Source organism: Notechis scutatus, unplaced genomic scaffold (genome assembly GCF_049901735.1).
Source record: "Notechis scutatus isolate UNSWTSFEM ecotype Mainland unplaced genomic scaffold, rNotScu1.2 NSCUSCF27, whole genome shotgun sequence".
Taxonomy (NCBI): domain Eukaryota; kingdom Metazoa; phylum Chordata; class Lepidosauria; order Squamata; family Elapidae; genus Notechis; species Notechis scutatus.
In genome coordinates, this window is record NW_028263151.1 from 11,387 (window position 1) to 155,565 (window position 144,179).

Below are 144,179 nucleotides of genomic sequence, written 5' to 3' on the forward strand. Positions count from 1 at the left end.
AAAACAACAGAATACTAGTAAACACCAGAAGGCCAAGAAGAATGTTAGTTTAGCTATGTCTAGCAATTCAACTGAAAAACATGATTTGTGGGTAGTTGATAGTGGAGCATCGCAGTACATTACTAAAGATAGAGAGAGGTTTGTAAGTATGTCTACGTAAGTAAAGCAACATGTATCATTGGCAAATGGATGGAAGATTAAAGCATCAGGTGAAGGTACTGCATATTGTTCTTGTATAAACGAACATTTAACTATGTTATATGTACCTAAACTGAAATTTAATTTGTTATCAGTAAGGGCTTTAGTTAATATTGGTTATGTAGTAACCTTTAGGGGAGATAACTGTACAATAGAGAAAGAGGGTAAAAGTGTTACTGCTATATTAGAGAATGGTTTATATGTAATACATGATGACCAGTTGAAGATGGCTAACTCAGTTTATAACAATGTTAAGCCACATGATGAATGTATACATTTACTACATAGACGTCTAGGGCACATTAATTTCAAAATGCTCAAACTGTCAAATTGTCAGAAGGAGTAAAATTGAAACCCTGTAGTAAGTACTTAAACTGTAATGCCTGCAGCCAGGAGAAAAGTAAGGTTACTCCAGCAAACAGACTAAATGGATTTAAGACCATAGAAACTTTAGAGGTTGTGTTTGCTGACATAATTGATCTTAAGAAACCAAGTTTAGGAGGTGACTGCTATATTTTGAGTATTATGGACCATTACTCACGATACGGTTTCTCCTATCTTGTGAAAAACAAAACAGAAACATTCCAACATTTCTTTAACTGGCTAAAGTTTACTGAGAGAAAAATGAAAAGTAAAGTAATTACTTTAGTTACTGATAATGGGACTGAGTTTGTTAACAAAAGATTCCAAACAATGTTGAAATTGGCTGGTGTTGAACATAAATGTTATGCACCTTAAAGACCACAACATAACTTGTTTGTAGAACGAAGAGGGCAAACATTACAAGCCATGGCTCGTACTATGTTATCTGATTCAGGTTTACCTGAAACACTGTGGGGTGAAGCCATAATGTGTAGTAATCATGTTTTAAACAATGTAGTTAATACAACAACTGGTGAATTGCCATTCACTCGTTGGCATGGCAGAAAACCAAATTTAAGTTACCTACACACATTTGGAGGTCCGGCATGGGTGCATATTCCCTCAAAAGTAAGACTGAAAGGGCGACATAGAGCTAAGAAATTAGTTTTTGTTGGTTATGAGACCAACCATAGATCGTTTAGATTTTGGGATCAACGCACAGCTCATGTATATTGTAGTGCTAGTGCAAAATTTCTCAAGCACGTTGGGTGGGATAAACTGGAACAGGAATCCAACAATGATATCATTATTGATACCCAAATAGTCCCTAAAGATAAAATCAATAAACCATGAATAGCCATTAAAGAGGAAGCACAGGAGGAAGTAGTAGAACAGGCACAGGAGGAGGTAGAAGAACAGGAGCAGGTGCCACAGGAAAGTCCACCAGTAAGCCCTGTATTACTAAGACGTTCAACCCGAGTAACACGACCACCTGATAGATATCAGGCTAGTGTTGTATGCCAAGTGAATACAGTTCCAAGTAATTATAGTGAACTAAAACTGTATCCTGCTAAGGATCAGGCTGCTTGGCAGAAAGCAATGGATAAGGAACTGGAATCATTAAAAAAAACTGGAGGTATACGAAAATGTTAAGTTACCACCAGGTAAACATGCCATAGGATGTAAATGGATTTATAAATTGAAGACAGGTGTGGATGGGACTGTTACCCATAAAGCCAGGTTAGTAGCACAAGGGTTTAATCAGACAGCAAATGACTACGATGAGGTGTTTGCACGTAGTCTGAAGGCTACTACATTAAGGGCAGCATTACTGTGGGCAGCTAAGGAGAAATACATTGTAAATCATTTGTTATGTAGGGACGGCATATCTGCATGCACCGTTGCAACACACTATATATTTAAAGAAACCTTTAGGTATCAAAACTGATAATACAACTGATTGCTGGGGATTGAAAAAGAGTCTTTATGGCTTAAAGCAATCAGGATATGAGTGGAACCAATGTATAGTTAAAGAATTAACTAAGATTTGGAGCTGGCATGGCTGATCCATGTTTGTTTAAAAGAAAAAGTAATGGTATGATTTCATTGTTGTTATTGTTTACTGATGACATAGCATTAATCACCAAAACTGAAAAAGAAGCTACTAAAATAATTTCACTATTAGAAAAGAAATTTAATATAAAACAATTAGGAGAAATCAAACAATATCTTGGTTTAAAGATAGATAGAACTAGGAGAGGATACAAGACCTCACAGGCAGATAAAATTAACCAATTACTAAAAAGTTTCAAAATGGAACTTTGTAAGCCGGCTAAAACACCGATGAGCCAGGAGTTTAGCCATAGTGATGTTCAAAGTCCTATTTTTGATAAGAACATTTATCAGTCCTTGATTGGTAGTTTATCTCAGTAATTGGTCAAGGCCAGATATTGCATACAGTGTTAATCAATTAGCGAGATTGTAATACTGAGCCTACTGAAAGGCACTTTTAAGCTGCTCAAAGTGTGTTAAGATATCTGAAACAAACAATGTTCTATTCATTTTATTTGGAGCCTAAAGATGAACTGAGTTTAACTACATAAGCTGATGCAAGTTTTGCTACAAACATAAATACACGAAAATCTACATCGGGTACTGTAATATTATTGGGAAAAGCATTGATTGGATGGAGGTCTATTAGACAGAAACATCTAAGTTTGTCAACAATGGAGGCTGAATTCTCATGTTTATCTTTAATATGGACAGTTTTAGTTTTGTATAAGCAATTATTAATTGATATGGGAATTGATGTAACAGATTCTATTGTTGTTTATGAAGTTAACCAATCAGCAATACAGATGGCTTCAAATATTGCTGTTAAGACAAGAACGAAACACAGAGATTTAAGATATTTAAATGTGAGATAATGTGTGCAAAGTAAAATGATTAAGCTAGAATAATGTATGTCAGAAAACAATATAGCAGATCATTTTACAAAGACCCAAGGCTCTATAAAGCATAAGGCTAGCTGTGAAGATTATGGACTTAGAATGTAAGGTTGTAATGGTGCCAAAAACCTGGGTTGTTTAGTCTTAGAAGTCTCAGAAGAGAGTGTGAGTGAATCTCTGTTTTCTTCTGTTGGAGAATATTGCCGTTCTTCCTAATTGATTGATATTCCTGGATTTGATGGAAGTCTGATACTGAACTGTTTTTGATACTGGACTTTGTTATTGGATTATCCCTGGAGTAAAAACTGACTGATCTTATCTGTGAATGATTTTGGACTGCTTATTTTGAACTTTGCTTAAAACCTTTATTGGAAGTAAAAACCAACATTTACTGTAGAGTGTATCTGTGTGCGGTGTGTGTATTATTCAAACACTACTCTTAAATACATCTCCCTGTATGCACTCATTCCCCTAACGGGAATTACCTCAACACTATAAATTAAATCCAAAATTCAGCTCAATATAAGTACATGGTGGTAATATTGGGCTTTTGTACTTTAATATTTCAGGCTAAGGAGGCTGCATAGATATGCTTTTTAAAAATTCTTATAACAGTGTGTTCACTTGTACATTTGGTCTAAATGACCTCTTTTAATGTTGAAGGAAGAAAAGATCTAGTCACTGAGAGAAATACACCCAGGTAAGGAAAGGTGTGAACTTGCTCTATCAGTTCATCAGACTTCAGAGGATAATTAGGACTGCAGAAAAAAACAATTACTACCAACCTGCCTTCCATGGAGGATCTGTATACTGCACGAGTCAAAAAGAGGGCTGTGAAAATATTTACAGACCCCGCACATCCTGGACAAAACTGTTTTAACTCCTTCCCTCAAAATGACTCTATAGAGCACTGCACTCCAGAACAACCAGAAACAATAATAGTTCTTTCCCGAAAGCCATCACTTTACTAACCGAATAATTCCCTCAACACTGTCCAACTATTTACAAAATCTACAGTACTATTACTGTTAGTCTTCTCGTCACTCCTTATCACCGATCTCATCCTATGTGTGACTGTATGACTGTAACTTTGTTGCTTGTGTCCTTACGATTTATATTGACTGTTTCCTAGTATGATTTGATTGCTTATTGTACCCTTTGACTTTCATTAAGTGTTCTACCTGATGATTCTTGGCTCTTGACGAATGTATCTTTTCTTTTATGTACACTGAGAGCATTTGCAACAAGAAAATTCCTTGTGTGTCCAATCAGACTTGGCCAATAAAAGAATTCTATTTTGTTCTGTTCTGTTCTATTCTATTCTATTCTATTCTGTTCTGTTCTGTTCTGTTCTGTTCTGTTCTATTCCTATTCCTATTCCTCTTCCTCTTCCTCTTCCTCTTCCTCTTCCTCTACTCTACTCTACTCTACTCTACTCTACTCTACTCTACTCTACTCTACTCTATTCTATTCTACTCTACTCTATTCTATTCTATTCTATTCTATTCTATTCTATTCTATTCTATTCTATTCTATTCTATTCTATTCTATTCTATTCATCATTGAATAGCCCTATATGGCAATATGTCATTTCCCAAAGACCAGAAATTTTGACATTGACTTATCAGTAATCAGATAATTCTTATGAGAATAAGAGCCAAGTTTTCGTAACAATACATGAAACTCAAATGTACATGGGCAGCATACTTTTCTTACCATTTGGTAACGATCAGTCCTACCTCTCATGGCTCCATTCATCCTAAAAGAGGGGTCCCCAACCTATGGGCCACGACCCACTAGTGGGCCATGAGGGGTTTGCAATTCGGTCATGAAAATGGCCAGCAAGTGCATATGTGCACACACTCATCCTCACATGTGTGAGTAAAGGGAAAGCACATTCACACATGCTGTATCCTATCTATCTATGAACCATCTCCTCTGCCCTCCCAATCTTGAAAGCTGAAAACATTGGGGAACTCAATGTTCCCCTAAACACACTCTCAATCAAATGAATGAAGAACATGGAATAATTGAGATAGAAGGGATTTTTGAGGTCTTCTAGTCCAACTCTCTGCTCAAAGAGCAGATCATATACCATTCCAGACAAAATGAATATACAGCTATTTTTGAAAGCCTCCAGCAATGGAGCATGCACAGCTTCATAACACAAGCTGTTCCACGGATTAATTTTTCTCACAGTGCTTCTAGAAAGGGCTGTGAGCAGGATCAGCATTCTGAGTTCCATTTTAAGAGCAATCAGTTTCTTCCATGATATTAATATGTTTACTGTGTCAAATGCTATGAAAGTAGCAAACCATCATTTCCTCTGACTGATATTTTTATTCTGAGATGTTTCAAGGCAAGGCAACCACCAATAGTGGACCAAATCCGCTTAAAATCTGTTGGTGCTTCTACAAGGAACTTTTCATCTACCACTCACAATTCTATTCAGAATAGAATAGAATAGAATAGAATAGAATAGAATAGAATAGAATAGAATAGAATAGAATAGAATAGAATAGAATGGAATGGAATGGAATGGAATGGAATGGAATGGAATGGAATGGAAGGGAAGGGAAGGGAAGGGAAGGGAAGGGAAGGGAGGGGAAAGGAGGAGAAGAGAAGAGAATTGAAGAGAAGAGAAGAGAAGAGTTGGAAGGGACCTAAAAGGTCTTCCAGTCCAACCCCCTGCTGAGGTAGGAAACCCTATATCATTTCAGACAAATGGTTGTCTACTATTTTCTTTAAAAAAAATACCGGTGTTGGAGCATTTACAACTTCTGGAGGCCAGTTATGGGAGAATTCAAGTCAATACAATTGTCAATAGTGTATTGCATCTGCCTAAAGACTGCTGGTTCTTCTACAGGGAATGCACTTTTCATCTACCATTCTCAACTCTCTTCAATGGGAAGCTGGCATGTATTTAAGCCTAGATAGATAGATAGATAGATAGATAGATAGATAGATAGATAGATAGATAGATAGATAGAGAAATGATATAGAGATAGATAGATAAATATATAGATATGATATATAGAGATAGATAGATAGAAAGGTAGATAGGTAAATAGAGATAGATATGGATATAAACTCAAATAGGCATGGAAGAACCTGCAAATAGAGGGTCCCACCTGTTGGGATATTGTTATATCAATCCCCATCCATGAAACCTACAATGGATATAGTGAAAAGCAGCTTTTGAATTCTATAATGAAGATATGGTTTAATCTATCATCAAACACTACACCCCATTCACTTTGCTAGATAGAGGAAGACAAAAACAAACCTGTGGAAATTTGTAGGCACCTGCTAAAGTTGACATCTGGATGGAGATGTCTCTGTGAGCTCTATCAACAAGTGCCAAAAGGTTGTCCTTCCTTCCACAGCTGTAGTTGGGAACATTGGTTTCTCCGGTAGACAGCATGTCCAGCAAGGCATCTGAAGTGCCGAGGGTGTTATCATAGTTGTCATGGATGTTGCAGCCAAGTGTGAGATTGTGCGTGGGCTGATAATTTTTATTAAAAGCTTCAATATTGAAAATCACATGTAGTATGTATTTCTTTCGATGAGATAAACTAGTGTAAAACCATGCTCGTATTAGTATTAATAGTAACAGCAGCAACAATAAAATACTTTTTCTCTATTTAATCCATTTTTTCTCCACAAGCTAACTAAATCTTAAGCTATTATTGATCCAAAACCAGAGGCAAATGATAATCACTCATCATCCTTTAACGTTGTGAGTGTGGAGAAGATAGAATGGATATAGTTTTCCAAAAGGGTTAAAATCAGAAATACACCATTATTTGTAGAAGTACTAATTTTCATCAGTGCAGTAAACAGTTTGAAGAATAATTCAGTCATTAAAGTAGAACAATCCTAAAAGATACAGGCTTTTGATAAGTGACCCAGAAAAGCTGTTCTGAAAAGAGGCATCCTCTATTCTTATAAAAATCAAGCATTGAATATCAATGAGAGGTTATGAAAATATGAAAAGGACCTCGGCAGGGGAATCTACAACAATCACTACTTTCAATAAAACTCACTACTCAAGTCATGAATTGAGGATTGAACAGGGAAACATAAATAATGTGGGCTTTTTTCAGGTTTTATTTGCCTCATGTTTTGATTTGAACCTCTCCCAGAAAATAAGACAAAAGAGATAGAGACTGTGGAAATCAAAAGGGTTCAAGAAATTAGTCAAGTCCTGCAATATAAAAATGAGTAAAATAAGATGAAGGAGAAAGAAGAGTGTTAGAGCTGCAAATGGAGGGAATGAAACTCCATCACATTGAATGACTTACAACTGAATCTGCCTAGAAGGAGCCCTGTTGAAAGGTAATGTTGCATGTGCTATTGTTGATGGAGAGATGACTACACCAATGAGAAGATCGCCTGGCCTATAATAGCTCCATGGCTTTTCTCCATCCTGGTTGTCCAAACTCAGTGGGCACTTCATTCTCAGCTTCCCGGAGACCGGCTGGAACATCAGTAGAAGCAAAAGCAGAAGCAGGAGATCCATAATTCCTGGGGCTGAATCAATCTCCTTCGTATTTTTAAAGAAGAATTAGCAGAATTCAAAGCACTCTCCCAGGATAGAATATCCTCTGGCTTTTCTGATTCAAACAGACAAGATTCGTCTGAAAGAGATAAAACGTACATTCAAGAGCACAGCTCCCGCCTGTCCTGTTATTTGAGCCACAAAGGGCATAACCTGTAATATTTATCCTTCTATAATGCAAGGTCGCTTCCATGTTGCTTCAGTCTCATGTTTACATCAAAAGCAGACACTGGAGAAGTAGAAGAAGAGGTCTCAAGGCATGTAAGGTGACAATTACAGTGAGAAGAAACTTGTCCTCTTGGGACCCTGAACTTCTTCCATCTAATGAAGAGTAGGCAGAAAAAAGGACTTTGGTGAAAAACCACAGATACACCCATTGGGGCACTGTCCTGTAGTGGTCATAGTCTTTCCTGTTAGGATATGTGCATAAAGTCATGCTTGGAGCAAGATACTTCAAGAGCCAGGAAAGTGACTTATGCTGTCCTTCAATGGAATCTGTCAGCTTCCAGAAAGGGACAATATCCAGAGCAGATCATTTTACAAAGACCCTAGTGCTGTCTGTGCTCTATGCCATGGAAGCATAAGGCTAGCTTGAAGATCTATGGACTTAGAATAAGGTTGTAATGGTGCCAAAAACCTGGGTTGTTTAGTCTTAGAAGTCTCAGAAGAGAGTGTGAGTGAATCTCTGTTTTCTTCTGTTGGAGAATATTGCCGTTCTTCCTAATTGATTGATATTCCTGGATTTGATGGAAGTCTGATACTGAACTGTTTTTGATACTGGACTTTGTTATTGGATTATCCCTGGACTAAAAACTGACTGATCTTATCTGTGAATGATTTTGGACTGCTTATTTTGAACTTTGCTTAAAACCTTTATTGGAAGTAAAAACCAACATTTACTGTAGAGTGTATCTGTGTGCGGTGTGTGTATTATTCAAACACTACTCTTAAATACATCTCCCTGTATGCACTCATTCCCCTAACGGGGAATTACCTCAACACTATAAATTAAATCCAAAAATTCAGCTCAATATAAGTACATGGTGGTAATATTGGGCTTTTGTACTTTAATATTTCAGGCTAAGGAGGCTGCATAGATATGCTTTTTAAAAAATTCTTATAACAGTGTGTTCACTTGTACATTTGGTCTAAATGACCTCTTTTAATGTTGAAGGAAGAAAAGATCTAGTCACTGAGAGAAATACACCCAGGTAAGGAAAGGTGTGAACCTGCTCTATCAGTTCATCAGACTTCAGAGGATAATTAGGACTGCAGAAAAAACAATTACTACCAACCTGCCTTCCATGGAGGACCTGTATACTGCACGAGTCAAAAAGAGGGCTGTGAAAATATTTACAGACCCCGCACATCCTGGACATAAACTGTTTTAACTCCTTCCCTCAAAATGACTCTATAGAGCACTGCACTCCAGAACAACCAGAAACAATAATAGTTCTTTCCCGAAAGCCATCACTTTACTAACCGAATAATTCCCTCAACACTGTCCAACTATTTACAAAATCTACAGTACTATTACTGTTAGTCTTCTCGTCACTCCTTATCACCGATCTCATCCTATGTGTGACTGTATGACTGTAACTTTGTTGCTTGTGTCCTTACGATTTATATTGACTGTTTCCTAGTATGATTTGATTGCTTATTGTACCCTTTGACTATCATTAAGTGTTCTACCTGATGATTCTTGGCTCTTGACGAATGTATCTTTTCTTTTATGTACACTGAGAGCATTTGCAACAAGAAAATTCCTTGTGTGTCCAATCAGACTTGGCCAATAAAAGAATTCTATTTTATTCTGTTCTGTTCTATTCTATTCTATTCTATTCTGTTCTGTTCTGTTCTGTTCTGTTCTGTTCTATTCCTATTCCTATTCTTTTCCTCTTCCTCTTCCTCTTCCTCTTCCTCTTCCTCTCCTCCTCTACTCTACTCTTCTCTACTCTACTCTACTCTACTCTACTCTATTCTATCTTCCTACTCCTATTCTATTCTATTCTATTCTATTCTATTCTATTCTACTCTACTCTATTCTATTCTATTCTATTCTATTCATCATTGAATAGCCCTATATGGCAATATGTCATTTCCCAAAGACCAGAAATTTTGACATTGACTTATCAGTGATCAAATAATTCTTATGAGAATAAGAGCCAAGTTTTCTTAACAATACATGAAACTCAAATGTACATGGGCAGCATACTTTTCTTACCATTTGGTAACGATCAATCCTACCTCTCATGGCTCCATTCATCCTAAAAGAGGGGTCCCCAACCTATGGGCCACGACCCACTAGTGGGCCATGAGGGGTTTGCAATTGGGTCATGAAAATGGCCGGCAAGTGCATATGTGCACACACTCATCCTCACATGTGTGAGTAAAGGGAAAGCACATTCACACATGCTGTATCCTATCTATCTATGAACCATCTCCTCTGCCCTCCCAATCTTGAAAGCTGAAAACATTGGGGAACTCAATGTTCCCCTAAACACACTCTCAATCAAATGAATGAAGAACATGGAATAATTGAGATAGAAGGGATTTTTGAGGTCTTCTAGTCCAACTCTCTGCTCAAAGAGCAGATCATATACCATTCCAGACAAAATGAATATACAGCTATTTTTGAAAGCCTCCAGCAATGGAGCATGCACAGCTTCATAACACAAGCTGTTCCACGGATTAATTTTTCTCACAGTGCTTCTAGAAAGGGCTGTGAGCAGGATCAGCATTCTGAGTTCCATTTTAAGAGCAATCAGTTTCTTCCATGATATTAATATGTTTACTGTGTCAAATGCTATGAAAGTAGCAAACCATCATTTCCTCTGACTGATATTTTTATTCTGAGATGTTTCAAGGCAAGGCAACCACCAATAGTGGACCAAATCCGCTTAAAATCTGTTGGTGCTTCTACAAGGAACTTTTCATCTACCACTCACAATTCTATTCAGAATAGAATAGAATAGAATAGAATAGAATAGAATAGAATAGAATAGAATAGAATAGAATAGAATAGAATAGAATGGAATGGAATGGAATGGAATGGAATGGAATGGAATGGAATGGAAGGAAGGAAGGGAAGGGAAGGGAAGGGAAGGGAAGGAAGGGAGGAAAGGAGGAGAAGAGAAGAGAATTGAAGAGAAGAGAAGAGTTGGAAGGGACCTAAAAGGTCTTCCAGTCCAACCCCCTGCTGAGGTAGGAAACCCTATATCATTTCAGACAAATGGTTGTCCACTATTTTCTTTAAAAAAAATACCGGTGTTGGAGCATTTACAACTTCTGGAGGCCAGTTATGGGAGAATTCAAGTCAATACAATTGTCAATAGTGTATTGCATCTGCCTAAAGACTGCTGGTTCTTCTACAGGGAATGCACTTTTCATCTACCATTCTCAACTCTCTTCAATGGGAAGCTGGCATGTATTTAAGCCTAGATAGAGATAGATAGATAGATAGAGATAGATAGATAGATAGATAGATAGATAGATAGATAGATAGAGAGAAATGATATAGAGATAGATAGATAAATATATAGATATGATATATAGAGATAGATAGATAGAAAGGTAGATAGGTAGATAGAGATAGAGATAGATATGGATATAAACTCAAATAGGCATGGAAGAACCTGCAAATAGAGGGTCCCACCTGTTGGGATATTGTTATATCAATCCCCATCCATGAAACCTACAATGGATATAGTGAAAAGCAGCTTTTGAATTCTATAATGAAGATATGGTTTAATCTATCATCAAACACTACACCCCATTCACTTTGCTAGATAGAGGAAGACAAAAACAAACCTGTGGAAATTTGTAGGCACCTGCTAAAGTTGACATCTGGATGGAGATGTCTCTGTGAGCTCTATCAACAAGTGCCAAAAGGTTGTCCTTCCTTCCACAGCTGTAGTTGGGAACATTGGTTTCTCCGGTAGACAGCATGTCCAGCAAGGCATCTGAAGTGCCGAGGGTGTTATCATAGTTGTCATGGATGTTGCAGCCAAGTGTGAGATTGTGCGTGGGCTGATAATTTTTATTAAAAGCTTCAATATTGAAAATCACATGTAGTATGTATTTCTTTCGATGAGATAAACTAGTGTAAAACCATGCTCGTATTAGTATTAATAGTAACAGCAGCAACAATAAAATACTTTTTCTCTATTTAATCCATTTTTTTCTCCACAAGCTAACTAAATCTTAAGCTATTATTGATCCAAAACCAGAGGCAAATGATAATCACTCATCATCCTTTAATGTTGTGAGTGTGGAGAAGATAGAATGGATATAGTTTTCCAAAAGGGTTAAAATCAGAAATACACCATTATTTGTAGAAGTACTAATTTTCATCAGTGCAGTAAACAGTTTGAAGAATAATTCAGTCATTAAAGTAGAACAATCCTAAAAGATACAGGCTTTTTGATAAGTGACCCAGAAAAGCTGTTCTGAAAAGAGGCATCCTCTATTCTTATAAAAATCAAGCATTGAATATCAATGAGAGGTTATGAAAATATGAAAAGGACCTCGGCAGGGGAATCTACAACAATCACTACTTTCAATAAAACTCACTACTCAAGTCATGAATTGAGGATTGAACAGGGAAACATAAATAATGTGGGCTTTTTCAGGTTTTATTTGCCTCATGTTTTGATTTGAACCTCTCCCAGAAAATAAGACAAAAGAGATAGAGACTGTGGAAATCAAAAGGGTTCAAGAAATTAGTCAAGTCCTGCAATATAAAAATGAGTAAAATAAGATGAAGGAGAAAGAAGAGTGTTAGAGCTGCAAATGGAGGGAATGAAACTCCATCACATTGAATGACTTACAACTGAATCTGCCTAGAAGGAGCCCTGTTGAAAGGTAATGTTGCATGTGCTATTGTTGATGGAGAGATGACTACACCAATGAGAAGATCGCCTGGCCTATAATAGCTCCATGGCTTTTCTCCATCCTGGTTGTCCAAACTCAGTGGGCACTTCATTCTCAGCTTCCCGGAGACCGGCTGGAACATCAGTAGAAGCAAAAGCAGAAGCAGGAGATCCATAATTCCTGGGGCTGAATCAATCTCCTTCCTATTTTTAAAGAAGAATTAGCAGAATTCAAAGCACTCTCCCAGGATAGAATATCCTCTGGCTTTTCTGATTCAAACAGACAAGATTCGTCTGGAAGAGATAAAACGTACATTCAAGAGCACAGCTCCCGCCTGTCCTGTTATTTGAGCCACAAAGGGCATAACCTGAAGTATTTATCCTTCTATAATGCAAGGTCGCTTCCATGTTGCTTCAGTCTCATGTTTACATCAAAAGCAGACACTGGAGAAGTAGAAGAAGAGGTCTCAAGGCATGTAAGGTGACAATTACAGTGAGAAGAAACTTGTCCTCTTGGGACCCTGAACTTCTTCCATCTAATGAAGAGTAGGCAGAAAAAAGGACTTTGGTGAAAAACCACAGATACACCCATTGGGGCACTGTCCTGTAGTGGTCATAGTCTTTCCTGTTAGGATATGTGCATAAAGTCATGCTTGGAGCAAGATACTTCAAGAGCCAGGAAAGTGACTTATGCTGTCCTTCAATGGAATCTCTTGCTTCCAGAGATTGCTAGGGAAGGTCATCCAGAGCTGTGGAGTTTGGTGCCACTCTCGGTTGGTGACAATTAACTCTAGTGCTGTCTGTGCTCTAATGCCATGGAAGCAATCAGTATCCTTGAACCCAGTCTAATGTTAGAATAACAGTTTAACAGATTTGGAAGAAACTTTATAGGTTTTCTAGTCCAACCTCTTGCTCAAGCAGGAGACCCTATACCATTTCAAGCAAATAGCTGTCCAGTCCATCTGTTGGTGATGCTGTCTATCCCACATTTTTCTAGTTTACCAAGAAGCAGGTTGTGGTGTATTTTTTCAGATACCTTACTGAAATCCCAGAATACCACGTCCACAGCTGATCCACTAATTTAATCACGTTGTCTTTACAACAACGAGTGGGGCTGTATGAGAAAATATCTTTTGCAAGGCTATTATATCTGCTCTGGTAGGACAAGCAGATATCCTCAAGTCCAGGAAGCCCTGCAGATATCCTAGTTCTTCCTCATGTAGGGTTTGAAAGATGAATGTAATTGCACTTGGGAAGAAACTGGGAACCTGTGCAACTTGCACAATAGGGGGTAATATAGAAGAACATAGAGAAACCCAACATAACTTTGCATTCTGGACCATCTGAAAATTCAAGGTGTTTTTCAAGAATAACCCTGTGAGTATGGGATAGAAACAGAAAAGTGACAGCAGAAAAAGGGCTAGTGCTTCATTTAGTCAATCCTTCAAGTTTTTTCTTTCTTTCTCTCCTTTCTTTCTTTCTTTCTTTCTTTCTTTCTTTCTTTCTTTCTTTCTTTCTTTCTTTCTTTCTTTCTTTCTTTTTGTATTTGTTTATTCATTTATTTATATTTTTATTTATTTATTTATTTCTAAAATTGTCAGATAATGAACATATGTTTATCCTAAGAATGTTCAACTCATTTACTGGTGATTGACCCACCAGCCATGCTCTCGATAAACTACTCTAAAAATATTGGACATAGGATAAAAGTTGTCTAACATGGTTGGATTCATGGGGAGCCTTTTTAGAAGGAAGGGTACCAATGCTTACTTCAGGACAGGTGGTACAATGTCCTCTAGGGGGGAAAAAAATCACAAGAGTAGTGAATTGATCCAATCTCCAAACTATGAGGTCTTTTGGAAATCCCTTCAAATGTGATTCCTTCAACAGCCCCGGGGATCACCTAGCGAAAAGGCCCTTTATGCTGGTTGCATGGTAGATAACTTTCTTAGTCCTTATATCTCATTGTTTTAATTATTTATTTAATTGTCTGCCAGTAAAAGTCACTCTGTGTGAAATAGACAGTCATATAAATTTGATAAATTTGAAAACAAAATGATATGAAGGTAGATTAATTCATGAAGGAATTCAAGAAGAGGAACTGAGTCTATTATCAGGAAAAACTTTTTACCCTATAGAAACGAGAAGATGAAGCAATATATTTCCATACTCTTAAGATCTGGCAACAATTTTAAAGAGAGAATGAATTCAACATTGGTATCAATGGATATTTAGTAGATTGGTCTTTTATTAGTTTTATTAGTATCAACACTGTACATGGTCCTTTCAGAACCATGGCTTTATTCCTTTTTTGTTGGTGTTATAACTCTTCATATTGAACCACAAAGAAAGCTGGAAAGATAAGAAATGTTGGGAAGGAAATATGTAATTGATGATTTTATACTGAATCCTCTCTTTGGAAGGGGTCAAGCTATTTTATTGAAGAGGTCAAGCTATTTTCTAAAGTGCCTGTAGGCCAGACAAGGAATAACGGATGGAAACTGAACAAAGAGAGATTCAACCTGAAATTAAGTGAAACTTTCTGACAGCGAGAACAATCCACCAATGGAACAGAAGTTTCTCTCAGAAGTTGAGGGAGCGTCATCACTTGAGACTTTCAAGAAGAGATTGGACTGCCATTTGTCAGAAATGGTGTAGAGTCTCCTGCTTGGGTGGGGGGGTTGGACTAGATGAACTACAAGGTCCCTTCCAACTCTGATTATCTGTTATCTGGTTTTCATTAGTTCCTTAAACCCAACATCACTCCCTCCATTGTTCCTTCCAATTGGATATTTCATCTTATGAGGATTTATGATCTTCATAAAGATTGACTGATTAACTGAAGGGTTGATTGATGTTTCTTTTGGCCTGTTTGTACAGTAAAGTTGGTCTGGGTGAGCAAAACCCAGATGTTCCTAAGAAAGGTAAACAGAGAAGAACACATCCAAACTGGCAATTCAAAGAGACATTTCTTATCCAATCCACATCATTCACCCTCACATTATGAAAGAAATTGGACACCATTAAAATTAAGAACTGAACAATCAAACTTACACGTGTCTTTAAAATGCATATTGATCAAAGTTTCCCTATGTGTCACCCACTTTCCTGAGTGGAGATGGTCCCATCTGGACAAGGAATGCAGTCGTAACAGCAAACTGATTCTCCTTCTCAAGCCTTCTCGACTCTTGATGAATGTATCTTTTCTTTTATGTATACTGAGAGTATTTACACCAAGACAAATTCATTGTGTGTCCAACCACATTTGGCCAATAAAGAATTCTATTCTATTCTATTCTATTCTATTCTATTCTATTCTATTCTATTCTATTCTATTCTATTCTATTCTATTCTATTCTATTCTATTCTATTCTTCCTTCCTTCCTTCCTTCCTTCCTTCCTTCCTTCCTTCCTTCCATCCATCCATCCATCCATCCATCCATCCATCCATCCATCCATCTATCTATCTATCTATCTATCTATCTATCTATCTATCTATCTATCTATCTATCTATCTATCTGATTTGATTGCTTATTGTACCCTCTGACTATCATTAAGTGTTGTACCTGATGATTCTTGACGAATGTATCTTTTCTTTTATGAATACTGAGAATATTTACACCAAGACAAATTCCTTGTGTGTCCAATCACACTTGGCCAATAAAGTATTCTATAAAGTATTCTATCTATGGCATTTCCCCACACATTTGGACTGAGACAGAGACTAAACAGAAAACAAGAAATGCCAAAGATAATATGAGACTCGCCATCTATGTAAGATGGAGGTAGATTTGAACATTAGCCAAATAGTCTCTGGGTTTCACGTAAGCAAATATGAAATATCTGACTACTTCTATCTGTAGACCAGACATACAATCTAGGAAGGTATGTTGTCTCCCTGGAGCAAAAATTAAAGTGGCTGAGAAACTAACCAAACGAATTAGGTCCACAGCTTACTACCCTTTCCTCCTCTTTCACATTGGGACAAAGGACAATATTGAGAGATTATAACCAACTTGGTGATAAAATTAAGGAAATAGGAGCATAAGTAGTGTTCTCATCAGTACTCCCAATGAAAGGCCAACACCCATTAAGAGAAAAAAGAATTCTAGAAACAAACCACTGGCTAAAGGGTTGGTGGCGCCAAGAAAACTTTGGTTTCCTGGACCATGGACTGCATTACCTACAAGAAGGACTCTTGGCATGGGCTGCACATCATGAAAACAGGGGTAAATGTTCTATGAAAAAGACTGGCCCAATTCATCAAAAGGGCTTTAAACTAAAATTGAGGTGGGGAGAGTGACCAATCTTTAGAATTGTAGAACATAAATCCCAAGAAAACAAATCAAATAGACAGGTAGGGAGTGATAAGAAAAAGAAAAACTCAAACAACAATTAGGATATGCAGGAATCATACCCATGGACAGGCATAAAAGTCTTAAATGCTTATATATAAATGCTCAAAGTTTGGGTAAAAACAGGGTGAACTAGAAGCAATAGTACACGAGGATATGTATGACATAGTTTCAGCATTTGACAAAGTAGACCACAATCTACTTCTTGGTAGAAAAACAAGAACCACATTCTGAACCACAGTATTCAGAATGATGCTTTTTTTCCCTTCATGTTATCAAAATCACAGTGGTTGGCATGTTCCCTCATGTCACAACCCTAGGGATTTTCTCCAAAGAGTTATAGACATAAACATCAGCGTTCAGAAAAAAAAACACTGTGTGAAGTGATGTCATGCATAAGAACTTCTCAAGTGCTCAACATCTCCTATTTCATCAAAAGTCTGGAACGACATCAAGTCTGGAACAACTTGTCTCCTTTCAATGTAATGCACTTCAAGGGAAGCTTTGGTTCCTCCCTCTGACTTTATCTGATAAAAAGAGAAGAAGCTACAAGGCAGAGGATTGACACTCAGGCAGATAAATGGTCTTCCTGCTTTTCATTCTCATGCTGCTTCCTCAAGCAGCTGATGGGAAGCTCACTTTGAAATGCCCTCTGAACCTGAAGAGGAATGAAGCCGACCCACTAAATTTTTACAAGCTGGGAGACCTTAATCTGGGTGGGGTCATTGGTGCAATCAAGGCTTCCTTCCTCCCTTATGATTTCAGCAGGAGCCCCTCTATAAAGGTCTATGGGTGAGTCACTGCAGACATAATGAAATTGCTTCTTTGCTGATCGTTGCTAATTTCCAGACTTCTGCACTATTTCATTGTCAACTTTCATCCATTGCTGTCTTCTGGTGCTGGAGAAAGATGGAGGAAAGGGGCAATTCTTGCAAGCCTCCTTCATACAGAATTGTGCTAAATATACAACCAAGTGTTTTTTTTCTTGACAACAGTTTAAGAGATTAAAAACAAGATGCAAAAGATGTACATCTCTTGTGTCCATTGTCAGGGTTTCTCCTCGGATCAGATTTTCCATTCATTGCTTCTTGTCTTGCCATCAGGTATTTTGGAGAATAGCTTGACTCCCTCTTCTTTGTTGCAACCTCTGAGATATCGGAGCACTGCTATCGTGTCACCCCTAGTCCTTCTTTTCAATAAACTAGACATACCTGATTCCAGTAAGTGTTTTTAATATGTTTTAGCTTCCAGTCCCCTAATAAACTTTGTTGCTCTTCTCTGCACTCTTTCTGGAGTCTCAATATCTTTTTTACATTGTGGTGAACAAAACTGGATGCAGTATTCCAAGTGTGGTTTTACTAAGGCATTATAAAGTAGTATTAAGATTTCCAGTGATAATTCCACTTTATAATGCCTCAGTAAGACCACACTTGAAATACTGCATGCAAGGATGCATACAAATTTCATGCCATTTGTATGCTTGCTGTTTTTTAAAGATTCTCCGATCTGTATTAATAGAAGGAGAGTCCAAAAACTTTAACCTTAGATTGTCTACTATTGACCTCACCCCTTTCCTAAGAGGTCTGTAGGGAGCTAAGCACACCAACGTGCCTACCGTCCCTGTCCTATTGTTTCTTTCTTTTTTTTCCTTATATGTATTCATGTATTCATAACTATTTTTTTACTTATACCTATTATCTTGTAAGCAATTGACAAAAATAAATAAATCAATAAATAAAATAAATAGATTGCCTTAATTAAATCATGAGCCTTGAGCTAAGATCACTTGAAGTTCCAGTACTGCTTTCCAAAGCTTTAATAAGTCCACACTTGATAAGTTCTGATCACCACAACACAAAAAAGATGTTATGACTCTGAAAAGAATGCAGAGAAGAGCAACAAGAATAATGAAGGGGTTAGAAGCTAAAACATATGAATAAGGGTTACAGGAATTGGTTATGTCTGGTCTAATGAAAAGAAGGACTAGGGAGACATGCTAGCAGTATTCCAATATTTGAGAGACTCCTATAAAGACAAAGGGGTCAAACTATTTTCTAAAGCATCAAAAGTCAAGATGAGAAACAATGAAAGAAAACTAACCAAGGAGAAAAGCAACCTAGAACTAAGGATAAATTTCTGAATAGTGAGAGCAATCATCCAATGGAACAACTTGCCTTCAAAAGTTGTAGGTACTCCATCACTGGAGGCTTTAATTTGTCTAAAATGGTATGGGGTCCTCTGCCCAAACAGGGGGCTGGACTAGAAGAACTCCAAAATCCCTTCCATTATTCTGTGACTTCCTTATCTTCTGAGGAAGAGAAGATGGATGAAACCTTGAATATCATTTTTCAACATGAAACAGCCATCCTTGCAGAATTTGGAGAGGTGGACATTTCAATAAGGCAGAAGGGGTAACACTAGGACATCTTTGGAAGCACAGGAGCTATTTCTCAGCTGAGGAAGTGGTGACATTTCTTCCTGTAAGTATCTCAACAAAGCCTGGATGGTCACCAATCAAAATTTGTTTATTCAGTTTGGCTTGGGCATCCTGAAACATTAAGGACTGTAAAGGTTAGATTTAATGCGACCATACTTGTTATAGTCCTGGGTTAGCTCTGTATAAACATCATTGGTAACATGGGTCCTTTTCATCTCATATTCATTATATAATTAACCATTCCCTAATTTATATAATGATAACATAACAGAAGATGTATAAACTATTGCTACACCTAATAAATTTATGTTTTTTATTCTTGTTTTCATTATTTTGCTTAATTTCATATTTCCTATTCCAAAATGATTTCATGGAGGTTATTGAGGAAATGATGATCATAAGAATGTTAAAATGGGATACAACAAAAGCTTACATGAGAGGTTTAACTATTGGCTATAGTACTAAAAAAATAAAGGAAAAAGGCAACAACAAAATGTGTGGAGAGAGAAACTTAAAGATTTAGAAGTAGACAAATTGATCCAAATAATCAAAATATTAGTAAAGAAATAGATTTGGTAAAACATAAAATAAATTTAATTATGCAGGAAGACCTGGCCTGAAAAGTTAAATTAGTAAAACAAAATTATTTTGAAAATGCAAATATGCCAGGGAGATGGTTAGCCCATAAAATAAAAAAAGAACAAGGAAAAAGAATGATTGTAGCTCTCCAAGACCAAGAAGGGAAAGTATGTACTCAGGCTAAGGGAAAGAAAGATATTGCCAAGGACTTTTTTTTACAAATCTATACAATCAAAAAGAAGTACCAGAAGAACTTATGAATCAATATCTGAAGAAAAAATTTACCGGAAATTATGGATGAAGAGAAATGTATTTTAAATAATAAAATATCTACAGAAGAAATTAGAAAGGCAATTGGAGCCCAAAAAACAAATAAAACCCCAGGCCCAGATGGAATTCTGTTTGAATTCTATAAGGAGTTTCAAGAGTTATTGGAGGATTTAATGACAGAATTATATAATGAAGCCTTGGATAGTGCTAATATACCAAAGTCATAGACCAAAGCATATATAACTCTTATTCACAAAGAGCAATCAGACCCACAAAAAAATTAAAATTACAGGCCAATATCACTTTTAAACATAGATTACAAGATTTTGGCCACAATATTGGCGGAAAGATTAAAGAAAATATTAAGTAGGATTATTCATACTGACCAGAATGGGTTTCTGCCATATAGACAAATGAAGACAAATACAAGAATAATTATGGATGTTTTAGAATTCTATGAAGTACACACAACTAAAACAATGGCACTGATGTTTTTAGACACTCAGAAGGCTTTTGACAATTTGAATTGGAATTTTCTTATTAAACAATTGACAGGCATGAAATTTGGTGAATTTTTTTTAGGATTCATTAAAACAACATACAATACCCAAACTGCAAAAATATTAATAAATGGGGAATGTACAGATAATTATAAGGATAAATAAGGGTGTAAGACAAGGATGCCCCTTGGCTCCCCTACTTATATTAGTAGAAGACACTACTGGTACAAATCTGACAAAATCAAGAGATCAGGGGGTTAAAAGTTAAAAAAGAGGAGTACAAACTTCAAGCATTTGCTGACAATATGTCATTTATAGTGGAAGATCCCCTGAAAATGGTGCCCATTTTGATGAAAGAAATAGAACAATATGGAAAGGTGGCAGGGTTAAAAATTAATAAAGAAAAAACAAAAGTGATAACAAAAAACGGTACAAATGAACAAAAGGAAGAACTAACAAAGAGATTAGGGATACAGGTGGTAAATAAAGTAAAATATTTGGGGATATGGCTGACAGCTAGGTGCTCATCAATTAAAAAAGATAATTACAATAAATTAACAATTCAAATTTTCAAACACTTAAATAATTGGGCTAAATTAAAAATATCTCTATTAGGCCGTATTGCAATAGTAAAAATGAATATTTTGCCAAAATTGTTGTCCTTATTTCAGATGGTGCCAGTCAAGTTGGAAAAAAGCTTTTTGAAGAACTAAATAAACATATATCCAAATTTATATGGCAGGGGGAAAAAAACAAAATAAAATATAAACTATTACAGGATGATAGAAAGAAAGGAGGCTTTGGTCTCCCAGATTTCGATAGTAACCTGTCTCAAAGACTGGGTTAATTTGATAAATAAAAGGATCTTAACATTGGAGGGCTTTGATCTCCAGCTTGGATGGCACACATTTATGTGGGATGGAAAGAGTAAACACCACTTGTACTTTCAAAGGCATTATATAAGGAGTGTGTTATTAACTATTTGGGAAAAAATAAAAAAGTACATTACTGTAAGGTCCCACTGTGGTTATCTACAATGGAGGCAGTTACACATCCAAACGTTTTAGATTTTGATAATATTGTAAGATATAAAGATCTGTTACATCAAACTGGAGAGTTAAAGGGTAGGAATCAAATAGAAATTCAAGGAAAAGAGATAGCATGGTGGCCCTATGCACAGATACAAATGCATTACAAAAAAGATAAAGAACAATTTGGTTTTAATATGACCTACCAAGAATTGGATAAGATTTGGCATGGAGGGGAAAGGAAATTGATTAGTAAAATATATAAATATCTATTGGATTATAAATTAAAAGAAGAAACAGTCAAGGAGTGTATGATAATTTGGGCAAAAAATGTGGGCCACAGTATTGAATTAGACAAGTGGGAACACATTTGGGAAATAAATTACAAACTATGTCAGCCTCGTACAAAGAGAATCTCTATAAAATGGTGTATCGTTGGCACTTGCCACCCGCGAGACTGACTAAGATGTTCCCAAACCACCCGCCAAACTTTTGGAAGTGTAACTGTGTTCCGGGAACATACTTTCATATGTGGTGGACATGTCCATATGCCCAGAAGTTTTGGAAAAATATCAAACATTGGATTCTAAATATAACCAAACAAGATGTAAAACTTGAACCCGAAACCTTTTTGCTGGGTATGATAGACTCAAAAATAGAAAAATATATATCAATATTTAATCTTGCACATTATAATGGCAGCCAGAATAAGATATGCTCAAAATTGGAAATTGTCTATTGTCCCTTCAGAGGAGATGGTCATTAAAAAAATTCAAAAGTGTGCAGAGATGGACAGCCTAACCAAATTACTAAAAAACAACAAAGATAGTGAATACTACATAGTTTGGAACTGTTGGTATGAATGGTTAAAGAAAAAGCAAAAATTGACAACTGAATAAGTTATGAAACTATGAAGGACATGCATTTAATCATAAAATATTCTGCGAAATTAAAACATTAAAAGAACGAGGAAGGTATTGTAACAAGGTAGATCACGTCAATGTTATGGGGTAAAAGAAAAAAAAGAAAAGAAAAGTGTAACCAATGCTCAATACCTGCTGCAAAATTTATATATGTATATATATTTGTTTATATGTTTGTTTCTTTTTAAATGTTTTAAATATATGAAACTTAAATAAAATTTATTTTAATTTAAAAATTAAAAAAAAATGAACTGTTGTAAAAAAAAGAATGTTAAAATGTGTGCCTTATTATTTACAACATTCAGACATTGTTTTTATAGGTTGACCAATGATTTTGGTTACATTTAGACATCCTTGTGGACTTATATAAAAATTAGTTTATTTTCATTAATGATGCTGTGTATATATTTTCAGGAAGGGATCCATGTTTTCCTGGAAAATTCTCTCCTTCCGATTTGCCATCCAGGAGATCAACCAGGATCTCCAGTTCTTCCCCAATATCTCCCTGGGCTACAACCTCCATGAAAACCATTTCAACTCCATCATGACTTTGGATGCCTTGCTGGATTTGCTTTCCACCGTGGAGACAAATATTCCAAACTACAGATGTGGAAGCCATAATAGACCTGTGGTAGTTTTTGATGGGTCCAATGCTGATATCTCCATTCAGATTTCAAATATGTTGGACATTTATAAAATCCCACAGATGTGTGCAAGTGTTGGGGGACCCTACTCCTCCTTTGAATTTTCCATGAAATTAACGGGCAACTTTTCATCATTGAAACTATTGGCCTAATGAAATTAGAGTGGTTCTAAATTCACAAAGAACAGTAAATGATAAACCAGCCAGATCTGAAATACTTTAGTCCAACCCAAGTTATATTCTTCCTATTTGTGGAAGAAACATTGCATACACAAGGCTTAGTGGAAGGGGGTGTAACCTATGAACAGACCAACCAGAAAAACCATGTATATAGTCTTGTTGAGGTGTTTTCTTAGACTTCAAGTGCTAGTATCTTGGCTTGGATTTGACTCAACAAATATGTCATGCCCCTGTCAGAGTCTGAATCCGAGGTGGAAGCTGAACAGTTGATAGGGAGTGGGAGCGTGTCTCCGTTGGCTGTGGAGGAGGCTGGGGAAGGGCAAAGTCCAGCTGGGCAGAGCAGGGTTGAGATAAAACAAGAGAGAGGGAGTTCAGAGGAAGACCCAGGCCCGCCCTCTCTTCATCCTAGGGAATGCAGGGAAGAACGGAGAAATGTGGGTTGCGTGGCTTATGGGGGAGGAAAGGGCTCTGATTCCCTTCATTAGCCACACCTAGGAATGGAAGCTGTCATTGATACTGGGTGTTCTAGATGTCTTATTGGACTCCCCATCATTGAACAATTGGGCATAAAGACTAACCGACTAACCTGCTAAAAAGCCCAATCAGATTTGAGCAAGTGGATGGAACATTAATTGGGGGTCCCCAGCCACACAAATGATAGAATTGATCAAGATGGAATTAGGACCCCATCGCGAACTCATATGCTTCATAGTGGCCCCCAAGATGTCAGAATCAATCATACTGGGAGTTGCTTGATTAGACAAATGGGCCACAATGATCAAATGGAAGGATGGATTCAGAAAAATCCTCATTGGACCGAGCCCATTGCCACCTCTTCCACCCACTACAAAGCCCCTGGTCAACTTGAACCCAGAGCCTGAGCCAGCATCCATGGCATCCCACCTTCTCCCAGATAACCCCCAGGTACCCGACCAATACAAAGACTTGGCTGAAGCATTCAGTGAAGAAGAGTGTAATGTTTTACCTCCCCATCGAGCCACTGATTGCTCCATAGAATTAGAGCCTGGGGCAAAATTACCAAAACCAATGATGTATTCCATGACGCCTGCTGAAATGACTGAATTAAGGAAATACATCGACAGCAATTTGGAACGAGGTTTTATTGAGCCTGCCAAATCAAGATTAGCTGCCCCCATATTGTTCAAGAAGAAAGATGGCGGGTTGAGATTGTGTGTTGACTTTAGAGGCGTGAACGCTGTATGCATCAAAAACATGTATCCTCTCCCTCTTATGAAGGACTTATTGAACCAACTGTCGAAGGGCAAAGTATTCACCAAGCTAGATCTCAGGGAAGCTTACTATCGGGTCTGCATCAAAGAGGGAGATGAGTGGAAAACTGCTTTTAACTGCACTCTGGGTAGCTTTCAATTCAAAGTCATGCCTTTTGGACTTCAGGGGGCTCCTGCAGTGTTTAGGCAGCTCATCAATGAGGTGCTACACCTGCACCTTTACCGGGGGCTCTTCGTGTACCTGGGTGACATCCTTTCTTCAGAAAAACCATGGAAGAACATGTTCAATAGGTCCGACAGGTTCTAGAAAAACTTCTAGCTGCCAAATTATATGTGAAATTCTCAAAATGCAAATTCTACAAGGAGTCGCTGGACTACTTAGGTTACCAAATATGCAACCTGGGGATTGAAATGGACCCCGGAAAGGTGAAAGCAGTGCTGGACTAGTAATCCCCCAGAACCCAAAAACAGCTGCAAAGTTTCTTGGGGTTTGCCAACTTCTATAGACAATTCATTCCGTCCTTTGCTGAAGTTGCCTTCCCACTGACGGAGCTATTAAAAATGGGCCCGTCACCCACCAAACTGAAGCCAGGTCAACCCCTGGCTTGGACTATGGACTGTTAGAAAGCTTTTGAGACCTTTAAATGCCTCTTCACAGCTGAGCCCATCCTCCAGCACCCAGATGTGACCAAGCCTTTTATTGTCCAAGTGGATGCAAGTGATGTAGTGGTGGCAGCTGTTTTGCTGCAAAAGGACTCTCAAGGCTGACTGATGCCTTATGTGTCCAAAAAGCTGACAGACACAGAGCGAAGGTGGGCAGTCTAGGAGAAAGAAGAATTCACCATATGATGGGCTTTATTGACTTGGAGGCATTTTCTAGAAGGGGCGCCAGAGGCCTTTGAGGTATGGACTGATCATAAGAACCTGGAGGCTCTAAAGTCCCCTAGGAGATTATCGCCCAAACAAGTCCGCTGGGCCCAATATTTCAAGCAATTCAACTTTAACATTAAATATACCCCCGGAGGGGAAAATGTACTGTCCAGAAAACCTCAGTTTGACAGCCACCGAGAGGAATTAGTACAAGCCTTAATTTCAGATGCTCAACTGGCAGGCCAAGTGACCACTCGAGCCCAAGCCAACTGCAACCCCAAACAGTTGGAAGATAAGCTGACTGCAGAATTGAAAATGGCCCTTTTGACTGATCCTTGGTTCCTGGACCATCAAACCAAGTTGACAATGAATGATGGACTAGCTTGGAAATGGACTAAGCTTTATGTACCCACAACCCTAAAACTACTGGTATGCTTTAGCCACGACTCCCGGCTGGGAGGCCAGTTTGGATTCCTAAAAACCCTACATTTACCGAGAAGACATTTCTGGTGACCAAAAATGAAACCTGATGTTGAGGACTATGTAAAAAGTTGCTCAATTTGTGCCACAATGAAACCCCAAATTGAAAAAAACCCTGGCCTCCTTCAACAAGTTGCTGAACCAACCCAACCTTGGGAATAGATCGCAATAGACTTTATTGTTGAATTACCTAAGAGTGAAGGGAATACAATAATTTGGACTATAATTGACTTATTCTCTAAACAGGCTCATTTTATAGCCTGCAAAGGACTTCCATCTGCGAAAAAACTTGCAAAGCTGTTCGTGAAACATATCTATAGACTACACGGAGTACCTCATAGAATAATATCAGACAGAGGGGTACAATTTACTGCAAAATTTTGGAGGGAGTTTCTGAAATCCATTGATTCATCTCAAGGGTTATCCTCAGCTTTCCATCGTGCTTGTAACGGAGCGGCGGAGAGAGCTAATGCCCTGATTGAACAATACATTAGATGCTATGTAAATTATCAACAAGAAAATTGGGCTGAGTTATTACCTTTTGCAGAGGTTGCTTACAATAGTGCAATACATAGAAGCATGGGATTGACTCAGAGTTTCCTAGACAACCTCCCTCATCCATGTCCCTAACAGAATGGATGAACTCATTAAAGAAAGGATGGGAAGATACAAAAAAAAAAAAAAAAACCATAATACAAATAAAACATCTTTTTTTTAAAAATAGCATGGTCCCGGGTTACACTTCTTCATAAAGACACAAACTCAATTTCATGCTCACTTTTATGTTCTATTCCATATCTTATTACTGTTTAACATTTTCTTTAATTATCTCATATAAATTCACATCATATTTATACTTTTGTCTGTCCTGTTTCAATTTCATATTTTCTTTTCTCATTAAACAAATTTTCTCCTGTAGTTACTAATTGGAGTATGACACCTTTATATCTTTTAATTTTATCCATTCAACTCTTATTTAAATTTCAATATATACCTTGAGGTTATAACATTCAATATAATACATAACTTCCAATCGAATTCTGCTTGGTACATTCTTAAAATACACACTATATTCTTAAAAAGTGATTATAATTAGATGTAATTAAAACACTCATTCCATTCCAATTCAATTCTATCATTAATATTAATTAAAATCTTAACATCTTTAACATTACTTTTCAATTAAATATAATACTTTCTTGGGGACACTTATAAGCTTTCCATAATTATATTTTATAAAACATTAAATAATTAAAATGTTCCCATCCTTTCCTAATTCAATTCTCTCATTCATTTTATTTCATTTATTTATTAACAAACATTTCACTAGATTACAATAACTATTTTATCCATCATTTTAATCATACATTGTTTCATATTTTCTAAAATTATTTCTATTTCTAATATAACAATATTATCTTATGTACCTTTGCAGAATCCCTTTTTCAATTAAATTTTCATCCATTATCTCTAAATAGGCCCTGTTTCTCCATATCTTGTTTCTGCCCTTTGTAACTTCTTTTCCTTTCCTTCTTCTCTCTCTTCTTCTCCCACCCCTTTTTATCCCCTTGTCTTTCTAGTTCTAATTCTCTCTTCTGTATTCCTGTTGCTTTCTAATATTATACTTATTCTTCAAGTTATTATTCCTTTTCTTGGTTGTTTTTTCAAATCTTAAACTTTTCATTCTCTTCCCCCCCCCTTTCCTTTTTTTCCCCACATAAAATTACTTGTTCGTTAAAGATGGCTTCTTTTTTGTCCCAGTCTTCTTGTTCTGCAGGCGTTTCTTGTTGTTTCTCATAATTCAAGATCTCCATTTCTAAATATTGAAATACAAAGCCAAAAGAACCTCTCCCTTCTTGTGCATCTTCTTTGTACTTTTTAAGTTCCATTTTCAGTTCATCTAAAAGTAGTGCCATTTTAAACACTTTTAAACAACCACCCGATTGATTTTAGTCATTCAAATGCAATAACCAAAAATCCAGAGATCACCAAATAATCCAAATACTCCCAAGCTGTTTCTTCATGCTTCTTTTTTTCCACTTTCTCTTCCTGGGGTTCTACTATTTTGTAGCCAAGTTTCAGTTAAAATGTATCTTTTAGAAGTCTTGTTGAGGTTTTACTGTAAATTCCTTTTAATTCCAGGCAGTCTCTTCCCTTTCTTCCAGATCCTGCCCTTTTATTCTTTTTCTCTCCTTTCCTGCTTTTAAAAGTTTTTAAGTATCCAGAAATCTTTTTTATCCCTTTGACATTTTATTTTCAGCTTAAATGCCTATTGGTGTCAAAGTGGATTTTTTTTCCAATTTCTTATTTCAATCTCTTAGCTGTCAGTATAGGGAAAAGGAGAGAAGAAAAAAACCCAAATCATTTCCCTTTTCTCTTTCCTTCGCTGCTTCAAAAATCTTCTTTGGGAACAATGTTACTTTTTTTTAAGTTTAAATTCCAGGGTACCTTAGTTGTTGCTTTTGCAGTTTACCCCGGTCAACCAAAACTTTCTCTTCTTATCTTCCTCCTGCACATTCTTTTCCGGTCGAGTTCTTCTTTGAGGTGGCCATTTCTGACCACCGCTGCAACCGCCTTCAGGAAAGGGAGTAATGGCCAGCTGAGGAGGAGAGATGTGGCTCTCCTCAACCCTGCTGGTAGTCTCCCCCCTCTTCACCACCTCTACGGGGTGGCTTAGCCCCGAAACCAGCTGGCTCGTGGTGCTCTAGCAGCAAGCACAGATCGAAACCGCGCACTATCGCAGTTTCAGTCTGTCCGCAAAGAGGCTCAAACCGGAAGTCGTAAATGGGAACTAATTTTCAATCTATCAGAATAGATCTGGAAGGGACTTTGGAGGTCTTCTCGTCCAACCCAGGAGACCCAATATCATTTCAGACAAGTGGTTGTCCATTCTCTTCTTAAAAACCTCCAGTGTTGAAGCATCTATAACTTCTAAAGGCAAGCTGTTCTACTGGTTAATTGTTCTCACTGCTAGGAAGTTTCTCCTTAATTCCAGGTTGCTTTGCTCCTTGATTAGTTTCCATCCATTGTTTCTTGTCCTGCCCTCAGGTGCTTTGGAAAATAAATTGAACCACTCTTCTTTGTGGCAGCCCCTCTAATACTGGAACCCCACTATTATGTCAGTCCTTCTCTTCACCAGACTAGCCATACAGATAACAGATAATAGATAATTAGAGTTGGAAGGTTCCTTATAGGACATCTAGTCCAACCCCCTGCCCATTTCTGACAAATGGCAATCCAATCTCTTCTTGAAAGTCTCAAGTGATGGCGCTCCCACAACTTCCGAGGGCAGGCTGTTCCATTGGTTGATTGTTCTCAGTGTCAGAAAGTTTCTCCTTATTTCCCGGTTAAATCTCTCCTTGTTCAGTTTCCATCCATTAATCCTTGTCTGGCCTACAGGTGCTTTAGAAAATAGCTTGACCCCTTCCTCTCTGTGGCAGCCCCTCAAATATTGGAAGACTGAGGATTTCCGGTTTGTCGGCTTTGCGAGCGGTAGGGATTCACGAAGCTGCGCGATCCCTGCCGCGCTAGCCGTTTTTGGGGCTCCGATCCGAAAGGGTGCGGAGCAAGGCTGCCCTGCAGGGGCAGCTGAAGGTAGGGGGGATCCGGGAAAGGGTTTGGGGGTGCTGCAGACCCCCTCCCTAGCCGGCAGAACCTCCTTTTACCAAGACGGTGCAGCGGCGGTCCGTAATGGCCGCCACAAAGAAGCCGGCAGCTGGGCAAGTATGCGCTGGAGGAAGAGGAGAAAGTTTTTAAAAGTGAAAGTCTTCTTGGTCGACCCAGGACTCTAAGATATATTTAATTTAATTCCTGAAAATGATGGCTTTTTGGATGATTCTTTCCACAAGAGAAAATAAGCGGCAATTCTGAGGTGCTGAAAGGAAAGTTTACTCTCCCCCCCGACGGAATTAATAAATGGATATTGAGAAACCTGTTTTTTTTTCAGGTAAAACTAGCTTTTTGGGATAAGTCGGAAGGGAGAGGACAAAAAATATATTTATCTGGTTGGATTTTGTTGGAGGAGATGCCTTAAGGATTTGAAAACAGAAATAAAATCTTAATAAGGCTTCAAAACACAGATTTGAATTTTCTTTTTTTCCTTTGTCTGATACTACCCCTGGAAGAGAAAGGGGAATTTTGGCTTGGCTTGGATTGATTGAGGATTGTGGACTTTGGGATTGTCTTATTTTTCTTTTGGAATATTTTGGTTGGTGTGAGAAGAAAGAGGGAAAAAGAAAAGAAAAGATCTATAATGGCTTTTTCTTTTGAGGAACTGAGGGATGAATATGAGCAAACAAAAGCAGCCTGTAAAGATGGTATGGAAAAAGCTTTTCTTTTTTTAGAAATGGTGTTGGTTAACTATGAACAGACAATACAGATGGAAGCTGAAGAACAACAAGAAGAAGATGAAGACGCCATCTTCAATGAATCCCAAAATTCATCTAAGAAAGAAGGAAGGAAGAAAGCGAGGAAAATGAAGGATTTAAGATCTAAAAAAACATTTAAGAAAGAGAAAAATATGATGCAAAATAAATACAATGATAGCAAACAAGAGAAAAAGGGAATACAACAGAGAAGGGATGCCGGCAAGACAGAGGTTAGAAGAAGTGGGGGTAGGAAGATTTGGTGGGGGAAGAAAGAAAGGGGAAAGGCAGAGAAAAGCCACAAAGTTTTAAAATTAGATGGGAAAAGAGGAATCTTTTTTAGGGATAATGGGTAAAGCATAAATTTTTTTAAAAAAGATTCTGCAAGGTACACAAGACGGTATTGTAACATTTGTATTAGAAATAGAAAATTAGAATGGCTTAAGAGTTAATAAGAAATTAAAATGTTGAAATGTTTAATAATGATTGATTTTTAAAATGTAATAAAATATTGAAGGGAAAGGCAATGAGAATGCTATAAGATTTATTATTTAGATTTATTATTTAACTACGTATTTAGGAGGATATTATGTATTTAAACATTTTTGATTTTTTACTCTGTTTTTATTGTTACTAAAAGTAAAAATTAGTAGATAGAATGTACCAAGCAGAATCAAATTGGGTATTAGGTGTTATTTTAAATGTTAATCTAATTAATTTAGGGAGAGGATAGAAAGGCATCATACTCTGATTAGTGATTTCAGGAGAAATTCTTTTTTTTTTTTTTTTCATTATAAGGAATGAGATAGAGGGATAATAAAGGATGGGCAAAAGATACAAATATAATGATTTAAATTAAGATGGATTGAATAAGATAGAATTATGAAGAGTGAAATGTGTGGAGAAGTTTATATAGAAGATACAGAATGGTAAATAAAATAAGTAATGATCTGTAAGATGAGCATGAATATAATTAAAGCCCATATAAAGAGAGGTACCTGGGGCCAAGTTACTTTACTAAAAGATTTTTTATATGTATGTTTGTGTCTGTTTATGTCTTTGAGAGTATTGGTGAAACCTTGTAGAAACATAGAAAGAGAGTGACGATAATCAAGTCAGAAAGAAATAGATGAAATAATATAGAAATGTATTGTATAAGATAAGGTTTTATCTGACTTGTTAAATCTATAATGGAAAAAGGTTCAAATATGTAATGGTTGATGATGATTTGTTTGTTTTTTGAAATTAATAAAACTTGCTTAAAAAAAAAAATATTGGAAGACTGATATCATGTCTCCCCTGGTCCTTCTCTTCACTAGACTAGCCATGCCCAGTTCCAGTCCCCTAATGATCCTGGTTACTCTTCTATGTACTTTTTCTTGAGTCTCAACATTTTTTTTTATAATGTGGTAATATTCTAGGTGTGGTCTTACTAAGACTTTGTAGAATGGCATTAGTACCTCACTTGATCTTGATTGTATACCCAAATCCTGCAACCATTCTTCATATGTTTTAGTCTCCAGGCTGTCAGTGTTCCAGAAAACCTCCACTCCAAACAATAACTTTGAGATAGACATCTTCTCAAAAGTTCTATTTTATTTGGATAGTAAACTGGCACATCTGGTGAATCCTGAACCTGAAAGTTCCGGATTTCCTTGCAATAAGTAAAAACTACTAATCCATCCCCTGCACCCATCATCGCATCACATGCCCCAATCACCATCGTCCCAACTTGAGACATCCCCTCACCCAGGTGCAGAAATACCATGACCTTGACTTAGAAGAAGAATGCTATTAAGTCTGACCACATACACTCCAAGAAATTCTCCCCTCCCATTTTCCCAGGCTCAAGAATGTGGCAGTGTGGAAGCATCTGGTGTCAATATGGCTTCCAAAACTGACACAGGCCTTTAATAATCTTAGTTGCTCTGTCCACACTTTTTCCAGTCTCAACAACTTTTTTGTAATGTGGTGACCAAAACTGGATGCAATAGTCCTGGTGTGGTCTTATTAAAGTTTTTAAAATGGTACTAATACTTCACATGATTTTAATTCTATTCCCTATTTCATCTCAATGTTCATAAAAATTATGTGCTGAAAGGTGGCTATCCTTTGGCTTTGGATCTGTATTGACTTAAGACACAATAGGCTTGTGGAGACAAAAAGAATTAAGTTGGAAAAATAATGTTGTTGCTCATGATGATGATGATAACATGAACCTATTTTACAGTAAATCCCATTATTTTAAACTGCTAATCATGGTTTTCGCCATTCAAATGGTCAACGAGAATCCGCAGATCCTGCCCAATTTCACACTTGGCTACAACATACATGACAACTATGTCAGCACCCTTGCTACTTCAGAAGCCTTGCTGGATATGCTGTCTACTGGAGAAGCCAATGTTCCCAACTACAACTGTGGAAGAAAGGAAAACCTTCTGGCTCTTGTTGATGGAGCCAAGAGGGAAACCTCCATTCAGATGTCTACATTAGTAGACACCTACAAAGTTCCACAGGTTTGTGTGTGACCAGTAACTTTTTGATGAACTAGTTGGGATATCCAACTTGTTGGAAGATATATAGAAGATCTTTTTTGAAGTTTCTTTTTTGTGCTGTTCAAGGTTGTTGCAGTGTGTTTGCGCTTGTCTATTTACTATTTTTATTTTTTATTAATATAAATAGAAAGAGAAACATGTTAAAAATCCATATAGACAGTGTGTTGTCTAGTTACAATTCTTTTGAGTAATATTCATCGTAGTAATAATAATAGTATTCTCTAATAGCAATCTCATAATGACAGTGCTTTTCCCTCATAATATTAATACATATTAATTGTTAATATTAATCAAAATTAATAAGTTACAGTGATCAACCCTAATAATAAAATTAATATTTCTCTTGTAATTTTCAAAATTCTAACTCCTGTTTCTCTTATTTAACCATCGACAAAACAGATCCCATGCCTCAAAATATTCAGTGTCTTCCTTTTCTTTAATTTCAAATGTTAGTTTATTCATTTTTGCACATTCTAAAAATTTTGTTCTGTGGGGATCTCCTCTCCCTTCCAATGTTGTATGAACACTATTCTGGCCACTGTTAGTACATGTATTATTAAATATACATTCCTTTTACTGTATTTGTCTGGCAATTAACACTGCTTGTTTAAATAATGCCCAAACAAGGAAAAACCATGACCACTTCCACTCATACTGACATGGAAAATCACCAAATTAAAAAATGTGAGCAAACTTCACTCCCTTTTAGTACTATTGAAGTTACCTAGTTTGGTAATGTCGGCTTCAAATATTCTCCTTCATCAATTCTGTGATTATTAATAAATCAAACTCAAATGTATGGCCTTTGAAAATGACATCGTAGTCATAGATGGCTGGTTGATGATGAGCCAATAGAATAAATTATCTTTCCTTATCTCACGGTAGTTTACTCTGATACTGGATCTAAGTTCTCTCTTCATCAAAGGAACTGATTTAGAAGAAGGCCATAAGTGAATTTGCTGCTTAAATTAAAAAAAACCACACACCATAGCATTCTAGCTTCATTACCTCAATGTATTCCACTCTATAATGGCAAGGTTACCCAAATACTCTTATATAGAGCTGATGTTGGTACTTAAAATATAGCATGACTAGAACACAGAAAACCACAGCATATGAAAAGTATTTTATGGGTGGATAAAAGGACTTTAGCTGCTTCCCTCAGAGCTGATATGGGAATTTATACACTTTGCTCTTTGTCTAAAATCAGGAAATATATTTCATAGTCTAAAATTAAAGCTATGGAAAATGAGAGAATCCAAAAATCCGATCGTTTACAAACAAACAAAAATTTAATTAAACACCTTTTGGTTTGTACAACTGAGAAATTGTATCAGGAACTTTGGTGTCTCTGTTTGTCTGCACAACTGGAGAATGATCTTAAAAAAGAGAATGGAGAATGATCTAAAAAAAGAAATCTATGGCCACCATCATTCAGGTTGGCACTCTGAATGGGATGAGGCTCTATAAATGGACCTTCCAAATTTCTATGCAAACATGCACAAACATGTTAGGGTGGTATTTACTTGAGCAAGATTTCAGGAGTTGGACATAATACTTAGTTATGGAAGATTTAATCAAACCCCTTATAGTGAAGATGCTTGTTCTCCAGAGATAGTAGAAATAACATTTATTCCGATGTCAATTTATAAGGAAGGGAGGGATAAATATCTTGGACTGTACAAAAGACCAATAAAGTGTTGAGGTCCTTATATTAATAATAAACATATTTCTTGTGTCAGAGTTCAAAAACAAAATATAATGGAGGCATTCATTTGAACAAAACTATTGAGTTGAGTTGATGATGTTATAGTGATGTTATTCATTCAGTTATGTCTGACTATTGGCAATTTTATGGGACAGATCTTCCAATCTTTCACTGCTTCTTTGAGTTGTTCTATGCTGTGATTGGTGTCAGCTTTGATGGTATCCAGCCACCTGTTCTTTGGTGGCCTGGTTTCCTTTGCTGCTAACATGGTACAAAAATATGGTTTGCATTCTTCATTCTTATTCTTTTTAACTTTTTTAAAATTTAGGTATGGTCTTGTTATTGTTCCATTCTTTACCTCGTATTATCTTGATAGTATGCAATTAATAATATATGTGTCCCTATAATAAAATAAGGATGTAGTGGCTCAGTGGCTAAGATATTGAGCTTGTCGATCAAAAAGGTCAGCAGTTTGGTGGTTTGAATCCCTAGCACCGTGTAACAGAGTGAGCGCCCATTACTTGTCCCACCTTCTGCCAACTTAGCAGTTTGAAAGCATGTAAAAAATGCAAGTAGAAATATAGGGATCACTTTGGTGGGAAGGTAACAGTGTTTCATGTGCCTTCGGCATTCAGTCATGCTGGCCACATGACCATGGAGACGTCTTCAGAAAGTGCTGGCTCTTCAGCTTTGTAACGGAGATGAGTGCTGCCTCCTAGAGCTGGAAATGACTAGCACATATGTGCAAGGGGAACCTTTACCTTTACCTTAATAAAATATAATTCTGTATTTTATAATTCTATAATTCATTATAGAATTCTATAATTATAATTCTATAATTCATTCTAAGATGTTATTGAATAGCAATTTGGATTTATTACAATCTAGTATTTTGGACTTCCTTTGACCCCAAATATAGCATAGCATTCTTCATTATTATTTTCAGATCAGAGATGCCATTGTTTCAGAGGCTCTGAATGATATAAGTCAATTCCCTTTTTTCCACAGGATCCTTCCTCCAAAAGAGATCACATATCCAGCAATTGTCCAACTGCTCCTCCATTTCAGATGGACCTTGATCAGTCTCCTTACTTCAGACACAGAGGAAGGAGAGGATTTTCACTCCTATGCTTGGCAGGAATGGGATTTGTGTTGTTATATCACAACGATTCACAGCAACTGGACAGAGCACCCCTCAGGGAGGCCCTCTCTAAGTGGAGACAAGTCAACATCTTTGTGAACATACATAGAAAGTGTTAACCTTTGGTACAGAATTCGTCCTTTCCAGTTAACATTTGAAGGTGTGCCAGGATCTATTGAAGGGAAAGTCTGGATCATGGAAAGCATTGAGCATTTGGTATTGGGACAGCCAAGTCTTTGCAAATATGTCCATAGCATCTGGAGCTTTGCTTTTCAGGAAAAGAAAAAGGCAGGAGATGGTCCCTTTGGAACCAAACTCTTTGTGAAATTGGAAAAATGGAATTTCCGCTGTTCTTTTTCAAAGCAAATTGTTTCTGTCAAAGGCCAGAAAAGATGCACCCAGAAAGCACCACTGGAGCCTGGTGAGGAAAGGAGGAGGATATGGATCCCTTTTCACCTCCATTTACACAGTGTTATTAGGACTCTGGCCTATGCCTTGAAAGCTGCATATTCTTCCAGATCGAGGAGGAGAAGCAAGAGGGGCCAAGAGAAGATGGAGACTCTGATGCTGCAGCCGTGGCAGGTATGGGGTTCCTACCAGGAACCATGAAACTCCAAAGGAGAGTGAGAGGAGCCTTATCAACCCTCTTATGCTACAAAATGTCAACAGCTTGGCCAAGCTAATCACTCAGGAAACAATATTGTGGGAATCAGGGATAAGAGATTTCGACTGAACCCTAGCAAGACCAAATGGCTTCAGCTGTATGGATCTTCAGTTTCCATAATTTAGCATATTTAGTTCTGGATGAGTTGCACAGCTTATGAACCCACAAGAGCACAAATACACCTACTTGTGACCCAACAAAATTGTGTCCAGGTCTCTGATTCCAATCTACCTTTGATAAAATTCTGCTTCACTCATCCAAAGCATTCAGAGATATTCACAGTTTTCTATAGGTTTAAGATCAGATTGAAAAGGGGAAGTCATATTTACTAAGAAATGAGTATTCATTTCTATCACAATGACAAAAGACTTGTTGTTTTTGTCTGCTTTTTCCAGAAACAATAGAATAGAATAGAATAGAATAGAATAGAATAGAATAGAATAGAATAGAATAGAATAGAATAGAATAGAATAGAATAGAATAGAATAGAATATAGAATAACAGAGTTGGAAGGGACCTTGGAGGTCTTCTAGTCCAAACACCTGCCTAGGCAGGAAACCCTACACCACTTCAGACAAATGGTTATCCAACATCTTTTAAAAACTTCCAGTGTTGGAGAATTCATAACTTCTGGAGGCAAGTTGTTCAAATTCAAAGGCTATTAGGAGCCATGGTGGTGCAGTGGTTTGAATGCAGTATAGCAGGCTAATTCTGCTGCCAGGAGTCTGATCCAGAGGTGGTATTCAGCAGCTTCTGACCAGTTCTGGAAAACCACTAGTGGAAATTTTGAGTAGTTCAGAGAACTGGCAAATACCACCTCTGACTGGAGATTTTACAGTAGCCTTCCCCTGCCACGTCCACCAAGCCGTGCCCACAGAACTGGTAGTAAAAACATTTGAATGGTCTGATCCTCACTGGCACTCAGTGTGATGACCCGGGGCATGGCAGAAAAATGACAAAGTTACCAAAGTAGATAAATTCCCTTTAATGCCTCCAACTTGGTCCACAATGTCCAATTATCCTTGGCAGGAGAACAAACTCTTCCAAAAACAGTCTACAAATGGAAGAAATGCAGTCCGAACCCAAAATACACATAAATAAAAACCCAACACAAACCATGCTGAAATAATTAACAGGACAGACCAGGATAATAACTTGCAGACTTCCAAAACATAATGAGGCACACACAGTTGAGAGGACACCAAAACCCAGATAAGCCTCAGCAAAGATAATGCACACTTTGCTTCCAGCAACTTCGCCATGCGCAGTTTTCTCTTTTAAACAGGGATCAGGGCCCTTTTGTCCCCTGTAAACCATGTTACTCTCTTATCCATTCCTCCCTGCATGCCCTAGGATGAAGAGGGGGGTGGGCCTGGGTCTTCCTCTGAATGGCCAGCCAGCCTGTGCCCTTCCCCAGTTTTCTCCAGAGCCACTGGAGCCACACTCTCATTCCCTGTCAGCTGTTCCACCTCTCCCTCAGAATCAGATTCCAACTGGGGCATGACACTCAGCCTTCCATCCTTCTGAGATCAGTAAAATGAGGACCCAGATTGTTGGAGGCAATATGCTGACTCTGTAAACTGCTTAGAAAGTGGGATAACACACTATGAAGTGGTATATAAATCTAAATTCTATTATTTGCCAGACTTATTATTTGACAAGTTTGGGGATTACTTCACTCTGAATCCACTTTTCAGTGTTATATTTGACATCAAATGTTCTTTTCTATTGAGATTTGACCTTAGAAGAATGATGTAGCACTTGGGGATGAAGATGCAGCCCAGCAGGCCAGCACTGGAGGCCAAAATAGAAAAAACCTGCACAGCCACCATGTATTTCCCCTTGGTACTCAAGTAGGTGGGCACAAAAGTAACCCAGACACTGCAGAAGACCAACATGCTGAAGGTGATCATCTTGGCTTCATTGAAGACTCCAGGGAGGTTCCTGGCCAGAAAAGCCATTAGGAAGCAGATGGTGGCCAGTAAGCCCATGTAGCCCAGGACTCCATAAAACATGGTGACAGAGCCTTCATTGCATTGCAGGATGATCTCTCCAGGTTGGGAGTGCAGGTCAGAATCAGGGAATGGTGGAGAAGTGCCCAAATAGATGCTGCAGATGATAACTTGGAGGCCAGTGCAAGAAAAGACAATGAAGTTGGCCAGACCCTTTCCTAGCCATCTCTGCCATTTATTTCCTGGTTTTGTGGCCAAGAAGGCTAATACAATCATGATTGTTTTGCCCAAGACCGCCGAGACAGCAAGTGAGAACACAATGCTAAAGGCTGTTTGTCGGAGAGGGCAGTTAGCTTTCATTGGCTGGCCAAGGAACAGGAAGGAGGTCAGGAAGGAAAGTAGAAGGGAAGCTAGAAGGATGTAGGAGAGATCCCGATTGTTGGCTTTGACAATTGGAGTTTCCTGGAATTTAATTAAGATTCTCAAGATAAAGCCTGTGATTAAAGAAAGGAACAAAGCAAGGGAAGCCAGGATGATCCCCAGATTTTCTTGATAGGATAGGAAGGTTTTAATCTTGCAGACACAATTGTTTTTCTGGATGTTTGGATACTGATCTTCTGGACATCTGCTGCATTTTTCTGCATCTGAAAAAGAGGGCTAATAAATTTTCCTATACAGCTTTACTTTGATTCGTTAGATGTCTAGGCGATGGTGTTGGTGAAATTGGTGATGGTAGTGTGAACAATAGTACAAATGGAGATCCAAAGACCCAATGAGTTGGGGGCTCCCCTTCAGGGCTCAAGTAGTCTTAGCAATGTCATAGTTTAATGTTGGATTGGAGTTAGGGAATTTCCTTGGGAAATCTGATGAGAAAAAAATCTGCTAGTGTTTTTTGCTTCTTCCTTTTACTCCAGTTAGAAGGGAAAAATTGCCAGGGAAGGAAGGAAGGAAGGAAGGAAGGAAGGAAGGAAGGAAGGAAGGAAGGAAGGAAGGAAGGAAGGAAGGAAGGAAGGAGGAAGGAAGGAAGGAAGGAAGGAAGGAAGGAAAACAGATGGAATGAAAAGGAGGAGGGAGCAAGGAATAAGGAGATGAGGGAGGGAAACAGATGGGGAAGGAAGGAAAAGGAGGGAGGGAAGGAGGAAAGGAAGGAATAAGGGGGAGGAAGTGAGGAGGAAACAGATGGGAATGAAAGGAGGAGGAGCGGGAATAGGAGATAAGGAGAAAAGGATGAAATGAAAAGGAGGAAGGAAGCAAGGGAATGAGGAGATCAGAGAAGAAGGAAGGAAAGGAAGGAAGGAAGAAGGAAGGAAGGAAGGGAAGGAAGGAAGGAAGGAAGGAAGGAAGAAGGAAGGAAGGAAGGAAGGAAGGAAGGAAAACAGATGAGAATGAAAAGGAGGAAGGGAGCAAGGGAATAAGGAGATGAGGGAGGGAAACAGATGGGAATGAAAAGGAGGGAGGGAGCGAGGGAATAGGAGATAAGGGAGGGAGGGAAACGGATGGAAATGAAAAGGAGGAAGGAAGCAAGGGAATGAGGAGATCAGAGAAGGAAGGAAGGAAGGAAGGAAGGAAGGAAGGAAGGAAGGAAGGAAGGAAGGAAGGAAGGAAGGAAGGAAGGAAGGAAGGAAGGAAGGAAGGAAAGGAGCCATTTTGGAGAGTGGGATAGTCTGGATTTTGTGAACTAGCAAGAAAGATGTGGGAGATGAGCAGGATGAGCCCAAAGTTGGGGTCAAATGCACCATCAGTTTGGAGTCTCTTTGCCCCTGTAAGAAATCTAAATCCAAACTTCCTTGAAGTCCATTGACTCTTATCTACCACCAATTTGCTTTGACCCGTAATGGTGTAGGTAGCATGTGTATAGGTAGCATGAAATAAAACTTGCAGTACTTTTGAACTCTACCCTAGTTCCTAATTTCTTACACATGACAGAAAAGTTGAAAATGGAAATTGCTTGTCTTGTGGCTCCTCGGGATATCTGAAGCCATAAACTTTGGCTGCCACATTGAAGTGGTGTCCATAGACATGGATAGTTGTAGGAAAGGGGTGTCAAACTCATGGTGTCACGTCATCGCTTGATGTATCATGACTTTTCCCCCTTCACTAAACCAGGGGTGGGCATGGCCAGCACATGACATGTCCAGTCTGCAGACTGTGAATTTGACACCCCTTTTGTAGGAAGACCTGATCAAAGTAATTATACTATATCTTGGACATTCTGCCTCTTCAGCCAAAAGAGATGTATAAAAGAGAAGTATAAATGTATAAGAGAGATGTCAGGGCTCCAACAAATCCACCCTCATTCAAATCAAAAGTCTCTAGCTGCATCTCAGAAAAAGTAAATTGGTTTATTAGAAATTGCCATGTTGGCATGTGGCTGGGTGCAGCCGATACTAAATCACATCATACATTTCCCCTTGACCCTGGTCTTCCCCCCCCCCTGGATGTGACTTCTCCAATGGGACACATTCGTCTCCAAGAGTCATTTATCATGCTCTCCAATAGCCTTCTTATGCTCCAACAACTTTGGGCTGCTGAGGTGATTAGGCATTTCAAAAATGCCTTGTTTTCCCCCATTCCCTTTGTCTGGCAGCTAAAAAGACCAAAGGAGTATCTTTTTAGCTGACACATGAAGGATGCATGTTGAAGATGAAAAGAAAGAGATGTCACCTTTCTCATAATGCTAAGCCCTCCTTGTTCCAGTATCTTATCATGTCCTGTCCCCCAGTTTAATTTCCAAAGACATTTCTTATCCTTCATTATGAAACATATTATACATATTATAAAGTGGATATTTTAAAAGCCAAGTTTTTGCTGATGTTCTCCAAACCTCTGCCCCTTTCTCTTGGTGTCACAGACCTGCCTTGGTGGAGATGGATCCTTCTGCACAAGGATGACAGTCATAGCAGCAGATGGGCTTCTCCTCCTGAGTTACCTTCATGAATCCAGGAACACAGCTTTCCACACATCGGGAAGGAGGCAGGGTCTGGGCAGAGAGAGGAGAGAAATCCAGAAAATAAATTTCTTTCCAGAAAGAAGGCAAAGGGGAAAGGGATTGGTGATTTCTAGAGGAAGGTTCAGCTTGGCTAAATTTGAAGGTGATAAAATCTTGAATCTCATTAAGTTGAACAGGCTGCCTCAGGGGTCTAGTCCAACCCTCTGATTAGGCAGGAAACTCTATACCATTTTAGACAAATGGTTATCTAATCTCTTCCTTAAAAGTTCCAGTATTGGAGTATTTACAACTTCTGGAGGCAAGTTGTTCCACTGATTGATTGTTCTAACTGTTAGGAAGGAGAGGTTACTTCTGCCCTTGATTAGTTTCCATCCGTTTTTTCTTGTCCTGCCTTCAGGTGCTTTGGAGAATAGCTTGACTCTCTCTTCTTTGTGGCAGTCCCTGAGATATTGGAACACTGCTATCACGTCACCTCTAGTCCTTCATTTCATTAAACTAGACATACCCAATTCCATCAACCCTTCCTGTCATGTTTTAGTCTCCAGTCCCCTAATTGTCTTTGTTGCTCCTCTCCACATTGTTTTTAGAGTCACATTGTGGCAAGCAAAACTGGATGCAGCATTCCAAGTGTGGCTTTACCAAGTATTTTAAACTTTACATGCAAAATTAAACGTGTATCCTTCTTGTAATGACACTCTTCTCTTAATTTACAACTGAGGATCTCTAATTGAATGTCACACAACAGAAAATGATCTCCCAAACAAAGACACACCTGTGGTATTTTATAGGTTCTCAACATGGTTGAAATCTGGATGGAGATGTCAGTATCAGCCCTTTCCAGAACAGCCAGTACGTTTCTCTGCCTTCCACAGTTGTAGTTGGGAATCTTGGTCTCTCCATCTGAAAGTAGCCCCAGCAAAGCATCTGCAGTCTTTCCTTCATGGTAATAGTTTTCATAAATGCTGTAGCCCAAGGTGATGTTGGGTAAGATGTGGCAATCCTGGTTGATTTTCTGGATGGCAAAAAGGAAGAACAGGATTTTCCAATCTTCAGTCACTAATTTTCTACAAGTATAAATGTACATAATCAATTAAAGAAAGATTGTATTTAATCATGTATGTGTGTGTATTACAACATTCTAGAAGTTTAATGTAAAAGTACATTAAAAACCAAAATACTATGTAAATATATATATAGATAGAGTAGAGTAGAGTAGAGTAGAATAGAATAGAATAGAATAGAATAGAATAGAATAGAATAGAATAGAATAGAATAGAATAGAATAGAATAGAATAGAATAGCAGAGTTGGAAGGGACCTTGGAGGTTCTTTAGTCCAACCCCTGCTGAGGCAGGAAACTCGATACCATTTCAGACAAATCATTTCCCACTGTGACTCAAATCTTCCTCCCTTTTCACAAGTCTAATATACTCTTTATTGGAATAGTTGAGGGTGCATTTCTCATGGACATCTAATTAATGAATATCTTGTCTTCCTGCTTGGACACTGATTCCTTTTTGGTAGCCCTGAGATATCAGATGGCATCTTTCCATTAGCCCCAATAGTCTGTATGTTCATTAGGTAAGAAGTATCATAGAAAAGTGAAAGGGGTGGGGGGGGGGGGGGGGGGGGTGGGTTTTGGGGGGGGGGGGGGGTTTTGTTTTTTTGGGGGTGGGGGGTGGTTTTTAAATTTTTTTTTTTTTTTTTTTTTTTTATTATCCTAGACTTTTGTTTTTATATTGGTATATAGATTTATACCTGGAGACCTCTCAAACAGTTTACACAGTCGCCTCATAACCCCAACCTTCTTCAACCCTTCCATCTCTGCAGCAGCATTCTGGTGGATCATAACCTTGTCATATACTTCACAGTAGTTTAACCTAATCTCCCAATTTAATATAGATTCATTAATTATAAAGTTAGAAAGCACCATTGGCACACTATCAACAAAACCAACAAGTTATCAAATTCTGGAAATGTTTAGATTTTAAAGTCCCTTATCAAACATTTTACCAAAAGCAAAAATATATTGGACAAAAATACATACATGGTTGGAAAAAATGACAAAACAAAATATAGATCTGCAACCTGAAATATTTTTGCTGGGCAAAAGAAGAAATCCCGACAGATGAAAACATAATTTAAAAAAAAAAAAATTAGAATGTGCAGAGATGGATAGACTAACATTGACAATTAAGAAAAAGAAGGAAACTGAATATTTTTGACATGGGACTTGTTTTATCAATGGTTGGCTAATAGAACAGAAATTGAAAATATGGAAATGTCAGAAAAGAACTAATGTTATAAGAGAGATTTGTTAAAATGGATAAGCAAACATTATTATTATAGAATTAATATCAATGTAATGACTACTGCTGTAAATATTTTGATCATTATTTTCTAAAATAACCCAGGCAACACACTGTTCAACTGAAATTGAAATTTTATAGATTATAACATTATTTGTAGCTCAGGGTTAAAATGAGGGGTCCTTAGTGCCCTTTGAGTTTGGTTGTTTTCTTGCAGACGTTTCATTATCCAAACTAGGTAACATGATTAGTGAAAAGTCTGCAAGGAAACACCAAGCTCAGAGGGCACCAAGGACTGCTCACCTTAGGAATTGTTCAGAAAAGGAGTTGCTGTAATTCAGTGCACGAAAATGAACCTACATGTGTGCTTGGGATGAAGGAGTTGTGGTGAAGCTTAATGGCCGAAGAAAAACCTTAACTGTAGAAACCATGGCACCAATGAGAAATTCTCCTGGCCTGTAATGGTTCTTTGACTCCAACTTTGCCCTCTTTGGACTCAGGAGGTTTTTGGGATCGAGCCTCCCATGGACTGGCTGGGGCCTCTGAAGCAGGATGAGAAGCAACATGACTAGTTGTGCTGATGGAGCCTCCAGTTCTGTGTTTATTTTCTTTTATGTACACTGAGAGCATTTGCACCAAGACAAATTCTTTGTGAGTTCAATCACTGTGAGTCCAATAAAGAATTCTAGTCTATTCTATTTTGAACAAAGAATAAGAAGAAAGGAAGAAAGCAAAGACTTCCAAGACAAAACCTTCAGGGACCTTCCTAATCCAGAGTCCAGCAGAGTCTTCAAAGCTGAAAGTGGATTAAACAAAGCTTCTCTCTGCCCTAAAAGCCTTCCCAGGTTGTCTCTGTCTCCAGACTCATTTAAGTCTCCGCTCAAGACTTTCCAGTGCCATGACATCAGCCCACAAACCCTAGTGGGATATTGAGGAGAAAGCCTGTTATTGATATCTTTGTGGCAAAAGTTCTGAAAGTCTGTAGAAATACCTTGAGGGATGTGTGGCAAGACTACAAACAAATCACTATGATTATAACAAGGAGGTGAGATGTCACTTCTCTGAATTCTGAATGAGTCAACAGGCAGATGCTCTCTAGGGAAAGTTGCAGATGGGGTTCAAACTTTTAAGAGGAGCCAATAAGTGAGCCTTCTCATCAAAGTTTTCTCACTCAGAAAATATTACTGCTTCTATCTGTTTGACCCTCTTTCTCCTGATTGTGTTGTGAGTTTACTGCAAGGTGTCTGTGGTTCAATATGTTGTTATCAGGGGTGGGATTTGACCAGTTCTCACCTATTCACTAGAACCGGTTGTTAACATTCTAAGCAGTTCGGAGAACTGGTTGTTAGAAGAAATTACTGGCCTAATCCTGTAAGGAAGGCAAGAAGGAAACATTCTGGTGTTGCTTACAGAAACTGCCTCTCTGTTAATCCCTTATTACATTCTTGGCAGGACCAGACTTCATGTCTCTGGAACTTCTCTGGAGTTTTTTTTCCCCTCCTTTGCTGGTACTTTGCTTGTGTGGAGTGACCATTGAAAAAAGTGACTTATGACTATTTTTGACACTTACAACTGTTACAGCATCCCCACAGTCACGAGAGGCCAGGCGAGGAGATGCATGCCTCAATGTGAATGATATTGAGTTGGCCATGACCAGCCAGTAACATGAGCACCAAGCCATGTCACATGACCACCAAGCCACGCCCACCAACTAAGCCACGCCCACAGAACCAGTCATTAAAAAATTTGAATCCCACCCCTGGTTGTTATCATTATAACAGAATAACAGAATTGGAAGGGATCTTGGAAGTTGTGATATGTAAAAATTACATATTAAGGATTAAACCTGTGAAAATGAGAAACATAAGTAATGCCATATTTATCCTATTAATGAGCTATGGCAATATTACTGGAATATTATATAATCATAAAAACAAGGTTGTTTGTGTTCTGTAAAAATGTCAAATTTCTGGCTTAAACATGAAAATGTCAAACCTTTGGCAGAGATATTTGTAAAATCTTCAGCAGGTCACCTTGACCTGATGGAACTGTATAATGAACTATTGTCTTGTTTGCTAAAATTAAGAAATGCTGATATTCACAACAGGAAAAGAGAAGCCATTAGAAGGGGGTTTCCAAGATATGAAATAAGTGGGTGGTGTTTAGTGGAAAAATACCAGTAGATATAGGTGCTTACCAGAGAGAAACAGGAAAAAGGTGACAAGAATGAAACCTTGTATGAAGAAAAGTATAAATGTATTTACCCAGCCTATGAGCAGGATCTCCATTCTCCTATCTTTGAGGAGAAGGGGTCCATTTTTTTGGCCTTTGCAAACGCTGAATAAACAAGCTTTTATGGTTCCTGGTCTTCGTGTCTCTTTTTTGGTATTTATCACAGAAGTCTTCAGGTCCAACGCCCCCACACACTCAGGCAGGAAACCCTCTACCATTTCAGACAAATGGTTGTCCAATGTCTTCTTAAAAATGTCCAATGTTGGAGTACAACAACTTCTGGAGGCAACTCAGTCCACTGATTAATTGTTCTAACTGTCAGGAAATTATTAGTTATCATTTGTATGTTGCTCATCTCACCAATAAGATGATTCTGGGTGACTGATGAACAGTAAAAGGATAACAATTATTTTTTAAGAAGCTATATAAAAATGAAAATTAAGGAGACAGTGTCAACTCTGAAGCTGACCTGGCTGTAGCCATTTTCTTTTCTGTAGTTTGTTTGTTTTCTCTATTGGGATTTCTTTTCACATGGCTTCAAGCTTGACACAGCTTGGAGCTGATGGGAGGTAGAGATAGATGGGGTTTTGTAGCCAAAACAAGATAGTTGTCTCATGAGTCAAGGACTGTGATGACCTGGGGCGTGGCACAAAAATAACAAAGTCACAAAATTAGATACATTCCCTTTAGTACCTCCAACCTGGCCCCCAATGTCCAGTTATCCTTGGCTGGAGATCAAACTCTTCCAAAAACAATCTACAAAGGGAAGAAATGCAGTCCGAAACCAAAGTAGAGATAAATTAGAAATAAAAAAAACCAACACAAACCAAGCTGAAGTAATTAACACAATAGGCCAGGATAATAAATTGTAGGCTTCCAAAAGATAACAAAGCACACACAATTGGGAGGATGCCAAAACCCAGATAAGCCTCGACAAAGATAATGCACACTTTGCTTCCAGCAAGGTGCTGTGTGCAAACGCTCTTCTTATATCCTGTTCTCCCAGCTGCAACTAATGAAAGGGATCAGGGCCCTTTCTCTCCCATAAGCCATGTTGCTCCCAGGATTAACATTTCAAACAATTTTCAAGAAAGGACTTAAAATGGAGAATAGAAGATTTTAAAAAGGTGTGAATTGCTTTTGACAGCAGCGGGGCTTTGAACCGAGAAAGGAAGAAGCTGGAGAAGGAATCATCTAATCAATTTGGATAAGTATATTTTGATTTTATATTGGCACTAATAAAGCTAAACTATAGATTGTTAAAGATAAATTTTAATATCAATTGAATTTGATCTTTTTGGAAGATTGTGGTTTAAAAAGCTCTGAATAATTGGGAAGAAAAAACAGAGGGGGTGTGGACTTGTCAGAACAAAGTGTGCCATCTATGTTAAATCTAACTTGTTTTTCTTTCAAAAAACTCTGTTTCTTCAAACTGTAAGGAAAATTGATACAATAAAACAAGAACTTTGAAAAATTGAAATATTGAAACAAAGAAAGAAACAGGAAGATTCTGCCCTTGGATTAATTGTTGATGCTGATATGGATTTGGCATTGGATTAATTGAGGATTAAAACTTGAGAGGAAAAAAATAAAAGCTGACTGTTGGAAATTAACTTTAAAGACACTATTTGGACTAAATTGCTAATTAGAAAGCTGTAAAATGGCGATATCTCTTCTGGTATTAAAAATGGAACTTAGAAACACAAAAGAAATATTACAAGAATGAGGTGAAATGCTGGGCTTTGCTTTAAAATTCATTGAAAATGCTATTGCAGAGTATGAACAACAAAGACAAAGGACAGAAGAGGAGGTGGAGCAAAGCATAGAAGGGGCCATCTTTAATTACCATCAAGAACAAAGAACTCTGGAAAGAAAGAGGAAAAGAGTTGGAAATAAATATTGGAGATTTGGGAAATTGAGTAAAGAGGGAAATATCCAGAAAATTAAAAAAGGGAAAAAGAATCAGCAGAAATTCGAAGGGCAGAAGGGAGTTATAAATAGAGAGGGGGATAAAAACTGGAGTGAAAGAATAAAGGGGAAAATACAAGAGGAAAGAAGGGATAAGAATCAGGACTTGGGAACAAAGAAATATGGGAATTCTAAAGAAATGGGAAAAAATGTTTAATTAGACATAGAGATAATGGCTGAATGATATTTGGAGTGGGGATTCTGCAGGGTGCTGGGAGGGTAACATAAATAAATTTGTAGTTGTGAAATGGGACATATAGATTGATAAAATGGAAAATAGAACTGCTATTTTTGATAATGGAATTCAATGCTCTTTTCCTTTATGTATAGAGATAATAATGGAATATGTTTAATAATGGAATATGTTTATTAAATATATTGAAATATTTTAAATATACTGAAATAAATGAAATGATATAGGAGGAGAGCTGAAATGGAATTAACATCAGGGTTTAAGATTAAATGAGTAGATTAATATGTCCTTTTTTTCTGAAATTGTAGATAAACCTTATGAAATTAAAAAGGGGAAACCATGCAGAATCTGATTTATATATGTTATGTAGAAGAAACCATCAGAGACATAGGTGGCAATTGGATGGTGAACCAATTGAACAGGTTAATTCCTTTGTATATTTGGGCGTAACTTTTTCCAAGACTGGATCTTGGGCCTGCCATCATCAACGGAGTACATTTAGAGCAAAAGCCCGTTTGAATTTATTGCTCAAACTAAAAAAAACATAGTTATCCAGGGTCCTTAGTCCCATTCATCAAGGTTTATAAGGCTAAGGTTACCACAATGCTCTTGTATGGAGCAGAAATTTGGGGTCTTTACTCAACCACAATCCTAGAACAAACACAGTCCCAGCATTTGAGATGTATTTTGGGTGTAGACCCAAGAACATCTGCTGCAGCAGTTAGAGCTGAATTGGCAATTTATACAATTCAGGCATTATCTACAATTAGAGTTTATGACTACAGGTGCAAAGTTAATGAAATGGAGACTGATAGACTACCCAAATTATGCCTACTAGAGCAAATAAAACTACAATCACAAATCTCCTGGATCATTAAACTAACCAATTTTGTAAGAAGCTGTGGTCTTCCTATCTCTTGTGTAACAGGAGAACAATCTTAAAAAAAGAGTTGCCCAAAGAATTAAGGATATAGATGCACAAATTGATATAGCTATCCTTAGTAAGGTAGGTAACTTGAAATGGTTGAGTAAATACAAATGTACTTTCCAAGTAGATAGCTACTTGAAGTCACAACTCCCAAAACATCTTAGGGAGATATTCACGAGAGCAAGATTTGAACAGCTTGACACAATGGTTAGATACAGGAGATTTCATGCAATACCATACAATGAGCGTCTCTGCATTTGCAGAGCAGCAGAGGTAGAGGACCTGGCTCACATCCTATTTGACTGTTGCCTGTATAAGAGGATGAGAGACAGGTACCTTGGTCATATATCAGACGAATGACCCATGATACCCATATCAAAATAACTTACCTTATGTCTGGCCAGAACTTGAAAATAACATTTAAAGTAGCACAGTATTTAAACAAAATGATTTGGTTGAGATCTGCATATGTGGGATTGATTGGGGTAGATTGCAAGGGCGACTCCGAAATATAATGTTATTATATTTTATCTATATCTTAAATTATTATACATTATTACAACTTTATTTTGGATTGTATTTTATTACTATTTCATCTTAAATCGTATTTTGTCTAGATTCCATTTTAAATTGTAATTTATCAAGTTCCATTTTAAACAGTATTTTATCAAATTTCATTTTGAATTGCTGTTATTAAATTTTAGTAACAAATTGTTGCTGGAACTTTGCACTTTGACATGGCACAAGGGCTAATCAATAAAGACTTATTATTATTATACACTGCTCAAAAAAATAAAGGAAACACAAAAATAAGACATCCTAGATCTGAATGAATGAAATATTCTTATTAAATACTTTGTTCATTACATAGTTGAATATGCTGACAACAAAATCACACAAAAATTATAATTAGGTTTGGCAGCTCTCATGGATCTTGGTTCACATTGTTTTTTGGCTTCCTCCTTTCCACCTACTGCACCTTCCTCTTTTTCAGTCATCATTTGGCAGTCCTCTTGGAATTCAATTAGTGAAATTTCTTTTTCTGCCTCTTCCTCTTTCCCTCTGAAAAATTTTGTATAAAATGATTCAGCTTTCTCAATTGAATCAATTCTGTATCTCTGTTCTTGCCATGTGAACATTGAACCTTCTGGAATCAGCCATCTACAATTCACCTCTTTTTAAGTAGCAATTTGGTCAAGAATTGGTATTCTCTTCTCATCTCTCTCACTCTTCTGGGTACTTGTTTCAAAACCACAATCTCCTTATCTTTATATTTCAATGTTTTCTCTTTTGCCACTTGCAATATTTGCGTTTTAATGGCTTTCTTTGTAAATCTGATGTGAACTTCTCTTGGTAGGCTATTTCTCATTGCGTATCTTGTGAAAACTCAATAGACTTCATCTATTCCATCCATCTTCTCTTCAGTTATTTCCAAAGCTTCAGCCAATATTTCTATCATTATCTCAGCTAGATTTTGTCTTTTTTCTTCCTCTATGTTTTGGAATCTAAGATAAAATTCTGATCTGTCCATCTCCCATCTCAGCATACCACTTTTATCTTGTTCAACCACAATTTATCTGTTATCAATGTCTCCAATCTTCTTATCTCTTTGTTTATCTTCTTCAATTTTTAGTAGTCTCTCATCATACTTCATCATCATTTGTTGGAAGTTCTCGATTTTTTCATCAGTTTCCCTGTTCTTTGTTCAATGTTCTCTGTTCTTTGTTCGATATTCTCTATTCTCTTTTCAATATTCTCTGATCTTGTTTGAATGTTTTGAATTCCTTGCATAATCATCTGCAGGGTCACTTTTTCTTTTTCTTGTTCTTTTTCTTGCCTTAACATTGTCTGTATTGAACATTGTCCTCCAGATGGTGGGGAGGAGGAAGTAGAAGTTGAAGAACCAGGAGCTGTTAATTTCCAACTCATTTCAAACAATTCAAAATCTTCAGGTTCTTCTAGACCTTAATCCAACTGTGGAGTAACCAATTGCGATTCCAATTCAAAATAGTAGGGAAAAAGAAGCCAAATAGTAATAATAATAATAATAATAATAATAATAATAATAATAATAATAATAATAATAATAATAATAATAATAATAATATAAAGAGTTTCATCAGGTTCTTGTATACCTTAATCCAATCGATTGGTTAGATAACAATGAAAATTCAAAAATGAAGTAAAAAACCATAAACATACACAGAAGAGAAAAAGTTGTAAAATCCTAAAAAAGACGGAAAAGTGAGGAATAAAAAGCCCAAAAAAAAAAGAGGAAAAATTATTCAGGTTCTTCAACACCTTCATCCAATTAAGAGGTCTCAAATATAAAAGGCTGCATAAGAGAAAAAGAAAAAAAAGCCAGGAAGATAAAAAGAAAGAAAAAAACAGTATTGGAGGTAGATGGAAAAACAAAAAGCCAACATAAAAATTTAACTTCCAAAGACAAGGAAAAAAAAAAAAAGCAAAGACAAGCTCCAAAGAACTAAAAATCCAAATAGCTATTTCAAAAAGTAAATTGTTGAGGAGGAGTAGCACAGTTTAGGAAAAATCAAAAGAACACACTGCACTTTGTTTAGTTATCCAAGGCTCTTGTTATAACACTCTTCTCCAAAAACTTATCACCTTTTTTTTCCCTATAAACTTCAATACCAGACTCCAGCTGTTAATAGAAACCCAGAAGAGCACCTGCAATAATACTCTCCCATGCTCTTCCCTCTATCTTATCAAATAGCAATGTCCTTGAAAAAAAGTCTCAGTTCTTTCTTTCTCAGCTTTGTCTGGTCACAAGAGAAATAGAATATTTCCAAGCCTCTAGTTGGCGGTGTTACAAAGTTTCTTTGCTTTCACTTTCCCCCTCCTTTAAAAAAAAGAAATAACTAAAAGGGAGTCTCTAGCCTAAAATGTTACAAAATCAAAATGGAGAAAAAAAATAGATGGGAAAAAAAAACAGTCCAGTTTCAAAATATAAGATCATGAATAGAAAATCCAGCAATGAGAAAAAAACATTACTTTGACATTCCTGTTTAAAATCACCGCTTAATCACTTCTGTCAAAACTTTTACAGATTCTTTCTTTTCCTTAGGGTGTCCTTTCAGATCTTAGAATAAAGAAAAAGTTCTCACCAAACCGGCACACTCTCTCTTTCTGTTCTCTTTCGTTTCGGAACTGTCCCAACTTCAGCAGCTTTAATGGCTGCCTCTTTGCTGCTGGCAAGAAGAGCTTCTCCTGGATCTACCAGGGACTTTGCAATGTCCCTGGGATCAACAGGATGCACTCTTCACTTTCACCATCTCTTCAGGATGGTTTAGATCCGATAGGACCGTCCAGGAGCAAAGATATCGGCAGCGATCTCAGACCTCCAAGATTGCATGCTGTATTGTCATGACGCCAGCTCCGCCCTCGCTGCAGGATGATCCAACTTTGATTTAATGTCCTTGAAACAAGTCAAAATGAGGCTCAGTAGTGTGTGTGGCCTCCACGTGCCTGTATGACCTCCCTACAATGCCTGGGCATGTTCCTGATGAGGTGCCGGATGGTCTCCTGAGGGATCTCCTCCCACACCTGGACTAAAGCATCCCCCAACTCCTGGACAGTATGTGGTGCAATGTGACATTGGTGGATGGAGTGAAACATGATGTCCCAGATGTGCTCAATTGGATTCAGGTCTGGGGAATAGGTGGGCCAGTCCATAGCATCAATGCCTTCGTCCTGCAGGAACTGCTGACATACTCCAGCCATATGCGATCTAGCAGCGTCTTGCATTAGGAGGAACCCAGGGCCAACTGCACCAGCATATGGTCTCACAACGGGTCTGAGGATCTCATCTCGGTACCTAATGGCAGTCAGGCTACCTCTGGCGAGCACATGGAGGGCTGTACGGCCCCCTAAAGAAATGCCACCCCACCCCATTACTGACCCACTGCCAAACTGGTCATGCTGGAGGATGTTGCAGGCAGCAGAACATTCTCCATGGCATCTCCAGACCCTGTCACATCTGTCACATGTCCTCAGTGTGAACCTGCTTTCATCTGTGAAGAGCACAGGGGGCCAGTGGCGAATTTGCCAATCTTGGTGTTCTCTGGCAAATGCCAAACATCCTGCATGGTGTTGGGCTGTAAGCACAACCCCCACATGTGGACATCGGGCCCTCATACCACCCTCATGGGGTCTGTTTCTGACCATTTGAGCAGCCACATGTACATTTTGCAGGGCTCTGGCAGTGCTCCTCCTGTCCCTCCTTGCACAAAGGTGGAGGTAGCGGTCCTGATGTTGGGTTGTTGCCCTCCTATGGCCTCCTCCACATCTCCTGATGTACTGGCCTGTCTCCTGGTAGCGCCTCCATGCTCTGGACACTACACTGACAGACACAGCAAACCTTCTTGCCACAGCTCGCATTGATGTGCCATCCTGGATGAGCTGCACTACCTGAGCCACTTGTGTGGGTTGTAGACTCCGTCTCATGCTACCACTAGAGTGAAAGCACCACCAGCATTCAAAAGTGACCAAACCATCAGCCAGAAAGCATAGGAACTGAGAAGTGGTCTGTGGTCACCACCTGCAAAACCACTCCTTTATTGAGGATGTCTTGCTAACTGCCTATGCTTTCCACCTGTTGTCTATTCCATTTGCACAACAGCACGTGAAATTGATTGTCAATCAGTGTTGCTACCTAAAGAGGACAGTTTGATTTCACAGAAGTGTGATTGACTTGGAGTTAAATTGTGTTGTTTAAGTGTTCCCTTTATTTTTTTGAGCAGTGTATATGTTGTATAGTTTTAAATGGGATTATTAATTTTAATGTTTTAGGTAATAAAATGTTAAGTATTTAATGGGATTTAAAAGGGGAGATAATAATTCCCATACCTTCCATCTCATTAAAAAATGAAAATTTCCCTTTTCCCCCAAACAATAAGTCACATTGTCCAATCTGGGTGCTCTCTGATTGCCTGGTTGCTTCTCTGCTCCTCCTCTGGCCAGCCAGCAGTTGGAAGGTCCTTGTCATGCCCTTGTTGGAGTCCGATTCTTTTTTTTTAAACAAGTTTTATTCAGTTTTCCACATTTTAACATCTCTTTTTAGTAAACAGCATGATTACAGGTTTCACATATACATACAAATATGACCATAATTACATATTCAATTTTTGTATTCAATTTCTTATCTTAACAATGCTTTTATACATTTTCTATTTTATTATATTATTTCAAATGTTTATCTTATTATTTAATTAACATATATTAACTTCATAAGTATTATACTTCAGTACTTTTAACTGTCACATTTGTATATTCCTCTTAAATTCTGATTAATAATACTTTTTCTATAAATTGGTTTCCCCCCTAAAATGTCAGTTTAAGTGTGCCACCTCAAGTTACACTCAAAGTTGGCTTTCCACCTGTTTGTGCAAAGATGATATCTCCTAATAAAACTGTTCTGTGAGGAACCAACTCGCCTCAGAGTTCTGTTTGTGATGGGTGTATAACTTGGAACGTTGACAGACAGACAGAATGGGAAGATCTTTTTGCACTGTCAACTACCTCCAGTGGTGAGTGCCCCCTTAGGGATCCCAAGCCTTGGGGTCTTGGATCCAGCCCCTGGAGGCTCCATTTCAGCTTGAAACAGGCCAGGGGAGACCCACAGAAGGCCAAACAGAACCTCAGAGGGCTGGATCCAACCCCCAGATGCTCTCTTTTGGCCTGGAAAGGGTCAGGGGAGGCCTCTGGAAGGCCAAACGGGGCTTCTGAGGGACAGATCCACCCCTTGGAAGCTCCATTTTGGCTGGCAAGGTGCCAGGTGAGGCCTCTGGATGAATCCAACTACTACAGGAAAGTTCTATCATTTCTTTAGGCCACCTGAGATCAGCCAGGACCTCCAACTTTCCCCAACATCTACCTGGTTTGCAATCTTAAAGACAATCTCAATCATGTTCAGGCACCTTTCACTTTTATTATACAATTTGTAGATAGAGCATTTTCTTTTCCTATTTCAAATGTTAGTTCTCAGAGGAAGGCTGAACAAAATGGATTCAGAAAGATGGCTTGGATTCTCCCCCAGGAGGCAATTGAAAGAATCTTGTTGCCAAAAACCAATTTGTAATTTAGAGAGTGTCCAACTTCGATAGGCATATCAACAAGATCCCATTGCATGAGTGTCATGTTTCAAAGACTTGGATGTGATGTGGCATTTTGGGTCACAAAAGGGTAAGGGCATTACAGAGATATGCTGCTTTGAGGAATAACAAAAACTCAGTAGATGTTTTGGAATTTTATAGTATAGCATTGGGGGTATTATCTTCTAAACATTCTCTAATTATTTCAAGCAAAACCTTTGGCCCTCTTCTGTATGGAGAGGAGCTTGCATCATCTTATAGGTGTGGAATGACTTAAAATTCCTCTGCCTCACATTTCTACATTTCTTCTGGTTGTAAGCTGCTCCTTTGTATTCAGGTCTGGTCTCAAGATGATAATATAGCACTTGGGGATGAAGATGCAGCCAAGCAGACCAGCACTGGAGGATAAGATGGAGAAGACCTGCACAGCCACCATGTATTTCCCTTTGGTGCTCAGATAGGTTGGCACAAAACTTATCCAGACACTGCAGAAGAGTAGCATGCTGAAGGTGATCAGTTTGGCTTCATTGAATGTCCCAGGGAGATTTCTGGCCAGGAAAGCCACAGTGAAGCAGATGGCAGCCAGGATGCCCATATAGCAAAGTGTGAGATAGAACATGACAACAGAACCTTCATTGCATTGCAGGATGATCTCTCCAGACTGGGAGTGGAGGTCAGAGTCAGGGAAAGGTGGAGAAACTCCCAGCCAGATGGAGCAGATGATAATTTGGACAGCAGAACAAGAAAGGATGATGGAGTTGGCCAAGCTCTTCCCCAACCATCTCTTCACTTGGTTTCCTGGTTTTGTTGCTAGGAAAGCCAACACCACCATGATCGTTTTGGCCAGGAGAGAAGAAACAGCAGCTGAGAAGACAATGCTGAACACTGCTTGTCTGAGAAGGCAGGTGGCTTTCCTTCGTTGACCAATGAAGAAAAAGGAGGACAAGAAGCAAAGCAAGAGGGAGACTAGGAGGATGTAAGAGAGGTCCCGATTGTTGGCTTTTACAATGGGAGTTTCTCGGTATTTAATGAATATGATTAAAACAAGGGTTGTGGTTAAGAAGAACAGTAAGGCAAAAGATACAAGGATGATGCCTAGATTTTCTTCATAAGACAGGAAGGTTATAATTTTTGAGATACATTGGACTCGGTCCTCATTCGGATGCTGATCAGGGGAACACTTGGTGCATTTTTCTGTATCTGGGAATACCAAAAGAATTGTTTTTAAAAATCATTCTATTCACATTTGAAGAAGCTTCTTGGGACAACAGCTGTTACCAGGAACGTTTTCCCAAGGGCATGTTTTAACATCTCCTCAGAATAAAGTTAATAAGAATACCATTTTCAAATATATAAATATATACCAGTGATCTATGGAATTTGGGCAAATCTTAGGAACTGTACATTGGTTGGATTCAAATAATTTAACAACCAGTTCTCTGCCCTAATGACTGGCTGGGTAAGTGTGGCTGGGTGTTTATTTGACTGGATCGACATGTCCAACTCAATGTCACTCACGTTGAGGGGCACCTCACCTCATCTGGCCTCTCCTTGCCCCTCCCCTCCCAGCCACTTCTTCCCTCATCCAGCCTCTTCTCACCGGATGGTTTGCCTGGCCGTCAAAATAAGCACAACATGGCAGATTCCATCCTAGCATATAAGACCAATCAACACCTTTCTCTCCACACTATAAAAAAGATGTTGATACTCTAGAAAAAGTTCAAAGAAGAGCAACCAGAATGATTAGGTGACTGGAGGTTTGAACATATGATGAACTGGGCTTGGCTAGTCTAGTAAAGAGAATGACCAGGGGAGACATGATAGCAGTGTTCCAATATTTGTGGGGCTGCCACAGGGAGGAAGGGGTCACTCTATTTTCTAAAGCACCTGAAGACCAGACCAGGAATAATGGATGGAAACTAAACAAGGAGAGATTCAACTTGAAAATAAGGAGAAATTTTCTGACAGTGAGAACAATCAACAAATGGAACAGAAGCTGCCCTTGGAAGTTGTGGGAGCTTCATCACTTGAGACTTTCAAGAAGAGATTGGACTGTCATTTGTCAGAAATGGTGTAGGGTCTCCTGCTTGGGCAGGGGGTTGGACTAGATGAACTACAAGGTCCCTTCCAACTCTGATTATCTGTTATCACCAAAATAGGGTGGTCTGTCTTCACGTCTTTTCAAACACAGCCTCTCTTCCAAATGATTCTGTGTATACGATGAGCAATCCACACCAAACCATGACCAAAAAAAGGTTGAAAATCAGGCATGACTTGCTTAGAAATTGCCTTGCTTACCACAGAAATTCTTCTCACAACTGTGAGATTGTAAATGGCAGGCTACGTATAAAGGGGGTGAATAAGGGTGAATAAACTCTAGATGTCTATGAACAAGCACCCAGGGAAGCTATTCCACTTTCCAACCACACAGATTTCTGATCAATTGGTAATCAATGTTTAGGTTTCAGAATGGCTCCTAATTGTGAATAGAATCCCTTTGCAAATTCCATTTTAAGCAGGCTAAAAAAAACTCTGATGGACCAGACCAAGGTCTGCATTGCTGTTAATCCTCTCATCACTCCGTATCACCCATCGCCTCCCACTTGTGACTGTATGACTGTAACTTTGTCGCTTATATCCTTACAATTAATATTGACTGTTTCCTCATATGATTTGATTGATTATTGTAGCCTATGACTATCATTAAGTGTTGTACCTTATGATTCTTGACTCTTGATGAATGTATCTTTTCTTTTATGTAGAATGAGATCATATGCATCAAGACAAATTCCTTGTGTGTCCAATCACACTTGGCCAATAAAGACTTCTATTCTATTCTATTCTATTCTATTCTATTCTATTCTATTCTATTCTATTCTATTCTATTCTATTCTATTCTATTCCATTCCATTCCATTCTATTCTATTCTATTATTCCATTCCGTTCCATTCCATTCCATTCTATTCTATTCAGATTTGTGACCACACAAATGCCTCTGGTTCTCCCATAAGTAGAAGGTAGAGAATTATGGCTTTGCCCAACATGGAACAGGCATTTTCCCACAATTTCACTTTCCTCCCTCACACCACACAAAATATTGGACACTCGGCCATCTCACACTCTAGGAAACCCTAGGTTTGGTATCCACATTATTCTGAGAAAACATTTCCAAGTTTCACACCCTCAATCAATAAGTACTAAGGCGGGAGTGGAACTCAAGAGTCTCCTGGTAATCGGCCCAAAGTCAGCCAGGAAGTTTTTATGCTTAAAGGAGGATTAGAACTCAAAGTCCTCTGATGATTGTCTCAAAGTTTCAGATTTGGCTTTTATTTTGAAGGGGGGATTAAAACTCCAGTGATTGGCAGAAAGTCCCTCAGATGGCTTTGATTCCCGCAGCTCACCAGGCACTCCTTGCCCCTCCCCCAAGCACAAAAGGCTCCTTCTGCCACTGCCTTCCTTCTCCCCCGCTCACCTCACCCAAGCAGACAGCTGTTCTTCAAACACCTCACTTGCCTCATGCCCAAGTCAGGCAATGCCACCACGGGAGGACAACCTGCCTGAGCCCCCTTTCCTCCTGCCACCTCGTTCCCACAGAAGCTTCCTCAGGGCTGGCCGGGAGCCTCTCCATGAAACTGGTTGGGGCACAGCAAGTCAGAGAGGAGCAGGGCAAACAGGCAAGCAAGCGACTGGATGGGCTTCCTCCCAGCCAGACTGCAGGATGGAGGGCAGTGGCTGCCTGCACTGAAGCTATCACAAAGAAGGGGTCTATCTATTTTCTACCTATTTTCCAAACCACCAGAAGGCAAAATAAGAAACAATGGATGGAACTTATCAAGGAGTGAAGAACCTAGAACTAAGGAGAAATTTCCTCACAGTTAGAACAATTCATCAGTGGAATGTCTTGCCTTCAGAAATTGTGGGTACCCTATTACTGGAGGCTTTTAAGAAGAGACTGGACGGCCACTTGTCTCAAATAGTATAGGGTCTCCTGCTTGAGCAGAGGGTTGGTCTAGAAGACCTCCAAGCTCCCTTCTAACTCTGTTATTCTGTTCTGTTCAGCAGATAAACCCAAATTATAAAACTGGAAGTAGTAAAGCTTGCCCAATCTGCCAAACCCTACTATTTCAAACTAATTCCCCTTTCAAGCTCTTTTTGCTATTCATCCCCTGAAATAAATTGAGCAATTAGAAGATGAACAAGAAAACAGTTGAGATTCAATCTGTCTTTTAACTTGGACTTTCATGAAAAGGCTTTGAATGCATTCATTACCACAAGGCCTGCCATTTTCTTTGGTGTGACCCACCTTCCTGAGTGGAAATGGTCCCCTCTGGACAAGGAATACAGTCATAGCAGCAAACTGGCTCTCCTTCTCGAGCCCTCTTGACAAATCCAGGATGACAGTTTTCCACACATTGAGACTGAGGAAGAGTCTGATCAGAAAAACAAGGAATTCCAAAGAAAATATGTTAGGATACACCATCCATGGAAAATAAAGGTCAAAATGTATATTAGCCAAAGAGTCCCTGGCTGTCAACTCATGAAACATTCCTATGCCTGTCTTCGAGTTGCCAGAAACAAGGAGAAGGAAATCTGAAGGAGCAGTACGGCACTTTAAAACCAGAAGCACATTCCAGCCTTATCTTACAAAGGTTGTAGCTAGGCTACTGGATCTTCTGCCAGCATAAATACTTCATTGGAGAATGTGATTAATAACACCCAGCCCATGAACGCACTTCATTGGAGAATCTGATTTATGATACACTCAGGGTGGAGGAGGGAAACAGGGTCACAGGTAAATTACATATGCCAGAGTTGGCTTCATTTAGGTTAATGCCGGCATGTTGCTCCTAATAAAACTTTTGGATTTTTTTGAAGCTTGGCTCGAGGCTCATGATTTAATTAGGGTAATCGGCAGAGCCCTGACACTGGCCTTCACTTAGGTAAGTGTGAACTCTCTAAGTAGCTGCAAATAGTTGCAGGAGATAGAGCTGCCAACAGATTCTTCATTTAGCTCATCCCTTTTGCTTTTGGAATATCTCACTGATATAAAGGACTTTTCTACTTAATAAAGTTAGGAGGGATGGAATTAAGAAAAGATTTAAGCATTAAGTGACAACCAGTATAAAAATTTATTCCTCCATTCTTCATATATCCATGATTTTAAAGTATAATGATATATTCGTATTAAATTATAGAATCAAATTTATTCTGAAAAATTTACTAAAGTTTTATTAGATTTATGAAAATATAATAAAACTGTGATGAAGAAAGAAGCTTATCACCGCACAAAAGTTTTTTCAAAACTACATAAAACATTGCAAAACTGCTGAAAGTAGTCTAAAATAGTCTCCCAGTTAAGACAGCTAGCAAACGAACCTTACAATTAAAGATGTCAACCACAAAAGAGAAGGTCTTTGTATATGTTTTCTTTAATTTCTATGGCTGACACCTTAGTCATGTGAGAATAAAACCAAGTGCCTAGTGTCTAAACTATAGTTAGATGATGGAGAGGTAAGGTCATGAAAAAATGTCCCAATAAAGGAGAATATTTGTAACTCAGAGTTGGAATGAGGGGTCTTTGGTGCCCTCTGTGTTTGCTTGTTTTCCTGCAGATGTTTCATTACGCAAACTACATAACATCATCATTGTTGCAAAAGATGAACATGTATGACCCTTTGTTGGAAAAGATAATTCTAAGGCCCAGATAGACCTCAGATAGACGTCCAAGACATGGTCCTTTCTGTTGAAGAACTACAGTTAGGTGACACCAACTGGCATGGAAAGACAGACCCTCATTTATTACTAGGTAAATTTGGAGCCTCATTTCTGCTCAGCAAGACTTAATATAGGAAACAATCAAGATAAACAATATCATTCAAGGGTTATCAGATAAAATGCCTTCTTACATGCCAAAACCCAAATCTAGATAACATTTCCTTTCAAATTGTCCTTTGTAATTCCAATATCAGGAGTGTCTTTTCTATGGATCATGTTTCAGGGCTCCAGTTTTCTGGGTCAGGACATCATGTCACCATATGATTTCAGGTGAACTGAATGCTTTGGATCTCCTTCCGATGACACATAGTGACTAAATTAGTAGACCAGCGAAATACTGTGGACATAATATACTTAGATTTCAGTAAGGCATTTGACAAAGTAGACCACAACTTCTTCTTGGTAAATTAGAAAAAAGTGGGATATATAGCAGCACCACCAGATGGATTCGCAACTGGCTGACAAACCATACTCAAGGAGTAGTCCTTAATGGGTCTACATGGAGGGAAGTAAGCAGTGGGGTGCCATAAAATACCATCTTAGGCCCAGTACTCTTAAATATCTTATTAATGACATAGATGAGGGAATAGAAGGGCAACTTACCAAATTTGCAGATGATACTAAGCTGGCAGGAATAGCTAACACCCAAGAAGATAGGCTCAAGATCCAGATGGATCTTGACAGACACGAAGAGTGGGCCATATCTAACAAAATGAAATTCAATGTAGACAAAAGTAAAGTCCTACACTTAGGCAAGAAAAACCCAAAGTACACATATAGACTAGGTGAAACCAGGCTCAATAGCAGTAACTGTGAGAGGGATCTTGGAGTCTTAGTGGACAACCAGTAAAATATGAGCCAGCAGGGTGAAGCAGCAGCCAAAAAAGCTAATTGTCAGCTATGGAATCATGATTCATCACTGCCACATAGCTGGAGAATGTGGGAGGGGGGGTGATGTTAATTGAGTAGCTCTTAGTAGACAAAATATAATTGTTTTGATAAGTTCAAGGTTTAAGAGTATGGCGCAGAAAGAATTGGAACTTACTTTGGGATTGGTTCATGTGATATGATGATGATTAAAAAGGGGATGGTTTGTAGGTTGGCACATTGTGGGAAAGCCAGGAAACTTTTAGTTTTGGAATTTCACAGCTGTGCCAGGTGCTATTCTAATAAAAGTAATTTTGAGATTATGCTTGTCTTGGAGTTACTGACAGGAATGCATGTTCCCTGGAATGCTGACATTAATGCAATCCTAAATTGCATTAACAGAGGGATACAATCGAGATCAAGTGAGGTACTAATACCACTCTATAAAGCCTTAGTAAGACCACACCTAGAGTACTACATTCACTTTTGGTCACCACGCTATAAAAAGGATGTTGAGATTCTAGAAAAAGTCAGAGAAGAGCAACAAGGATGATTAGGGGACTGGAGACTAAAATATATGAAGAATGAACTGGGCATACCAAAACTATGGTCACAAGACACAGTCATCCCCATCTTCAAAAAGGGAGACCCCAGCCTAGTTGAAAGTTACAGACCAATCTCCTTATGCTGCGTCACCTGTAAAGTCATGGAATCAATTATTAACCAATCCATTTTCCTCCACTTAGAGACAAACAACCTACTCTCCAATAAACAATTTGGTTTCAGAAAAAAACTATCCTGTAATCTGCAACTCTTACACTGCAAAAACATGTGGACTACACAACTCAATCAGGGCAAAGCAATAGACGCAATCTACATAGACTTCTGTAAAGCCTTTGATTCAGTGGTACACAACAAACTACTACTAAAACTGAAATCTTATGGTATCTCTGGACAACTGCATAACTGGATAGAAGCATTCCTGTCAAACAGACAACAAATGGTCAAAATTGGGAGTGTCCTATCAAATTCTGTACCTGTCAATAGTGGTGTCCCCCAAGGCAGTATTCTAGGACCAACTCTCTTCATACTCTACATAAATGACCTCTGTGATCACATTAAGAGCAACTGCGTTCTCTTCGCTGATGATGTAAAACTGTTCAATACCACAGACAATACTGCTACCCTTCAAAAAGATCTTGACTATGTATCAGAATGGCCAAACAAATGGCAACTTCAAATCTCAACAAACAAATGCTCTATCTTACATATTGGAAAAAAAATCAGAAAATAAAATACAGGCTGAATAGTCAAGACATTATTGATGATCCAAGCTCTGTAAAGGACCTTGGAATACTCATCTCTAATGATCTAAGTGCTAGAGCCCACTGTAACTACATAGCCAAAAAAGCATTAAGAGTTGTTAACCTAATCCTACGTAGCTTTTTCTCTGGTAATATCACACTTCTAACTAGAGCATACAAAACATTTGCTAGACCAATACTCAAAGACAGCTCATCAGTCTGGAACCCACATTACATATCTGATATTAGCACAGTTGAGAAAGTCCAGAAATATTTCACAAGAAGAGTTCTCCACTCCTCTACTCATTGTAGAATACCTTATGCTACCAGACTTGAAATTCTAGACCTAGAAAACCTTGAATTATGCCATCTTCGGTCTGATCTAAGTATGGTATATAAAATCATACATTGCAATGACTTACCTGCCAATGAATACTTCAGCTTCAACCATAACAACACAAGAGCACACAATAGATACAAACTCAAGGTTAACTGCACCAAACTTGATTGCAGGAAATACGACTTCAGCAACGGAGTGGTCAATGTCTGGAATACTCTACCTGACTCTGTGGTTTCTTCCCAAAACCCCAAAAACTTTAACCTTAGACTGTCTACTATTGACCTCACCCCTTTCCTAAGAGGTCTGAAGGGGGCGTGCATAAGTGCACCAACATGCCTACTGTCCCTGTCCAATTGTTTCTTTTATTTTTTCTTATATGTATCCATGTATTCATAACTATGTTTTTACTTATACCTATTATCTTATAAGCAATTGACAAACCAAATAAAATAAACAATAAACAATAAATAAAATGGTTGGTCTAGTGAAGAGAAGGACCAGGGGAGATATGATAGCAGTTTTCCAATATTTTAGGGGCTGCCACAGAGAGGAAGGGGTTAACCCTTTTTTCTAAAGCACCCGAAGGCCAGACGAGGAATAATAGATGGAAACTGAATAAAGAGAGATTTAACCTGGAAATAAGGAGAAACTTTCTGACAGTGAGAACAATCAACCAATGGAACAGCTTGCCCTCAGAAGTTGTGGGAGCACCATCACTTGAGACTTTCAAGAAGAGATTGGACTCCCGCCTGTCAGAAATGGTGAAGGTTCTCCTGCTTGGGCAGGGTGTTGGACTAGATGACCTACAAGGTCCCTTCCAACTCTGATTATCTGTTATTTTTTATGAGCAGATGGTTTATTCCTCTATCTCGGAGGATGAAAGGCAACCGTCAATAATTCTGGTCACAAAATCATAGCCTCCATATTACTGATTATGGAGCTTCCCTTTCAGTGGACAACTATCTGAATCCCAAGGCATATTTGCCACAGAGACCAAGAAGGTATTTATCCAGTCTTGATTCAGTTTCACTGGATTCAGCCCAAACCTGAACTTGGGAACTGTTTAACAGAATTGCCTTCTCCCTGAACTTTAACAGAATTGCCTTCTCCTTTGCTATTCTAGAATAAGAAACAAACAAAGTTGAAAATGTGTCACCCAGCAACTCATGCTGGACAGTATGGAATCACCTTAAAGCAGTGCTCCATATTTTAACATATAAAGGAAACCTTGATCACTAGTACCGATGCCTTCAAAGCACTTTAAGAAGACTGAGATGTCTACTCCTCAAATTCAGTTCTCAGTGAAGGTCAACCACCTTGGTGAATTGACTTGGCCAACTTGAAATAGGTGCTTAGAATGGAGCTAGAGAATGGACACCAATATTTCTCTCACCTTGTTGAGTAACTTGAGGAATATAAGAGTATCTTTATTGACTGTAAATTTCTGCCTTTCAAAACTCCCCAGTTGCTCGTCACTGGGACCCAACAAGGGAAAAAATACCCAGCTTATGATGTCGAGATCTGCTGTTATGTCTCCATTTTGGTCCAAGTACAATTTCCGATGGGAAATATTACCAAACTCATTCTTCTCCAGAAAGGGATGGAACTAGAAGAGAAATATCCAGGAAATTTAAAAGAAGACAATTTAGTTTCTTAACCACTATCTTCAAAAGAAAGAAAAGCTCAGATAAATTGGTCAATCATAGATTGAAAAAAAATGACAACATGTAATTGACCAAAATTGTTATTTTATTGTTTTTATTATTTATTATTTTTACAAATAACTCAGGGCTTCTAAGATATCCAGCATATTTTTTCCTTTTTATTTTCCCCACAAAAACAACCCTGTTGTTGGTTGGTTGTGCTGAGAGTGAATGAGAGGCTAAAGTTGTCAGAGTATATTCATGAACTAGAGTAGAGCTTAGTAACAAAGTCAGCCAATGAATAGGCATAGCAACTAAGTTAGCCAATGGGGGCTTTTGGAAACTGAAAATAGAAGTTAGCCCGGGTGTGGCTCTGTATTAAGCTCTCGCTCTAAACTGAAACTGTTCTGTATTGTTCTCTGCTCTGCTTGTATTACGTTGGAAGACTGTACTATTGGTATTGTAAACTTTGCTTCATGTTATTATGTATATAAAGAAGTTAATTGAATCCTGCTGAATCAGTCTTCTGTGTATGCTTTCTGGAGTTGAATTTCTGCTGCAAATTATCACAAAAGTCACCCAGACGGCTTTCATGATTAAAGCAGGATTTGAACTTACAGTCTCCTACTATCTAGCCTCCTGCCATACATTTGTAATTATCACCATATTTTCTTAATAATCTAACTTGATTTCAGTGAATTATTAGCAATCTACTTCTTGATGTGATAACTAGAAAATTGAACCTTAAGTGGAGACTAAATACTATAATTAAGTGTATAAAAGCGGCCTTAAAATTGTACTGAAATAATTTTCAATGTTCCTTTTAAAACTGAGGAATTATGAATAACAATTATTTATTTTTTTATTTTATTTTATTTGGTTTGTCAATTGCTTACAAGATAATAGGTATAAGTAAAAACATAGTTATGAATACATTGATACATATAAGAAAAATAAAATTAGTTCTTGATCACTTATTCTTCTATAATGTTTATAATGCAGACAACTATTGGATAAAATATGATTTTGCTATGCAACATTTATATCAATCCTTTGACAAAGCTATTTTGATATCGTTTTAAGAATACAGAGCTTCCAGGGGAAAAAATATTTATGTTTTCTTAATAGAGAGAAGTGCATAAGAAGTGTGGACCTGAACAAATGCGTAGTCTCAAAAACATCAGTACTTTCAAAAGAGCTGTCTTGGATTAAGAATTTACACCACCCCACCCAAACTCTAAGGACAGAACATGACCTTTAAGACATAATAGGATTTACCCACCATCATTAGAATAGCAAAAGTCACCAGGCTCACTACATTGCACAACCACCTGGAGCATCTCAATCTCCAAACCCTAGAATCCTATAAAAATCCATCCACTCACTCAGCCATTTTGTCAGCCACCCCAGAAACATGCTTCTGTCACTGAAGTTTCTGGAAAACCAAATAAACAGAGACCTTCTTTCCTTGTTGCCAGCCTCCATTTTATTTTCAGTATTTTTTTCCTCCTGGCTTGCATCTGGACTGGATTTTTCTTCCTACACTAGAGAAGCATTAACACTGAATAGTGGGGACAGAGTGCTAATTGATACAGAACTTTTCAATCCCAAGCAATGTATAACTAATCAGTTCTAACCTAGAACTAATGTAATCAGTTCTAACATAGAACTAACAGTTCTAACATAGAACTAACTTAGAACTAATCAGTTCTAACATAGATGTTTCTGCAGTTAGTAATATTAAGGTTTGTGCTAAGAAAAATCACCCATCCCCACAACCCTATTTCCTGAATGATTACATTGATCAAGTTGTTAATCTTTTGTTGTACAGGGGGGTTGAGAAAGTTCCCCTCACTCTCCTTTGGAGTTTCATGGATTCTGGTATGGACTACATACCTGCCACGGCTGCAGCCTTGGAGCCCCCAAACTCTCTTTGCCCTGCTTGCTTCTCCTTCTGGATCTGCAGGAATACGCAGCTTTCAAGGTGTAGGCCAGAGTCTTAATAACACTGTGCGAATGACAGAGAACCGGAATAAATTGACTCCTCCTTTCTTCCTGAGACTTCAGGAGTGTTTTCTGAGTGCATCTTTTTTGGCCTTTGACTGAAAACATGTACTTTGCAAAAGAACAATGAAAACACTGATCTTCAAATTTCACTAAGTGTTTGTCTTCAAAAATGTCATCTTCAAAGACATCTGTCCTTTTTTTCTCCTGAAATGCAAAGCTCCAAATATTATGGACATATTTATAAAGGCTCTCCTGTCCCATTACCAAATACCCAATAGTTCCCACAATCCAGACTTTCCCTCCAATAGGTTCTGGCACATCTTCAAATGTTAACTGTAAAGTAAGAATTCTGTCCCAAACGTTAGCGTATTCTATGTAGTTTACAAAAACATTGACTTGTTTCCACTTAGAGATGGCCTCCCTGAGGGGTGTTGTATGTCCAGTTGCTGAGAATCGTTGAGATATAACAACACAAATTCCATTCCTGACAAGCATATGAGTAAAAGTCCTCATGAAACTCTCTCCTTCCTCTGTGTCTGAAGTAAAGAGCCCAATCAAGGTCCATCTGAAATGGAGGAGCGCTTGGACAATTGCTGGATACACGATCCCTTTTAGGGGAAGGATCCGGTGGAAAAAAGGAAATAGAGTTTTATCATGCAGAGCCTCTGAAACAATGGCATCACTGATCTAAAAACAACAACAAAGAATGCTCTGCTATATTTAGGGTCAGATTAAGTCCAAAATACTAGATTTTAATAAATCCAACTTTCTATTCATGAACATCTTAGAAAAGCTTATTGTGGTGGCACAGTGGTTAGAATGCAGTATTGGAGGCTAATTCTACTCTAGAGGCGTCAAACTCAATTCCATTGATGGCTGCATCAGGGCTGTGGTTGACCTTGGGGAACCGAACAGACATGGCTGACTGGGTGGGTGTGGCCAACAGGATGGGCATGGCCAACTTGATGCCAGTCACTGGGCATAGAGCACTGGGTGGGCATGGCCATGGACAGCTTGACGCTCCTCCCCAAACTGCTGGAATGTTTCCTCTTCACATTGGAGAGACTCATCCGAAGCCACTCTGGCCCAATGTTCCCTCTTCACATTGGGTAGATACGCCTGAAACCACACTGGTCTGATCCAACCACATTGTGGGCTGATACCAACCTCTGGGCCTTCCATTTGACACCCCTGCTCTACTCACAGCCTGGAGTTTGATCCTGACCAGCTCAAGGTTGATACACCCTTCCATTCTTTGGAGATTGATACAATGTGGACCCAGATTGTTAGGGGCAAGTTGTTAATATGCTGAACTGCCAAGAAAAGTATTATGCATAAGTCTAAGTGTTGTTGCTATTCCTGTTGTTATTAATTATTTATTAAGCCATATCAAGATACAGGATATAAAGTACAGAACATCAACAAGACTTAACACCACTGTACATATAAATAAAATAAAAGTTAAAAAGAATAAAATATGATTTGCATTCACTCATTTCACTCCCCCAATTTACCACAATCAGACCCACATATGAAGATATCCACAGTGTCATGCCTCAAGCACAAAATTTGTGTATGTCTTGGGATGGTTTTGTTGGAACTGTTTTGTTCAAATAATTGCCTATAATAGAATAACAGAATAAAAGCGTTGGAAGGGACCTTACAATACACTAAGGCATAATCTTGTGTATCTCAAAGGATAAAACACCCAGACACAAACTGAGCAATGTGGTATATGCAGTACAGGGCAGCAAGCCATTTGCAGATCTGTGCATTGGGGAAACAAAACAACCACTTCATAAACCCATAGCAGAAAATAGGAGAACAAATCCATCAGGACTAGATTCAGCAGTCCATCTGCATTTAAAGGACAAAGGCCACTCTTTTGAAGACAACAAAGTCCACATTTTGGACAAAGAGGATACTGCTGGTTTGAAAGAGGGATCAAAGAGGCATTCCACATCAAAATTGAACAGCCCTAGGTCTTTAGGCATATGTATTTCAGGACCTTTCTTTAGCCCTGGTAAGTCATTAATGCAGGGGTCCCCAAACTTGGCAACTTTAAGACTTTGACCTTGTTTGAGCTCTGGATTATTTTTGTAAGAAGGGAGAGAGAAGGAAGGGACGGGGGGGGGGGGGGGGGGGGGGGTAGGCATTATTGTGGTGGTTTTGGGGGGGGGTGGTATAGTAGAAGTCTAAGGAAAGTTTTGGGGTTGGGGAGGTGGGGCAAGGCCCCTATTGCTGAGGCTGCAGTGGGGCGGTTATGCTGTGTCTTGTGAGTATATTGACAGGTAGGACATTGCGTATGGGGGGGGGGGGGGGGGGGGGGGGGGGGGATTTTTTTTTTATGGGTATATAAGAAAGAAGAGGGGGGGAATTCAAGGGTTCAATCAGTCTGGTGGTAAGGTCTACAGTGGGTGGAGACTCTTCTGGAATGGGGAGGGGCAGAGGGGGGGGGGGGGGGGGGGGGGGGGTTGCTCGGGGGGGGGGGGGGGGGGGGGGGGGGGGGGGGGGGGGGGGGATAAGTTAAGCATGGGAGTTGCAGTGGGCTCGCACTAGTCTTAGAGGTGGCCAAGGTCCTTTACAGAGCTTGGGTCATCAACAAGATTAGTGTCCAGACTGAATAAAAATGGAGCAAGTGTGCATCCTTGTCATATCCTTGGTAAGTATTCATCTTTCTCCTCATGCTTTTGTTGAGTCCAAACTGCACTTTCAAACAAGTGATTGCAAAAAGGGCTTTAAGCAGAGCCAACAGTCTGAGTTCCATTTTAAGAACAATCAATTTCCTCCATATTTCTCTCTTTACTGCCTGAAACGCAGTAAAATACCTTTAAATATTTATAAACAAATGCATGCATTGATAGAGGTGTTAACATCTATAAATGCAGCATAAGATTGTTTCCCCTGGCTGCCATATTTTTTAATTGTATGTTTGAAGACAAAGCAGTCACCAACACTGGATCAGCTCTGTCTAAAGCAGGGGTCTTCAAACTTGACAGCTTTAAGACTTGTGGACTTCAACTCCCAGAATTCCTCCTCCAGTCATGTTAGCTTAGGAATTCTGGGAGTTGAAGTCGACAAGTCTTAAAGTTTGAAGACCCTTGGTCTAAAGCCTGCAAGGGTGGCTCTTTTCATCTTCCCATTCACATACAGACAGGAGGTTGTACAACTTGCCTCGTGGTGTAACTGGAACAAACTGGAAATGGTGGTAGACATTAGAAGAAACCCTTCCATACTACCACCTCTTACAATACTCGACAACACAGTATCAACAGTAGAGACTTTCAAATTTCTAGGTTCTATCATATCACAAGACCTAAAATGGACAACTAACATCAAAAACATTGTCAAAAAAAGCACAAGAATGTTCTTTCTACGCCAACTCAGAAAGCTCAAACTGCCCAGGGAGCTGCTGATACAGTTCTACAGAGGAAATATTGAGTCTATCATCTGCACCTCTATAACTGTCTGGTTTGGTTCTGCAACCCAACAAGGCAGACACAGACTTCAGAGAGTAATTAGGACTGCAGAAAAAACAATTGCTACCAACCTGACTTCAGTCGAGGACCTGTATACTGCACGAGTCAAAAAGAGGCTCTGAAAATATTTACAGACCCCTCACATCCCGGACATAAACTGTTTTAACTCCTACCCTCAAAACCATGCTATAGAGCACTGCACACCAAAAATACTAGACAAAAGGACATTTTTTTCCAGAACGCCATCACTCTGCTAAACAAATAATTCCCTCAACACTGTCCAACTATTTATGAAGTCTGCACTAATATTACTATTAATCTTCTCATCACTCCTTATAATCCATCCCCTCCCATTTATGACTGTATGACTGTAACTTTGTCACTTGTATCCTTACGATTTTTATTGACTGTTTCCTAGTATGATTTGATTGCTTCTTGTACCCTATGACTATTATTAAGTGTTGTACCTTATGATTCTTGATTCTTGACGAATGTATCTTTTCTTTTATGTACACTGAGAGCATTTGCACCTAGACAAATTCCTTGTGTATCCAATTACTCTTGGCCAATAAATAATTCTTTCTTTCTTTCTTTCTTTCTTTCTTTCTTTCTTTCTTTCTTTCTTTCTTTCTTTCTTTCTTTCTTTCTTTCTTTCTTTCTTTCTTTCTTTCTTTCTTTCTTTCCTTCCTTCCTTCCTTCCTTCCTTCCTTCCTTCCTTCCTTCCTTCCTTCCTTCCTATCTATCTATCTATCTATCTATCTATCTATCTATCTATCTATCTATCTATCTATCTATCTATCTCAGCTCTCCTCAAGAAGAAGCTAGCATGTGTTTGAGCCAAACATCTATTAGAATAATGAAGCAGTAATTGCAGGGATCATTTCTATTTCTTTTTCTCAGTTAAGAACTAGAATTGGCAAACTTTCACCCAAGTGGGTATGATAGATATTATGAGGGTGAAAGATTGTTCTCCAAGCTTGTTGGTTGATATTATTATTAGATAGATATTATTTACCTCTGTAAAGGAACCTGCCACCAGTCAGGAATTTTTAAAATAATTCATCCAGTGGAAAATCCTCTCGGGGGGCCTCCATTTATAATCAAGTATGATGAATTTGATTGTGAATATACTAGGGTGAAAAATAGTTGACAAGTTGGCTAATGTGTTTGTAATTTTTAAATAAAGTTGTGAATGGTCTAGTCCCAAAAAGCTTATAAGTTGTACATATTTTAACACATGTAGATAATCATTGCAATTCTTTTCATGAATCACGGAATTGTTCACCCTGTAAAATATTATTTGGGTTAAGAATTTGTGCAAAATGTCTCCTCAAAGCTTCATCTTCCTTTTTGATTGAACACAGAGTCTCTCCTCATCTTCACAAGGGCACAGTGGAAGCCCCCAAAGCAATAGGGATGATGTCATAAGAAGATATGACTACTTTTTTCCCCTTCCACATGGACTATGCCAGAGGTCCTCAAACTTGGCAACTGTAAGACTTAATGCTGAGGAATAGCTGGCTGAGGAATTCTGGAAGTTGAAGTCCACAAATCTTAAAGTTGCCAAGTTTGAGGACCTCTGGACTATGCCAATCCAGAGCCACAATGCCTGCAAAGGCCATAGTGAAAAACAAGCCTTGAATTTGATAGACAAAATAAAGGTAAAGATTTATCTGTCCAGTCATGTCCAACTCATCTTTGGTGCTCATCTCTGTTTCTTAGCCGAGGGACCCATAGTCAAGTTCCATGGTCAAGTGTTCAGCATGACTATAAGCCGAGAAACCCAGAACACTGTTACCTTCTGACTGAAGTGTTATCTATTTATCTACTTGCGTTTGAATGCTTTCGAACTGCTAGGTTGACAGGAGTTGTGGCAAGGATGGAAGCTCACCCCATCACAAGGTGCCTCTGTCTCCAAATGCCAGGGGTGGGATTCAAATTTTTTAACAACTGGTTCTGTGGGAGTGGCTTAGTTGGTGGGCATGGCTTGGTGGTCATATGAACAGGTGGACGTGGTTTGGTGGTCATGTTATTGGCTGGGCGTGGCCAACTCAATATCACTCACATCGAGGCACACATCTCCTCTCCTGGCCTCTCATGACTGTGGGGATGCTGCAACAGTTGTAAGTGTGAAAAATGGTCATGTCACTTTTTTCAGTGCCATTGTAACTTTGAATGGTCACTCCACATAAGCAAAGTACCAGCAAAGGAGGGAGAAAAAACTCCAGAGACGTTTCAGAGACAGGAAGTCTAGTCCTGCCAAGAATGTAATAAGGGTTGATGGAGAGGCAGTTTCTGTAAGCAACACCAGAATGTTTCCTTCCTGCCTTCCTTACAGGATTAGGCCAGTAATTTCTTTTAACAACTGGTTCTTCGAACTGCTTAGAATGTTAACAACTGGTTCTAGCGAATAGGTGCAAACTGGTAGAATCCCACCCCTGCTTCCCATTGACAAGCCCAGTGTCTTATAAGGGCACCGCACCCATATAGACAAAATATGGTTGAATTTATGGCTCATACACTGCAACTCCACTCACTTTGCCAAATAGAGAAGCACGCGCACACACGCATGTACGCTCACACACACACACACACACACACACACAGAGACAAACCTGTGGGATTTTGTAGGTGGCTACTAATGTTGACATCTGGATGGAGATGTCCATTTTAGCTCCATCAACAAGAGCCAAAAGGTTTTCCTTTCTTCCACAGCTGTAGTTGGGCACATTGGCTTCTCCAGTAGAGAGAACGTCCATCAAGGCTTCTGCAGTGCCAATAGCATTAACATAGTTGTCATAGAAGTTGTAGCCTAATGTGAGATTGTCTGGAAGCTGGAGATTCTTATTGATCATTTGAATGGCATAAATTATGGTTCGTAGTTTAAATTTATTTGCTGTACTGTAAATAATCCATGTAAATAATTCAAATAGTTCATGTTGTTATCACCATCAACAGAAACAATTTTTTTTCAATTTAGTACCCTGTCTCTACAAACCTATTGAGTCTTAAGGCAATAGAGATCCAAAGCCAGAGGCAAATGTTAGCAATGCATGATCAAATAATTTTATGAGCACTGAAAAAGATGGATAATCTTCCACCACAGTTAAAATACACTGTTTTTGTAGCACTCCTAATTTACATTTGCCCAGTAACCTTTCTTAAAATCATTCAATCGTTGAAGTACAACCAACATAAAATGAGGAGGTTGTTTCCTTAGTGAGCCAGAAAAGCAACTGTAGAAAATCTAGAGAAAAGAAGGACTTTTGATTCGCAGTTTAAAATTATTTACTGTACTATAAATAATGTTTATGTTGTTATCATCATCAACAGAAACATTTTTTTTCAATTTAATCCTCTTTGTTGCCACAAGCCTACTGAGTCTTAAGGTAATACAGATCCAAAGCCAAGGGCAAATCATAGCCACCCATGATGATATATATATTTTATGAGCATTGAGAAGATGGGATGGAGATAGTCTTCTACCACAGTTAAGAATCACAAATTGTAGCATTCCTAATTTTCATTTGCCCAGTAACCTGCACTTTAAATCATTCAAAAGTTAAAGTACAACCAACATAAAATGAAGATTTTGTTTCATTAATGACCCAGATAAGCAACTGTAGAAAATCTAGAGAAGGAAGGACTGGGGGGGCAGGGACATGATAACAGTATTGCAATATTTGAGAAGATGCCCCAAAGAGGAGAGGGCAATTTGTTTTCCAAAGCACCAGAAGGCAAGACAGGAAACAATGGATGGAAACTAATCAAGGAGAGAAGCAACCTGAAGTTAGGAGAAACATTGAGGACAATTAACCAGTAGAACACTTTCCTTCAGAAGTTGTGGGTGCTTCATCACCACAAGTTTTTAAGAAGAGAGTCACTTGTCTGTAATTGTATAGGCTCTCCTGCTTGAGCCAAGGGCTGGAATAAAAGTCCTCCAAGGTCACTTCCAGCTCTCTTCTTATTGATCTATACATCTAAGGATCAGAAATTGGATATCAATGAGTAGTTATTTAAATATGGAAATGGGCAGGGTGGAGGCATCTATAACCCCTTCAATCATTACTTTAAACCAACCTCAGAATTCAAGGGATGAGCTCAGCATTGGATGGGAATGGATAAATAATCTGGACTTGTTTATTTGTCCTATATTGGGTTTTGGGTCTATTCCACAAAAGAGGAGAGCCATAGAAATCAAAACAATTCAAGACATTAGACAGCTCCTGCAACATAGGAATCAATGAAATAAAAAGAAAACGACAGTGTTAGAACTGCAAGCGGAGGGAATGCAACTGCATCACATTGAAGAACTTACGAAAGAGACGGACTCATAGGAGCCACCTTGAAAGGCAACATTTCGAGTGATGTTCTTGACATCGAAGTGACTATACCAATGTGATAGTCTCCTGGCATGTAATAGTTCCATGGTTTTCTCTCATCCCGGATCTCAAAATTTAGTGGGCACTTCATTCCAAGCTTCACAGAGACTCCCTGAGACACCAACACCATCAGAAGCAGAAAATCCATAATTTATAGAGCCAAATCAATCCCCTTTCTGTTTCTAAAGAAAAGAGACAAGAAGGATTAGAAGAATTCAAAACATCCTCACTTTCCTGATTCAGACAGGCAAACCAATCTTCACCTGAAAAGGAGAGAAAGGTACAGTCTGAAGGACAATATATGGCTGTCCCAAAATTTGTGCCCTACAGTGTGACCTGATGCATTTATCCTTTCTGATACAAGATCATTTCATGTTGCTTCAGTTGATGTTTACATCAAAGTCAATAGAGTAGTCACAGATGAGGACTGAAAACTCCAGGATGGTGATAATGATAATGAGAAAAAACATTTTCTCTGGGGATTTTGAAGTTCTTCCAAGACTACATGTGAAAAGGGTAAGCTGGAGAATAACATTTAAGCAAAAAGTCACATATATATCCCTGGGGGTATTGTGATCCTTCCTGTCAGGACATGTCCAGAAAGTGATGCTGGAGGAAAATAGTTCATCACCCAAGGAATTGACTTCTGCTGTCTTTCATCATGGTGTCTTGTCTGCAGAGACTGCTGTGAAAGGTCACCCAAAGTTACAAAGTTTGATTAAACTCTACATCAGTGGTTCCCAAACTTTTTCAGTCCACCGCCCCCTTGGTGCTACAAACTCATCCTCAGTGCCCCCCACCCAGGGGTGGGATTCAAATTTTTTAACAACTGGTTCTGTGGGCGTGGAATAAAATTTGTGGTTGTTGCTTGGTGGTTATGTGACTGGGTGGGCATGGCTTTCTGGGTGGGTGTGGCTTGGTGGTCACATGACCAGGATGGGTCATGTGACTGGGTGGGCATGGCCAGGTGGCCATGTGACTGGCAAACCAAATACCAGAGTTCCTCGCTTAATGGCCGATTGCTTAGCAAGTGTTCTAATTTATGACTGACCTCCCCAGAGCTACTTGACCTGTTTTTCACACACACACACATACACACACACACACACACACACACACACACACACACACGCTAGCACTCCCTTCTAACCCTGCTGGAGCAGGTGGTTGGACTAGATATCTCATTCACTTTCTCCTCCCTCCCTCCCTCCCTCCCTTTCTTTCTTTCTTTCTTTCTTTCTTTCTTTCTTTCTTTCTTTCTTTCTTTCTTTCTTTCTTTCTTTCTTTCTTTCTTTCTTTTTTCTTTCTTTCTCTTTCTTTCTGTCCCTTCCTTCCATCCCCCCTCTTTCTTTGTCTATCCCTTTTTTCCCTTTCTCTTCCTTTCTTTCTCACTTTTCCTTTCTTTCCCTTTTCTCTTTCTTTTCTTTCTTGTCTCTCCCTTCTCTCTTTCTCTTTCTTTCCCTTTCTCTTTCTATCCCTCCCTCTCTCTTTCTTTCTCTTTCTTTCTGTCCCTTCCTTCCAAACCCTCTTTCTTTGCCTATCCCTTTTCTTCCTTTCTCTTCCTTTCTCTCTCCCTGTTTCTTTCTTTCCCTTTTCTTTCTTTACTTTCTTGTCTCTTCCTTCTCTCTTTCTCTCTTTCCCTTTCTCTCTCTCCTCCCTCCCCCTCTTCCTCTCTCTTTTCTTTCTCTTTCTTTCTTTCTTTCTTCTTTCTTTCTTCTTTCTTTCTTTCTTTCTTTCTTTCTTTCTTTCTTTCTTTCTTTCTTTCTTTCTTTCTTTCTTTCTTTCTTTCTTTCTTTCCCTTCCTTCCAACCCCCCTTTCTTTGCCTATCCCTTTTCTTCCTTTCTCTTCCTTTCTCTTCCTTTCTCTCTCCCTTTTTCTTTCTTTGCCTTTTCTTTCTTTACTTTCTTGTCTCTTCCTCTCTTTCTCTTTCTTTCTCTCTTTCTCTCTCTCTCTCTCTCTCTCTATCCTTTCCCTTCCTCCTTCACTCTCTCTTCCTAAGCTAGGAGACCCACCTGAAACACACACTCTCTCTCTCTTCCAAAAAGGTAGTCATCTGGCAGCATCGGTCATGACGAATCTCCCAGAGTCCCAGGGACCAGGTGCGATTATCTGTTCATGGCCGATCCCGTGTTACATGGAAAAGCTGGCAGGCAAGGCTTCTGGGTCCAACAAAGGGACTGCAGGTGGGACTTCCAGCCCTCCCTCTTTTGGGGAAAGGGCTGGGAACTTCAAGCGAGGCTGCAGCCTCACCCACTGCAGGAGCTGCAGGAGAAGTGAGCTCCAGGAAAGGTGAACCAGTCCACCCTGACTGGCTCACCTTTCCCTCTGCAACCAGCTGTGGGAGGAAGGTAAGTTTGTACTACAGTGGTTTGGGCTTTCCCAACTGCCTACAAACTTACCTTCCTCCCGCAGCTGGTGGCAGAGGGAAAGGTGACCCAGTCAGGGCAGACCCGTCACTACTCAGCTCCCCTCCAGCCCACATCTTGTCAGCTGCTGGGTGTCGCGGCTGCTGAAGGGGACTGCAGGAGGCAACCAGGAAACACGAGGCTTACACTACCTGCATCACCCTCTGCCAGGGACACTACCTGCATCACGCTCTGCCATCACCCTCTGCATCACCCTCTGGCATCACATCAAACTACCAAAAAAAAAAACAAAAAAAAAAAAAAAAAAAAAAAAACAAAAAAAAAAAAAAAAAAAAAAAAAAAAAAAAAAAAAAAAAAAAAAAAAAGCAAATTCCTCCCCCAGCAAACAAAGAAAAAAAAAAAAAAAAAAAAAAAAACCAGAGAGTAAAAAAAAAAAAAAAAAAAAAAAAGAAAAAAACTTTTTACTTTTCCATGAAAGCCACAAATCATAGCATTGACTTTGATGGCACCAAAACCCTGGCTACTATAGAAAACCCCAGCCACAGAATTATCAGAGAAGCCATAGAGATTGACCAAAAACCTGATAGTATGAATAGAAGAGATGACTCCACCAGACTGTCAATTATCTGGAAGCCTGCACTCACAAACAAAAAAATCTCTACACCACAATCCAAACAAACACCTGGGGACAAACGGAACCCCCCCAATACCCCCAGCCCAAACACACCCCAGCCAGCTATTCAGGTGAAACCTAGCTTCCTAATAAACAATTGCCGGCCATTCACATGAAACCAAGCTGTACTGATGGCCCCCAATACACGAAACACAATGTTGCTAACTAATCAAAACAAAACAAAAGCTGCAGAACAGACAGAAGATATTAGAGGTGCCAATCAAGCTGAACACAGCAACTCCAGGACCAATAAACACAGACCTAGACTCCCAACCAATCAGGAGGAGGAAAAAACCATTCAAATAAAGCACAAGGCCAGCATCAAATTCAAATAGAAATGGTTGCCAAAGCCTGACACACACGATTGAGAAGAACTCAATACACTAGTTTGATGATGGCAGATGAGATTCTGCTGAAACTTTGCTTTAACTTTAAAAATCGGAAAGTTCCAGGAGACAATGACAAAAAATGAACAAAAATTAAACATAGTAGAGGCAAGAACTGAGGTGGTGGAAAAGAGATTAGAGGAATCGGAACAAAATTGAAAAGTTTTATATTGTGAACTTCGGGATTCTGTGGTGCATATAGAATTTGTTGTGAATCAATAAAAAAGTAACTAGCCCAAATGCAAAGCAGGTTTTGAAAGCCTGCACACCTGATTGGTCCTTAAACAACGAACAAGGATTGGTCCATAACAAGTCCCTGATTGGCCAATTTTAGGACACTTCTTATTGGGTATTAGTTGAACTTGTTGCACATATTATTGGTTAATAAGGTAGCAGCCAACCCTATAAAAGGGTTACTGCTGCCCATAGCCTTGCTCTGTTCTGTTCTATCTACTGTTATTAAAGAGTTGAAGTCAGATGTCTGGTCTCCATTATTCACCAAACTTAACACTGGCGACGAGGATGGGATGCAGAGACCGAAGAGCTGACTGATCTACAGAGCAACCAACAGAGCACGTGGTCGAACACGCACTATCAACGGCAACATGGCCAGCGGTGCCGTACCACCCGCTCCATTCGACCCAGAAACCGAAGACTGGGAGTCATACATGGATAGGTTCCAGATGTTTCTGGAGACCAACAATTTGAAAGATGCAACAACCAGCAAAAAAAGAGCTATATTTCTAACCCACTGCGGGCCTACCGTGTTTAAAATGGCAAAATCACTTGCCAAGCCAGCCGAAGTAAAAGCGATGGACTGGGACGTCCTCGAGCCTTTGCTACGGGCCCACTACGCGCCCACCGTGCCAACCTTAGTCAGAAGACACGAATATTACCAGAGGGACCAGCGGAAAGGCGAAAGCCTTGCCAACTACATCGCAGACCTCCGCAACCTTGGAGGCCTCTGCGGATTCTCTAACTTAGAAGAAGCCTTCCGAGACTGCCTAGTTCTGGGCCTAGAAGACTGCACGATCCAGAGTAAAATCATGGCTAAGGGGGACATCAGCCTCACCGATGCCCTTAAAGAAGCCACTGCAGCGGAGGCAACCAAAAAGTCGGCAGCCCGAATGCGCCGCACCAGCGCACCGCTACGTCAACTCGCCAACGATACCTCGCCTCGCTCAGAGAAACACACGGTATCGACTCACCACGAAGACCTAGAATCCCCGTCAGAAAGCGCTGAGGAAGAGGTCAACTGACTCTGAACGGAACGAGACCAGTCCACACAACGCTCATTTCGACCTTGTGCAGGATGTGGAGCGAATCACCCACGATCCAGCTGCAAATTCCTCGACGCACTCTGCGCGTTTATGGAAAAGAGGTCACATCGCAAAGGTTTGCAGAAGCAAACAAAACTCCAACTCCAAACCCCGACAGGCCGAATGCCAGTCTTCAGGATTCTTCGGCACACCCCGAGACAAACTGAATCACCAATGGGGAAGCCACTCCTACAGAAACAAACCGTCCACCACTTCCACCAGGCGGGAAGAGACCCACCAGACAATTACCATAGGCCACACTACATCCCTAGATGCTGGGAAAATCAGAGTGAAGGTCGCTATCGAAAACAAACCTTGTGTGATGGAGGAGGACTCAGGATCATCCCTCTCGATGGTGTCCTGGAAGATGCTCCAACAGCTCGTTCCGACGATTCGCCGCCAAGACCTCAACCCTCAAAGGGTTATACTCAAAGATTACCAGGGTAACCGAATTCCCGTTGTCGAGTCCCGCCGATTCCAGCTCTCTTTCAAGGACCGCACCGTCGCACTGCCACTGACTGTCGTGGACCATGACCGCCTAGTCTTTTAGGCCTGCAATGGTTCAGACCGCTCGGAATCACTGTAGCCGGAGTCCACCGTGCCGAGAGCAACGATTGGGAGGAAGCCCTCGTGCAAGAATTCCAAGACGTTTTCGTGAACGGACTAGGCAAGTACAAGGGGACCCCGATCTCATTTAACTTGAACCCTGAGGTAGCACCCATCCGCCTTAAGCCGCGTTGGGTGCCGTTCGCCCTGAAACCTAAAATCGACGAACAACTCGATAAGCTAATAGCACAGGGCGTGCTGGAACCCACCGACCACGCCCGGTGGGAAACCCCAATAGTGACGCCTATCAAGCCTGATGGGTCACTGAGAATTTGCGGAGACTACCGGGCCACCCTAAACCACGCACTTCAGCAAAGTGCATATCCAGTGCCGGTAGTGCAACACCTGCTCCATTCCCTGGGCGGCGGGAAAGTTTTCGCTAAACTAGACCTAGCGCAGGCATATCAACAATTGCCTGTAGATCCGGCCACCGCGGAGGCGCAAACTATCGTCACGCATAGGGGCGCATTTAAATGCAACCGGCTCCAGTTCGGGGTGAGCGTCGCTCCAGGAATCTTTCAGAGCTTAATGGAAAGGCTGTTACAAGGAATAAGAGGGGTCGTACCGTATTTCGACGATGTACTCATCGCCGCCCCTAACAGAGACATTCTAGAAAAACGACTCCGAGTGGTCTTACAAAGGTTCCAAGACGCAGGCCTCAAAGTCAAAAAAAATAAATGCCAGTTATGTACCGAAAGGGTAGAGTTTTTGGGATACCTCCTGGACAGTCAAGGAATCCATCCCACTGAGGACAAATTAAAGGCAATTAAGAAGGCCCCCACTCCAAGGAACAAGGCAGATTTACAGGCGTTCCTTGGACTTATCAATTTTATAACGTCTTTTTACCAAATAAAGCAACGGTAGCTGAACCATTACATAGACTCTTAGACAAAAAAGCAACGTGGGTTTGGGGACAACGTGAACAATACGCTTTCCAACAAGTAAAGAAATTGCTAACTTCTGATTCTGTACTTATGCAGTACAACGAGACTCTGCCGCTAACTATTACTTGTGACGCCTCACCTTTTGGGGTTGGAGCAATCCTGGCCCACGTATTACCGAACGGAGCAGAAGCTCCCGTCGCGTTTTTTTCGCGAACTTTAGCTAAAGCTGAAAGAAATTATAGTCAGCTGGATAAAGAAGCTTTAGCTATTGTGGCTGCAGTTAAACGATTTCATGAATATGTGTATGGGCGTGCGTTTACAATAATTACTGATCATAAACCACTACTGGGGATTATTAGGTAATAAACCAACCCCGTATATATTGTCCCCCAGAATGACCCGCTGGTCAGAATTCTTGGCGGCGTACAACTACACCTTGCAACACCACCCGGGGAAATCAATTCTCCACGCTGATGCATTGAGCAGAACGCTGCTCCCAGAATCGGTTGAAGATCCAGCCCCAACCATCACAACGCTGCAAATTGAGGCTCTACACGTGCCGCCACTGACGGCGAGAGACATTGCCCTCGAAACAAAACGAGATCCGGTCCTGCAACACATCCTATGCTGGGTTGAACGTGGTTGGCCAACAGAACAACTATCACCTGAATGGGCGCCTTTCAAAGCCCGCCAAACCGAACTGTTTTCCCAAAAGGGCTGCATCTTGTGGGGCGATAGAGTCGTAATCCCGGACAAACTACAACGAACTGTTTTAGCGGTATTGCACGACGGACATCCGGGCATCGTGCGGATGAAAGCACTCGCACGGAGCTACGCCTGGTGGCCGGGAATCGACAAAAGAATCGAGGCCTGGGTCGCTACTTGTCAACGTTGCCAGGACGTCAGCAACGCCCCACCTAAAGCAAGCCCAACCGAATGGGAAACTCCGAGGGGACCATGGTCCCGTATTCATATTGACTTTGCGGGGCCTACAAAAGGGCACACTTTCCTTATTACTGTCGACGCCTATTCAAATTGGCTTGAGATCTATCGAATGAACACAACTACAACGGACTCAGTTATCAACAAATTAAACAGGCTATTTGCCACACATGGTTTTCCGGACGTTCTGGTCTCGGATAACGGCCCACAGTTCACAGCATTACCATTTGAACAATATCTTGCTGACCGGGGCATCCGCCATGCGCTAACCTCGCCCGCGCACCCTGCGGCGAACGGACGTGCAGAGCGCATGGTACAGTTTGTAAAAAAGACCCTCCACAAAATGGAATTCGGAAACATCGATGAAAAAATCAATCGAATTTTATTGTTGCAGCACATCACGCCCCACAGCGTTACCAACAAAACGCCCGCCGAACTTCTCATGGGGCGGAAACTACGATCGCACCTTGACCGGCTCCACCCCGCATACGCACCTGAAAAGCCTTTCGGCTCCAGCAGCAAATGCCGGGAATTTAAGGTAGGCGATTTAATCTTTGCCAGAAACTTCTCCCGCGACCCTTTGTGGATACCCGCAACCGTCACCCACCTCACAGGGCCTAGATCTTACCGCCTGCTAACAGACGATGGGAGGGTGTGGAAACACCACATAGACCAACTCCGTTCGAGATTACCACCCAGCGCCCATGGGTCCCCGGGTTCACCAACTGAGGGGGGAGGAAATATCGAGGAAATTGACTTCGATATGACAGATAGCAGGCCAACGGAAACCCTACGGCCCAGCGAAGTACCGGGAATCGAAGCAGGGAGGGAGTTGACTTTCCCATGGGACGTGAACACGGGGAAACCGAACTGCGAAACCCGAAGAAACACTGATTGGTGGGGACAACCACAACGAAAGCAACACGGAAATTCCGTGCAGCGAAACGGAGCTTAACAGAGATCATCCAAACGCTCCACCGGAACCGGACTTTAGGCCTAACCCGGTGGAACCACGGAAATCATCCAGACAGACCAAACGGCCTGTCTATCTTGAGGATTTTGTTACAGCTCCCCTCAAACGGAACCCAAGGGGGAGGGGTGTTGTGAATCAATAAAAAAGTAACTAGCCCAAATGCAAAGCAGGTTTTGAAAGCCTGCACACCTGATTGGTCCTTAAACAACGAACAAGGATTGGTCCATAACAAGTCCCTGATTGGCCAATTTTAGGACACTTCTTATTGGGTATTAGTTGAACTTGTTGCACATATTATTGGTTAATAAGGTAGCAGCCAACCCTATAAAAGGGTTACTGCTGCCCATAGCCTTGCTCTGTTCTGTTCTATCTACTGTTATTAAAGAGTTGAAGTCACTTGTCAGATGTCTGGTCTCCATTATTCGCCAAACTTAACAGAATTAGAAAAAGCATCATTTTATTTGAGATTCCAGAATGTTGTTGATGATAAAAAGGAAGATCTACGTGAAATAATGGTGAATTTGATAGCAACAGCCCTACAGAAAGACAAACATGAAATTGAGAATGACACTGATGAGGTCTACAGAGTATACACGCATTACGCCCAAAGACACAGACTACCCCGAGAAGCCCACATCCGATTTGCGTGAAAGACGATATGAGACATGCTATATGGCCAGACCAGAGATGATATATAAAGATCATGAAGTGGTAACATTGAAGCAAATACCCAGGAGAGTTAGGGAGCAAAGAAGGGGCTACCAGTTTTTTTCATTTCAGTTAATTAAAAATTGTATATCATTCAGATGGCTCACCCCAGAAGGGCTCCTAGTAGCATGGCAGGATAAAAAATATAAAATCGGCACAATAGAGAAAGCACATCAATTTCACAACAATATCTGGGACCTGAAGAAGAACGTCAAAGTGGAGAAGATTTAAATACAAGAAGCCAGGAAGAACAATTATCTGAAGAGAAAGAACCCATACCACAGTCAGAATCTCAGAAACTTAGAGAAGATGAGGACAACAGACCAAGTACAAGAGAACCCAGAACAAGGAAAGAAACAAAAAACTCTCTACACACAGTAATATGAGCAGAGAAATTACCTTATTCTCAATTAATATCAATGGTTTAAATTCAACATTAAAAAGAAAACAGTCATTTGAAAAACTTAAAAAGCAAAATGTAGATATAACTTGTATACAAGAGGAACATATCATAGACAAACAGGCAGACCTCCTAAAGGATACTAATTTGGGAAAAATGTATTGGGCTCTTTCAAATCAAAGAAAAAGGGGTATTGTGGTATATATAAAAGATTGGCTGCAACACAAACAAGTATATAAGGATGATGATGGAAGAATGTTATTTATAGAAATAATGTTCAATCAGAAAAAGACCTGGTTAGTTACGGTATATGCCCCAAATATAAATCAAAAAGAATTTTATAATAAACTCCATCATAAGATAGTAGAAAATGAATATACAAATGTATGTATTGTAGGAGATTTAAATGCTGTTTCAGACAAGGCTAAAGAAGATAAAAGTTCAAAATAAAAATAAAAATAAAAGGAGACTATTCCCATTGGCTTTTAATAACATGGTAAGGTAATTAAACTTGAAGGCTGTGTGGAGAGAACTGTATCCAACCAAAAGGCAATATACTTTCTTTTCCAATCCCCAACATTCTTGGTCTAGAATAGATCAGATTTGGATGGACCCAGGTTTAATGGAAAACATTGAAAACATAGAGATTTTGCCAAATGTATGAGCTGATCATAACCCTATTCAAATTAAGTGGAAAGGAAAGAGAATGATTGGAAGATGGACATATAATAATAGTATATTAAAAGATAACGAATATATTGAAATGGTGAGAAAAGAATTGAAAATATTTTTTGAAATAAATAAGAGAGAGCATACGTCTCTTCAAAATCTCTGGGATACAACAAAAGCCTATGTGAGAGGTTTAACTATTGGTTATAACATTAAAAAAAATAAAGAAAAAAGACAACAACAAAATGTGTGGAGAGAGAAGCTTAAAGAGTTAGAAGTAAGTAGACAAGTTGATCCGCATAATCAAAATATTAGTAAAGAAATAGATTTGGTAAAACATAAGATAAATTTAAGTACGCAGGAAGACCTGGCCCGAAAAGTTAAATTAGCAAAACAAAATTATTTTGAAAATGCAAATAAGCCCAGGAGATGGTTAACCCGTAAAATAAAAAAAGAACTGTTAGGGATAACATTGTTTTCCCTAACTGTTTTGGGTAAAAATAATAAATATGGTATCATGGTTTGTTAGTTAAAGTGTGTGTAACTTTAACAGCAAGAATGTAATTAAGGGTGTGGTTGTAAAAGCACTATATAAGAAGCGAGGCAATTCCAGCTCTCTCTCTCTGGCCTACTGATCCCTAATTACTGAATGGATTGATGACTGCGTTCTTGCTGAAACGGGGAGAGAAGAAGAAGTGTTGATTTTTCTCAACGGAGAGAAAATAAAGATTGGACAGATTTATTGTAAGTGAACTGACATTGGCTATTCAACACGGACTTTGCAAATAGAGTATCCCTGACAAGACTTGACTGAAATTGATATATGACTAATGGACCATTTATTTGACTATGCTATAATTCTTAAATGGAATAAACTATATTTTTGGTAGCACAAGCGTATCTGTATTTTTACTGCGTGTTAACTAAAAAAACTTATCTCACACATTTACCTGTCTTCCTATCTGACTTCGCTGTACATTCTGTTTAGTTTGTTTTCCTTAACACCCGTTGGGGAATCCAGGCTTAACACTGGTTATGGGCCCAGAGAGACTGCAAAGTCAGTTTAACTAGGATAAAAACAGGTTTATGTAAAAAGTGAGATTTTGTGTTGTTACACGTTACAGTAAACAGACAGCTGTGTTTTATCAATTATAGTTTTATATCCATATAGTGAAATATGGCACAAGACAGTCTACAAAGTTTGTCCCTTATATCCAAGCTGGATGGAACAAACTATGTTTCATGGTCTATGAAATGTAGTCTACTTCAACGAAGAGAAGGTCTGTGGAATCTAATTGAAAATCCACCTAACGTAGAAGAATGGGTTCCTGAAGATGAGGAAGATAGTCAAAAGATAGAAGAATTTAAACAGAAAAATGAACAAGCACTTTGCATCATAGGATTAACATTAACTGATCAGCAACTTGTTCATATACGCAGAGAGCAAACTGCAGTTGGGTGTTGGCAAAAACTGAGGAGGATTTATGTATGAGATAACATTCGTGCTCACATACATCTAACACAGAAGCTTTTCCGGACGTATCTCCAAAAGAATGGTGATATGCTGAGTCATTTGAATACTATGAAAAGCATTTTCCAAGAATTTCATGAGAAGGAGTTAATTTTCTCTGAACTACACCAGGTCTACATAATTCTATCTTCATTAGACGAAAGTTTTGATGACTACGTAACTTCCCTTGAAATATTGCCTAAAGAAAGCCTAACTTTAACTGATATCACTGGCAGATTGATTGAAGAGGCCAGAAGAAGGCTTGAAAGAGATCAGTTAAGGAGGGAGCAACCTCAAAAGAAAAATAATGAATCTCCTACTGCATTCGCAATTAAAAGGTGTTTTAATTGTGGAGGGAGAGGACATTTTGCAAGATTTTGTAAGAAACCAAAGCGCCAGAATGCAAGCCAGAATGCTGTAAGCCATCAAAGAAGAAATAAGAATTATGAGTTAGCAATGTATAATAATGGAGTTGTAAAAAATAATTTATGGGTGGTTGACAGTGGTGCATCCCACTGTATTACAAATGATAACAAAAAATTTGTAAAAATGTCCATGAGTTCACAGCATATCTCATTGGCAAACAGCTGGAACATGAAGGCAAAAGGTGAAGGTATAGCTCATTGTTCTAGTATAAATGAGAACATAAAAATGTTATATGTACCTCAACTTAAATTTAATTTGCTTTCAGTAAGAATGTTGGTTAAATTAGGATACATAGTTACCTTTAGGGGAGATACTTGTTTAATTGAAAAGGAAGGTAAGAAAATTACTGCATCTTTAAGAAGTGACTTATATGTGTTAAATGATAATGGTTTAGAGGTGGCTAACACAGTTTATGAAAATAAGAAACCTCATAATGAATGTATTCACTTGTTACACCGACGGCTAGGTCATTTAAATTTTAAAATGATTAAGAGAACTGTTCAACTATCTAAAGGAATAAGTTTGAAACCTTGTAATAAGTATTTGCAATGTTCTGCTTGTAATCAAAACAAAAGCAAGGTTATACCGGCAAATAGAGTTGATGGATTTACTACCAAAGAGCCTTTAGAGGTAGTATTTGCCGATATAATAGGTCCTAAAAAGCCAAGTGTAGGTGGTGCTATATACATATTAAGCATAATGGACCACTATTCTAGGTATGGTTTTCTGTTTCTTAATGAAGAGAAAAACTGAAACGTATACAAATTTCTTTAATTGGTTAAAATTTGCAGAGAGGAAAACTAAAAAGAAATTAGTAACTCTTATAACAGATAATGGTACAGAATTTACAAATAATAAATTCCAGAGTAGACTTAGAATGGCAGGAATTCAACATAAAAAGTCTGCACCATATAGGCCTCAGCATAATGCATTTATAGAGAGAAGAGGCCAAACACTGCAATCAATGGGAAGGACAATGTTATCTGATTCTGGATTACCTGATAATTTGTGGGGAGAAGCTATAATGTGTGGCAATCACATATTAAACAATGTTGTTAATTCAACAACAGGTGAATTACCATTCAGTTTGTGACATGGTAGGAAACCTGATTTGAGTTATATTCACACATTTGGTGCACCAGCATGGGTGCATATCCCTACACAACTCAGGCAAAAAGGACAACATAGAGCTAAAAGATTAATTTTTGTTGGATATCCAGCAAACCATAGATCTTATAGATTCTGGGAACCAGGTACATCTAGAGTATACTGCAGTGCTAGTGCACAATTCCTAGAACATATAGGATGGAATAGATTAGAGCAAGATTCAGATAATGATGTTATTATAGAACCCTATAAGAGGCAGAAAGAAAATAATAGTTATAAGAAAAGTCCAATTAAAGAAGAAGTCCATGAAGAGCAAATAGAACCAGATCAAGAGGAAATAATTGATCAAGAAGAGATAGATAGTCAAGAACAGGAAATAAAGGAAAGTCCACCTGTAAGTCCTGTAATACCTAGACGCACAATGCGTATAACCAAACCACCTGATAGGTATCAGGCAAGTATTATTTGCCAAGTAAATAAAGTTCCTACTAGCATAGATGAACTTAAGATGTATCCTGTAAAGGATCAGGAGAATTGGCAAAAGGCAACGGAAAAAGAGTTAAATTCATTAAAGGAAATGAAGGTTTATGAAGAAACCAAATTACCTCCAGGAGAAAAATCCATTAGATGCAAATGGATATTTAAAGTAAAGACTGGAAATAATGGTTCAATGTCGTGCCCATCCCCACGGTCATGAGGCAGTCCCGGCTACGATGGTTCGGCCATGTGAGTCGCGCCAAGGAAGAATCCATCATCAAATCTGTGATGAAGGTGATTGTCGGAGGAGTGAGACCGCGTGGTAGACCTAAGCAACGCTGGATGGACACGATCAAGGCCGATCTAGAGATCGCGAAGGCAGACCCGACATACGTGGCAGACAGAGAGGCGTGGAAGCAGTACTCAAGGACATTAGCGGACCTCGCCAGAGCGCGAGACAAACGCTGAAGAAAAAGAAGAAGAAGACTGGAAATAATGGGAAAATAACTTATAAGGCTAGGTTAGTAGCACAAGGATTTAATCAAAATGTATTTGATTATGATGAGGTATTTGCACCAAATCTTAAGGCTACAACTTTAAGAGCAGCTTTAGTATGGGCAGCTAAAAGGAATTATATTGTTAACCATTTAGACGTAGAAACTGCATATCTGCATGCACCATTGCAGCATACAATATATTTGAAAAAACCAGTTGGTATAAATGATAATAAAGTAAATAGCAATGATTGTTGGAAACTCAAGAAGAGTTTATATGGATTGAAACAATCTGGCTATGAATGGAACCAATATATTGTGAAAGAATTAAACAATATAGGGTTTAAATCTGGTTTAGCAGATCCATGTATGTTTAAAAGAGAAAATAATGGAACGGTGTCATTATTGTTATTATTTACAGATGATATTGCTTTGATTACTAAGACCAATAATGAAGCTACTGAGATTATTTCATTATTAGCCAAAAGGATAAAATTAAAGCATTTAGGTGAAATCAAAAAGTATCTAGGATTGACAATTAACAAAACCACAAAAGGATTTAAGATATCTCAAGAGGATAAAATTTGCCAATTAATTAAATTGTATAAAATGGAACTTTGTAAGCCTGCAAAGACTCCAATGACTCAGGAAATTTGCAAAATTGATGCTCAAAGTCCCAAATTTGATAAGACCATATATCAATCTTTGATTGGTAGCTTATCATATATAAGCAATTGGTCAAGGCCAGATATAGCTTATAGTATTAATCAGCTGGCACGATTTAATAATGATCCACATCAATGTCATTGGCAAGCATTAAAGAGAATTTTAAGATATCTTAAAGGAACAATGCATCATGCATTGTATCTAGAGCCAAAAGGTGATTTGAATCTTAGTGCCTATGCAGATGCAAGTTTTGCAACTGACATAAATACTAGAAAATCAACATCTGGGATGGTTATATTACTTGGTAAGACTTTAATAGGGTGGAGGTCAATCAGACAACAGCATATTAGCTTGTCAACGATGGAAGCAGAATTTTCATGTCTGTCATTACTATGCACTGACTTAATTCTGTACAAACAGTTATTATTAGACATGGGTATAACTGTTAAAGATTCCATTATTGTGTACGAAGACAACCAGGCAGCTATACAGTTAGCTACTAATATTGCTGTAAATACTAGATCAAAACATACTGATTTAAGATACTTAAATGTTAGAGAATCTGTAAAAAATGGTCTAATTAAACTTGAGTACTGCATGACGGAAGATAATGACGGAAGCATCAAACTCAAAAACCGTCTAGACAATGGAGAGAAGGACCTGTACATTGACTACCATGCTGACTGTATCAAAAGTAAGCCATGCAACCCAATACTCAGCTTTTACCCTCAACCACAACCCTACCTCAACCCATCCACCATCACCCAAGACTAGGCACGCACGCCCCCAACTACCTCAATTCCAACTACTGCCGGCCTTAAATGCAAACTACTCAATGCAAGAAGCCTCGTGAATAAAATACCTGAATTTCTCTTCCTCCTAAATATGGCTAACTTCGACATTATATTTGTCTGTGAAACATGGCTCAATGCATCTCTCCCCGACTCCATTACCACAGTAAGAGACTATCATGTTTACCGATCAGATCGTGAAAATCGTCGAGGAGGTGGTGTTGCTATATTCTATAAAAAATCCTTACATCTAAAAAATATCCAAGTTACCCAGGAGCTTGCCCTTCCTGAAACCATCTTCTGTGAACTATCCTTAAATATCACAATTCGATTCTTACTATGTTACAGAGCACCTGATTATGACATCGAACATGTAAACAAGCTAAATACATTACTAACATGGGCTGCATCCTGCCCATACCCTTTTATCCTTCTTGGTGATTTCAATCTACCTCATATTGACTGGACCCTAAATGATTGTACAACTGAAATCATACACACAAACCTTCTACAATGCTATTACAAATCTGGGACTGGAACAACTAGTAACCAACAACACTAGACTAAACAACTGCCTCGATCTCATCTTCTGCAACAGTTTGAATTTAATTTACGGAATACAAACTAAAGAACCCTTTTCCAGTAGTGACCACAATATGATTGACTTTTGTCTCAACATACGTCCACACAAAAATCACCACAATGATGTAATCCCCAATTGTAACTTCAAAAAGGCAATTATGATCTTATAGACAACGATCTCTCATCCCTTGATTGGCAATCTCTATTCACTGGATGCAATACCGTTGAAGACCATTACAACATATTTTTACTTGAAGTCAAAAGAGTCATCAAACTATATGTTCCAACAACAACTCCCAAAACAAAACAAAAAAGCAGATTACCCATATCAATAAGGAAACTTCAATCCAAAAAGAGATCACTCTGGCGGAAAAACAAATCTGGTCACATTGCCAATTTCAAAAACCGATACAAAAATTTATGCCACCAGATAAAGACTGAATGCAACCAATTATCACATTAAACAAGAGGAAAACCTTCTAAGCACCAATTCCACCCGTGCTTTTTACAATTTTGTAAACAACAAACTAAAAGACTCAAGGTCCATCCCTCCCTTGATAGGACCTGATGGTAAAGACTGCAACGACGACACCATTAAAGCCAACATCTTTAACACATTCTTCGGCTCAGTATTTGTAAACAGCAATGGATCATGCCCAGTATTTCCTAGCCGTACCACAGATAACAACAATGATCTAATACATATCGATTTCACAAAAGACAATGTTGAAAAATCACTACGCAATCTAAAACCATCTCTATCTATTGGACCGGATGGAATATGTGCCTACTTCTTAAGAAAGCTATCCACTGCCATAGCCAAACCTCTAAGCATAATCTTTGAAAAATCTTTCAGGACCAGCTCCTTGCCTAACCTATGGTCACAAGCCACAGTCATCCCCATCTTCAAAAAGGGAGACCCAAGCCTAGTTGAAAATTACAGGCCAATCTCCTTATGCTGCGTCACCTGTAAAGTCATGGAATCAATTATTTACCAATCCATCATCCTCCACTTAGAGACAAACAACCTACTCTCCAATAAACAATTTGGTTTCAGAAAAAACTATCCTGTAATCTGCAACTCTTACACTGCAAAAACATATGGACGACACAACTCGACCAGGGCAAAGCAATAGACGCAATCTACATAGACTTCTGTAAAGCCTTTGATTCAGTGGTACACGACAAACTACTCCTAAAAATAAAATCCTATGGTATCTCTGGACAACTGAATAACTGGATAGAAGCATTCCTGTCAAACAGACAACAAATGGTCAAAATCGGGAGCGTCCTATCAAATCCAGTACCTGTCAATAGTGGTGTCCCCCATGGCAGTGTTCTAGGACCAACTCTCTTCATACTCTACATAAACGACCTCTGTGATCATATTAAGAGCAATTGTGTTCTCTTCGCTGATGATGTAAAGCGGTCCAATACCACAGACAATACTGCTACCCTACAAAAAGATCTTGACTATGTATCTGAATGGTCAAACAAATGGCAACTTCAAATCTCAACAAATAAATGCTCTGTCTTACATATTGGCAAAAAAAATCAGAAAATAAAATACAAGCTGAATAGTCAAGATCTTGTTGATGACCCAAGCTCTGTAAAGGACCTTGGAATACTCACCTCTAGTGATCTAAGTGCTAGAGCCCACTGCAACTACATAGCCAAAAAGGCATTAAGAGTTGTTAACCTAATCCTACGTAGCTTTTTCTCTGGCAATATCACACTACTAACCAGAGCATACAAAACATTTGCTAGACCAATACTCGAATACAGTTCATCAGTCTGGAACCCTCATTACGTATCTGATATTAGCACAATTGAGAAAGTCCAGAAATATTTCACAAGAAGAGTTCTCCACTCTTCTACTCGTTGTAGAATACCTTATGCCACCAGACTTGAAATTCTAGAACTAGAAATCCTTGAATTACGCCTGCCTTCGGTCTGACTTAAGCATGGTATATAAAATCATACATTGCAATGTCCTACCTGTCAATGAATACTTCAGCTTCAACCATAACAACACAAGAGCACACAATAGATACAAACTCAAAGTAAACTGCACCAAACTTGATTGCAGGAAATACGACTTCAGCAATAGAGTGGTCAATGTCTGGAATACTCTACCCGACTCTGTAGTCTCTTCCCCAAACCCCAAAAACTTTAACCTTAGACTGTCTACTATTGACCTCACCCCTTTCCTAAGAGGTCTGTAGGGGGCGTGCATAAGCGCACCAACGTGCCTACCGTCCCTGTCCTATTGTTTCTCTTATTCTTTTATTTTTCTTATATGTACCCATTTCATGTATTCACAACTATGTATACACTTATACTTATTATCTTGTAAACAATTGGCAAATCAAATAAATAAATAAATAAATAATATTGCAGACCAGTTTACAAAAGCTCAAGGTGTTGTAAAATTTAAAGAGAGTTGTGACAATTATGATTTAAAGGTGTAAATGGTTATATTATTGTAATATTATTATTATTACCCAAAAGGGGAGAATGTTAGGGATAACATTGTTTACCCTAACTGTTTTGGGTAAAAATAATAAATATGGTATCATGGTTTGTTAGTTAAAGTGTGTGTAACTTTAACAGCAAGAATGTAATTAAGGGTGTGGTTGTAAAAGCACTATATAAGAAGCGAGGCAATTCCAGCTCTCTCTCTCTGGCCTACTGATCCCTAATTACTGAATGGATTGATGACTGCGTTCTTGCTGAAACGGGGAGAGAAGAAGAAGTGTTGATTTTTCTCAACGGAGAGAAAATAAAGATTGGACAGATTTATTGTAAGTGAACTGACATTGGCTATTCAGCACGGACTTTGCAAATAGAGTATCCCTGACAAGACTTGACTGAAATTGATATATGACTAATGGACCGTTTATTTGACTATGCTATAATTCTTAAATGGAATAAACTATATTTTTGGTAGCACAAGCGTATCTGTTTTTTTACTGCGTGTTAACTAAAAAAACTTATCTCACACATTTACCTGTCTTCCTATCTGACTTCGCTGTACATTCTGTTTAGTTTGTTTTCCTTAACACCCGTTGGGGAATCCAGGCTTAACAAGAACAAGGAAAAAGAACGATTGTAGCTCTCCAAGACCAAGAAGAGAAAGTATGAACCCAGGCTAAGGAAAAGAAAGATATTGCCAAGGACTTTTTTTTACAAATCTATACAATCAAGAAGAAGTACCACAACAACTTATTAACCAATATTTGGAAGAGAAAAATTTACCGGAAATTACGGATGAAGAGAAATATATTTTAAATGATAAAATATCCACAGAAGAAATTAGAAAGGCAATGGGAGCCCAGAAACTGAATAAAACCCCAGGCCCGGATGGAATTCCGTCTGAATTCTCTAAGGAGTTCCAAGAATTATTGGAGGAATTAATGACAGACTTATATAATGAAGCCTTGGATAGTGCTAATATACCAAAGTCATGGACCAAAGCATATATAACCCTTATTCACAAAGAGCAGTCAGACCCACAAAAAATCCAAAATTATAGGCCAATATCACTTTTAAACATAGATTACAAGATTTTGGCCACAATATTGGCAGAAACATTAAAGAAAATATTAAGCAGGATTATCCATACTGACCAGAATGGGTTTTTGCCATATAAACAAATGAAGACAAATACAAGAATAATTATGGATGTTTTAGAATACTATGAAGTACAATCAACTAAAACAATGGCACTGATGTTTTTAGACGCTCAGAAGGCGTTTGACAATTTAAATTGGAATTTTCTTATTAAACAATTGACAGGCATGAAATTTGGTGAATTTTTTTTAGGATTCATTAAAACAATATACAACACGCAAACCACAAAAATATTAATAAATGGGGAAAATACAGAAAATACAAAGAACTCAATACACTAGCCTGATGATGGCAGATGAGATTCTGCTGAAACATCATTTTAACTTTAAAAACACAACCATTAAAACATGGGAAAATACCCGAACAAACCTAAATACCATACATACATACATTCATACATGCATACATACATACATACATACATACATACATACATACATACATACATACATAATTCTAAAGTGACAATAAAGTTATTCTAAGTTCTAAGGGGAGGTAAGTCCATAAGGCAGGGGCTACAGCAGAAAAAGGCCTTTTGGCTGTCATCAGTTAGCAATGGCACTTAGACTTATATACAGCTCCACAGTGCTTTACAGCCCTCTCTAAGCAGTTTTACAGAGTCAGCCTATTGCCCCCAACAATCTAGGTCCTCATTTTACCAACCTCAGGAGGATGGAAGACTGAGTCAACCTTGAGCCTGGTGAGACCCAAACTGCCAAATTGCTGGCAGCCGGTGATCAGAGTAGTAACCTGTAGTACTGCATTCTAACCACCTCGCAAGTTGGCAATTTTTGACTGACGGGACTTGCACCGTGCCCAATCTGTTGGATCTGCTCAGACAGGTAGCAACTCTTGAAGAAAGATGGTCCCTCCAGTAACAAAATCCATAGTAGGAACCAAAAAGAAATCCACGTAATCCAGGGATAGTCATCATCCATCTCCCTAATGTGTTAGGCGAGGAGCAAAACTAAAAAGCACCTTTGGGATTCCCTTAGGGTTTTCCTCCAATGTTCTGTAGATACCCTTCAAGTGTTTCACCTTCTGGAGCTTTTCCGTAAACTAAAATAGACTCCAACATTAACACGAGCTGGAAGTGTTATCCAAGACTCAACCCACCTGTCCACTCTAAGCAGTGACTAAGGCCTTATCTGGATCAGAAGATCCAACTTGTCAGGCATCAACATGGCATTCAAAATAACAATGGACTGGTAACCAGGCACTGGAGTAGAAGCATAAAGCCATACAGTGGGACAACCTCTGAGTAGCAGATCAGTGTCATAAAAAATGACCCACATTCGACCTGTCGCAATTGGGATGGTTCTACCTTTCCTGACAGCTTCCTTCTCTCACTCAAACCCTCCCAGTTAACTCTTATAGGGCAAGGTATATCTATATCAATCAGTGGTGGGATTCAAAAAAATGTACTACTGATTCTGTGGGCATGGCTTGGTGGGCGTGGCATGACAAGGGAAGGATACTGTAAAATCTCCATTTCCACCCCACTCCTGGAGGAAGGTTACTGCAAAATCCCATTCCCTCCTCACTCCACTATCCTGCTTTCCAGCTTCATTCTCTGTGCAGGCAACAAAAGAAGACCCAGCCTATCAGTTGGGAATGGGGAGGCAGAGAATAGATGGGGGTGGGCCCAGTCAGAGGTGGTATTTGCTGGTTCTCCGGACTATTCAAAATTTCCACTACCAGTTCTCCAGAACTGGTCAGAACCTGCTGAATACCACTTCTGATATCAATGTCCTCTCCCTCCAGGTAAGAAATGTAATCACAAAAGAAAACAAAATGACTTAGTGACATCAGGAACAAAGGGCTTCCCAATCACACTCACCAAGTACCTTGCAATCTTTGGGGTTGTCTCATAGATGGGTAGGCCAAAGGGGCAACCAACTACATACACAAGAAAAAGAAGAGGGACCACAAGGTTGACTCAGCCTTCCATCCTTCCGAGGTCGGTAAAATGAAGACCCAGATTGTTTGGGGCAATATGCTGACTCTTAGAGAGGGCTGTAAAAGCACTGGGAAGTGGTATATATTTGAATTGCATTTCAAATTCCAAGAGGTTCGTGGGAGGAGTTGCTGGCTGCTTGTGAAGAGGCAGAGGGTGAACACAAAGGAGAAAGATGGTGAATCATATAACTATAAACCAGAAATACCCATAATACATTAAGGGTTAGTGAGCCTGAGATTGTGATTTTATATTATTTCAAAATGACTGGCTTAGTTCAGTGCTTGCTTTACAGCTGTCTTTCGCAATACTCTTTTCAAATTTGGATACTATTATCTTTGTAAAAAAATTACCAGTCTACATGGATAGATTACCTATCTAGAATCTCTAATCTGTGCTCTCCAAGCAGAAATTAGGTGCCCAATCCAGCCATCTATTGAGCTGCCGTGCTACCAGCCCTCATGACCATAAAGATCCTACAGGAAAAGGGCAGTATGGACAACCGTGGGATCTGGCAGGGTGAGAGCTGTGGACCATAAACGCAAAGCTTTTGCTGTGTCCCAGCATAACGGATACAGTGCCCTTGCTGACCTTTATAAGGACACTAAAGTGACAGGTCAAGATAGTTGTGATAATGATAACTCAAATAAGCCGGGGATCATGGTCTTCGAAGAAGAACTTACTATGGAAAGGAGAAAGTGCGAACCAGGTATTACACACCAGTCACAAAAGAAGAGCAAGGCATCCAAAAAGGGAAGCCACCTCCTGATTGGGGACTCAGTTGTAAGGGATGTAAATTTAGGAAAGGATACGGAGGTTTTGAAAGAGGTCAGGTCTCTGCCAGGTGCTACTGCCAGCAGAGACAAGAGGCATATTCTTAAGGACTGTGATGTTGATGCTATTATACACCTTGGTACAAATGATCTGTCCCAGAAGGATGTACTTTCTGTTCAGAAAGACTTCCAGAGCTTGGTGTATGAACTTAGTAATATGGGCTGTAGGCTAATCTTTTCAGAGGTTTTACCAATATACAAGGAACAAAAAGGGAAAGGCCAGTGTGTAGTGGTGTTTAATGTGTGGCTAAAGGAGTGGTGTAAAAGGGAAGGCTTTGGTTTTATTAGTCATGATGTCTTCAGCTGGTCCAATAAAAAACTGTACAAAAGAGATGGTTTGCATCCATCAAAGAAAGGGACTGAGTTACTTGGCATTACATTCACAGATTTCCTGGATAAACATTTAAACTGAACAGCAGGGATAGAGAATTAATGGATACAGAACATTTCTGTCTGCAGCAACCTAAAATTAATAAGGATACCAGTGCATGAAAAATAGATGTTTGTGCAGGTAAGATTATCAACCTTGCTGTCAACCAAAACCAAGCATTTAATAGTGAGTACTATACCATGTGCAGGTGGCAAGAAAGTAGAGGCAGGCAGGCACAACACAGATAATGTAGGCAGTAAACACAGTGTCAGACATAAAAATCTCAAGTGCCTATATACAAATGCACAAAGTCTGGGGAACAAACAGGGTGAACTCGAACTACGAATACATGAAGGTAAATATGGTATAGCTCAGGGGTGGGCAAACTACGGTCCGCGGGCCACATCCGGCCCGTTGGTCATTTTAATACGGCCCGCCTCTGAAAAAAAAATATTCCCCTCTGGAAAAAAAATTGGGGCCGGCCAAAAGAGACCCCGCGCTGCGCGCCAAAAAATCGCACACACAACACGGAGCTGGGCAGCCACTTCCCTGGTGGTGGGGCCGAGGTCGCCGCCCGGGGAATGCCCACTGCTTTCCCTCGCCAGGGCCGGGCGGTGGCGTGTTGCCCTGCACCGTGTGGCCTCCGCCTGGCAGCGCGCTTCTCGGCTGGTCTCCTCCTCCTCGGCCATACAGAACAAACAGGCAGAGAAGGAGGAGACCAGCCGGCTGGTTGGGGGAAGCTTTCTGCGCCGAAAGAGGCAGCTACTAATCTCCGGCTTTGCTCCACTTCTCCAATGGTCTGGCACCACCCTGTTCTATGCACCGGCTGCTTGGACTTGCTGGGCCTGACACATAGAACAGGGCGGGCAGGTGGGCAGGTGCTGGGCAGGTGGGCGGATGTTCTGGGACCACTTAAATGTTGACTTTAAGAGTGCCCCCATGGAAGAAGCCGAGCAAACTTAGTGGCGGCAGGGGTGACGGGGCATGTGTGTCCCTCCACAAGGAGTATGAAGGGAGGCAGACACCGCACCTCTCAGGAAAAAAGTAGGTGCCAAAGCCCTGGCTGTCACTTGGGAGGGGACCGTGGAGGGACCCATCACATGCCCTTGTTGCCCCCGCCGCCTCTACTTTTGTTCTCGTTCTTGGCTTCTTCCATGGGGGCGCTCTTAAAGTCAATCTTTAAGAGCTGGAAGACGTTTTGTTAGATCGCCACCAACTCATTGTTGGGAGAGGTGTAGCCCCTGTATACACGAGAAGTCTTGGGCAAAGTTCTCTGACTTTTAAAATGCATCCGTGCGGTGTTTGCCTCCCTTCATGCTCCTTGTGCATGCCGAGAGCACCTAACTGGAGCAAAAGAGAGTGAAGTTGACTGCTATGAAATGAGCACCTTGGCTTCCCCTCTTGCCCCTCACAGTTGCCCTGAGCTGGTGCGGTTCTTTACTTGGGCAGCCAGACGCCCGCAGCAGCTCCCGCAGCAGCAACAGGCAGTTCCGCCCGGGCTCCGCTCAGGTGTCCGGCTGGGGCTGTCAGGAGTTGCTACCGCCGGCACAGCTCCACGCGGCTCCAGTCCCGCGTTGCCTTGGGAAGGGAAAGGCAAAACCAGGAGCCACTGAGCCTGAGCCTTCGGTGCTGCTGTTGCCGTTGCAAAGCGCCGCCGTGGCTCTTCCTTTTTGCCTTTCCCTTCCCGAGGCAACGCGGGACTGGAGCCGCTGAGCTGTGCCGGCGGTAGCAACTCCTGACTCAGGGGGCCTCGAGGGGAGGGGAAGGAGGAGAAGAAGGGGGAAGGGGGGCGATTCCCAAAAATCTTGTGCTGACCCAGCCCGTCTGTCAAATTTTAAAAGTCAATGTGGCCCCCGAGCCAAAAAGTTTGCCCACCCCTGGTATAGCTGGAATAACAGAAGCATGGTGGGAAGAAACTCATGACTGGAACATACTGATAGAAGGATACAAACTATTCAAAAAAAAAACAGACCCCATAAAAGAGGAGGTGGAGTTGCACTGTATGTAAAGGACCACTATATTGCTACAGAAATGCATGAAACCAAAGATGAAAACCTCCTAGAATTCATATGGGTCAATATAAAAGAAAACAAACAAACATGGCCACAGGTGTATATTATAGGCCACCCAATCAAGCAGAAAATATAGATGTCCTTTTTGCCAGCCAACTAACAAACATATGCAGGAAACACACAACAATAGCAACGGGAGACTTCAATTATCCTGATATCAACTGGAAAACTAATTCTGTACTGTTGAAAGGTGCCAAAATGCCTTTCTTTCGAGGATTCGATTTTCCCGCTGGGAGAGCTCCAGTGCAAGGATACGGACAACTGCTTGAAAGCTGGATCTTTTTATTTTTCAGGAAGGCAGGGAACAGCGAGAAGCCTGCGTTCCTGGGCTAGCTAGCTTCCCATGGTAAGTCCCTGGTTTTTTATACCCTTTTCTCCCTTTGTAAGTTGATTTTGTGTGAGTGTTTGTATTTGTGCCTAATGTTTCAAATCTTGTTTGAGTTTGTCTTTATTCCCGCCGGAGGGCAAACTCCGCGGGGTGGCCAGTTTGTGTTATTGGTTTTCTGTAATCTCTTTTAGCTTTAAGATAGTGTTTCATATTTGTTCTGTGGCAATCTCCTGTCTGTCCCTTTTGTAATTTATATTTTGTGTCTTTTGTCTGTTTGTTTTGCTTATTTGGTATGTCCTGTGTTTTTAAGGGTTTTCTGAATTATCTTTTGTTTCCTTTTCCTATTTGTCTAGTTTTCTTAATTACTTAGGCTTTTGTCTATAGGGATTCTTTAATACTTTTTATTTGATTCCTTTTCCTATGTAAGTTTGTTTTCTGACTGACCTGATGTTCCCCTTGGGCTTTTCCTGTTTTTGTGACACTACTGTCTTCATGAAGTTCCCTTTCCACAATCCTTCATTTTTTTCCCTAGAAGGCGGTCTCTGATTGAGTGTCTGGGTATACTTGGTATTCGTGATCAATCTGGATCATCATCATGGCTGCCTGTCTCCCCTTCGATTTTCTCTACTGAGAGGGGATACAAGCCTTTAGGCAACTAAGGCAGGGTGGTATGCATCAACAGAGGCAACACATGAGGGCTCCAAAGACACAAATAGTGACTATGGTTGTTATAAGGATTTTGAGCCAATGGAGATCTGGTATCCATGAGAAGAGCCATGAAAAGTCTAGGAATGATTGCTCATGACCAATATTTTGAGCTAGCTTTTTCAGGTGGTGGATGTCCCTCTCTACGAGTCTAGGTTGAAGCAACACATCCCGTGGAGTGTTTCGCAGCCATAATTATGCTTCAAGAGGATGAAGTCTATTGCTGCCCTATTCTCCAGGGTAAATTCTCTGATCTCCCTCAGTTCTCTGTTAAGGGCATCCAGGGCATGAGAAGTCGAATTCAAGCCTCTTGCTAGGGTACATGCTAGTCTATTCAAATTTCTAGAATTTCGCACTGCCAATCCAGGTACCCCTACTAGGGATATTGCCAATGAGACATATTCTGCTTTGGTGAGAAGGGAGACTTTGGAGTCACAGTCTGAGTGTAGGGATTGGAAGGCTCTCCCGCACCGTCTCTGTAAGGATGGCATAAGCATGGTTAACCTTCCCAAGGTGCAAGGGCTGTTGGTGGCATTTGCAGGAAGGTATGAGTAGGCTTTTAAGCCACAAAGGAAAAAACCCTGGTGGGAGCTTCAGGTAACTCTATGAGAATGATATGGTCTCTGTGTAGTTGCATTTTAGTTCTGTGTTGCTAAGGCTGGTGCATTCTGTGACCCTAGGTGTGCTGTACCCAGTGACATTAAAGCATCTCTCAGAGGTGGTTACTGCAGCAATGTGTAGGGTGTACATGGTGTGGTCTTTGGTTTTTGTAGAGTGGTCCCAGCTAAAAATGCTTTCGTAGGAGTCAGGAAGGTTTCTAAATGTGGTGTAGTTAATGATGTTATGTGATCTAGTTGCCACTCCCATTAGGCATGTGGTTAAGATGTCCTTGACTGATTTCCCTCCTGCTAAGCAAAAGTTAGTGGTGTTGAGTATTTCCCTTGCTAAATATTCCCATACATTTCCTTTCTCTGGGGTAAGCTTTGGTTCCAGGAACGCAGTTGCTTGTGTTACAAGTGTTACAATTGTTATAGATAATAATACATAGTATATATTGCATTTCATGTTTCCCATTGCTAGATTCCTTTTCTTCCCTCCCCCCTTTTTTTGTACAATGTAAAAAAAAGGTAACAATAAAATGTAAAAAAAAGGTATAGGTCAAGTCTCAAAAAATTACTGAAAGGTATGGCTGAAGTCTCTTCCTTGTTAAAAAACAAATACGAAGAAAAAAGGGAAAAAAGAAAAAAATGGAGAAGGTGAGAGAAAAAATAAAAAAATAAAAATAGAGTTTTATAACTCAGCACCTGGGAGTCCAGTTTTGTGTAATTCAATGTTTGCACTTGGTTCCTCACAGTTGTGTGGTTCAATGGTGTCAAAGAATGCTGCAAGCGTCCATTGATCTGTGTCCAGATTTTTCTTGAATTTGATGGGTGGGATTGATTGTGGTGGAGTTTGGCTATGGTCTATGACTGCTGGCTTTGCATGTGTCCAATGTATCCAAGAGTCTCATTCTGCAACCTTTATGGCGGTGTGTGTAGTTAGTAAGACTTGGTAGGGTCCTTTCCACCTGGGTTGTAAAGGTGAGGTTCTGGTGAAGAACTTGATCCACACCCAATCTCCTGGCTCATATGGATGCAGGGCTTCTTTCAGGGGTAAGGTCTGTGTCAGCGCACTCTGGGTCCAGAGGATCTGTAGTCTCTTTTGCAGGGCTGTAAGATAAGAAGAGAGGACCCTATCCCCCCTATCTAAGCAAAGGGAATGAAGATCTAGGCCTTGTAGAGTATCGGGGGGAGGGGGGTGACCAAAAAGGATCTCAAAGGGGGAAATACCTATATCTTGTCTTGGTCTAGTTCTGATATAAAAGAGGGCAATTGGGAGCACTTGTGGCCAGGAGAGGTGTGTCTCCTGACAGAGTTTGCCCAGTAGGGTCTTCACCTCTTTGTTTTCTTTCTCCATGGCTCCTGATGATGTCAGAGATTAGGGCACATGGAGGTTTTGGGTAATGCCCAGGGCCTGGAATATATGTGTGAGGACTTGTGCTATGAGGGGCACGCATGGAGGTGGTCATGTTTCACTTGGGTAGTAACAGGTGTTGCTCCTTTAAGTAGTCCCACTTCTGATGCATCCCAGCCCCATAAGGAGGGTGGCAGGCTTTTAAAATCTCCATGAAGCCCTGTGTTGCTGGTTATCAGCATGATTGTCTTGTGTGTGCCTTTTCCTGGGATCTCCAATTGCAGCCCCTGTTTTCCACATGTTATGGCAGTTCCCATTTTACATAGGAGATCCCTTCCTAGTAGGGAGAGTGGGGACTGGGGGCAAATAGTGAAGGAATGGTCTAATGTGAAAGGTCCTAGTTCTACTGTTACGTTGTGGGTAAATTCTACAGGGATTATTCCCCCCCCCACTCCCATTATGCTATCCTGAGCCCCTTCAGCCACTGAAGCTTTATATGGTGGTTCAGTAATTAATGAGGAGGTGGCTCCAGTGTCAACTTAAGCAATTGTATTTTTTTCCTCCTATAAGAATGGTGACAATGGGACTTCTGGTTTTGCGTGGCTTCGGCGGCAGCAGGAATTCGCTTGTCCGCGATTCCTGCTGCACTTGCTGCCAAGGTGCCCCCGATCCAAATGGGTCTGGGGGATATGGCTGCTCTGTAGAGGCAGCCGAAGAGAGAGGGGATCCAGACAGGGGTTTGGGGGTGTCGCAGACCCCCTCCCAGGCGAAAAAAAACCCTTTTTCCCAAGGTGGTGGAGCGACGGTCAGTGATGGCTGTCACAAAGAAGCCTGCAGCCGGGTAAGATTTGTGCTGGAGGAAGCTGGAAAAGTGAAAGTGCTGGCTGAGCCGAGACAATAACAACTCTTAAATACCCTGGAAACTGAACTGTTTGAATTGCCTGAGGATACATTGTTTCCCAAAGAAGATCGGAAAGCTGCGGTGAAAGCTGTTAAGGGGAAATTTTTTTTTTCTTCACTCTCCCTCCCCATAGAAATAGCAGACGGAGATCTGGAAAATCTACTTGGGCACAGAAGGTAACTCAATTTGAAATTTAAAGCCAAGGGATAAAGGATTTCTGGACATTGGATTTAAAAAAACTTAAAATTCTTTTTATTTTTTACAAGGGGAAGGGAAGAGATAAAGACTTATTATAAGATTGTACTGAAGGAGATTGCTTTGAGTCTATAAGAACAGGATTAAAAGACATTAAGACTTCTAGAAGATCATCTTGGAAGTGTGTATTTGAATTCTACCCCAGGAGGTGAAAATATAGAAAGAAGAAAGTGCTAAATGAAACTGTTTGTTCTGATTTGGTTTGCTTTGTGACTTTGAGATTTTTGTGAAATTTTGTTTTAAAAAAAAGGGACTAAAGACATTAGGGTTGCGTTAAAAAAGAAAGAAAGAAAAAATGGCATTATCTTTTGAAGGACTACAAATGGAATTTCAAAAACTGAAAAAAGAGGATAAGGGCTCTTCTGGATCTATCTTTCGCTTTTTGGAAATGGCGATTTCTACCTATCAAGAAATACGATGACAGGAAGGCCGGGATGAAGGAGAAGAAGCCATCTTTAATGGACAAATACACTTAGTGGAGGAAGAAAAGCGGAAGGGGGCAAGGAAAAGATGAACTTAGAACTTAAAAAAGCAACCAAGAAAAAGAAAAATGAGATGAAAAAGCGATATGATGTCAGAAAGCAACAGAAAAGAGAAATACAACAGAGAGGGAAGACTAAGAGAGTGAAATTGGAGAGACAGGGGGGTCAAAAAGTTAGAATGGAGAGGAAAGAAAGGGGGAAAGGAAAGAGAAGTCATAAAGGCTTTAAACAAGATGCAAAAAAACGAATTTTTTTCAGAGATAAGGGGTGAGATAATTTTTTAAAAAATGATTCTGCAAAAGTACATAAGAATGCATTGTAGACATTAGTATTTGAAGCTGAGTTAGAAAATTAGAATATTATATGATTTAAAAATGTATTAAAGGGAAGTCATGATTTAATTATAGAGTTTAATTTCTTATGAAATATTATCTTTATTGTTTAAGAATTAATAATAGAATTTAATTTCCTATGAAACATTGTTTTTACTATATTATAAATTTAATTTCTTTTTTATTTGTTTTTAGTTTTATTATTACTTATCAAACTCAATATTATTTGTTTGTTTTACCATTTTGAAATGTAATACTTTGAATGTACGGAGCAGAATCAGCACGGAAAATATGTATTATTTTAAGTGTTATTTAGGGGGAAGATAAAAAGTTGTCATACTTCAATCTGGGTTTACAGGAGAAATATTGTATTAGATAGAAAGGATAAGTAGGTGATTGAAAGAAAACGGACCAAAGATGTAAATATAATTATTTAATTGAGATGGAATAAATAAAATAGAATTAAAAGAATGAGTAGGAGAGAGAAAATATATGGAAAATAGAGAATGTTAAATAAGATATGAGATAGTATATTAAGTGAGTATAAATTTTGATTGATGTCTGTATAAAAAGAGTTAACTCGGGGTAAACCGCTTTCCAAAAAGAAGTTTTATGTATTTATGTTTTGTGTAATGTTTGTTTAAGTCTGACAGGATGTGGAAGAATACTAATGAAAATATATTCAATGAGTATACATTTTTAAGGCAGAAGAAATATGATTAAATAGAAGGAAAGGGAGAAATAAAGAAAAGTTTTGAAAAGATATGAAGTTGATTAGATAAGATAAATATATATATAGAACTGTGATAATTTGGAATTATCTTCTTTTTAAATAAGATGGTTTATTTGTTTCTTCTAGAAAAGATATTTTATGTTACTACATCCTATGTTTTGTTTGTGTGTTTAAAAAAAAATTAATAAAGTTTGTTAAAAAAAAAAAGAATGGTGACAATGGGTCCCCTTCAGGGCCGTTTTTTAGGGGAATAGCCAGCCCGTTAAAGGTAGCCATGAATTCAGTGTTTTCATTCTCATGTTCTAGTCAGGAAAGGGGCAGGTCATTTTCCCTTCTTTCCTCCCATTGAGGTCCATTGTTATGATTTATTTGAGGAAAAGGAGCACTGGGTGGTGCATGATTATTAAAGCTTTGTTGTTCAGTGTAATGGACTGGATTATTGCCTGGCTTTATGTTTCTAGGTGGTGGGTGATAACGGTTGCAGGAAAGGTGTTGCCTACATTGCCTGCTGAAATGCCCTTCCTGTCTGCACCTATAGCAATGCTGGCATTTGCCTTGTGACCATCCTGCTTTATCACAATGCCAGCATTTCCTTTAATTATAGGGGGTTTTACCTGGCGTTTGTCTGGCATCATGTTGCATTACAGCAAACATTTTAAGTCCTCATGTCTTTCTATCCTCCTTTTCCTATCTTTCTCTTCCTCTTTCAGTTTGTCTCTTTGATCATAGACAAAATTAGTGATCCTGCGCAACTCTGCTATTTCTAAGGTTGGCCAGTTAGAGACAAAGCAGTGGAAATGCTCTTTGATATCCATGGTGGACTGGTCCACAAAGGCTGAAGCTAAAATCCTTTGGTCCTTCAGGCAGATAAGGTCTAGATGGGCATATGCAATAGCTGCTTCTGACAGGTGGACCCAAAAGGCATCAGGGTTTTCCTTTTCTCTTTGTGTTGTTTTTTGAAATTCTGACCAGTTTAAAGGCTTTTTACCTATTTCCTCTAAAGCTTCTAGTAAGTTATTTTTTGCTCTTGTGTGTTCATCCCAGTGATTGGTATCATTGTAGTCCCAGTCAGGGTGATGCACTGGCCATGCAATGCAGGCTGGGGCTGCCTGTCCAGGGATAGTTGGTAGTTTAGCTATTTGGTCTGTTTTTTTCAAATAGTTTTAATAGTTCATCTTTAGTTAGAAAGACTTGTAGCAGCTGGGTCATATCACCCCAGGATGGATTATGGCTGTCTATGATAGATTTCAGGGTTTGAATTACTGTTTGAGGATCAGCCCTGAAAGCTGGGGTATCCTTTTTCCAGATGACCAAGTCAGAGGCAGAGAAGGGAGTGTGGGTTAAAACGTATTCTAATTGTCCCCTATTTCTGCCTGACACTGGTTTGCTTAAAAGGGGAGCCATAATGTGTGCCTCAGTCTTTCCTTCCAGAAAATGGGTTTCAGGTTTTTCCTGATCTTTTCCCTCGGTCAGATCTTTGGTCCTAGCCATTTCAGCCCAGCAGTACCAATAGGGTATTTGGCTGGGTTTAATGCGTGTTCTAAGTGCTTTCAGGGTTTTATAATCTAAAGTACCACTATCAGGCCAAATTTGTCTAACCGTGTCATCTCGCAATAAAGCCCACTTTTTGCAAATTCTTTTTGCTTCTTTTTTATGCATTCCAGTCAGGACAGGCACTTGCCTTTCATCCCAAGCCTCAAGTAATTTATCCAAGGGGGTCTCTTCCATTGCCCTCGAGCTACAACTTCCCATATTCCCTGCCTGATGTGGGGATTACTTTGGTTTAGCCGGGCTACAGCCGTCAGTTTTCAGCCAAAAAAGGTCTGGAAAGGACTCCGGTTTCCCTACACACGGAGTACGGGCCCCTTTCTTTTAGGGAAACTCAGCCATCAGTTTTAAGACCCCCCCTAAAAAACGGGGATCTCGGAGGACCGTCTGCCCCCTAGCAGCTCTGGTACGGGCCCCTCCCTATACTCAGCCATCAGTTTTCAGATCTCCCTTAAAGGTGGGGATCTGGAAGGACCTTTTCTGCTTTTTTTAGACAAACCATTTCCAATTTTGTTTGCCAGCAGCCGGTACGGGCCCCTTCTAAATACACAGGGCTTTGCTTGCGGGATGCACCTGGACTATTTTTCCTCTGCTTTTTATTTATTTCCTAACACCAGTTCCTTTTGCAGCCCGCTCGGTTTTTCTTACATCCTTCAGAAGGACTCACACTCCGTGATCAACCCTTGCGTTCCCAAATCCAGCCGCTCATGGCGCGTGTTTGAGCTAGCAGCTGGCTGGGGTGTTGCTGGCAATCACGGAGGAGGTGAGATCCCGCTGTTTCCACAGAGAAAACCCACAATCACACACCTGGTCCACTCATGCTTCCACTCCCCTCCCTAGTAAGATTATAAATTTGAAGCGGTACTCACCTGCTTTAAAGCAGCTGTTGAGTGGAAAAGCCCAAGAACTCCCTTTACTACCCTATACCTTCGGGGCTGGGTCCGTGGATGTTGTCCCTGGACAAAGAAGGTCCATGCCGACTGGGTTTGGATCCGCAGGCTCGGTCCGGTAGCAGGGTTGGCTGGGAAACCTTCATAGTCGCCAATTGTTGAAAGGTGCCAAAATGCCTTTCTTTCGAGGATTCGATTTTCCCGCTGGGAGAGCTCTGGTGCAAGGATACGGACAACTGCTTGAAAGCTGGGTTAGCTAGCTTCCCATGGTAAGTCCCTGGTTTTTTATACCCTTTTCTCCCTTTGTAAGTTGATTTTGTGTGAGTGTTTGTATTTGTGCCTAATGTTTCAAATCCCATTTGAGTTTGTCTTTATTCCCACCGGAGGGCAAACTCCGCGGGGTGGCCAGTTTGTATTATTGGTTTTCTGTAATCTCTTTTAGCTTTAAGATAGTTTTTCATATTTATTCTGTGGCAATCTCCTGTCTGTCCCTTTTGTAATTTATATTTTGTGTCTTTTGTCTGTTTGTTTTGCTTATTTGGTATGTCCTGTGTTTTTAAGGGTTTTCTGAATTATCTTTTGTTTCCTTTTTTCTATTTGTCTAGTTTTCTTAATTACTTAGGCTTTTGTCTATAGGGATTCTTTAATACTTTTTATTTGATTTCTTTTCCTATGTAAGTTTGTTTTCTGACCTGATGTTCCCCTTGGGCTTTTCCTGTTTTTGTGACACTACTGTCTTCATGAAGTTCCCTTTCCACAGTACCAAGTGAGAAATCAAATAAGTTCCTCACCAACCTAGCTGACAACTTTGTTGTCCAAAAGGTAGAGGGTGAAACTAAAGGGACAGCCATAGTGGACTTAATTCTTACAAACAGAAAAGAAGTGATAGAGGGAGTTGAAACTGCAGGAACCTTGGGTGAGAGTGACTATGTCATACTAGAATTCAACATAACACAAACAGAAGCAACAGAACATAATGACACCAGAGTCAGGATAGCAAAGACTCAGAATGAACAAAGACTTGCAACAAAAGTCAAAGATAATAAAAAAAAGTTTCTTCCAACATATAAATAACAAGAAAAAAAATCAAGGAAACCGTCGGTCCACTAAAGAGATAAGATGGCAAGGAAGTAACAGGCAACAGAGAGAAAGCAGTACTGCTTAACTCATTCTTTGCATCCGTCTTCACACAAAAAGAAACTATAGCTCAAGCCACCAAAAACATAACTGTGAAAGACAGACCAGAAATAAAAGTTAAAATAAGAAAAAAAATAGTAAGAGAACACCTGTCTGATCTTGATGAAAACAAATCACCGGGGCCTGATGGATTACATCTCAGAGTTTTAAAGGAGCTGGCAGAGGTCATCTCAGAACCACTGCACCATATCTTTCAAAAATCCTGGAGCACCGGGGAACTACCAGAGGACTGGAAAAGAGCTGATGTGGTTCCCATCTTCAAAAAAGGGAAAAAAAACAGACCTAGGAAACTATAGACCAATCAGCCAAACATCAATACCCGGGAAGATACTGCAAAAGATAAAAAAAAAAAAAAAAAGATCTGCCAACATCTAGAAACAAGAAAAGTAATAACTAGCAGTCAGCACGGGTTTGTTAAAAACTAATCATGCCAAACCAATCTTATTTCATTCTTCAACACAGTGACTATATTAGTATACCAGCAAAATACTGTGGACATAATATATTTAGATTTCAGCAAGGCATTCAACAAAGTAGACCACAACCTACTTCTTAGTAAGCTAGAAAAAAGGGGAATAGATAGCACCACTACGAGATGGATTCGCAACTGGCTGGCAAACTGTACTCAATGAGTAGTCCTTAATGGGTCTAAGTCTACATGAATGGAAGTAAGCAGTGGGGTGCCACAAGGTTCTGTCTTAGGCCCAGTACTCTTCAATATCTTCATTAACGACTTAGATGAGGGAATAGAAAGGGAACTTACCAAATTTGCAGATGATACTAAGCTGGCAGGAATAGCTAACACCCAAGAAGATAGGCTCAAGATCCAAATGGATCTTGACAGACTAGAACACTGGGCCATATCTAACAAAATGAAATTCAATATAGAGAAAAGTAAAGTCCTACACTTAGGCAAGAAAAACCAAAAGGACACATATAGACTGGGTGAAACCAGGCTCAATAGCAGTAACTGTGAGAGGGATCTTGGAGTCTTAGTGGACAACCAGCAAAATATGAGCCAGCAGTGCGCAGCAGCAGTCAAAAAAGCTGATGCAATCCTAAATTGTATTAACAGAGGGATACAATCAAGATCAAGGGAAGTACTAATACCACTCTATAAAGCCTTAGTAAGACCACACCAAGAGTACTGCATCCAGTTTTGTTCACCACATTATAAAAAAGATGTTGAGACTCTAGAAAAAGTACAGAGAAGAGCAACCAGGATGATTCGGGGACTGGAGGCTAAAACATGAAGAACGGTTGCAGGAACTGGGCTGGCTAGTCTAATAAAAAGAAGGACCAGGGAGACATGATAGCAGTCTTCCAGTATTTGAGGGGCTGCCACAGGGAGGAAGGGGTCAAGCTATTTTCTCAAGTGCCTGTAGGCCAGACAAGGAATAATGGATGGAAACTGAACAAGGAGAAATTCAACCTGGAAATAAGGAGAAACTTTCTGACAGTGAGAACAATCAACCAATGGAACAGAAGCTCCCTTGGAAGTTGTGGGAACGCTATCACTTGAGACCTTCAAGAAGAGATTGGACTGCCATTTGTCAGAAATGATGTAGGGTCTCCCACTTGAGGGTTGGACTAGATGACCTACAAGTTCCTTCCAACTCTGATTAACTGTTCCACTTTCAACCACACAGATTTCTGATCAATTGTGGTAATCAATGTTTAGGTTCAGGGTAGCTCTAATTGTGAATAGAATCCCTTTGCAAATTCCATTTTAAGCAGGCTAAAAAAACTCTGATGGACAGACCAAGGTCTGCCATTGCTGTTAATCCTCTCATCACTCCGTGTCACCCATACTTCTCCCACTTGTGACTGTATGACTGTAACTTTTGTGGCTTATATCCTTACAATTAATATTGACTGTTTCCTCCTTATGATTTGATTGATTATTGTAGCCTATGACTATCATTAAGTGTTGTACCTTATGATTCTTGACTCTTGATGAATGTATCTTTTCTTTTATGTAGAATGAGATCATATGCATCAAGACAAATTCATGTGTGTCCAATCACACTTGAGCAATAAAGACTTCTATTCTATTCTATTCTATTCTATTCTATTCTATTCTATTCTATTCTATTCTATTCTATTCTATTCTATTCTATTCTATTCTATTCTATTCTATTCCATTCCATTCCATTCCATTCTATTCAGATTTGTGACCACACAAATGCCTCTGGTTCACCCATAAGTAGAAGGTAGAGAATTATGGCTTTGCCCAACATGGAACAGGTACCCACAATTTCACTTTCCTCCCTCCACCACAAAATATTGGACACTCGGCCATCTCACCTCCTAGAAACCCTAGGTTTGGTATCCACATTATTCTGAAAACATTTCCAAGTTCCCACACCCTCAATCAATAAGTACTAAGGCGGGAGTGGAACTCAAGAGTCTCTGGTAATCGGCCCAAAGTCAGCCAGGAAGTTTTATGTAAAGGAGGATTAGAACTCAAAGTCCTCAGTGATTGTCTCAAAGTTTCAGACTTGGCTTTTATTTTGAAGAAGTTCAAAACTCCAGTGATTGGCAGAAAGTCCCTCAGATGGCTTTGATTCCCACAGCTCACCAGGCACTCCTTGCCCCTCCCCAAGCACAAAAGGCTCCTTCTGCCACTGCCTTCCTTCTCCCCGCTCACCTCACCCAAGCAGACAGCTGTTCTTCAAACACCCTCCCTTGCCTCATGCCCAAGTCCAGGCAAAGTACTTACCATGGGAGGACAATCTGCCTGGTACCCTTTCCTCCTGTGTCCTGGTTCCACAGAAGCTTCCTCCAGGGCCATGGCGGGAGCCTCTCCATGAAACTGGTTGGGGCACAGCAGAAGTCAGAGAGGAGCAGGGCAAACAGGCAAACAGCGACTGGATGGGCTTCCTCCAGCCAGACTGCAGGATGGAGGAGCAGTGGCTGCCTGCACTGAAGCTATCACAAAGAAGGGGTCTATCTATTTTCTACCTATTTTCCAAACCACCAGAAGGCAAATAAGAAACAATGGATGGAACTTATCAAGGAGTGAAGAACCTAGAACTAAGGAGAAATTTCCTCACAGTTAGAACAATTCATCAGTGGAATGTCTTGCCTTCCAGAAATTGTGGGCACCCTATTACTGGGCTTTTAAGAAGAGACTGAATGACCACTTGTTTCAAATAGTATAGGGTCTCCTGCTTGAGCAGAGGTTGGTCTAGAAGACCTCCAAGCTCCCTTCTAACTCTGTTATTCTGTTCTGTTCAGCAGATAAACCCAAATTATAAAACTGGAAGTAGTAAACTTGCCAATCTGCCAAACCCTGCTATTTCCAAACTAATTCCCCTTTCAAGCTCTTTTTGTATTATCCCTGAAATAAATTGAGCAATTAGAAGATGAACAAGAAAACAGTTGAGATTCAATCATGTTTTAACTTGGACTTTCATGAAAAGGCTTTGAATGCATTCATTACCACAAGGCCTGCCATTTTCTTTGGGTGTGACCCACCTTCCTGAGTGGAAATGGTCCCCTCTGGACAAGGAATACAGTGTAGCAGCAAACTGGCTCTCCTTCTCGAGCCCTCTCAAAGCAAATCCCGGGATGACAGTTTTCCACACATTGAGACTGAGGAAAGTCTGATCAGAAAAACAAGATTCAAAGAAAATATGTTAGGATACCATCCATGGAAAATAAAGGTCAAAATGTATATTAGCCAAGAGGTCCCTATTGTCAACTCATGAAACATTCCTATACATAATGCTGAGTTGCCAGAAACAAGGAGAAGGAAATCTGAAGGAGCAGTACGGCACTTTAAAACCAGAAGCACATTCCAGCCTTATCTTACAAGGTTGTAGCTGAGCTACTGGATCTTCTGCCAGCATAAATACTTCATTGGAGAATGTGATTAATAACACCCAGCCCATGAAGCACTTCATTGGGAATCTGATTTATGATACCTCAGGGTGGAGGAGGGAAACAGGGTCTGGGTAAATTACATATGCCAGAGTTGGCTTCATTTGAGTTAATGCACCGGCATGTTGCTCTAATAAAACTTTTGGATTTTTTGAAGCTTGGCTCAAGGCTCACTGATTTAGTCAGGGTAATCGAAACGGAGCCCTGACACTGGCCTTCATAGGTAAGTGTGAGCGGCTCTAAGTAGCTGCAAATGGTGCAGGAGATAGAGCTGTAACAGATTCTTCATTTAGCTCATCCCTTTGCTTTTGGAGATATCTCACTGATATAAAGGACTTTTCTACTTGTAAAGTTAGGAGGGATGGAATTAAGAAAAGATTTAAGCATTAAGTGACAACCAGTATAAAAATTTATTCCTCCATTCTTCCTTATATCCATGATTTTTAAAAATGATATATTAAGTATTAAATTATAGAATCAAGAATTTATTCTGAAAAAATTTACTAAGTTTTATTAGATTTATGAAAATATAATAAAACTGTGATGAAAGAAAAGAAGCTTATCACGCACAAAAGTTTTTTCAAAACTTCTCATAAAACATTGCAAAACTGCTGAAAGTAGTCTAAAATAGTCTCCCAGTTAAGACAGCTAGCAACGAACCTTACAATTAAAGATGTCAACCTACAAAGAGAAGGGTCTTTGTATATGTTTTCTTTAATTTCTATGGCTGACACCTTAGTCATGTGAGAATAAAACCAAGTGCCTAGTGTCTAAACTATAGTTAGATGATGGAGGTAAGGTCATGAAAAAATGTCCCAATAAAGGAGAATATTTATGTAACTCAGAGTTGGAATGAGGGGTCTTTGGTGCCCTCTGTGTTTGCTTATTTCCTGCAGATGTTTCATTCGCAAACTACATAACATCATCATTGTTGCCAAAAGATGAACATGTATGACCCTTTGTTGGAAAAGATAATTCTAAGGCCCAGATAGACCTCAGATAGGCATCAAGACTTCTTGGTCCTTTTGTTGAAGAACTACAGTTAGGTGACACCAACTGGCATGGAAAGACAGACCCTCATTTATTACTGAGTAAATTTGGAGCCTCATTTCTGCTCAGCAAGACTTAATATAGGAAACAATCCAAGATAAACAATATCATTCAAGGAGTTGTCAGATAAATGCCTTCTTACATGCCAAAACCCAAATCTGAATAACATTTTCACTTTCAAATTGTCCTTTGTAATTCCAATATCAGGAGTGTCTTTCTGTGGATCATGTTCAGGGCTCCAGTTTTCTGGGTCAGGACATCATGTCACCATATGATTTCAGAGTGAACTGAATGCTTTGGATCTCCTTCCGATGACATAGTGACTAAATTAGTAGACCAGCGAAATACTGTGGACATAATATACTTAGATTTCAGTAAGGCATTTGACAAAGTGACCACAACTGTGTAGTAAATTAGAAAAAGTGGGATATATAGCAGCACCACCAGATGGATTTTGTGGCTGACAAACCATACTCAAGGGATAGTCCTTAATGAGTCTACATGGAGGGGAAGTAAACGGTGGGGTGCCATAAAAATGCCATCTTGGGCCCAGTACTCTTAAATATCTTATTAATGACATAGATGAGGGAATAGAGAGGGCAATTTACAAATTTGCAGATGATACTAAGCTGGCAGGAATAGCTGCCCCAAGAAAGATAGGCTCCAAGATCCAGATGGATCTTGACAGACATGAAGAAAAGTGGGCCATATCCTAACAAAATGAAATTCAATGAGGCAAAGCTAAAGTCCTACACTTAGGCAAAGAAAAACCCAAAGTACACATATAGACTAGAGTGAAACCAGGCTCAATGGCAGTAACTGTGAGAGGATCTTGGAGTCTTAGTGGACAATAATAGTAAAATATAGAAGGCCAGCAGGGTGAAGCAGCAGCCAAAAAAGCTAATTGTCAGCTATGGAATCATGATTCATCACTGCCACATAGCTGGAGAATGTGGGAGGGGGGTGATGTTAATTGGTAGCTCTTAGTAGACAAAATATAATTGTTTTGATAAGTTCAAGGTTTAAGAAGTGTAGATCTGAAAGAATTGGAACTTACTTTGGGATTAGTTCATGTGATATGATGATGAGTAAAAAGGGGATGGTTTGTAGGTTGGCACATTGGAAAGCCAGGAAACTTTTAGTTTTGGAATTTCACAGCTGTGCCAGGTGTCTTCTAATAAAAGTAATTTTGAGATTATGCTTGTCTTGGAGTTACTGACAGGAATGCATGTTCCCTGGAATGCTGACATTAATGCAATCCTAAATTGCATTAACAGAGAGGATACAATCGAGATCAAGTGAGGTACTAATACCCTCTATAAAGCCTTAGTAGACCACCTAAGTACTACATTCACTTTTGGTCACTGCCTTTATAAAAAGGATCATTGAGATTCTAGAAAAAAGTCAGAGAGAAGAGCAACAAGAAGGATGATTGGGGACTGGAGACTAAAATATATGAAATGAACTGGGCATGCAAAACTATGGTCACAAGACACAGTCATCCCCACTTCAAAAAGGAGACCCCAGCCTAGTTGAGGTTACAGACCAATCTCCCTTATGCTCGCGTCACATAAAATCATGGAATTAATTATTTCTCCAATCCATTTTCCCTCATGAGACAAACAACCTACTCTCCAATAAACAATTTGGTTTCAGAAAAAAACTATCCTGTAATCTGCAGCTCTTACACTGCAAAACATGTGGACTACACAACTCAATCAGGCAAGGCAATAGACGCAATCTACATAGACTTCTATAAAAATAACAGTTCAGTGGTACACAACAAACTCGCCCCACCTAAAACTGAAATCTTATGGTATCTCTCTGGACAACTGCATAGCTGGATAGAAGCATTCCTGTCAAACAGACAGCGTTAAAATTGGGAGTGTCCCTATCAAATTCTGTACCTGTCAATAGTGGTGTCCCCCAAGGCAGTATTCTAGGACCAACTCTTCATATACATAAATGACCTCATGATCACATTGAAACACAACTACGTTCTCTTAGCTAGTGATGTAAAACTGTTCAATACCACAGTAATGTTGCTACCCTTCAAAAGATCTTGACTATGTATGGAATGGTCAAACAAATGGCAACTTCCAAATCTCAAGCAAACAAATGCTCTATCTTACATATTGGAAAAAAATCAGAAAATAAAATACAGGCTGAATAGTCAAGACATTATTGATGATCCAAGCTCTGTAAAGGACCTTGGAATACTCATCTCTAATGATCTAAGTGCTAGAGCCACTGTAACTACATAGCCAAAAAGCAGTAAGAGTTGTTAACCTAATCTCTGTGTAACTTTTTCTCTGGTAATATCACACTTCTAACTAGAGCACACAAAACATTTGTTTTTTCCCCCAAACCACAAAAACTTTAACCTTAGACTGTCTACTATTGACCTCACTCCTTTCCTAAGAGGTCTGTAGGGGGCATGCAATAAGCGCACCAATGTGCCTACCGTCCCTGTCCTATTGTTTCTTTTATATATATATATTTATTTTTCTTATATGTATCCATGTATTCATAACTATGTTTTTACTTATACCTATTATCTTGTAAGCAATTGACAAATAAAAATAAATAAAATAAAAATAAAAATCTCTATCCCTGTTTGCTTGTGCTATATACTGGCTTAATCTGCAAGAACTATTGTTACAATTCACAATGACATAAATGTATATCTTGTTCAAGACTCAAAGAGGCAGGGGCCTTTCAACATACATGTTCATGGAGAATCTCAGGATCTATGATCCTCCCCTAAGTCTGTCTCTTTCTCCTGCTATCACTCACCTTCCATGGTGGAGATGGATCCTTCTGCACAAGGATGACAATTGTAGCAGCAGATGGACTTTCCTTCCTGAGCCACCTTCATTAATCCTGGAGGATAGCTTTCCACACATCTTGAATGAGGCTGGGGCTGTACACAAAGAGGGGGGAAACAACATCCACACCATGGATTATTTTATTTCCTAAAAGAGGTAAAATGCAAAGTTTGGAGATCAACAATTCAGATTTGACTTCACTAAATTTGAAGCCCACAAGAAACTTGGAACTCTTCAAACTGATAAATCCAGCTTCCTTGTAGAAGTTTGATAAACAATTAACTGAAATAATTAAGTATATTTTTCTCATAGACACCTGAACATCTAACAGGAAGATGTTTCCTCTCTGGGAGAACAGAGATGACATCCCAAGTCCACCCTTGCTCTAATTTAGCAATTGTCTTGGAAAGGCCTTCATAAAGAGCAGAATGAAGTCTTTTCCCCACCTTGTTCATGAATTTGATTTATGCATGAAATTGCAAATTCATACTAATTGAAGTATGACGCCTTTCTATCTTTCCCCTAAATTTAACAATTAAAATAATACATAATTTCCATTCTGATTCTGCTTAGTACATTCTACATACTGCATTTTAAAATAAGAAATAATAAATTTATAATATAATTAAATATATAATTTCCATTCTAATTCTGCTTAGTACATTCTATGTACTACATTTTAAAATAAGAAAATAAAAATATAATAAGTTTATAATAACGTTAAAACAATTGCAAATTAAACTCTATCATTAAATCTTAAACATTTTACAAATTCCCTTTAATATTTTGTTAAATATTGAACTCTATCATTAAATCTTAAGCATTTTAATATTTTATTAGATCATATAATATTCCAATTTCTATTTCAAATACAAATACTACAATACAATCTTATGTACTTTTGCAGAATCTTTTTTTTAAATTGTATTTTACCCTTTGTCTCTGAAAAAAATCTGTTTTCTTTACATCTTGTTTCAAGCCTTTGTGACTTCTTTTCCCTTTTTCCCTTCCTTTCTTGTCCAATCTGGCCTTTTTACCCCCCCACTCCCAATCTCTCGATCTCCGCCTTCTTAGCTTCCACTCTCTTTTGTATTCCTCTTTTCTGTTGCTTTCTGTCATTGTATTGATTTTTCACCTTATTTTTCTCTTTCTTGGTTGTTTTTTTAAATCTTAAATTCTCCATTTTCCTTCCCCTCTTCCTCTCTTCTTCCTTGGCTAAAATTATTTGTCCATTAAAGATGGCTTCTTCTTCATCATCCCAATTTTCTTGTTGTTGTATTTCCTGGTAGGTAGAAATCGCCATTTAAGAAGTGAAAAACAGATCCAGAAGAGCCCTTGCCTTCTTGTTCCTCTTCTTTTAATTTTTTAAATTCCATTTTCAATTCTTCCACAGATAATGCCATCGTAAGATTTTCCCTTTAAAAAAAACAAAAACAACCCAAATGTTTTTAATCTTAAAATAGTTTCCAAAAGTCCCAGAGTCATCAAGCAATCCAAACAAACACAAAATGTTTCATTTAGCACCTTCTTCCTTTTACACTTTCTCCTCCTGGGGCAGTATCAATTACAAAGTTCCAAAAATATTTTTTGAAGTCTTATTGCAGTTAATCTCTGATCTTATAAACTCCAAGCTGTCTCCTACAGCAAAATCTTAATATAAGTTTTTTTACCTCTCCCTTCCCATTTATAGCAAAAAGCTTTTAATTTTTACCTTCTGTGCCAAAGCAGGATTTTCCAATGTCCATTTGCTATCTCTGTAGGGAAGGAGAGTGAATTTTCCCTTTTACACTTTCATTCGCCGGTTTGATAATCTTCTTAGGAAACAATGTAGCATTCAAAAAGTTAAATTTCGAGGGTATTTGGATGTATCTTAATGTCCCGGTTCAGCCAAAAACTTTCACTTTCTCAAACTTCCTCCTGCACGATCTTGTCTGGCTGAAGGTTTCTTTGTGGTGGCCATTGCTGACTGCCGCTCCACCGCCTTGGGAAAAAGGAGTCTAGCCAGCTGAGGAAAGGGGTTGCGATATCCCCAGACCCCTGTCTGGATCTCCTCTATCTTCCGTTACCTCTACGGGGTAACGATAGCTTCCAAATCCAGCTGGATCGGGGGCACTTCAGCAGTGAGCACGGCAGGAACCACGCACGATCATGGATTCCTGCCGCCGCTGAAGCCATGCAACCGGAAGTTTTCAGTTTTAGCTTATTCTTCACATGGTCCTTATTCTTGCTGTTCTATTAAATTTCAAACTGACTTTCAATCTCTTTCTATCCCTTTGTCTATTTATATTCTCCAATAATTAATAATTGGAAGTGTGACCTATTATTCTAGGTGAAATATAGAATCAATAAAGGACACATACCGATAGACACCTGCAATGACACATAAAATTTTTCACATAAGAAATTCATTTTTCTTCCCATTCTGATGACCTTATTGGGCATCAAAGTGTTAGAAGGGAAGAACCATCCTCTCTTGTTCATCCATATTTGAACTCTGCTAAGAGGATGTCAAGAAAAGCAAATGCTTCTTGAGAATTTCAAATCAGGTTCATCAGCTGAAAAGGATGAACCAAGGATGAAATGAGACAGAAAAAGATAAAAACTAGCATTTCAAAGAGATCATTCATTGTGAGAGAGGTGAAACTTTAGAACTCAGAGTGGAATGGAGAGGCCCTAAGTCTGTGCATGAAATTTTAAGTACATAGAAATTTGAGTCAAAGGAGATTTGTCGAAGCTTAATGGTAGAAGGAGCATTCTCGTTGCAGAGACAATGCCACCAATGAGAAACTCTCCTGGTTTGTAATAGTTCTCTGGGTGCGCCTCGTCCCTCTTCAGAGTCAGCAGACATTTGGCTGTGAGACTTGCCAGAACTTCCTGGGGCAGCAGAAGCAGCAGAAGCAGCAACATGACTTGTGTTCCTGATGGAGTCTCCAGCCTTGCTTTGAAGACACAGTGATAGGAAGAGGTGGAAGAAGGCAAAACCCTCTTCCAAGACAGAAGCTCCAGAAGTTTCCTAATCAGAGTCCAGGCAAGCCTTCATATCTGCATCCCCTGCCTGTCCTAAAAGCTTTCAAGGTTCTCTATTTTTCCAGGGCCATTTATGCTCCCAAGATTTTCCAGTGGAAAGAGATTAGCCAACAAGGCATTGATATGATATCAAAGTGGAAGCATGTTATAGCTGTGTTTGTGTGATGTCTGAAAGCAATCCAAAATGTCTTTTGAGATTTAGCACCAAGAGAATAAATAAATCACTATGATATGGATAATTGCCACAAGAAGAGACATAATCTCTCTAAACTCTTAGTGAGTCAATAAGCAAGTGCCCAATGGGAGGAATCTGTATGCACTGGACTTTTCCCCTTCAACCAAAAAAAAAATGAATTTCTGAAAGTTGGGTGCTTCAAAAGGAATTCTTTATTGAAAGGAAGTGGTGCCGGTACTAGTCAAAGCAGAATCTAAGATGCTTCCAGGCATACAGTAATATATAAAGGGAGTTAGAACCCCTCCCCTTATTCTGATGTGGATTTAGTCAAACAAAGAACCAACATGTTAATTCCCCCACCCCCACTTTTCTGGGAATGTATCTTAGAAGAGTTTCCCAGGGAGTACCTTTCAGAGCTGGAATTTTTACAGACCCTTCTTCTCTTGCTATGTCTCCAAGAGGTGACAGGTTTCTAGACATCTGGCTCCAGTCCTCCAGTTGTATATCATGTGAAAGTTCAATATAAGATTTAAGATATTCAGGTTACATCAAAAAGGATTACTTGTACCAACTCCCCCCCGCTTTTTCTTCCATTGAAGAATGGCAGATGCACGGATCTGACATATTGCCCTCCTCAAAAATTTGTGAAATCCACCTGGAAGACATAAAACATGCATTACATTTACAACTTAGGATGGTTTGTGAGGGTATTTCAGGTGGAACTTCCGTAGTAATGTGGGTGCTTTTACATGTTGTTTGGCTACCCACTCACTTTCTGAGGAAGGAAGGTGTTTCCAAGCTACTAAATATTGTGTGAATCCACAGTGAGTGCACAAATCAAGGATATATTTAATTTCAAAATGTTGTTCCCCATGTATCATAATGGGAGTTGGAGGTATGGGAAGGGGGGTGTCTAAGGTTCGAAGTGATCCCTGGTTTGAGTAGGTTACAGTGAAATACTGGATGAACCTGTAGAAGTAGAAGCTCTAGTAGAACCTGGGAAGTAGAAGCTCTACCGTAACAGGATTAATAATTCTGGAGATGGAAAATAGCCCAATGAGTTTAGGTCCCAGTTTCTTAGAGGGTTGCAAAGTTTTTAGGAATTTTGTAGACGAATATAAGTGGTCCCCAAATTTAAATGGTTTAGGATCACAATGTTTTTTGTCCACTTCAGCTTTAAAAGCCTCTTGTAAGGCTAGTCTGACCACTGGCCAAGTAGTTTGCAAATTACTTATCCACTCCTTAAGGGAGGGAATTTCAGGTTCCTTGGTAGGTAGCTCTAGCATGGGGTCGAATTCTTGGCCTGTGGCTACCTGGAATGGGGTGAAACCAGTGCTGCTGTGAACCGAGTTGTTGTATGTTACCTCTGCAAAAGGAAGAAGGTCAGTCTAATTGTCCTGTTGGTATAAATAAAGCATCTTAAATATTGTTCTAATATGCTATTAGATCGTTCTACCCCGCCAATAGTCTGGGGGTGATTAAAAGATGACAACCCCTGAGTGGAGCCTAATAGGTTTAAAAACGCCTGCCAAAATGTGGATGTGAATTTATTTATTTATTTATTTATTTATTTATTTGATTTGCCAATTGTTTACAAGATAATAAGTATAAGTGTATACATAGTTGTGAATACATGAAATGGGTACATATAAGAAAAATAAAAGAATAAGAGAAACAATAGGACAGGGACGGTAGGCACGTTGGTGCGCTTATGCACGCCCCCTACAGACCTCTTAGGAAAGGGGTGAGGTCAATAGTAGACAGTCTAAGGTTAAAGTTTTTGGGGTTTGGGGAAGAGACTACAGAGTCGGGTAGAGTATTCCAGACATTGACCACTCTATTGCTGAAGTCGTATTTCCTGCAATCAAGTTTGGTGCGGTTTACTTTGAGTTTGTATCTATTGTGTGCTCTTGTGTTGTTATGGTTGAAGCTGAAGTATTCATTGACAGGTAGGACATTGCAATGTATGATTTTATATACCATGCTTAAGTCAGACCGAAGACGGCATAATTCAAGGTTTTCTAGTTCTAGAATTTCAAGTCTGGTGGTATTGTACACCCTTATCTGAGTTGTACACCCCTATCTGAGATAACCCTTTGGGGAGCTCCATGAAGGCGATAAATGTGTATTAAAACATCTTTGCCAATGCCTTGGCTGTTGGGATCTTTTGGCATGGTACAAAATGAACCTGTTTTGAAAAAAGATCAGTTACAATCCAAATTGTATTTCCTGCACTTTAGCTTTCAATGTCCTTTTTGAGAGATGGCCACCAAAATTGTCTTTTGATGAGGTGCAGGGTTTTTACAAAACCAAAGTGTCCCGCTATTTTTGAGTCGTGGCATCATTTCATGAGGTCCATCATCTGGCTGGCAGGAATGTAAAGGTTTTTTTTTGTACCCAGGCTAGACCATCTTTGAGTAAGCAAATGTCTTTGTTAGCCTGGAGCCAGTTGTCCTTAAGTAGTGCCTCCTTAAATATTGAAGTTGTTGCATTGTCAGTCAGTGATTTTTTCTTCTCTTGTGCCTGGGTGATTACTTTGACTGCAAGTTGGGTTGGTTGGATCATGGGTTTTATAACTTCAATTTTTTTGCTGTTGTATTGGGGTTTCCTGGACAGGGCATCTGCCAAGAAATCCCCCCCCCCCCTGGGAGATACTTGAAAGTGAAATTAAACTGTTTAAAGTATTGAGCCCACCTTACTTGTTTTTCTGAGAGTTTCTGTGGAGTTTTCAGGTTTTCTAGATTTTTATGATCAGTCCAGACATCAAAGAGGATTTGGTTCCCTTCTAGGAAATGTCTCCATGTGAAGAGTGCATATTGCACAGCATTTTCCTCTTTGTCCCATATGGTCCATCTTTGCTCGGTTCTTGTCAGTTTCTTGGAAGTATAAGCACATGGTTGTAACTGTCCACATCCATTCTTTTGGAGTAGAACTGCTCCAGCTGCTACATCGCTAGCGTCTGCTTGGATGACAAATGGTCGTTCAGGGTCTGGGTGTTTCAGGATTGTTTCTGCTGAAAACAGTTGTTTAAGTTTTTTGAATGCAGCTTGGCATTTCATCGTCCAGGTAAGGGGTTGCCTTGGTTGGGTTTCTCCCCCCCCCCTTTTCATTTTTAACAAGTCTGTGATGGGGAGAGCGATATTCGCAAAAGCCAGAATGAACTGGTGGTAAAAGTTTGCAAAACCCAGGAAGCTTTTTCACACTTCCTGAGGTGATTTGTGTACTGTTTCAGTCAGTCATCTGCCAGTGATTCCTCGACCCATTCTTCCTGATCAGAGAGGGCCTCCAGCTCCTTTTTCCACCTGGGTTTATGGTTACCCCAGATAAGGGTTACTCCCTTGGTTCTTCCATCCCAGCTGTCTCTCTTTCCTATACCTATAGACCACTGGGGCTTTGTGGAATTTTCGCAGGCAGCTTCACTGTCTTCGATTGGGTACACAAAGTCAGTGTCTGGCTGAGCAGTTGTTGAAGTTTCTCCCAGCATTCAGCTTCTCCTTGCTCCTTACTATATTCAGACATTTTTGCAGGGTCCCCTTGTAGAGTGAAGTTTTGTTTTTTTAAAAAAATTCCTCTCCAGGTTGACCTCTATTGCAGATTCTGCTTTATGTAGGCACTGGACTTTTCCCCTTCAGCCAAAAAGAATGAACTTCTGAAAGTTAGGTACTTCAAAAGGAAGTGGTGCCGGTACTAGTCAAAGCAGAATCTTAGATGCTTCCAGGCATACAGTAATAGATAAAGGGAGTTAGAACCCCTCCCCTTATTCTGATGTGGACTTAGTCAAACAAAGAACCAACATGTTAATTCCCCCCCTTTTTTTTTCTGGGAAAGTATTTTAGAAGAGTTTCCCTGGGAGTATTTTTCAGAGCTGGAATATTTATGGTCCCTTCTCTTCTTGCTATGTCTCCAAGAGGTGACAGGTTTCTAGACATCTGGCTCCAGTCCTCCAGTTGTATATTATGTGAAAGTTCAATATAAGATTTAAGATATTCAGGTTACATCAAAAAGGATCACTTGTACTAACTCCCCCCCCCCCCCCCAACTGCTTCTTCCACTGAAGAATGGCAGATACACAGAAATGACAGAATCACAAATGGGGTGAAACTCTGAAAATGTACTCAGGAGTGTGACAGGAGAACTTTCTCCCAAACTTCATTTCTCCCAAACACCCCATTCCTACCATTGCATCATCATTACAGCATTATGGTATTATAGCATCATGGCAGTTGGTCAGCTCTTAAAGTATTTTCCTGACACATCCCTTAGAAGATCTCTCAATCAGTGGTGGGATTCAAAAAATTTTTACTACCTGTTCTGTGGATGTGGCAGGGGAAGGATAGTACAAAATCCCCATTCCCCCTCCACCCCACTAACCTGCTTTCCAGCTCCATTCTCCATTCTCTGTGCTCTCTGCAGGGCAACCAAAGAAGGCCCAACCAATCAGCTGGGACTTGAGAGGCAGAGAATAGATGGGGGTGAGGCCAGTCAGAGGTGGCATTTGCCGGTTGATTGAACTACTCAAAATTTCCACTACTGGTTCTCCAGAACTGGTCAGAACCTGCTGAATATCACCTCTGCTCTCAATACATTCCAATCTCAAGAGAGAATTTTGGCATGATTCCAAAATGTCAATCCTTAATATGAATACAACTGATTCTGGTTTGCCTTTGTTAAGAGATGAGTGGCCGTTTTTGTTCATGTGACATTCTTCTCTCTTACAAAGTTCCAAACCAGAACAAAATCCCTGAAAATCACTTTTATTCATTATAGTCATCCAAAGTTTGACTTTGGTTCTACTGTTAGGATATTTCAACTTTGAAAAAAAGTAGACATTTTTCTTCATTGGAGAAAAGCCATTATTTGTTTGTAAAGGTGGAACTAAATAATAAAATAAACCAGAAAATGATGGTGGTCAGGGACCAGTACAGGAAAATATGTACATGTTTAGAAATAGGTAAAATTAGGATAGAATAACATTTTTAGATATAAAACCTATGAAACCTGTTGAACTGATCTAGGCAAGTAAAACTAATAAATCCTCCATCTATAAAACTTGTCTAATTTCTTTGAAACTCTATAGTCCTTGTTTAAGTATGTGTGAAATATCTGTCAGAAAGTGGAGTGGATTAAGTCATTAATTATTTGGCATGCAATATGGCCCAGAGCAGGGCTAGTAGAGAGAGATTCTTGGCATCCCCTCTATGAAACCATATCATCCTGTTGGACCAAGGAAGCAGCCCTTCTCTTTGGCATCCCCTGCCTTGTGGAAGAATTGGAGATCCAGGTGGCCCCAACGACCTCCTGATTAGGCTAGGCCTGTTACAGTATGCTCTGATTGGCTTCTACGCCATGCTGGACCATTTTTGGAACAACAGCAACATGGTTAATCTCAGGTTAATTCTTGTCCTTCTGTGATCTGCAAAGAAAAAGGGTCTTCTGTCTAAGATATATTTGATCTTCAGATTCAGGGTTGCTATGAGGATGTTATGATGTAACTCAGAGGTGGTATTCAGCAGGTTGTGACCAGTTCCAGAGAATTGGTAGCGGAAATTATGAGTAGTTTGGGGAACCAGCAAATACCACCTCTGACTGGCCCCGCCATATGTATTTGCCTCCCGAGTCCCAGCTGATTGGCTTGGTCTTATTTTGTTGCCCTGCACAGGAAAATGGAGCTGGAAAGCAGGTTATTGGGGTGGGGAGGGAATGGGGATTTTGCAGTATCCTTCCCCTGACACGCCCACCATGCCACACCATGCCCATCAAGCCATGCCCACAGAATCCCATCACTGATGTAACTTACCAAAGGTCACTGTGAGCTGTAAGGACATGTTCCTTATGTCTTCATTTGCTTACCAAACAATCCCATTCATCTGGAGACTGATTTTTACCCACACCTTTGTGATTTTAAAATGAGATTTGGTGTCAACATATATAGAGTCAAAGTTCCAATTGTTTTTTCTAAGTGTTTTTCCATTGGACCAATGGTGTTATTCAATTTTTTTCTATCAGTTCTGTGGGCGTGGCTTGATGGGTATGGTGTGGCTTGGTGGGTATGGTGTGGCTTGGTGGGTGTGGCTTTGTGGGTATGGCAAGGAAAGGATACTATAAAATCCCCATTTTCCTCCTCACCCCACTAACCTGTTTTCCAACTCTGTTATCCTGTGCAAGGCAACCAAAGAAGACTCGGATGATAAGCTGGGACTCAGGAGGCAGTGAATAGATGGGGGCAGGGCCAACAAGAGGTGGAATCGCTACCACTTCTTCAGAACATGTCAGGACTGGCTTGATACCACTTCTGCATTAGAACCAAAATAAAAGTTTCTGGTTTCATTTTTATCTTCATTTTCAGAATTTTCTGTATTAAAATATGAACCTTCCTCCAAAATATTTTTGCTTTATCACATGTCCACCATAAATGATAAAAAAAAATCCCTTCTTTACTTTTACACTCCCAACATTCATTTGACACACCTTATTACAGTATATTTTAGGTAACTTATCTGGTGTTAGATCTGGTATGTAAATTGATGGCAAACATTCTGATTCAAGTTCTTCCCTCAATTTTGGTAAAAAGGTCACCAGAGTTGAAAGATAGAATTTTGCCATACGTCCACCCACCTGGCTTCACCACCATTTCTTTTCTGAAAGAAAGTTTCCTGGGGTGACACCCAAAGAGGAAATTTCACAGAGATCTATTTTACATTTATATTTTTCTAAATATACATATTTTATACTTATTGTTTTATATTTATTCCAAACCCTTAGTACGGCACATCTAACAAAGTGATTATTAAAAGCAACGTTAAATTTAGTTTTATCATAACATAAATAACTGTGCCATCCCAATCTTAAATCATGGGCCTCTAATTAAAGTAACATCCTCTTCTGGAGGTTCACTTATTCTTTTAACCAGGCCAGACAACATGCATCGAAACACAATTTCAAGTCTCATAAATAAAGATCTTGGAGTAGTTTATATCTAATTCTTGAGTTTTATTCCGCTTCCATAAAAAACTTGGAAATATATTCCATCATTGTTTAAATGGATTAACAATTGTAAGGATTGGTAATGTCATAAAAATAAATAAACGAACAAACATTAAATGGTCAAAACCTGTTAATCAAGCCTACTAAATGACATTTCTGAAAAGTAACAGATTTCTAAAAGTCATTTTTTAATTTTATTTTGACATCAAGTGTTCTTTGGTATTCAGATCTGGCCTAAAAATAATAATGTAGCACTTGGGGATGAAGATGCAGCTCAAGAGTCCAGCACTGGAGGCCAAGATGGAGAAGACCTGAACAGCCACCATGTACTTCCCCTTGGTGCTCAAGTAGGCAGGCACAAAGGATACCCAGACACTGCAGAAGACCAGCATGCTGAAGGAGATCAGCTTGGCTTCGTTGAAGGCCCCAGGGAGATTCCTGGCCAGGAAAGCCACTGTGAAACAGACAGCAGACAGGAAGCCCATGTACCCAAGGGCTACATAAAACATGGTGACAGAAGCTTCATTGCATTGTAGGATGATTTCTCTAAGTTGGGAGTGCATGTCAGAGTCAGGAAATGGGGGGAATGTTCCCAACCAGATGCTGCAGATGACAGCTTGGACACCAGAGCAAGAAAGAATGATGGAGTTGGCCAAGCTCTTCCCCAACCATCTCTGCACTTTATTCCCTGGTTTTGTGGCCAAGAAGGCTAACACCACCGTGATGGTTTTGGCCAAGATTGAAGAAATGGCAATTGAGTAGACAATGCTGAAGGCTGTTTGTCGGAGGAGGCAAGTCACTCTCCTTGGCTGGCCAATGAACAGGAAGGAGGTCAAGATGGAAAGCAGGAGGGAGACCAGGAGGATGTAGGAGAGGTCCCGGTTGTTGGCTTTGACAATGGGTGTTTCCATGAATTTAATGAAGATCCCCAAGCCAAAGCCTGAGGTTAAAGAGAGGAACAAGGCAATGGAAGTCAGGATGATCCCCAGATTTTCCTTATAAGAAAGATAACTTTTAATCTTGGGGATACAGTGAACTCGACTGATGTTTGGATGTTGATCATCTGGACATTTGGTACATTTGTCTGCATCTGAAAAAGAGCAAGAGTAGTGTCTCCCTTTAACATGTCTTTTAATAAAATGCATTGTTTGGCTAAACTTGTTTTTGGTGTGCATGGTTGTGTATTAGTGGAATCAATATATTTCTTCATTTCCCTCAAGATAGAACAGCTTAATATTTCTTTTTTATTTCAGCGGGGGGGGGGGGGGGGGGGGGGGGGGGGGGGGGGGGGGGGTTTTTTTTTTTTTTTCCCCTGGGGGGGGGGTTTTTTTTTTTGTCACCATTTCAACAATGAACTTGTTGAAAAAGAACAAGGGAGGGAGGGAGGATTCAAGGAAGAAAGGCAGTTCCACCATTTTAGATTTAGACTTTTAGATTTATTTCATTTGTCAATCGCTTACAAGATAATAGGTATAAGTATAAACATAGTTATGAATACATGAAATGGATACATATAAGTAAAATAAAAGAAACAATAGGACAGGGACAGTAGGCACGTTGGTGCACTTATGCACGCCCCCTACAGACTTCTTAGGTAAGGGGTGAGGTCAATAGTAGACAGCCTAAGGTTAAAGTTTTTGGGGTTTGGGAAAGAAACCACAGAGTCAGGTAGAGTTTTCCAGACATTGACCACTCTGTTGCTGAAGTTGTATTTTCTACAATCAAGTTTTGTACGATTAACCTTGAATTTGTATCTATTGTTTGCTCTTGTATTGTTATGGTTGAAGCTGAAGTATTCATTGACAGGTAGGACATTGCAATGTATGATTTTATATACTATACTTAGATCAGACTGAAGACAACGTAGTTCTAGATTTTCTAGATCTAGCATTTCAAGTCTGGTGCCATAAGGTATTCTGCAACGAGTAGAGGAGTGGAGAACTCTTCTTGTGAAATATTTCTGGACTTTCTCAACTGTGTTAATATCAGATACATAATGTGGGTTCCAGACTGATGAGCTGTATTTGAGTATTGGTCTAGCAAATATGTATGCTCTAGTTAGTAGTGTGATATTACCAGAGAAAAAGCTACATAAGATTAGGTTAACAACTCTTAATGCCTTTTTGGCTATGTAGTTACAATGGGCTCTCGCACTTAGATCATTAGAGATGAGTATTCCAAGGTCCTTGACAGAGTTTGGATCATCAACAAGATCTTGACTATTCAGCTTGTATTTTATTTTCTGATATATATATTTTGCCAATATGTAAGACAGAGCATTTATTTGTTGAGATTTTACCTTTTAACTTCTGGACCTCAGTGCTTTAAGGCACCAATGAGATCCATCCTACAATGGAATTAAGTACGTGCAAAGGATTTGCTTAATGTAGCTTATGCGAGCTGAAAATTATAAACACTACTTTTGCCATGGAGAAAGAAACATCAGGTGGAGTGGCCCTTGAAAATGAGTTTGATATGGAGTGAGGACATCAAAATGCATTCCTCATTTTCTTTATTATCAGAAAGAGGAACATCTTCTAATAAGATCAAGAAGGAAGTTTGCCTCAACCAAAGCTCATGATTTCTCTCCTCCCCTCCCCTCCCCTCCCCTCTCCTCTCCTCTCCTCTCCTCTCCATGGACCATGATTCTGAAAATTACTTTAAGAAGAGACTCCAGCAGAACCTCTGCAATGTCAGACTCAGGAAGTATAAAGCCAGGAGTCCCCATGCTGATAAAAAGGAACAAGTGAACAGCACAGTCACTTATTCCATAAGACTACCAACTCCCCCTCCCCCAGCAAATAGAATGAAGAGCACAGCGAAGACACTCTGTGAGACTCCTTTAGCAAAGAAATGCATCCTCTGTGTAAAGACAAATAACTATAACTTGAAACTGTGGCTGCCCAAAGTTCCCACCAGACATGGTCAGAATTTGGTCAATCCTCTTCCAAAGATCCAATCAAAATTCCATCATTATATTCTGGTTTCTGGGAACTCTCACTATTTAGAGCAATGAAGTAAAGAGTAATTTGAAATGTCGAAGATGTGTTGTAAAAGATAAAGAGCAGGAGATGTCATATCTCTCACAATACTCAACCCTCACTTATCCTGTATCTTTCTCCATGATCTCTATACCTGTTTGCTTGTGCTATATACCGGATTAATCTTTAAGAACTATTGTTATAATTCACAATGACATAAAGGTATATCTTATTCAAGGCTCAAAGAGGCAGGGACCACTCTGGCCAAGCCTTTCAACATACATGTTCATGGAGAATCTCAGGTTCTCCGATCCTCCCCAAAGTCTGTCTCTTTCTCCTGCTGTCACTCACCTTCCAGGGTGGAGATGGATCCTTCTGCACAAGGACGACAATTGTAGCAGCAGATGGGCTTCCCTTCCTGAGCCACCTTCATGAATCCAGGAGAACAGCTTTCCACACACCTGGAAGGAGGGAAGGGCTGGCCAGAAAAGAGGGTAAAAAAAAAACATCCACAACATGGATTATTTTATTTTCTAAAAGAGGTAAAATGCAAAGTTTGGAGATCAACAATTCAAGTTTGGTTTGCTAAATTTGAAGCCTACAAGAAACAAGGAGCTCTTCAAACTGACTTGGTGGCTTGCTTTTTGCCTATTTACTTTCTCTTCTAGTTTTTCCCCCATTACAATTTTATTTAAAATTCTCAATGAACTTACTGAAAAGAAAGTTGAATGGATTTCTGCTTTGACAAAATCCATCACTTTGTCCCATGATATAAATCCAGCTTCCTTGTAGAAGTTTGATAAACAGTTAACTGGAATAATTAAGGATATTTTTCTCATAGACACCTGAACATCTAATGGGAAGATGTTTTCTCTCTGGGAGAACTGAGATGACATCCCAAGTCCACCCCTGCTCCAATTCGGTAATTGTCTTGGCAAGGTCTTCATAAAGAGAAGAATGAAGTCTTTTCCCCACCTTGTTCAGAGTCTCAATCTTTGCAATAGCATTCTGGTTCATCATCAACTTGAAATCCAAGGATCCCACTCTTTCTAGACTTCCAAGTGTCATTATGATAGCAGACATATTCAGGAAAATCACTGTGTTCACAATGTCCAGGTCTGCTACCAGGTCTCCATTCTCATCCAAATAGACCCCATTGATGGAATTATTATAAAACTGAGAGGTTTGAAGGAAAGAATGAAGCTGGGATGGAAGAGAAAATGGACAATATTACACAGGAGATAGAAAGCTGTTTGGTAAGACTTCTCCATCCCAACTGGCATAAAAATCTTGTTAGAAGAATCAAGATTGGCTTCAAAAATGAGGGTGGTAAAGAATGTTCTTTATCTCTTCCATTCATAATTGTCACTGCAAATTTTGGAAAACCAATGGGAAGTAACCAAAGGAAAGGGTATATCCAGTATGAACTATTGAGGTCCAAAATTAAAACCCTGCAGGAAATGAACTAAGTGCCAGAGCCCACTGTAACAACATTGCCAAAAAAAAAGGCATTAAGAATTGTTAACCTAATCTTGCATAGGTTCTTCTCTGGTAATATTGTACTGCTAACTAGAGCATACAAAACATTTGCTAGACCAATTCTCGAATACAGCTAATCTGTCTGGAACCCACACTGCATATTGGACATTAATACAATTGAGAGAGTCCAGAGATATTTCACAAGAAGAGTCCTCCACTCCTTTGCTTGCAAAAGAATACCTTATACCACCAGACTTGAAATTTTGGGCTAAGACAATTTTGAACTATGCTTCCTTTAATCTGACCTAAGTGTAGTACATAAAATTATCTGCTATAATGTCCTACCCATCAATGACTACTTCAGCTTCAACCACAACAATACAAGATCACACAATAGATACAAAGTTAAGGTAAACCACTCCAAACTTTAGCAGCAGAGTTATCAATGCCTGGAATGCACTACCTGACTCTGTGGTTTCTTCCCCAAACCCCCAAAACTTTGTCCTTAGACTGTCTACTGTTAACCTCACCCCTTTCCTAAGAGGTCTATAAGAGATGTGCATAAGAACACCAATGTGCCTACCGTCCCTGCCCTAATGTCCCTTTTTATTTGTACCCATTTCATGTAATCATAATCATGCTCTAATTATATCTGTTATCTAATACATGCTTGACAACTAAAAGGTAATAAATAAAAAATAAATAAATAAAACATACCGAAGGAATTTTTCCAATAAAGCCAAAATGAAATCAGATGCCCCACATAGAAATGATATTATAAACAACTGGTTTAAAGAGAAAAATCTTTTCTCTTTGAGGATGAATGTGGAGACCTTTGTTCTACTAGTAGGTTGTGCTTATGACACTCTGCATTAAGGTGACAGATGGACAACTTGCCATGGAGAAAAGACCCCAATATCTCCATAGTGAAAAATAATCTCTGGTACCAGTTAAGGTCACCTCCTTCAATTTTATGGAACATCTATGGAATATTTTGTGGAATATTCTTCACGCTTGTTGCTTCCATGCTTTTCCCAGTCCAACTCTTCATCTTCTCACCTGACCTCACCCTCCTTATCTTCTTGGCCCAAAGTGGCTTCTCTATATGAAACAGTTTGATTAGATCCTTTGTTATCTATCTACTGACAGTTTTGAGCCAGGGAAGGAAAATCAGAGGAATTCTTAGCCAAAGAATGGTTAAAGGCTGCCCTGGAGCAGAAGGGCAGCCCAGGAAGTGAGAGGATCAGAGATGTTAAACAGCTTAATATAAACAACACACACTTTTTGGTGTATGTCCTGCTTGTAAAAAAAAAAGAGTCAAAGAAGAAAAGAATAATATTTTTTAACAAGAAACTTGTAAATAGAAATCAGAAAAGAAATGAGCAGGGTGAAATAAACTGCAGAAAGGAAAGCAATGGAAAATTGGAATTTAATGTATGTTTTATATTCCAAATACAGTATATGTCAACTCATAAAACATTTTGTATACATGTTTTATAGTTGTCAACAGAAAGAAGGGGGGGTGTTTCAAAGATCAGAGAGCAGTGTGGAATCGAAAGTACATTCCATTCATATTTTCTTCAGAGACTGATTAGATGACTGAAGCTTCTGTCCCGCAAAAATCTAATTGGAGACTATGATTGATGACTCTTGGCTATGGATGTTTTTCGTTGGATGATACATCCAGAGGGGGGGAAAGCAGGATCAAGGGTGAGAATGAATTATGTATCTCAGAGTTGGCTATGCCCACGCTAATGCCAGAATGTAAACTTCTAATAAATCCCTTTTAGTTTTGGGAGTGTTAGGTATAACATTGATACCAAATATGGTTTGGGTGAATAAATATATAAAACTTAGATATCATGGTTTAAGTGCTTATCACTTTAAGCACAATGCAGCAGGCAATTAGCCGATTAAGGGTGCGGTTAGAAGTTACAATATAAGGAAGCATTAGAAGCTGGAAAGCCTGCTGTCTGTCTGACTGTATCCGGCTGTAACTGTGTGTTACTGTAACTGTGTGCTGCTGCGACTAACTGTGATTACTGACTGTGAGTGCCTGAGACTGAACTGTTATTGTTTGCTACTGTTTGCTGAATATCCAGCGTTTGTTTCTCTGGAGAGTGAAACCGGAGGAGGAGAAGATATCTTTATCGGCTGATAAAGATATTGCAAGGACTCTTAACTTGGACTATACTAGTGAGTCTTACTGGATGGAAATACTGTGAATGACTTAATGGACTGAATGACAATGCTTAAACTCTAACTGGATTAAAAACTATTTAAACTACAAACAGTGTTTGTGTTCAGTGTGTGTATACTCTGGGGCCCTTCCACTCTCCTTCCTTGCCTGGCTTGACTACTGCTGCAATACTCTGCTAGGGGTTAATCCTCAAACCCTAACATTGGTTATGGGCCCAGCAGCATAGTCTAACTAACCAGGATATAGCAGAGAGAGTTGGTGTGAGTTGCACATTACTGTAAAAACAAACTGTTTTAATTAGTTTAAAATAGTCAAAATATCTGAAGAGTAATGGCACAAGTAAATTTGTCACAACTGTCCATGATATCCAGGCTGGATGGAACAAACTATGTTTCATGGTCAATGAAATGTAGTTTACTTCTACGCAGAGAAGGTTTGTGGGACATTATAGCAAACCCACCAGATGTGAGTAGCTGGGATCCTGCTAATGATGATGATAACGAAAAGTTACAAGACTTTAAACTGAAGAATGAGCAGGCTTTATGCATCATAGGACTGACTCTCTGTGATCAGCAGCTTGTCCATATTCGTGGAGAAGAAAATGCTGCAAACTGCTGGGAGAACCTCAGGAAGATTTATGTTCGGGACAGTGTAGGAGCACATATAAATCTTACACGAAGCTTTTTCAACGCATCTTCAGAGGAATGGAGATATGTTAGTTCATTTAAACTGTATGAAGAGCATTTTTCAAGAATTGCAAGAAAAAGAGCTTATATTTAATGAACTGCAACAAGTCTACATAATATTATCTTCATTAGATCAAAGCTATGATGACTATGTGACTTCGTTGGAAGTATTGCCAAAAGAAAGCCTCTCATTAACCGAGATTACAGGCAGGCTATTAGAAGAAGCCAGAAGAAGGCGTGAGCGTGACGAGCTGAGAGAAGATAAGAAAGAAGAGAAATTATCTTCAAAGCTTGTAAGAAACCAGCTAAGCAAAGTAAAGCACCTGGAAGAAGAGAATTTATCTTCAACGGCATACACAATTAAAAAGTGTTTTAATTGTGGAGGCAGAGGACATTTGGCAAGATTCTGCAAAAAGAGAAAAAGCCAGAATGTAAAAAAGCCAAAGAAAGCATTTGAACTAGCCACGTTTAGCAACTCTGATGTGAAGAATAATTTATGGGTGGTTGACAGTGGCGCATCCCACTGCATCACAAGAGATAAGACAAAATTTATAAAAATGTCTACAAGCTCTCAACATATATCTCTTGTCAATGGCTGGAACCTGAAAGCGAAAGGTCAAGGTTTTGCACGTTGTCCGTACATAAACCAGGATATAAAAATGTTGTATGTACCGCAACTAAAGTTTAATTTGCTTTCAGTAAGAGTATTAGATAAATTAGGTTATGTAATTACTTTTAAGGATAATAATTGCATAATTGAAAAAGATAACAAAAGGGTAACTGCAGCTTTAAATGGAACATTATATGTATTAGATAATAGTAAGAAAGGGAGGCTCAAACTGTATTTAATAATATAAAGCCTCATGATGAATGTATCCATTTATTGCATAGGCGTTTGGGGCATGTAAATTTTAAAATGCTAAAACGAACAGTTGAGTTATCTGAAGGAATAAGGTTAAAACCTTGTGATAAATATTTGCGTTGTAATGTTTGCTGTGAAGATAAGAGCAAAGTATTGCCTGCAAATAGGCTAAATGGTTTCAAAACAAAAGAACCTTTAGAAGTGGTATTTGCAGACATAATAGGTCCAAAGAAACCCAGTATGGGGGTGCTAGATATATACTGAGCATTATGGACCATTATTCTAGATATGGGTTTTGCTATTTAATGAAAAGCAAAACTGAAACATATCAACATTTTTTCAATTGGCTTAGGTTTGCTGAAAGAAAGTCTAAGCGACAACTGATAACCCTGGTGACAGATAATGGTACGGAATTTATTAATAACAAATTCCAGAACAGACTTAAGGTAGCTGGAATAGAGCATAAAAAGTCTGCTCCATACAGGCCAGAACATAATGCTTTTATTGAAAGAAGAGGCCAAACACTACAGGCAATGGTTAGAACAATGTTAAATGATTCTGGGTTACCTGATTCTTTGTGGGGGAGGCTACAATGTGTGCTAATAACATATTGAACAACATTGTTAATACAACAACAGGTGAAATACCATTTACCAGATGGCATGGCAGGAAACCTGATCTAAGTTACCTGCACACATTTGGTGCACCAGCATGGGTGCATATTCCTGCACAACTCAGAAAAAAAGGGCAACATAGAGCTAAAAGATTTTTCTTCGTTGGTTATCAGGCAAACCATAGGGCATATAGATTTTGGGAGAAAGGCACATCTAAAGTGTTATGTAGTGCTAGTGCCCAATTTCTAGAACATGAAGGATGGGAGAAATTAGAACAGGATGCCAATAAAGATGTAGTTATTGAATCCTATAGAAATCCCATTAGTTATCCCTGTAACTTTAAAAATAAAGTAAAGAGACAAATACAGGATGAAATAGTGCCCATAAAGGAAGAAACAGATTCAATAGCTGAACAGGATGAGGAAGATGAACAGGTAGAAGTTCAACAAAGTCCTCCTGTAAGCCCTGTAATTCCCAGAAGAACTACATGTATCTAGACCGCCTGATAGGTACCAGGCTAACACAGTGTGCCAGATTAATCAAGTTCCTAATTCTGTAGAAGAAATTAAAAAGTATCCTAATAAGGAAAAAGAAAGATGGTATGCAGCAATGAATAAGGAACTGAATTCATTAAGAGATATGAAAGTGTATGAAAATGCCAAATTACCTGTAGGTAAGAAATCCATTGGCTGCAAATGGATATTTAAGGTAAAAACAGATAAAGATGGTAATTTAATCCATAAGGCAAGGTTAGTAGCCCAAGGTTTTAGGCAGAATGCTAATGACTATGATGAGGTGTTTGCACCTAGTCTTAAGGCAGCAACCTTGAGAGCAGCTTTAGTGTGGGCAGCTAGTAAAAACTATATAGTTAACCATTTAGATGTGGAAACTGCTTACTTGCACGCCCCATTAAAACATATTATTTATATGAAAAAACCTGTTGGTATTAAAAGTGAAAGTAAGAATAATAATGATTGTTGGTTGTTAAAGAAAAGTCTCTATGGTCTTAAACAATCAGGCTATGAATGGAACCAGTATATTGTAAAGGAACTAGACAATATAGGATTTAAAGCTGGTTTAGCCGATCCATGTCTGTTTAAGAGGGAGACAAATGGGAAAGTATCATTATTATTACTATTCACAGATGACATTGCATTGATAACTGAAACTAATGATGAAGCAAATAAAATAATAGCATCATTAGGAAGGAGAATAAAGATCAAGCAATTAGGGAGATAAAGAAGTATCTCGGTTTGAATATAAAGAAAACACGGAAAGGTTTTAAGATATCTCAGGAAGATAAGATAAGCAAATTGCTAAAAGATTACAATATGGAGCTTTGTAAGCCAGCTAAGACTCCAATGAGTCAGGAGTTTAGCAACACTGATGTACAAAGCCCTGAGTTTGATAAGGTGATTTATCAATCTTTAATTGGTAGTTTGAGTTATATTAGTAATTGGTCTAGACCAGATATATCGTACTGCGTGAATCAGTTGGCTAGATTCAATTCTGCACCATGTGAAAGACACTGGATTGCAGCTAAGAGGATATTAAGATATCTTAAAAAGACAATGAATTATTCATTGTATTTAGAACCAAAGGGTGATTTAATTCTGCGTGCTTATGCAGATGCTAGCTTTGCATCAGAAAGAGACACTAGAAAGTCGACTTCAGGAACAGCCATAATGCTGGGTAAGACGTTAATAGGCTGGAAGTCAATAAGACAACAGCATATAAGTTTGTCTACTATGGAGGCAGAATTCTCCTGTTTATCACTGTTATGTACAGAGTTAATAATGTATAAACAAATGTTAATTGATATAGGTATAACAGTAGATTATCCTATAATTATAAATGAAGATAATCAGGCAGCAATTCAAATGGCCACAAATACTGGAGTAAAAACAAGGAGCAAGCATACAGATCTAAGATACCTAAACGTGAGACAATCTGTAAGAAGTAAGATGATTCAGCTAGAGTACTGTATGTCGGAGGACAATTTAGCTGATAATTTTACTAAAGCCCAAGGTGCCAATAAGCACCAGGAGAGTTGTGAAAAATATGGGATAAGATTGTAAAGATATTATATATTTATTTCACCCAAAAGGGGAGTATGTTAGGTATAACATTGATACCAAATATGGTTTGGGTGAATAAATATATAAAACTTAGATATCATGGTTTAAGTGCTTATCACTTTAAGCACAATGCAGCAGGCAATTAGCCGATTAAGGGTGCGGTTAGAAGTTACAATATAAGGAAGCATTAGAAGCTGGAAAGCCTGCTGTCTGTCTGACTGTATCCGGCTGTAACTGTGTGTTACTGTAACTGTGTGCTGCTGCGACTAACTGTGATTACTGACTGTGAGTGCCTGAGACTGAACTGTTATTGTTTGCTACTGTTTGCTGAATATCCAGCGTTTGTTTCTCTGGAGAGTGAAACCGGAGGAGGAGAAGATATCTTTATCGGCTGATAAAGATATTGCAAGGACTCTTAACTTGGACTATACTAGTGAGTCTTACTGGATGGAAATACTGTGAATGACTTAATGGACTGAATGACAATGCTTAAACTCTAACTGGATTAAAAACTATTTAAACTACAAACAGTGTTTGTGTTCAGTGTGTGTATACTCTGGGGCCCTTCCACTCTCCTTCCCTTGCCTGGCTTGACTACTGCTGCAATACTCTGCTAGGGGTTAATCCTCAAACCCTAACAGGGAGTGTCCCTCGAGGCTCATGATTTAATTGGAGTAACTGCCAGAATCCTGACAGTATAGTTATTGTTAGGTACTTACAATTATAACATAACTTCTCAGCTGCTATGGAGAACTGTGCAATAGAAAATAAATACCTGCCACGCTTTCAGCATAGGAGTTTTCAAGTTTTTGCCAGTTTTAAATGTGTTGCTGGATCTGGATAAATAAGCTGCATTTAAGGCACGTGCCAAAGCCCAGATTGTGTTGAAAATGATATAGTTGTCCCGAGTCAGGATTGGATCCATCTCCTCTTTCATGAGAGCTTCCAGATCTTCTCTCTGCCTGCACCGTCCCCATGTTTTCACTGAAAAGGCATTATTGGTGTAGGATCATAGGAAGGAGATCTCTATATATTGTCTCATAAAGAAATAAAGGTTCAAAGGCCTATCATATCTTTCAAATAGATTTTTTTTCATAGGAAAGGAAAATATGCTATGGAAGTATTTGACCGGAAAAGATCGTTTTTTCAAATAAATAGTGAAGTCCCAACGGATTGTGGTTAGCAGGACTTTTCCTCTAGGAGGCTCAGCAAGACTATCAAATACCAGCTGGACAAGAATAACCCCTGCATTGAATGAACTCAAGTCTGCAGCAAAAATAAAGACATTAATCTTTCTCCAAGTGAGGAATAAATACCAGTCTATTTTTGCTTCCTGAGAAGCTGGGGGAAAGGTTTGTGATAAAACTGGGCAAATTCCATTCCTGACCAGTGTGGAAGTCAACGTCCTCATGAACCTTTGTCCATTCTCGGTGTCTGGAGCAAGGAGACCCACCAAGGTCCACCTGAAATGGAGGACCAATTTCACCATCCCTGGGTACTGGGCTCCTTCAGCAGGGAGCATTGAGTAGAAGAAAGGATTTTCATCACTCACAACCTGGGAATCAAAACCGTGACTGATCTGAAAAGGGAAAAAAGTTAACTTTATTTATTTTTATTTTGAGAGAGAGAGATCATAAAAACAGTATCCAGCCCTAATGGAGCAATTGTTCCACTCCTGGTCATTCTGCTTAAATTGCCTCTCTTCTCACTTGAATAGCAATACCAAAACCTCTTAGACTTATATACTACTTCACAGTGCTTTTACAGCCCTCTCTAAGTGGTTTACAGAATCAGTATATTGCCCCCAACAATCTGAGTCCTCATTTTACCCATCTCGCAAAAATGTAAGGCTGAGTTAACCTTGAGCCTCGTGAGTTTGGAAATGCCAAATTGCAGTCAGCAGAAGTTGCCTACAGTACTGCATTCTAACCACTGCATCACCGCAGCTCTTCAATGAAGCATTTGGCTATTGCAAATAGCCAGCAGAGATACACAGTCTATATTATGAGTGTACCAGAAAGCGGATTGTCTGCTTCAATCTTTGATAGAACCTTCATTCTTACTTCATGCAATTCCCAAAATAGAACTGTTCTCTTCATGTACAACAGAGGATGACTGGCTCTAAGTTGCATGTCTAAAAATGCCCTTCACGACAAAGACATACCTGTGGGATTTTGTAGGTTCCCAAATCCAACGCCAAACCACAACCTAAAGAGAAGATAATCCCCACCAATGAACCACAAGACTCCTGCACATGCCTTAAATGCTACAAAAATCTAAAGGATAATAAAAACTCCATCAAATGTTCTCTGTGTAAAAAATACGCTCATCATGACTGCTTGGGATTACCTGAGCAAATGATTCAATACCTAGAATCATCCAATGAGTTTCCATATCTCTGCAAATCATGCAGACCCAAACTGGATCTGTCTAAAAGAGTTGATACCATTGAAACCATTGAAACATCCCTTAACACCATAGTAGCATCCCTGGACGCCGTAAAAGAAAGAATATCCAACCTTGAAAAAAAAGACACAACGCAAAAACCTGAACATCCAATAGCTACAAACCACATCTCTACCCAACAACCACAACCCAATCCAAAACCCAATCCACAAATAAACACAACCCAGACAAATATTGATATTGCAATCCTCATCAGAGAAGCCGTTGAGCGTGAACGGAAACGTCCAAATGCCATGTTATTTGGTCTAGAGGACATAAATGACAGTGATGACATCACAACTGTCCGAAACATCATCAGTGATTATCAAGCATCAACCATCTCCGCTGATGAAATACTTGACATTTCCCGCATTGGCTGAGAGCTCAAAAACAGAGACGGCCCTGTGGCCCCACGCTTGTGCAGGGTCATTTGCAAAAATGAATCAAGCAAACGTAAATTCATTTACACTATAAATTCACTCACCAAAACCAACACCAACCATAAGAACCTCCGTTGTCGCCCTGACCTAACCATACAGCAACGTGCCCGCTCCCGTGTACTCCGCACTGAACTCAAAAAACGTCTAGACAATGGAGAGAAGGACCTGTACATTGACTACCATGCTGACTGTATCAAAAGTAAGCCACACAACCCGTAACTCAGCTTTAACCCTCAACCACAACCCTACCTCAACCGATCCACTATCACCCAAGACTAGGCATGCACGCCCCTAACTACCTCAATTCCAACTACTACTGGCCTTAAATGCAAACTACTCAATGCAAGAAGCCTCATGAATAAAATACCTGAATTTTTCCTCCTACTAAATATGGCTAAATTCGACATTATATTTGTCTGTGAAACATGGCTCAATGCATCTCTCCCTGACTCCATTACCACAGTAAGGGACTATCATGTTTACCGATCAGATCGTGAAATTCGTAGAGGAGGTGGTGTTGCTATCTTCTATAAAAAGTCCTTACATCTAAAAAATATCCAAGTTACCCAGGAGCTTGCTCTTCCTGAGACCATCATCTGTGAACTATCCTTAAATATCACAATTCCATTCTTACTATGTTACAGAGCACCTGATTATGACATCGAACATGTAAACAAGCTAAATACATTACTAACATGGGCTGCATCCTGCCCATACCCTTTTATCTTTCTTGGTGATTTCAATCTACCTCATATTGACTGGACCCTAAATGAATGTACAACTGAAATCATACACACAACCTTCTACAATGCTATTACAAATCTGGGACTGGAACAACTAGTAACCAACAACACTAGACTAAACAACTGCCTCGATCTCATCTTCTGCAATAGTTTGAATTTAATTTATGGAATACAAACTAAAGAACCGTTTTCCAGCAGTGACCACAATATGATTGACTTTTGTCTCAACATACGCCCACACAAAAATCACCACAATGATGTAATCCCCAATTATAACTTCAAAAAAGGCAACTATGATCTTATAGACAACGATCTCTCATCCCTTGATTGGCAATCTCTATTCACTGGATGCAATACTGTTGAAGACCATTACAACATATTTTTACTTGAAGTCAAAAGAGTCATCAAACTATATGTACCAACAACAACTCCCAAAACAAAACAAAGAAGCAGATTACCCATAACAATAAGGAAACTTCAATCCAAAAAGAGATCACTCTGGCGGAAAAACAAATCTGGTCACGTTGCCAATTTCAAAAGCTGATACAAAAATTTATGCCACCAGATAAAGACCGAATGCATCAATTATCACATTAAACAAGAGGAAAACCTTCTAAGCACCAATTCCACCCATGCTTTTTACAATTTTGTAAACAACAAACTAAAAGACTCAAGGTCTATCCCACCCTTGATAGGACCTGATGGTAAAGACTGCAACGACGACACCACTAAAGCCAACATCTTCAACACATTCTTCAGCTCAGTATTTGTAAACAGCAATGGATCATGCCCAATATTTCCTAGCCGTACCACAGATAACAACAATGATCTAATACATATCGATTTTACAGAAGACAATGTTGAAAAAGCACTACACAATCTAAAACCATCTCTATCTATTGGACCGGATGGAATATGTGCCTACTTCTTAAAAAAGCTATCCACTACCATAGCCAAACCTCTAAGCATAATCTTTGAAAAATCTTTCAGGACCAGCTCCTTGCCTAACCTATGGTCACAAGCCACAGTCATCCCCATCTTCAAAAAGGGAGACCCAAGCCTAGTTGAAAATTACAGACCAATCTCCTTATGCTGCGTCACCTTTAAAGTCATGGAATCAATTATTAACCAATCCATCATCCTCCACGTAGAGACAAACAACCTACTCTCCAATAAACAATTTGGTTTCAGAAAAAAACTATCCTGTAATCTGCAACTCTTACACTGCAAAAACATATGGACGACACAACTCGACCAGGGCAAAGCAATAGACGCAATCTACATAGACTTCTGTAAAGCCTTTGATTCAGTGGTACACGACAAACTACTCCTAAAAATAAAATCCTATGGTATCTCTGGACAACTGAATAACTGGATAGAAGCATTCCTGGCAAACAGACAACAAATGCTCAAAATTGGGAGCGTCCTATCAAATTCTGTACCTGTCAATAGTGGTGTCCCCCAAGGCAGTGTTCTAGGACCAACTCTCTTCATACTCTACATAAATGACCTCTGTGATCATATTAAGAGCAATTGCGTTCTTTTAGCTGATGATGTAAAGCTGTTCAATACCACAGACAATACTGCTACCCTACAAAAAGATCTTGACTATGTATCAGAATGGTCAAACAAATGGCAACTTCAAATCTCAACAAATAAATGCTCTGTCTTACATATTGGCAAAAAAAATCAGAAAATAAAATACAAGCTGAATAGTCAAGATCTTGTTGATGACCCAAGCTCTGTAAAGGACCTTGGAATACTCACCTCTAATGATCTAAGTGCTAGAGCCCACTGCAACTACATAGCCAAAAAGGCATTAAGAGTTGTTAACCTAATCCTACATAGCTTTTTATCTGGTAATATCACACTACTAACCAGAGCATACAAAACATTTGCTAGACCAATACTCGAATACAGTTCATCAGTCTGAATTACGTATCTGATATTAGCACAATTGAGAAAGTCCAGAAATATTTCACAAGAAGAGTTCTCCACTCCTCTACTCGTTGTAGAATACCTTATGCCACCAGACTTGAAATTCTAGAACTAGAAAACCTTGAATTACGCCGTCTTCGGTCTGATTTAAGCATGGTATATAAAATCATACATTGCAATGTCCTACCTGTCAATGAATACTTCAGCTTCAACCATAACAACACAAGAGCACACAATAGATACAAACTCAAAGTTAACCGCACCACACTTGATTGCAGGAAATACGACTTCAGCAATAGAGTGGTCAATGTCTGGAATACTCTACCCGACTCTGTAGTTTCTTCCCCAAACCCCAAAAACTTTAACCTTAGACTGTCTACTATTGACCTCACCCCTTTCCTAAGAGGTCTGTAGAGGTCGTGCATGCGCACCAATGTGCCTACCATCCCTGTCCTATTGTTTCTCTTATTCTTCTTTTATTTTTCTTATATGTACCCATTTCATGTATTCACAACTATGTATACACTTATACTTATTATCTTGTAAACAATTGGCAAATCAAATAAATAAATAAATAAATAAAATAAATAAATAAAACATGGTTGAAATATGGATGGAGATGTCAGTACCAGTCGCTTCGAGAACAGCCATGGTGTTTCTCTGCCTTCCACAGCTGTAGTTGGGAACATTGGCCTCCCCCTCCGAAAGCAGGTCCAGCAAAGCCTCGAAGTCATTTGTGGTCTAAAATAATTGTCATAGATGTTGTATC

General features: G+C 39.3%; 4 protein-coding genes and 1 long non-coding RNA gene across 5 annotated transcripts; all 5 read right to left on the bottom strand.

Annotated features, from left to right (window-relative positions):
• Positions 1–36,664: 36,664 nt before the first annotated feature.
• On the bottom strand, positions 36,665–44,164 carry LOC148128538 (vomeronasal type-2 receptor 26-like). The gene is made up of 5 exons (XM_087948850.1): positions 43,959–44,164; positions 42,063–42,354; positions 41,194–41,320; positions 38,285–38,984; positions 36,665–36,674 (listed from the first exon to the last, which is right to left on the bottom strand). The coding sequence occupies exons 1-5, from the start codon at positions 44,162–44,164 to the stop codon at positions 36,665–36,667; spliced, it is 1,335 nt and encodes a 444-aa protein (XP_087804976.1).
• A 10,038-nt stretch (positions 44,165–54,202) lies between these two features.
• On the bottom strand, positions 54,203–61,020 carry LOC148128539 (vomeronasal type-2 receptor 26-like). The gene is made up of 3 exons (XM_087948851.1): positions 60,961–61,020; positions 59,333–59,459; positions 54,203–56,229 (listed from the first exon to the last, which is right to left on the bottom strand). The coding sequence occupies exons 1-3, from the start codon at positions 61,018–61,020 to the stop codon at positions 55,319–55,321; spliced, it is 1,098 nt and encodes a 365-aa protein (XP_087804977.1). The 3' UTR covers positions 54,203–55,318.
• On the bottom strand, positions 60,664–75,438 carry LOC148128540 (vomeronasal type-2 receptor 26-like). Its single transcript, XM_087948849.1, has 6 exons — positions 75,090–75,438; positions 74,763–75,008; positions 73,060–73,345; positions 66,855–67,652; positions 64,709–64,921; positions 60,664–61,141 (listed from the first exon to the last, which is right to left on the bottom strand). The coding sequence occupies exons 2-6, from the start codon at positions 74,972–74,974 to the stop codon at positions 61,118–61,120; spliced, it is 1,533 nt and encodes a 510-aa protein (XP_087804975.1). The 5' UTR covers positions 74,975–75,008; positions 75,090–75,438; the 3' UTR covers positions 60,664–61,117.
• Positions 75,439–103,643: 28,205 nt separating this feature from the next.
• On the bottom strand, positions 103,644–104,116 carry LOC148128541 (uncharacterized). Its single transcript, XR_015746285.1, has 2 exons — positions 103,998–104,116; positions 103,644–103,806 (listed from the first exon to the last, which is right to left on the bottom strand). It is a non-coding gene; the product is annotated as an uncharacterized LOC148128541 (long non-coding RNA).
• A 23,022-nt stretch (positions 104,117–127,138) lies between these two features.
• LOC148128542 (vomeronasal type-2 receptor 26-like) lies at positions 127,139–130,399 on the bottom strand. The gene is made up of 2 exons (XM_087948853.1): positions 130,277–130,399; positions 127,139–128,034 (listed from the first exon to the last, which is right to left on the bottom strand). Exons 1-2 carry the CDS (start codon positions 130,356–130,358, stop codon positions 127,139–127,141), a joined length of 978 nt encoding a protein of 325 aa, XP_087804979.1. The 5' UTR covers positions 130,359–130,399.
• Between the last annotated feature and the right edge of the window lie 13,780 nt (positions 130,400–144,179).

Bases quoted from the DNA above. Each gene is read 5' to 3' on its own strand.
- LOC148128538 (XM_087948850.1), bottom strand. From the start codon at position 44,164: ATGTTGCTTCTCATCCTGCTTCAGAGGCCCCAGCCAGTCCATGGGAGG. The intron at 42,355-43,958 runs GTAGGTTCATTT...TTATACTTGTAG, and splicing joins CCTTCATCCCAAGCACACAT to AAAATTAGTGACTGAAGATT. The intron at 41,321-42,062 runs GTGTGTCTTTGT...CTCTCTGCCCAG, and splicing joins GAACCTATAAAATACCACAG to ACCCTGCCTCCTTCCCGATG.
- LOC148128539 (XM_087948851.1), bottom strand. From the start codon at position 61,020: ATGATCCATAGAAAAGACACTCCTGATATTGGAATTACAAAGGACAAT. The intron at 59,460-60,960 runs GTTATCTAGATT...TTTTCTGATCAG, and splicing joins AGGACAATTTGAAAGGAAAT to ACTCTTCCTCAGTCTCAATG. The intron at 56,230-59,332 runs GTGGGTCACACC...TGGTATTCCCAG, and splicing joins GACCATTTCCACTCAGGAAG to ATACAGAAAAATGCACCAAG.
- LOC148128540 (XM_087948849.1), bottom strand. From the start codon at position 74,974: ATGGATTTTCTGCTTCTGATGGTGTTGGTGTCTCAGGGAGTCTCTGTG. The intron at 64,922-66,854 runs GTATGTAGTCCA...TTTCTCTTCTAG, and splicing joins CAAGGCTGCAGCCGTGGCAG to TTCCATCCCTTTCTGGAGAA. The intron at 61,142-64,708 runs GTGAGAGAAATA...TTATGTCCACAG, and splicing joins TCCTCAAGTTACTCAACAAG to TATTTCGCTGGTCTACTAAT.
- LOC148128542 (XM_087948853.1), bottom strand. From the start codon at position 130,358: ATGAAGGTGGCTCAGGAAGGGAAGCCCATCTGCTGCTACAATTGTCGT. The intron at 128,035-130,276 runs GTGAGTGACAGC...GCTCTTTTTCAG, and splicing joins ATCCATCTCCACCCTGGAAG to ATGCAGACAAATGTACCAAA.